The sequence below is a fragment of the Lemur catta genome, chromosome 11, assembly GCF_020740605.2.
Source record: "Lemur catta isolate mLemCat1 chromosome 11, mLemCat1.pri, whole genome shotgun sequence".
Classification (NCBI taxonomy): Eukaryota; Metazoa; Chordata; class Mammalia; order Primates; family Lemuridae; genus Lemur; species Lemur catta.
This window is the reverse complement of record NC_059138.1, coordinates 44,401,632-44,545,810: the sequence shown is the minus strand read 5'-3', so window position 1 is coordinate 44,545,810 and position 144,179 is coordinate 44,401,632. Positions and strand designations below refer to the sequence as shown.

The window sequence follows — 144,179 nt, the reverse complement described above, 5'->3', positions numbered from 1 at the left end:
GTAGAACAGAAAAGTAAAATGGATATTTTCAGAAGAAAATTTAGTATTCTGGTATTTATCATTGAGGGTACTAAGAACATTTGTTTCAGAATTTTTACCTCCCAGGATTTTGATTGAGCTGTAGAAAATGAGATTATTTCAGGCTACATAATGGGCAAACCTCATTTCCAGAGTAATTAATTCTATCTGCAGACAGATAGCTAAAGTAAAAAGAAGGCAAATGTCACCATCACCATAAGAACTACTCATTAAAGATGAATGAGTTTGTCTTCTTGCAGGTAGAAAGTCAGCAGAGGCAACAACATAAAATAATAATGGACAACAAATATAAAGATGGAATTGTCAGAAACACAAAAGAGAAAATGAGTTACACAAGAATCTTGGCACTTGTGCAAATACCCAAGGGAAAGGCCTTGAAGAAAGCTACGTTTGAACTCTATGAAGTTTGTCTATTTTCCTGTCTTTTGGCTAAGAAAGGAGGTGGAATGCTCTTGGGAAAAAATTGGCAAACGTGTGGAACTCAACTCCTCTGAGTGAATCCATGGGCAATGAAGTCTTCGTGATGTAACTTTGATATTAAATCCAAATGTATCTCCTGTTGGATTAGGAGAGACCTCTAACGTGATGTTGTAAAGGCTTTAATTTAAAAAGATCAGATACCAAATCCACCAACCATGTCACCATTCAGCTTCTACTGAGGAACCCATGCCTCTGATCTAATATGAAATCCCAAAATACATACAGAATCCAAAGCAGCAATAATCAGCCCTAACACTGCATTATGCTGTGAGGTGGACACCTACAGATCTCAGATATGGAAGTAAAAGAACTATGGGAAATTCATATAAACTATATTGGGGAGAAATATCTAGACATAAGTACCCACATTAATTATGAGAAAGATGAAAAGAAAAACCCTGACCACAATGAAAAAAAAAATGCTACCATAATTTTAAGAACATAAAATGCAGTATAGCCTTACAAATAACTTAGAAACTTATATGATACCAAAAAAATTCCTTCAAAAATCCTTTCATTTCTAGAAGACATGCAAAACAATATGAAATCAATGAAAAAAACAAAAAAAGAAAAAGCTGAGATAATGAAACATAGGAGTGATATAAATTAGAGACTGTAGAAACAAATATCAAAATCATATCATTGTTGAATTAACAAATAAGAGACTATTAGGAAAAAATAAAATGTGCATATCTCAACACTAAAATAATGACAGAAAAGACAATGTCTTTAAAAGAGTCAGCAAAAAGATAGTTTATATCGGGTACATAGTTTATATTGGGTATAGAATTAACACCAAACTTATAGAAAACTAATGTTTCTGAATTACAGAATGAATTATTATACAGAAAACAGCAAATAATCAACTATATAAAGCAAGAATTGCAGACTCTTACAGATACATCTACAGAAAGTCAGTAGACTGGGGACTAACTCAAGACCTTTTATATCTCAAGAAAAATCAAATAGATGAACAAAAAGGTATAGATGTATATAGCAATTAATAAGGTTGGTCCAAATATACCTATGTGAATATATACCATGTCACTAAAGTAACACTTCATAAGTTATTTTAGAATATTTTTAAAAAATAGTAATTTTTAGACAACAGATGTGATATAGAACAAATAACAGTAATGAAATAAAGATATCCAGCTACCATATATGTATATTATATACCTATACATGTGTATATGTTTGTATGTATACTTATACATGCATATATGTATGCAAATATATTTAATACTCAGAGTAGATAGAGAATATTTAAAATAAATCCATTACATATAGAAATATATATGGATAAAGCTAAACTTGGGCCCAAATAAAAATTCATAGCATTATACTTTAATGCTACTTAATTTGATACAAAATAAATGTAAAAGATTAAATTAAGCATTTACTAGAAGGTAGAAATAGACCACAAAATAAACCTAAAGAAAGAAGAATGAAAGGTATGATAGAGTCAAAAGCAGAAATAAATGAATCAAAAAATAAAAATGTAACATTGTTAAATAAAGCAAAGAGCCAAATTTTAGGTAAAATAATTTAAAATAAATCAATAAAATGAGAAAACAGAATTACGCACAATTACAAGAAACAAAGAGCAAAATGGTACAGGCACAGAGGTGATCAAATAGTTTTTAGTGTGTTTTTGCAAAAGTACAGGTGAATAATTGCAAAAACCCAGAAGAAATGGAAGATAATCTACAATCAATACCAAAATAACTAAATAACCCAAAAAACAAGGTAACAAAAAATGAGCCTAGAAGAGAGAGAAACACTGAACAAACCATTGACCATGGAAACAATTGGCCACTGAATGATTGATTTAATACCAAAGTACCAGGCCTAGATTTCCTGGGTAACTTTTCTTTTTCAATCTTTGAAGGGGTAGACAATGCTGATATTATTTCATGTTTCATAACATGGAGATACATAAGTCAGTCAACGTAACTCTAACCACAAATCCATATAGCAAGATAATTAAAAAAATTTTTTTTTAAATTTATGGATGACAATGTCTTATATAATTTCTCATGTTATATCAGTTTTCAAATAATATTACTTCTAAAATATCCCTTAAGATTATCTATTCTAGCTCTTTACTTTAAGGTATAGCAATAATTCAGAAACTCAAACTGTTTTTCACGGGTCATGCCATTTCTTCCCAGCACAAGCTAACTCAAATTTGTATGCTATCGAAAGAAAAATGAATCCCAAATGAATACTCCCTTCTAGTAATTTGCATTACACACACACACACACACACACACACACACACACACACACACACACACAGACACATATCACTCTGTATGAATAAGTCACACTGATGATTTTTGTACCAAGTTCAAAAGTCATTAAGTTAAATCAACAAAGTATTTGTTCAATACTCATCCATCCCATTCTGAGTAGTTTACAATCCATAAGAAACTAATTGGAGAATATTTAAAAACAATGCATCCTCAACTCATATTATTTTACAGTAGAGGTTATAAATAACATAGGAATCGAGACAAGATAAATATTAAATTATCAACAAAGGTCAATATCTTTATTAAGAGGAAATATTAAATTTTCAAAATTTTAAAAAAACATCTCAATGTACCTATTTATTTTGATCAGGTACTGTATCATATGGCAGAACTACATTGTGGTAAGAAAAGCAAAAATTGTTTATGGGAAATAATTTTACATTTCTGAAATGCAGTTACATTTTTCTCAATAAATGAGTTAAGCAGACACCATTTGTTGATAAGCATCATATGGGAGAATGGAGGGTTTGCCATAGTCTGAAAGTAAATCAATCATAGGTTTGAAAATAGAATCCACATGTGCAGACTTGCAGAGCTGCTTGAGCCACCGGCCAACACTCTCTCATCACACTATATTAGCTCTGTTCCTGTCCAGGGGAAGATTGTTAATGGTGAGTCTGATTAGACCATGAAACCCAATCTCAAGGGAAAAGACAGAGACGCCATCTCATATGCCATTTAAAATAACTTTAGGACCTGGAGGATATCATTTGGTGTTAAGAACTAAATAAAGAGCTTGATTATCCTGAGATATTTACTACATCCATCCAACCTGAGTAAGCCATCTTAAGGGTTTTTCAAGGGATTGTGATCCACTATGACCAGCACAGTGCAGTATAATAATTTGAAAATATTTTTCTTGGGGCATTTTGTTTATTTATTTTAGAACAAGAGCACCAAATTGTTGGTATACTGTGACTACAAAAAATATATGTACTTTTTTCCTAGTATTCCTTCATTTATGTATTTATTCATTCATTTATTCTTTAATCAGTAAACCAGCTGCATACCCATTTTGTTCCAAGTTCTGTCATAGATTAGAAGGGGCAATTTCTACATTACCATCACAATATAGTGACGTACACAGACATGAGGTATTAATGCAGACATTTCTGGTTGCAAATGATGAAAAGCCAAACTAACGTGGTTTAATCAGAATTAGCAAGAACAGCTAAAATATCTGGGGGTTATATATGGCTTCAGCCACAGCTAGATGCAGGGGCTCAAGTAATATTTTAGGACACATTCTCTTCCTCTCAACTTCGTGGTTCTTCTTTCTTCTTTAATGATTTCACTCTCAGGCATGCTTCCAATAAACGGTGTCAAATAGGAGCCACAAATTTACATGCTTAGCAATTGAGATCTCACAAAAGAGACCCTTTATTTTCAAGTGTTCCTATCAGCTTCAAAGCGTAATCTATTTTGTACAACTTGGATCTTTTTTCCTGAGTTGTGCATTGTAGCCAGAGAAATTTAGTATTATGATTGGCTTTGATCTGGGTCATGTGTCTGTCCTACAAACAGGGAGGTGAAGTCAGTTCTACCTGAACTACAGAGACTTTAATGGGGAGAAGTGATTTTCCAAAAATTGGCCAGGAAGATAAAATATAATGTCCATTATGGATACTTTAAAAGTATATTTATATAGCATAAGTATTATAGAAATACAGATGAGCTTATTGAGAGCACAAAGGAAATGGTGTCGAATATTCTAGAAGGGTGTGAAGGCAAGGAAGGCTTAAGAGAATAGGTAAACCTGGGCCTAAGTCTTAAAATATAAAGTAGATGTTTAATTTTTGAACCACAGTTGTAAGACAGGAGAGCAAGAATAGAGACCTTGAGTAAAATTAGAGAGAAATCATACACCCTGGGAGGTAAAATATTTTGTTATGAACTCATCAAATGAACTCATAAAGCTTTAACCAGCAGGCAGATAGATCACTAGGTAACTGTGTCTAAATTGTAGTAATCAATAAAAGTTTGTGGAGTGAATAAAAGTTGAGTAATTTTCAAATGAAATTGGGAAGAAAAATCAAGTGTGAAATTAGGGAGAAGGTAGAATAAACATTTTTGTTTCTTCTGGCATTTGTCAAATGAAGAAGTGAAGACTCCAAAGTGAAGTTTAGTGATAGTACTTTCATTATTGGACTAACTACTAGAAGAAAATGTGGGTAATGTAAACTAGCCTCTTAGTTATATCTTCAAAAGTGGCAGGACATTTATATACAGTCTTGTATGTGAAAGAAAATGATCACTTTAGATGACAATGCTAGTGAAATCTGGGGCCTGTTGAATGGTACCAGACATTTATATCCTTTTCCTATTCGGCTAATGTTTAGCACAATTAGAATTCTTTTCCAGTGTTCTGGAGACTTTTGACCGTAATCTCCTACTGTGCTCTTTCTTCTTCCCATAATATCCTTAACTTTTCCAATTCTTTGCCAAGTCCCCAAGTTCATGACTTAGTCCTTAGGGGAAATGTCCTTGCAATAATGGAAACTCTAGGCAATGTTCCTTGCAGGCAGGAAGCCGTGCCTTCCTTTTCATCGCTAGATGGGATTACATGTTTCCTCTTCTCAAAGACAACTTACCCTAATTATACCTTTCCACCATGGATGAGGAGGGCAGGGAATTAATATGAGGAAGGGGAGATCCTGACCTCCTGCATTTCAAGATTAAGAAATTTACATGTTTTCTAAGGATGCTGTGGTGAGTTAGGAGCATATTTTCTTTAATATTTATTAGTCATATCCTATTCCATCATGTGTGTGTGTATATTCTCCAATAAAAATTACCACTTGTTAATTAATCTCCATTTTTAAAACAACTTACTTAAAAGCTTTCTCAATATTTCTTCATTTGCAATATTCTATTAATATTAATGTACACTCATTAACATAACTGAAATATGCTCTCATTATGCCTATGAGTAGAATGAGAGAATGGACAAGAACAAGTAAATAAAACAAATAGATAAATAAATACAATTTCCGAATCCTTTGTTTGGATCAGGCAAACATTAGACAGCCAGGTATTTCAGGTCTCTTAGGCAGGTAATACATGAAGGCAAAGTGAATCAACGAGAGGCTACACAAGTATTTGGAATTAGTAGTTTCCTTTGTGAGTTGAAGTATAAAATCAATGTACGAGGCAATATGTGGCAGTTATGACATTGGGATTAAATTAACACAAAATATATTTGATTTTTTTAAAACCCATTTTACTTTGGGAAATCAGTTAACTTCGCTGAAATTAACTGATACATTTAGGATAAAATTTCAAGGCAATTTTAAGGATTAAATTAGAAAATGTATGTAAACTACATGGCATTGTATCTTATACATAATAAATACGTGTTCCATAAATAGTACTATTCTCTGAGAAATTTGCCTTTGAGGAAGCAGACTAGATCTTAGAATACAGCAAAACCAAGTGAAGGTAAAAATACATAAATAAAGAAGGTATTGGTTAGAAAAAAGTCACTCAGCCATAGATATTTCCAGAAAGAGCTTCATTGGCAGTGCTCATTCACCTAGGTCCAGGGGGGCAGGAGGTAAGGATATAAGCTGTTTAGTCAGGGGGCTGGTATATCTTCAATGTGCAGATGAGACATTTGATTGTCCTACAGCTATGTCAGTACACACTCAATGATCTTTCAGTCATTCCCAAATGCAAACTGATGTCAAGTTTGTCTGAGGTGCTTTTTAAATACAATTCCTGTGCCCCATTCAGAATCTACAGGGTGTGGCAAGATAATCTATTTTGAACAACCTCCCTAGGGATTCAGATTTGCATCTTTGTTTAGGCAATTTATGTAATTCTTTCCATTCTCATCATGTATTTATAACACTTCAAGTTATAGTTTGGATCCCCATGCCCAACCCTGGCAGAAATAAAATGAGCTGATTACATAGGACGGTATTTCCAGTCTCTAATGCAACTGCATTTCTTGTAAATTGATCATTGTTATTCTAGCTAATTCGGAGTTTACTTTGAGCTAGGTTAATACATTTGCTATAGACCACTTCTGGTGTGTTGATCAAATAAAGTTTCTGGACTTCTCAATCAAGAAGATCAGATAACTCCCTAAGGGACCTGTCAAATTGTGACACCTCTTAGAAGTCACATAGCTGGCAGAACCCAGTCTCACCATAGCTGTCTTCTTTTCAAAGATCAATAGTGCTGGCTCTATGTCCTGTGTTTTCATCCATATATATAGTACTTTTAGTTGCTACTCACTAAATATTAGAGTACTAATATTTATAGTCACTAAATATTAGAGTACTAATGTTTACAGTCTTTCAATATTAGAGTATACAGGGTTGACCCACTCATTCAGTAACTGATTTCCTTTACAAAATATTGTGAGGAAGTTTCAGAAATGTAGGCTTTTGGATGGATTTTCCAGAATTTGCTGCTATTTTGTACCTAAAGTAGTCTGTGTAGTGCCATGGCAATCGGCTAGGTGGAACTTTATTTTAGGTTAGCTTGACTGCATCAGGTCGTGGTGATCTTGTCACAGCCTCCAGATATGTATTCCCTTACTTATGATAAAAAGAGGACTTCTCCATCTCACTTACTATTTTTTTTCCCCAACAAGGGACTCAAGACCATTAAATAATACTTAAAAATAATCCTGCTGCATCAGCAAGCAATTCCTGCGACAGAGCAGGGCTTTGGGTGGACCACATGACTTTATAGACTGGTGGGGAAAGTTCAGTGTCTCGTATCACTGTAAGCATGTTTCATGGTGTATCTTCACTGCTGAATCCCTGAGAAACTAGGGTTATTCCAAGGACGGTATCGTTTGCTTTTCTTTTCACCTGGAAAGGACCATTGCTCTGGTTTTAGTTAAAACCAGACTCTTTTCAGCATGGTAAAACCAACTCCACCAAGTATCAAAATGTAAAGATTATGCCATTGTAAATATATTTTTGTCATAAACCCGTGCTAAGTTCCCTAAATTAACTTCAGCATTTCTGGTATGATGACATACAAAGCTACACTTCCCCCACCCAGTGCTTATTTCTGAGGGAGTCAAGTCTCGGTCCTGCATTGTCTCATTCCAGGTCTAGATGAAACTGTTTTTAAAAAGCCTAAGACCGCCTCTCTCGTGAGCACATCAGGTGCCTTCCCGCACGCTGCCAAGACACCCCAAGCAGCACAGCAGAGGCATTCAAGCTGGGCTTCTATAATTTCTTCTCTCTTTAAAACTTTCTCTAATGTTCAATTTAATATGTTTTGGAAAGCGTCCCACACAGAATGACTTTCCCTTGGATCTGCACTCTCTTCTAAGTGAGACCTGAGTGGAGGTTGTTATAAACCAGCTGATAAAAAGCTGGGATGATGCCTCTTCTTCACTCTGCCATGAAGTGTAGAGAGTGAACCTTGTTCCTGTCTCACTGTCCTGAGGATCTGCAGTGTGAGTTGTGAATGGTGGAGCAAAGTATGGGAGGGCCAAAGAGAAAATTAATTCAAATCTCTTGCTTTTTATGTTAATGTGCACCTTGTTTGTATTTATAAACTGTGGTGTCATTAGAAGAAAATACACAAAGGCTTTCCTGAGCAATGGCATTGCATCTTTCAGCACTAAGAAGGGAAGGAGGGGTGTGTGTGTGTGTGTGTGTGTGTGTGTGTGTGTGTGTGTGTGTATGTTTATACACATGCACTCAAGCCCTTGGCGGCCAGTTTCCAGGGCAGTGCCCCAAATTGTAGGGGTGCTTAACACTGTCTCAGCAGGTCATGTGTTAAGTCTTCACAAGAGCTGCCTCTTGACTGCTCCTAACAATCCCATTTCACAGATAAGGCAAAGGGAAATTCAATGACACCCTAGAAACTAAGCTGGTAGTTGATTAACTCTGCCTCACTCTGGTTTTTATATACTTTTTATGTTACCTCTGAGCATGCTTAAGGCTCAGCCTCTGAAATTAATCAATATTTTATAAAGAAAATTCCATGTGCAAAACTCTGGTATAGAGGAAATCTAATCTTTCCTTCAATGTGGTTGGTAGGTAAAGAATATAGTAGGACTTTTTTGAACAATTTGTAAAATATGTTAGATAGATACTATATGGTAGAAATCATAACATGAACATGATTTTGTTTCCTTCAGGATGTGAATGAATAGAGGAAAATGATATTACTAACTTCCAGATGAATAAACATGATGATGCATCTTGTTTATTGAATATGGAAATGTCTGTAGGAAAGTCATAAATATAGCACAATTGAAGTAAAATTTCTTAAAATTGATAATATATATATAAATATATGTTGCTTCATTGTGAAAATATTTAATTAAATTTCAATTGAAGACAAATGTAATTTATAATTCCTGTATGCATAAAATGAACTTAGTTTCCAAATGTATTAATATATAGTCAGAGAACAGAGAAATGTATGTACTATATAAAATGTAAATCTTTGATGTCTGCCATTGAATATTTTTTATGGGTTATAAATTTAAAAATCTAAATTCCTACCTTAATCTTCATTATTTTAAATAATTAACAAAATTAAAGCTAAATTTATTAAACATATTTACAAGTTTATTTACAACAGCATTAAAACTATCTAGTTGTTTTCGGTTATATCCACCAAAAGCAGGCACCAAGGTGTTTCCCTATGCATCTGTTACCCTGATGCTGCCTTAATGATGGAACTAAAATGCTACTTAGACACAGCAGGTGGCAAGTGAGAAAGGAAATTTCTGCTTTTGGCAAGTGGACAGCGGATTGGGGACAGCATGGTTTTACCGCCTTGTCTTCCAAGAACATGGAGGTGTCTGTCCACTTGTTTGAGCTTGTAGACATCTGCTTAATCTATTTTGATGCAACTATATTTGTCTTAAATACTTTTTTCTCTACACAAAAACATTTTTAAAAATCTTTATAAAATCAAGAGTTTCTGAATTTAAGAACATTTAATTCATAATATAGCTTGATTTTCTAATTTCATTGTCTCATCTATTATCCCTTGTCCCAAAGTCATCTCATTGTCATTGTCTCATCTATCATCCCATGTCCCAAAACATTTGTGGTTCTCTTGTTAAAAAGTGAAACAAGAAAGAATTTTAAAGCTATCATCTAACAATAATACTCTATTACCTAATTCAAAGGTCACAAGAGCCCAGTAAGATAAATATTATTATCCCAAGTTTACATTGAGGGAACTGAATTCCAGAGATGGCATACACTTAAAAAGACCAAAATAAATCTGATTTGCTCAAAGCCACTGTGGCAGAATTGGGACAAGAATAAATAAAATTCTTCATTTTGGTTCAGTGCTCTCTTCCACAGAAGAATTGCAGAGAAGATTCGAAATATTTAACTGAAAAAAATCTAGAAAACAGAACATATCAGTGATTGCATCTAGCACAGCGACTTTTGAAAATAAACACGTTATGAACAGAACAAGGTTAAATAGAATTCCCAAGATTTAAGTGCTGAAAAATCTTTGAAAATGCATCATATATAGTGAATGGAGAAGAAATGGACAGTAAAATCCTCATATTTTCAGTGACATCATTTTTTTTTTATTAGTAGTGACCTCCAGATTCCAGGAAGATCATGCAATAGTGAAAGGGGCAGAAAACTGTCTCTCTCTCTCTCTCTCTCTCTCTCTCTCTCTCCTGTTACTCAATGTTCCATCTATTTGTGTCCTACTAGATAGTAATACATGATGATAAGAAAAGGACCATCCCCAGCTCTAGACTGACAGCACTGCCTTCCATACCCAGGACCTGAAGATTATGCAAAGCAAGGACTTTGGGTAGAGGATAGAGAAGACATGGCAGAAATCAAGTGTCAGAGATTAGAGGCTGAGAAATAGGCGTGGGGTGTTAAAGTGATAAAGCAGGATTCTAGAGCACCCCTTGAGGATTGAAAAGGACTTGTGCTTGTTCTGTCCTTTCCCCATGATTTATTCCCTTCTTAACTTTGTCCTCTTCCTCTTCCTTCTCCTCTTTTCATTCTACTTCCTTTTTATTGCAGCGGGAGAATTGGGGGCCACTATAGTTCCTAATGGTCTAATGGGATCTGGGTACCAGTGCACACTCTTCCCAGTCCTTTCCCCTCACATAGCTGTCAGTGCTGCCATGTCCCACTGCTGCCCATGAGCCTCTGGAACGGGAGAAGTGGGAGGGGATGGTGGTGAGTTGCAGTAGACATGATAGACCCCAGTAGCATAAGATAGAGGGTAGGGAAGTGATATACTCCACAATAACCCAGAGGGGAGCCCCACAGCTGGCTAGATAGGGTAGCTAGCAATAAGTAGCAAATTTAAATGTGCATATTAGTTAGAAACTGGAATATATATTTTATATATTACATGTGTATCACTAAGAGATAATACAAAATGCAAACACAAAAAAAGATTTTTTTACTTATTGACTGATTCACTAACCAGGGATTGTTTAAATATAACTATAAAGCATAATTAGGATAAAAAAGTTTAGATACATTTTTGAGTTGGGAAATGCCATGGTTATTATTTCCAGCTTACAGATGAGGAGGCTGATGTGCAAAGTGGCTGAGGCACTTATCTGGGGTTGCCTAGATATTAAGTTAGAACAAATGATATTTCTGAATAATGTCATTTAAATTTTACTTATATAAGAATTGGAATTAGTTTAATCTTCTGGTTTCTTATTTATTTCTATAACATGCATCCATGAATTATATATATATATTTAATATACATATCAGATACATATATGTATAGGATCTTTCAGCAGTTCTTCTGAGCCATACTTCTAACTGCTTGTAGGATGCCGCCACTGTAAACTTACCAAGTCCCAACTGCATTGTATCTCTCACAGATACTATTATTCTTTTAGTCATCTGGATGGGACTAGGAAATTTGGAGTCATCTTTTACTTTTTTGTTTCCTTCATCATCTAATTATGATCCGTCCATAAAAGTTATCATTCCTTTATCTTTGCCTCCCCTGTTTCCTTCCTGCAGCTACCTCACTACTCTGGGCTTTCATCACCTTACATGTAAATTACTGAAAAAGCCTTTAGGACGACTCCCTTGCCTATACTCCATCATCCACCACTCTGGCCTCAGATCAGTGGTCTGTCAATATTCACAGCCCCTAGCTAGTCCAAACACTTCTGGGATGTCTGGGTCTTTCTAATCTGTCTACTTTGTAAGACAGTCCAACATTCATTCTAAGTTTGAAGGAGGCCATTTCCCACCCATTCTCCTACACAAGTCTCTTTATTTCTGCTTCAAAACTTTGTCTTAAAATATTCTCTCTTCCTTCCTTCCTACCTCTTTTCTTTTTATTCAAACTTTAACCATAATTGGAGGCTCAGCTCAAAATAATTGTCTCCCGTGATCAAGCAAGTTTATAATGACTTCTCCATTTTCTGAATTCATATGATTTGCATCAGTATCATATGTTCTGCTTCTCCATTGTGCTCTAAAGGATATGATGTGTTTATCTTAACAAAAAAATCATAAATACTTCTTCTGTAAAACTAATATGACTTCCACCATTCACAGTATCAAAACAGTTGAATGCACATAAAAATAAAATTCTTAGTAATTGACTAATTCACTAAACAGGTATTTTTTTTTAATAAGCATATAGGAAAAGCTGGCAAGGTCTCTCTTAGTATCAAATATCTCAAGGAGGTAATTGACTTCTTTAGACTTTACATGTCTAGTTATTTTAGCTTTATTTGTATACATCTCCTGAGCTAAATATTCTGCAGACAAGGGTAGTATCCTAATAAGAACCATCCTTTACTTCAAAGACCAGAGATTTTACATGCAGAATTATATTATATATTGAAATTCTTTACTACTTCAAAATATAACTCTGAGGCTTGTGTTGCCTCCTCTTTCTAATTGTCTTACCTCATTGAAATATCAAAATAGATGAACATCTGAATACATACAAATGCCTGAATTTCTGTATTTTTTTTCTTTTTGGTCCATAGTATAATTTCATAAATGAAAAACCAGAAAATGCATAGCTCCCAGTTAGGTATCTTTGGATTTAAATAGGAAAAATAATTCAGGTTTGTGCCATTTCTGCTACTTACTTAAAATCTTTGCAAGGAAAAGCAGAAAAGAAACAAGTTGTTTCTAGTAAAATGAAACTGTGCATAAAATCCCCAGCAGTTCAAAACTTGGCATTCTGGACTTTTTCACGAATTACAACTGCAAGTTTAACAGCCAACCTTTGGGACTTCAATGCACCAGGTAGGGGATATTGTTCCATAGAATAATTGCTCTCCAGGGAAAAGGCATTTCGGTGACTTTCATGTTATAAGGCAGCACGAGTCAGTGGGTCATTAATCATTAGTAAGTGTCACTGAAGAGTTTAAATATAAAGAAAAGGGTCCAATGACATTAAATATCAGAGGAAAAAAAGAATCGTGCAAATTTTCATGATAATCTGATTTACTGACACTAAAGTTTCATACCTAGAATACATGCAAACATCAGGTTTAAAAGCTAAAAGTAACGTAAAGACTAATTTATGATATTGAATAAAAATTTATGTTTTCATAGCTAATTCTTTTGGAGTGTGTGTAGGACAATAGCAGATTGGATGGAAATAGGATGTTTTAATTATCTGAAATAAAAATGCACCACCTCTAACTTTGATTTTTTTTAAAGTTTTGAGGTTTTGTTTCATCCATTTAAGCATAAAAGAAGCAACTTGTGATAAAAGGCAAATATTTAATCAAAAATTAAAATACAGGTGAAGAAATACTAAAAGGAGAAGAAAAAGGATGTTATTTTTTTCTCCCAAATCCTTGCTTTAAGATAGCTATTATAGTTGTTATGAACTAATTCTAACCCTATACTTCTCAGCAGATAAGGCAAAATAAATAAATAAATACAAATTTTTAAAAATAAGAGAGAGAAATAAAATAAATTATCTCAAGCAAAGCATAATAGAATACCAGGAAAACAAATCTCCTAACACTAATTTTTAGGAGGAGTTTATTTCATGATACTATAAAGCAGTGATTCAGTTAGTCTTCAGTTTCACACAACAGAAACCACCTCTGGGTAACTTGAGTGAGCATATTGGAAAGATATGTGAGAATTCACAGAATCAAAGGATAAATTGAAGAACCATCTTGAACTCAAAAGGAACCAGGTTATTTTAGAGTCTCTATAGCTAGAACAGTCTGACAGCCTCACCTAGGCAATAGCACTTAAATAAGTCCCCCTTTTCTGCTGTCTATAACTATAGCTAGGTGATTTGTGTCTCAATGACAGAAAGAGTTTAACAGTTTCTCCCAGGCACTAGCACTCTAATGAGTAAGTCCAACTTTTCTGTTGTCCTTGCTTCTCTAACAAGTATTTGCTTGTGGCAGTCACTTGAGATATTGAACGGCTTTCCTTCTCTTGCCGTCATCATCTACTCCCAACCCCTTCCCATCATGTCAATGGGTAGGTCCGTGTAGATCTATTGGGTCAAGATAAAAATGGCTACGCAAATTAACTACGCTGCAGGGAAAGGAAATACCAAACTGAAATGAGAGTAAAATTTAATAATCTGGTAAGACTGCATATCATTGCACCAGACAGAATTTTTCAGAAGAAAATGAAACACTTTAGCTATGAATCTTAGTCTTCCCTCCTCCTTACTTCTACCCCCAAGCCAGAGTGCAGGAGGAAGGAGGAGAAAGAGGACATAAACTCATCATCTTCAGGGAGGAAGAGATATAAAGAGCCACCACTAAAAAAGCAAAAGTACACCAGATATTTTTAAAAACAATTTCATATCTGCATGATGCTCAGGATTTAAAAGTCCCATGAGAGTGGCTGGCTGAGCTTAGGGAACATAGATGCCTCTTAGCCAAATGGGGCAGTGAGGAATCTTCTCACATAGGGAATCCCTAGAGACCTCACTGGCTTCCATAGTGGGAAAGCAGGCATCTGAATCTGCAATCCCACCAACGCTACACAAAGTGGGAACAGGAATTCCTAAAAGGAAATCAGTGTGCTGTTAAAAGAGAGCCAATGGATTGCAGGCCAATCAATCCAAACAGGTTTGCTGTATCAATGACCAATCCGGGTGTCAGCAGAAACAGTAGCGGTATCTTATCTGACATCTATTGAGTGCTTACTTTGTGCCAGGCACTGTTTTAGGTGCTTTGCATATATTCATCCTCACAACCTCCCAATGAAGATAGTATATTAATTTATGATTATAATTTTAATAAGTAAGTTGCCATGGTCACCCAGATGGTCACTGATAGAACCAGGTTACAAACCTGATTTCAGAGCTCATGCTCTTAATTCCTACAAACACCTTCAATAGCTGTTTCAAAATAGATGCAGAAACTCTTCACACAGCTGTTTCTCATTTTAAAAAATGGAAATTCAGAGCTCCATGAATACACTGGATATACAATCAAGCATATTTTGAAAATATAGGTTGGTTAAATATATTATGAAAAAAGATGTTTAGCATCAAGTTTATATTTTCAAAAAGAGGCAAATAAATGAGGTAGATGAAAGTCAGTATCATTTTAGGAAAAATAAGAGAGTTTTTAAAAAGAGTTTGAAGTTGCTTTCTCTGGAAGCTTTGATAAATATATCTTTCTGTTCTACATAGGTAATCTAATTTAATTTATTATTACTTGTTGCTATGTATATATGTTAAAAACAAAAATAATATGAAGTCTGTTGCCAATAATTTTATAGAAATTCAGATATCGAATTTTTAATCACTGATGTTCAAACACTCTGCTGGTCACATTCCCTAGATGTAAGTTTGATGTGTAATTATTAAAAATAACCTTATTTTTCAGGGGGGTGGGGAACCTGCGGCCTTGGGGCCACATGTAGTCTTCCGGATCCTTGAGTGCAGCCTTTTGATTGAATCCAAATTTTACTGAACATATCCTTTTAATAAAGTGAAGTTTGGATTCAGTAGAGAGGCTGCATTTGGGGACCTGGAGGGCCACATGTGGCCTTGAGACCATGGGTTCCCCATTTATTTTTCTTCAAGATGATGATGAAATTCTATGAGTCGGGAGAGTAAGAAATTGAAGAGCTATATCCCTCGACTAGGTCCCAATTTATGTCAATGCTTTGTATTAGTTTCATAAAAAGGAGCAATTTGTGTTTTAACTTTGTTGAGTTTCAGATCTGTAAGAAAATTAGAATTTGATAATAACTCTGTCTTTTGCTCCTCTCAGGAAAAAAAATACCTCTCCCTATATAATTTTGATATATGTATAAATGTAACTGTGATATGTATAAATATATAATTGTGAGATTTACATAGATCTTACCTGTACATATACATATGTACCTCACACAAGTTTATAAATGATTTGGGGGGTTCCTTGACCATTAAGGCCATTCAAGTGACAATGGTTCTCTAGCTAGGCCTCTCATTTTAACTTAGTATTTTTTTTAATTAGAGAATTCACTCACAGAAATGTAAGTATAGGAAGAGTAGACTAGGAAATATGGCCTTTCTTTCTGTGCAGTGATATCCTTAAAAGCGCATATGTTATTTTGCTACAATTTTACATCATATCTCTGTCACACAGATTGAGGCGTTACCCTAAATTTTTAATTTTTTGAGCCCCCTCAAGCAAGGAATTGCTGAGTACTGGAAAAATTGCATTTATGGGATATTTTTCAAATTTTAAAATACTGACACTTTCAATACACAATGGGTAAAAGTAAGAGAGGTAAAAGTGAGACTTGATTTTACTAACTTTTCTCAGCATCCCCAGCCTTCTCTGTATATCCCCAGCTCTCCCCAGCACATCTGTTCTCCCTGTCATTATAAATATGCGCAGGGAGGTAACCACATATGCTTGGGTGGGGGCGCACAGGCGCTCACATTTTCTCATGCCCACAATGAATGCTGAAGCCTCTTATCTCGTAGTCCCCTCAGTAGTGTCTTTGCCTGAACCACCTTATTTATAAAGTGGCTTCCTTTTAGCCACTCAAAACAGCATTTCTCTCACTACATCAATCTTAACATTTTATATTGCTTAACTCTTGAAATAAATCGTTTGTTAGGTGTATGATGATAAAATAACAGGTGGATTATTGTAGAAAATGCATTTTCTGGAAAAAATTCTTACATAGATGTATTGTGCTATATGTGGAGAGGATAAAGGGAGCTCTATTTCCATGTGTACCTTAGAGTGACCCTAACCTGAAACGTGACTGTATCAGTATCACACTTAATTAGAAATTTATACCTCACAAATTCCTGTGGAGAAATTCACTGTCCCAAGAACAAGCTTCAAGTGGCTGTAGGGAGGAAAAGGCTCCCCACCTGAGCACTTTAAGGCAAAATTCTGCCTGTGTACACAGTTACCAAGAGCATTTTTTACTGCCTCACTTTTAAAAAACGAATAGGCAACCAACAATTGCTAAGCAGTTGCAAGAAGGAATCAACATCCAAATCAGAGAAGGAAGTAAACAATGAGAAGAATGGAATATAACTGGTGCAGGAAGAAAGAGTACTTAAAACAGGAGCAGCCACATAATTTGTAGAGCCCAGTGAAATATAATAACATGGGTCCACTTGTTCAAAAATTATTAAAAATCTCAGGGTGGCCACAGCAGAGCGTTAAACCAAACGCAAGACCTTCTGAACACGGGCCCCTGTGGGAATGCACAGGGTGCACCAACATGAAGCAGGTCCTGCTTAGAACACAGAAGCAAACTAGAATACATTTTTATTGAATACCATCAGACATATTGGAAAAGATAATCATGTCCACAAAACAAGAATAAGACAAAATAGAGAGAAGAAAAAAATAGAAAACAAGAGAGAACTTATGAACATTAAATATATTTAAGGATACACCAAAGTTCTCCTTCAGTCTTTAAATTTGGCCAAAATCTGCTAAATGACTTTGACTTCAGCCTTGGCCTTTGGAAAGCCAAAGCAATGAATGCCTACTTCCGTGTCATTTTTAACATTCCTGAGCATGTGTATGAAAAGTGATTTGAGTCCCTGGAAGTCTATTTGCCATATCAATGCACTTAAAAGGAACAAGCCATGTCATTCAGCTTTATTTTTCATATCTGAATAGAATATGTGTTTCATATGGTGAAATTCTATCAGTAGTTTAAGTATAAATATATGATTGTTATTGCAAGTATTCTTGCAATAATTCTGCAATATTTAGTGATGACTCAGTAAATTGGTATTTTATGAAAAAAGTAGTTATTTTCAAAAAAGGTTAAAGTGAGAAATAAGTCACCAATTAATTTGCATATTAAACAAAAATTCACAATCTGAATATATAGGAATTAGGGCTATAATACAGAATGTGAGTGTTATAAACATTACAAGAACTTTAATATATTTATCTTACTGGAATTTCACAACAATCCTTTGAAGTAGGTAGAGATCATTGTGTCCATTAGATATTTGAGAATACTGAGGCTCAGAGAAGTTAAATGACTTGACCAAGTTCACCTATATTGTAAATAGAGGCAAATGCAACCAAACCAGATTTTATTGCTTAAAACTCACTGTTATTACTTTACACCATGCTATCTTTTCAGGAGAACTGTGCGTGACTCATACTGTTTTTTATAAATAAACTGGAGGAAGTAATTATCCTTTTTTGAATAACCAGAAAGGGAGAAATATTCTTAAGGAAAGTGGAACATTGTTCTAAATGAACCATTTGATCAGAATATTTCTTACCATCAAAAGACTCCTTAAAAGATTATTTCAACTGGGTTACATGGTGCACCAAAAGCACTGGGAAGGAGGTGTGCAGATTAAAGTGGAATCTGGAAGATTGCCAAGCCCCATCACTGCTTCAATCAAAGACGGAGTTTTGTCTGTCTTAAATAGCAGGTATGTGAATAAGCTATTTTTTGAAGGAAGGACTTCATTGCTTAATTGCCTACCTATCTAGTTCCCAAAATATACAAATAAATTAAAATAAAATAAAATTATGGAAAATTAGAGACATACCTAGATAATTGTTAATAAAATTAAGGTCTAGTGTTCTATCTATGGTCCCACATGTAGCAAGTGAATAACTGAAATATTAATACTATCTGATATTTAAGATCTCCTCAGTATAGGTATTTACATGATAGCGCTGTGCCTATGATTTTGGTTTTAAACTCCTTTTCACTTATCTAGTTCATGAAGAATATTATTTCTTGCACATTGATGTTGATTGTGGCATATTAGATACCAGTATTATTTTTTAAAAAGTAAACTGTGCCCATGGGCTTGGGTATATTTTTTAAAATTTATTTTCAAATATTTCAAGCTTTCCTGACATCATCATTTCCACAATTGCTATTGTTACTGGCTCTCAACAGTCCTACTTTTCTTTTATGCACATATGCCATGATCACATATCCCTTGGAAAAAAAGCCTCATTTTACATAGTCAACCATGTGTAAAGCCAGATTTATTTATAAGTGCATAAATCAAGCATTTGCACCTGCATGAAAAAAATACTGCATTGTACAAATTATTTGTTCTTGCCAAGTTGATGTTTAATAGAGCCAAACTTAGAAAATCGTAGCGTCTTCTATTTCTTGTTTCTTTCAGAAGTCTCTCCCATGCTATGTTGAGCCTATGTCCTCCAATCACATTAATAACATTATCTATCATGTATTAAACTCCTCTTCTGCACCAGGCATTTTACATACGTAATTTGTGAAACTCAACACAACTCTGCAAGATATTTATTAGTTTCCATATTTTTGAGATGAGAAAAGTGTGGTTCAAGAAATTGAAGCAATGAATCACATGAATAATCTCTATGGTTTCATTGCTACTTTATCACTTCACCTTCCTGGAGACCTTCTCTCCAGACCTTGAAGAGAAAATTTAATATAAAATTTGATATATTCCCTTTAGGGTGACTTTGTGTCAAAACATAAAGGTAGCCTAGATAAATATTGGAAATTAATTTTACCATGTATGGAGGAGTTGCTGAATATTGTTTTTATTCATATTTGTTGAATTTTTATACTTTTCAAGATTGATTCTTCAGTAGTAATATTTTGTCTAATGTCCAAATTTTATGATTATAAAGTAATATTTCCTAATATTTTTACAAAGTAAAAATTGTAGATATTTATTTAGCTGAGTTTATTTATGAAAGTTATTAACTTTATTATTAGTAACGTTGTTTTAAGTCCTCCAAATGCTTATTCCCTTTCCCATGTTGAGGATCTGCACTTCAGCCAAATTGTCACATTTTTAGTATCAAATTTGTCACTCAATATTGTTTATATTGAATATATTATTTAAAAATTAAGAATGATTTAATGCAACAATATTTACTGTTTTAGGATTTAGTGGTGTTATGAGTTGTGTTTCAGTATTTTAATATTTACATGGAAGAAATAAATGAATGATCCACTTTTCCATAGATAGATGATTTTACTACCTGCAACAGCCAAGAAAAATTAGAACTGAAGGCAATTGAAGAAGGCTTATCATTGGGGAACTGGGTGTTGCACTGCAGGGCAAATTTAAACGACTAGAGTTAGCAATAAATTTCTTATTCCCAGGATAATTATATATCTATCTCTATCATTTTATAAATAACTTTTCTACTTTTTGTCCTATAAGTTAATATCTTAGATCAGATTCAATTTTTATTTTATTCAGCTTTTTTAAGCTTGATGTGTCATTCTGTAATGTTTCCTGGAAAGAGGTAAGAAGGAAAATTCCATAATGATTTCTATTTATTCTATCATGCGAGGATGGGCAGCACCATAATTCATAGGATACTGCAGTAATATGTCCTTCCTATTGTAGTGTATGCACTTTGTTCCAAACAGTCAACATGAAACTAAAATAATTCTTTAAACTATAGGTAAGTGTTGAATGCTTCATGATCAGATTCTGTTGTGTTTTTTTTTTTTTTTTTTTTTTTGAGACAGAGTCTCGCTCTGTTGCCCAGGCTAGAGTGAGTGCCGTGGCGTCAGCCTCGCTCACAGCAACCTCAAACTCCTGGGCTCAAGCGATCCTACTGCCTCAGCCTCCCGAGTAGCTGGGACTACAGACATGTGCCACCATGCCCGGCTAATTTTTTCTATACATATTTTTAGTTGTCCAGATAATTTTTTTATTTCTATTTTTAATAGAGACAGGGTCTCGCTCAGGCTGGTCTCGAACTCCTGACCTCGAGCGATCCGCCCGCCTCGGCCTCCCAGAGGGCTAGGATTACAGGCGTGAGCCATCGCACCCAGCCCTGTTGTTTTTTTAAATGCAAATCAATATGTTACTTATTTAATTTAGAAAATTCACTGTCTTTGCCCCTCCCACCTTCCCTTTTTAAAAAATATTCTAAATGGAACTTTTTTATACAAGAATTTTTGAAAACTTGTCACTGGGTTTTATATGCTACTATTTTAACCTCCTAGTTAAATATGCCCATCTTTTATCAATTATGGAGATACATGAAGAATATTTTATGAGAGACACTGTGGTATTATAAAAAAGTGTTCTGGACTTTGAATCAGGAAGACAGGTTTCTAGTTCATGTTTGCCAGTAAGTGTGCACACTGCAGCAAGTTGCTTCAGTGATCTGCATCTTAGTTTCCTAATCTATAAGTGCAATGGTTAAATTACATAATTTTTAACTATTCATCCTCTAGTATTCTAATGAGTCTATCCTATTTTCCCCCATCAACTAGGAAATCACAATGATGGAGGAAAACTTTAAAATAGAAAGTTTTATTTCTTTTAAATATATTTAAATAAAAATAAAACAGATATTGTGGTCTTCAGAAGGAATCTCTCTCTCTCTCATCCATCTATCTATACATTTTAGACATTAAATAAATTCACTGTGTGTGTGTTCCTTGGTAGAATGGTAACTATTAATGTGACATTTCCTTCTTATTTTTCTTTTCAGAGAAAAAAATCAGATTTAAAACTAAACATTATAACCCTTATCCCTTATTATTTCATTCTCTATAACTGCATAAAATGGTTTACAAATGAGATTAGTATGTATTTGAGAGAGAAATTTACAGGTTAACCTTCTTGATATTAGTTAATTGCAACCTTCTGTTAGTCTATAGTAACCTTATTTCCAGGGTTAGCGCCAGTTTTTTGCATTAGTTCTTCCAAAGGGACCACATGTCAAATATCCTTGGAACAGGGTACAATTTAAATTACTGGTGGTCTACTAGTTATTTTCAGTCTAGGAGAACAAACACCAGATGTACTATAGACAGACTTTAAAGGGCATTATACAGAGAATGGGGGAGAATGGTGTATTTCCCAAATTGTAGGATCCACTCATTGTTGCTCTACATAATAATCTCATTCTGGAAGAACTCAATTAATATTTAACATCATGCTCTTTGAAATGAGTCCATGAACAAGGACTCTGTGCATAAACAATTTCATATAAGCAAGACATAATGTATTTATGATCCCTAGCAAGAGACTTGGAATCTGTATTCCTGATTTAAAGAGAGAAATTGATGACAGTGTGTCAAATCTTATTTAAGATCACTTGATAATGTCTTGTGGTTTTATTTGAACATCAAAATGTGTGCTAATTTAAGAAACAGCTGAGAACCATTGTCTGCAATATGAATCTGCTAATCAAGGGTAAAATAAGTTTTAAAGCCCAAATCATTTTTCTTCTCTGTTGGGCAAATATTTTTTGAATATTTTGCTGATATTTTCATCTTCTTCCCTTTATACCCCTTCTCCATTTTCCTTTCCTGATCTCCAAAACTAAGCTGCTTTCAGGGTGACACTGACACTCAGCATAGCTATTAAACATGACTTTGCTAACTGCTCAGTGAGGCCTGGTGTGAACTGAGGGGCCACCATGGCCAGCTGTGCAAAGCCTTTGATCTTTTATTTACATTTTGATTTCATGTTTTGGTGCTGGAGGAGATTTCTTAACCAACGCTGGTTAAATGGATTTAAAATTCTGTACAAAAATTCCTTTTAGCCACTGTCTAATTAGTGGAAATTTGTTGTTAATCTTTTCAACATAGTGCTATAACACAATAAAGTAAATAAGTATCACTTATTTTTCCCAGACATTAAGAAATATGCATACTAGTTTTCTAAGGTAAACATATTTTCTATTATACTTTGGCTATTTTCTAAGCTACATCTAACATTTTCATTGAGAGTGCTTTAAATAAAATTTCTTATCATTTGTGCTATTTCATAAACATCACTGAATAATTTGCATTATAACTAAAAATTTGCCTGAAATTTTTTGCATTTTTACATAAGAAATGAAATTCTTCAAGGTATTATTTAGGGAGATTAAGATATATCAGAGAATTTTATTTTTTAAAATCTAGCATGTATGTTTTAAAGTTCTTTTAAATCAGAAGTAGGGGTTATGGAAAGAATCTTACAGGCATGGCTAAATATGTTGACATTTAAATCTAGAAATTTAAAATGATTTCATGTATTTTGATTTACCAAAGCGCATATATATATATATCTGCAATCAATATTTATATAGCAATTTATATATCTATCTCTATTTTATATAGGATCAAAGAATTATATGAAGCCGAAGAATATTTAGAAGCAAATGATATCATTCCCTTAGACATAAATACATTTCAAAACACAGAATGTACAATATTTAACGTATTTCTTAATGAAAAGACAATGTTTTGGAATGGAGATATTAATTCAGAATTAATTACAATAAATCTGGAAACAGCCAAATCTATAGTAACCTGCTATTCACCTAATGGAATATCTTGAATAATATAAGCCTGATGTAATTATTAGCCACTGAAGATTTTGAAGATGTAAGTATCCCTTTTTGTCCTTTGCAAGATTACTGTATGGCATATTCACTAACATTTTAAGTGGGTGAGCATTGTTTACTGAAATGTGGGCTTAGAGCTTTCCAAAAAAAAAAATGAGTTTGTTGAAATTTAACTGCCGAATCTTTCCTCCTGGGACTGGTCTCCCAATGAAGACTCTCTGAAAGGTTATTGCTTCTCTTGCTGGTACTTTTTAGTGCCAAAAGTAACATCTGCATTTATAAAAACTAGTATCCTGAGCTTTTTGTGTTCTCTTTTTTGTTTGTGTTTGTTTGTTTTAACATATTATCTGGGAAACAGATATGATTATCCCTATTTGCAAACAAGGAAATAAAACTCAGATTATTGTGTCCAAGCAGATTGTGAGGAATTGATATTAGGGACACTGCTAAGGAGCTTTTTGGAATTGGGATGGAGGTTGCAGAAACTTCTGAATTCAAGAAAATAACTTAGCAGGGTTCTTTAAATCAAAGTTAGTAGAACACTTTAAAAGATATACTCGTTTATTCACAAAATATTTAGCATTGGTTTCTTCAACATTTATATTTTGTTTTAGTATGTGCCTTGTACTGAAAATACAGCTGATTAACAAAAGTCCTTGCCCTCAAGGAGCGAACAGCCTAAACTAAGAGCGATGGGCACATACAGGATAAAACCACGTGATAGCTCATTGTACAAACCCCAATTACCACAGAGCAGCGAGAGCTACTTTTGTTTTGGCAAGTCAGAGAAGATGGTGTCAGACCAATGGCCAACATATTTTAGTTAACAAGATTGCTGGGAGAATGTCAACCAAATTAGAAAAATTTACAAGATTAAAAAATTCACTTACACACGATTAAAAGGAGGAATCCTTCTAAGGGGCTTCATTGTGTATACTATCTATGGTTCGCTTTGTCAACATCATGATGTTTTCTGTTCATTAGCAACCTAAAGTTTTGCTCAATGTTTCATGGTTCACCACTCTGTAACCAAAATAAACAGTACAACTAATGGTCCAGCACCTCACTGAGAGTAGCTGGGCATTTGTGTCTCTAAAAATATCCAAATTCTGCCCTTGTTTCTAGACCAATTAAATTTTGCCACCTATAATTAACTTACAAAGCCCACTAAAGAACTGAGAAAATGAATTCAACATAAAATGGAACAGAATACCTAAAAGTGAGACTAAATACTGTTGATATTAAGCCTATCCTAGGAAAATGCTTGCAACATGGAAGGAGCAGTGGTGAGCAAGGCAGCTGGGCTGCATCACTTTCTGTTCATCCAACTTGACCACGGGTGACCAGGAATTTCAAAGCCAATGCTTTCATATGAATGCATCATTCCCCTCCATCACCCAGCTTGTTGTTTAGTCTAATATGCTTTCTGCCTAGCCAGTTCCATTCAGGATTTTCTAGTTCCCTCCCATTTGGCTTTGGCAATGCATTCTTGTGAATGGGTGACATTCTCAACAGTTTCCATTTTTCTCCTTGGGAAAGAATGTGGAAGCTAGTAGACCTATTCTAATTTTTATTCAATAGAATTCCATTCGGTAAGACTTTCCTGAGAAAATAATTAAAATACTGATTAATAATAATGGCAGCTGAACTATATTGTATGCCCTCTATGTGCCAGGCACTGTGCTCAACATTGAGTATGCATTATTTTATTTAACTTTCAAAATAACCATATAGGGTATATACTAGTATTATCACCATTTTATAGATAAAGAAAATGAGGTGTAGAAATGGTAAGTAGCTTACTTATAGGTCAGGACAAATTAAGTGGGAGAGTCAGATTTCAAACCCTCTAAAGTTGACCCCAGAGGCTGGGCAACTTGTAATAAGCACTCTAACAATTGTAGGTAATTATATCATGGGACTTATGAAAAATTCATGCATTGAATAACTTATAGAAAAATGATCTTCAACTAAATACTATATTTTTAGTAGTTGCTACAGGCCCTTAGGAGAAACCAAAAGATAAATGTGAATCTGGGAATCTTTGGGGAAGATGGCAAGCTTTTAGTTTTTCAGAAGAAAAGGAGATCAAGAATTCAAGCTAGGAGCATTGGAGTGGAAGAACAAGATAGAGGAAAAGAGCAGGAAGCATTTCAAAGATAGCAAGAAAACAGCCTGGCTTCTTCTGAAGGGACAGAGCACCAACAGAGGACAAGGATGCATGAACACTTTCTTCTAGGCTTCTGGCTTTCAGACACTTTCCTAAAGCTCTGGAATTCTTGGAGTCAAGTGACTCCATGTCTGCTTCCACTGAAATTGCTCTGCCATGTCTGGCTTATATATGTGGGTAGATACACATCTACAATCCAGAAGATCTGGAATCATAGCTTGTCACTTTGCCCTAATTACTTTTCTTGAAAAGTTAAGATCTACAATGGTTGGTACAGTAGGAACTTTCTTCTTCCCCAAGAACGAGGTTTCTAATCTCCCTAAATTTTATTTTCTACTATAATCTTTCTTGTCCCAGATTAAATCTAAAAATAAAAGAGATACAGAGTACTGGGTCTCTTTCTCCTTGCTTGTAATTACTTTCTCCAATCAGTATGTAGTTTCAAGGGTGGCCAATACTGTCAATCACCCTCTACCCTCCTTTGAAACTCACTGATTATGGGAAAGTGCTTTGCATGTAATCACTTCAGTTACTCAGTAAAACTTCCTGTGTTCCTTTTGCTGTGTTTTGAATTTGGGTTTTTAAAGAGGCTTAGCTACTTTCTCCTTACATTCTTTTAAAAATGTATTTGGGAGAAATAGAACAAAATGATTTTAAGTATGACCACACATCTAGTTGTCCAAATTAGCTTACCCTACCTAGAAAGTTTATAGGATTGGAGCAGACAATAGAGATGGCAGAGCATCAGAATTAGGGGCTTTTTGGTGAGAGTTAATCCAAGACTGCAGATTCCAGGGAGAGTGCAAGCTGGGAACTTGGTTAGCAGGCTGTTGCATTTGAAACCGTTCATTTTGTCAGAAATTCCTCTGGCATGAAGTGCTGGGGTTACTTTAAGGGTGATACACTTCTCTGGCCTTGAACTTGGTTAAAAACAAAACAAAACAAAACAAAAAAAGCAAAAGCAAAAACAACCCAAAACAAATAAAGCAACCACAGCAAAAGCTCCTCTTTGCTGGAACTTCCATTGCAGGGAATGATAGCTTCAAAAAGAGATTCTCTCTTGATCTGTGAAGGCTATGACCTGCTCCATGATATTACAGTTACTCTGTTGGCAACGTCTTCTGGGAGAGCAGCCAGACTCCTGATCATGGGTGGTGTGGGGTATACAGGACTGGGCTGAAGACTGCTCTCCAATTGGCTCAGCGATTGCAATCCTTTCAAAATAACCAGTCATTCAAGCAACACAATGCCAGGGGTCACAGATTTCTCCATGTGAACCTCTGCACCCTTAGAAACTCAATCATGAAAACTGTAGTGGTTTCATATTTAGTGATATCCCTCTCTTATTTGAAAATTTACTCAAGACCATATTAGCATCGTGTGAAAATAAAAATACACATTTTATCAAGCACCTACCATATTCCAGGAACTGTGGTAGGCACTGTCGATACGAAGTAAATGAGACCTGGCTTTGACCTCCAGGAGATCACAGTTTAATGGAGAAGGATCTCCTTCCAGTGTAGAGTGATTGGAATCCTCTTTCTACCTTACACTGGGTTTAGGCATTCATTCCCAAGGGACCATTTATGGCAGGGCAAGAATCAAATGATAGCTGAACTGCCAAAACTCTGTTCTCAATGACAGTTTCCGTTTCCTGTGATCTAGTCTAGGCAAAATCTGCAGACTCCAAGCTCCAATGCCCCAATTTCAATGTGCTTGACATGAGAGAACTAAAGGCATAAGAATTATGAATTCTTCATGTAGCGTCTGAATTAGCCCATTAGGACTGCTATAGTAAAATACCATAAATTGGGTTGCTTACAAACAGAAATGTATTTCTCTCAGCTCCAGAGGCTTGGAAGTCCAAGATCAAAGTGCTGGCAGATTTTTGTCTAGCGAGGGCCAGCTTTCTGGTTCACAGAGGGCACTGTCTAGATGTGTGCTCACATGGTGAATAGGGAGAAGGGTCTCTATGGGGTCTCTTCTATAAGGGCACTAATCCCATTTTAAGGGCTCTGCCCCCATGACAGAATCACCTTCCCCAAACCTCCACCTCATAATTTCATCACCTTGGGGGTTAGGATTTCAATATATAAATTTTGGGGGGACATAAACATTCAGACCATAGCTGTATCAAAAAATTGGAGAAAATTTCAAGCAGGAAGAATTGAGAATTTGGATTATGTGTTGATATTGGGAGTATAAGAAATAGAAAAGCAGGAAAACGTTTGACAAAATACTTCACATCGCATGTAAAGTGTTTTCCTTACATTAATTCCTTTAGTTTGACAATCAAAGTACAAGGAAGGTTAGTTAATACTCATTAAATATTTATGTTATGTTCGTTTTGTGTGATATCTTCCTTATACTTTATAAAAGTGTTGTGAAGCAAGTGCATCATTTTATTTTATGGATTATTTTTTATAATGGAAGGAAAATGAAATTCAAATAGGTTACCATTACCCGGAAGCCACAGCTAGTAACAGGTGGGCCAAATTTTAATATGTACCACTTTTCAAAACCCGTTTAATTTTCAGGAGCAGTATGTAACCACTAGAAGTATTACCTCTGTTTGACAGATGTGGAACTGTTTTAAGGAAGTGATGTAATTGGACCAGTTGAGACACATCTAGGGAAGTAAGAAGAAGAGGCTGGAGAGCATCTCAAAAAATATTGGGTGATTCTTCATGAGAAGGAAGGACGTGTATATGTCTCAGCTAATTTAAGATTCTAAACCTGGTGATTTGAAAAATGATAAAAACATTTTAAAGTTAAAAGGGTTAGCAAGTTAAAAGAGGAAGTTAGTATAATGGTTTATTAAACTCACTCTGAGTTGACATTCAAATATTTATTGGACATGACCAAAGGGACTGAAGATAATTGAGAGGGTTGGTCCAGAGACAGGTTCATTCTAGATAGACAGCTTTCAAATCATGCTTGCAGTTCCCTCTGTCTGGAATTTCTTGTCCCAGAGTTTTCTGAAACTGTCTTATTTTGACATTCTGGTCTTAGCTCCCTTGTCATCTCTCCCACTTAGTCTTTCCTAGTCCAATCTACATTTTCCATCCCTCCCTGCCCCACCATTCTAACACATCACTGGGTTTTACATTCTTCGTAGTACTTATTATCTGAAATAATCTGTGTCATTATTTATTTACTTGTTTGCTACCTCTTTTCAATAAAATACCATCTCCAGGTGACCAGGGACCTTTGCCTATCTTGTTCACCAGTGTATCTTTACAATTTAGAACTATTATTGGCAGAAAATAGGCACTCAGTGAATTCTTACAGAGAAAAAAGTGGGAAAGAAAGGATGATACTGAAATATACATGGGTCTCTTAGTTAAATACTGAGGAATCTTAACTTAATGAAACATATTACTTTCATTTAGAGGCTTTGCCATGGCAATAAAGCAGTCTTCTGAGGGAGAGTGTTTAGGTACAAGAATACAATGAAGCAATATCTGCAGAGTAGCCAAAGATGGTGTATGGGGACAAAATTGATCCAGTGAAAGAGAAAAATAAAAGCACATAGTAAAGGTAAGATATTATTAACGAAACCTAGTGAAAAAGCTGCTTCATGGTGAATATTAGTGGGATAAGATAAAAAAATTGTCATTTACCAATTAATTTCAGAGATAATAATAATATGTATGTCCAACTTAGATGCTAACTTATTAATTATACTTTTAGTCTCATTCAAAAACAAGTAACAAGTTAAAAAATTACAGTAAAACATTCTTGCTTTTGGCCCCAGACATCCTTGAAATTTTTCTATAGTGATATCTTAAATAAAAATTTGCATGTGTCTTTTTATATCAAATTTATATAGTATAATAAATATGTAATAACAATAGGAAGTTCAATAGCTGGAAAAGATTAGCAAGAATGAAAACAATATTTCTCTTGGATGAAAATTAGAATTATATTTTAATTATTATCATTTAAATTTAATTTTAGTGAAACAATCTATAAGTCTTAGGGGTAATTATGGCGCTTAATAGCTTAGTCTCTAAATTTGTTTGAGTTCGACGGTTGTATTTTGTCATTATGTTTTATTCAACGGAAGGCAAAAAAGTTGACTTCTCTTTGTTTTTGTTGCAAGAACTAAAGTAAAACAAGGAATTTATAAAACAACTGTGTTGTTTTCAGAAGTCATTTTCCTTTCTGTCATTAGCAACAAACAATTTAAATTCTAGATACACCTGGAAAATTTGTATCCTCTATTTTTAGGACTGGATCCTGTACACATTTTTAATCACAGTAGCAGAAAATTAGATTAATCATGAACTCAGTGAATGTACCATGTTAGTAAACCTCTGGGACAAATTGTATTCTATTTTAAAAAATTATTTTTCATTCTTAAACCAAGTATATTGTTATCAAATTTTAAGAAATTTCTCATGTTACCATGTCAGAAATTCTTAATGAATAGTTATTAAAATCTTTGTAAATAAAAGCAAATAGTTTTAGAAGATGACTCTTTAATGATTAATTATTTTAAGATATGTTTGTAAATTTATTATTTGTAATTCCTCTGCACATATCTTGACTATATATTTATATGTGCACTCTAATTTTTCATTAATATTGCCTTAATTTCTTAAGGTTAAATAAAGTGCTAATCACAACATATGAAATAAGGAAATTAAAGCCTGGTGATTTAAGGTCATTTTGTTTCAATAAAGATTATGAAAAACTTATTGTTTATTATTTATTATTTATTTTTAGGTAGCCACAGTCCAAGGTTTTATGCCTAATGTTGGTTAAACCAACATAATACGGGGCTGATTTACTAAGCACCACATAAACTGAAGACACAGGTGAAAACAAATTTAAGGCATCCCTGTAGGTGACAGCATCACCTCGTTAATACGCTTTTCATCTTTCTCCCTCATTTTCATGACACAGATTTACCTCAGTGAAAGTTGGATTTTATTGGCCAGCATGAACAGAGCTCAGGCTGCAGCGAATCTGTTTTAGAACTTTGTTAAAGAAAAATGGAATGGTAAATATATAATAGATAGACACTAAAGGAACTCGTTATTTCACTGGTTAGCTTTAACCTGCTTTGCTCTGCTGGTTGACTTCACAAGGTTATTTTTCTTATTCATTTTAAACTTCCTTCTGAAGCATAATTTCTTTTTTTCTTTCTTTCTTACTTTTTTTTTTTTTTTACATAGGCAGTCTGCCAAATCTTAATAAATTTAGTGAGGTCTGACAAGTCTGTTTATATTTTTGTGAACTATAAAAATCAGAGCTTCCTGGAGCAGATATGAAAAGAGTGTAAGGTGTCATTTAGTTAATTTAAAACACATTATTGGACAGTTATTCTTGATCCTAATGGTATAATAATTAAATTTTATTCCAATTGAAAAACAATGATCTCTGGTTTTAAATTTAGATAAATGTTTCAAAGGCTTTTCTTTGTGATTTATGGATACTTTTGTTATAGTTTTTTTTTATTTTCATGTTCCAAACAACTTTACCTTGATGACATGTATTTTTTTCCTAATTACTGTGAATTTCAGTTTTGAAAAACAGCTAAAAATCCTATGACCAAATGTTTACCTGTTAATATTACATAATCAAATCATATGTAAATATATGAGCTGACATAACCTTATAAGCATCAGTTAAAGAACGGATCACATGGGAAAATAACACTTCAAAATTACTGCATTTATGAGGATTTATTATGTGGGAATGGTTTTACTACATCATTTTAATACTGCTATAAAATATATTTATGTACATTTTATATTTTATTGTTCCTAAATATCCACAAAGTATGTAAGAAAAGTTTCACAAGGCTGCCTGAAGAAGTGATACTGAGTGGGCACTGAGAGACCACAGTGAACAAAATGTGGAGAAAGAAAAATTGCATCTGGCTAGAAATAGTATGCTTTGCTCTGCACAGTACCCACCACGGGGGGTTGTTAAGAGGATTAAATGATATGGTGTTACATAAAGTTCTTTCTAAGTTTTGGATATATAATAGCCTGTCAATAGATGGTAGGTTCTACACTATATGAATTGAATCCAAGTGATATCTCTTGCATTTTTAGTTGATAAATAGAGATAAACAGAGCTGCACTCTGTGTGGATTGGATCATATTAATGGTGTTCTATTCTCCTATGGACCTGGTGGTTGCAAAGTGCATTTGAATATAAGTAAGAGTTGCGAATGAGTAGTTGAAAGGACTGGAGTGGGTGTACCCTGTGAAGCAGTACACATATTTATGTATTTGAGAGAGAGTAGCCTTATTTTCTTTGCCTCTGGGAGGCAGAATCACAACCAAGTACATGAAAATTATAAGGTGGTAGATTTCAGATCAATATGAAGGAGAATTTTCTAACAGTACAATGGCTCAATAAATAGAAAGAACTGCCTAAAACGATGGTGGAATGTCCTGTCTTTGAAGAAACAAGAGAGGATAAGTAACTACTAGTTGAAGGTGTTGTTGGCAGCGATGGGTAAACTAAGATTCTGCAATAGATTTAATGATTTATTTCAATATCCAAAAAACTTGTAACCATTAATAGGGTTCAGAAAAAGATAGAACATAATATAGACAGATGTATGTGCAGAATAGGGCAGTCCTGAGTAATAATAGAGACAATTGACTTATCCATGCTGCCACCCATGCAACAGTCAGTTTTATTAATAATGGATAGATTTCTCCCTATTTTCCAACATTGAATTCAAGTTCAAATTGGAGGAAAACCCCTATCTTTTGTCTCTAGAGTGCTGTGCCATATTTTTCTTCTTTTTCCAGAAGTTAATTGCATAGCCTTCAGAAGCAGAATGTTTGGGCTCTAATGTTAGATTTGCCATATACTAGTGTTTTGGTCACCAAACACTAGGATAACTGAGGAAGAAAAGAAGAGAAATAAACTGAGTTCTACTTCGTCTTAAAAAAAAAAAAACACTAGAAATGTAATACAAAGAATAGAAACACAAACTTAAATTTAAAAATACCCAAAATAATTTTAAATACATATATTATATAAAATCTCTAGTGGCTCTACTCAGATCATTATTGTTAGGCTTGTTGGTAGAAGATAATTCCTTCTTTGGATGGGGAATGTGTCTATTATTTCTTTGAATGACCTCATATCTATTAGTACATTGGGCACTCAATGATTATTAATGTCATTTCCCGGCAGGTGCAAGAATTGGAGTAGGTTTTAACATATGATTTATGTATGTAATAAGATGTGTAAATACAACAGTCATCCAAGCCATAGTAAATGGGCCAATAAGGTAAGGAGGGGGAGAATAAAAATACTTTCCATTGCCCACTTTACACCCACAGGTTCTAGAGCACGTGGCCAGGATTTTTAGCAAAAACCATCTGTTTGACAAACTTTGTGCAATTCCTATAACTATTTTTTTCTGCTCCTTTTAAATAAATTATTTGGCAATATTTTTGCACTGCTACATCAATTTTTCAGTTACATTTTGCACAAAAACTTTGGATCTACATCCCAGAGGAGGCTCCGGGAAGCCTTAGGGTATCAGATAAACTTGGACTGGAGGATTGCCAGACAAATAAAAGAGTCTCCAACAAGGATAATACTAGTTGTAAAATCCTCCTTCCTAAGGAATCTGAATAGATAAAGGAAAAGACAGTTTTGCAACTTCCCTTTTCAAAGATACAGATCTGTGTCTTTCAAAACAGCACTATTGTTTGCTAATCTTCCTGCAAAGTCAAGTGTAATTTTTGTGCTTTCTCCTGATTACTTGAATAAACAGCACATTGCAAAATGTTTCTCTGAAAGAGCACAGGGCAAGGCAGAAACCACTCTGAGGTTAGGATTGCCACTATAACCTATTCAGTATAAATAGTGTCTTAAAAAAAACACAACAGAAAACTTCCTTATTATATCAAACATTCAATCAAGCCTTTTAATATTTATGAAACGCTAAACATAGAAATAGGTAATTTGGAAAGATACAATGAAATTTAAGAATTAACAAATACCTTTAAAGAATTTATAAAGTATTCAGAAAAGTAATACATACATATGTATTAGGTATTTATTATTGCTGGTGTAACAAATTACTACAAACTTGGTGGCGTACAGTAACACAATCATACTATCATTGTTAATGTATTAAAATATATCCGAAGTCTAACATGAGTCTTGCTGGGATAAAATCAAGGTGACAGCAGAACTGTTCATTTCTGGAGGCTCCAGGGGACAATCTGTGCCCTTGCCTTTTTCAGTTTCTAGAGGCTGCCTGTATTTCTTAGCTTTTGGTCCCTTTCTCCATCTTCAAAGTTGGCAACTTTGTGCTTCTCTGACCCTTTTTCAGTACTCACAGCTCAACCTGAATATAGCCAGGAATGGTTCTCCGATTTACAGGACTCATGTGATGGACATACCTGGATAACATAGGATAATCTCCTGTCTCAAAGTTCTTAACCTTAATCACATAAGCAAAGTCCCTTTTGCTATGAAACTCATGGTAATCACTGGTTCCAGGGATTAGGACCTGAACATCTTTGATTCTGCCTACCACAACATATAAAATTACTGTGGTATTTTTAACACTTAGAGAGTGCTCCATAAATGTTTTGAATCAATGAATAAGTAGAAAGATGTATAAAACAATAAAGATAAAAGTGTTTTTAGGTTTATGGAAATAGACATCACTTGTACATAAATCTACATGACTTGGCTTTGGCTACAATAATATCTAATTATTTCAAGTCAAAAGATTTAAAGATTTCAATTTAGAATTTATAAGCTGCTGGGCAATTTGGTGCATGCATGTAGTCCCAGCTACTCAGGAGGCTGAAGCAGGAGCACCGCTTGAACCCAGGAGTTTGAGGCTGCAGTGTGCCACGGTTGTGTCTATGAATAGCCACTGCACCCCAGCCTGGGTGACATAGCAAGACCTGTCTCTAAAAAAATGTTTAAAAAACAACTTACAAGTATATGCTTACAAATCTATTATTGAATATTGTTATAATTATGAAAAATAAATTTTAATGTCAATATATGTTAATAACTCCTAAGTTTTGCTATTATAAATCATATACTACCTAGAGTAATATTTATTAGAGGTGAACGCAATCTCACTACAGTGCCAAGGGACATGGATCTTGGGTTTTGTCTTAAATCTGTGTATAAAGATGTGTGTCAGAGAATGGTGATCTTTGAGAGTTCTGGAAGTAGAACTCTGCTCTCAGTTTCAATTTTTTCTTTTGTAAATTGACAGATCTTGGGTCACTTAAAAATCTAGCAGTCTACTAAATGGTAAACTGGCTTAGAATAATTTACAACGGTTTTGATGAACAGATTTTACTTCCATGCATTTGTGTGTGGGGAGGTGTGTGTGTAGGTATGTATATACATATGTGTATATGTGTATCTGTGTGAATAAAAGTAATGGTAAATTGTTATTATTTTGTAATGCTATTTGAATACAAACAGCAAACACTTTGAATATACTAGTTAAATCTATTAAAGCCTACTCAGAGTCTAAATACCTTTTGGTCATCACTAAGACATTGCAGACACTGCTATAGGCTCTAACTCTATAGGCTAGAGTTTAATAAGTGGCTAGCTTGAGTTCTTTTGAAATAGGAAAATTCAGTTAACAGTTTAGCCTTGAGAACTGAGTCCATAAGGATCATTTGGGTAAAATATGTTGGTATTTAATCTCTTTGTACTGATTTAATGGAACAAAACACAAACGCTGTTCATTTCTGGATGCTGTATTTCCCTTAAGTAACTTCAAGACAATTATTTTGATGATATTTATCTAGGCAAGATGCCAATGAAAAGTTTAGCATACCCAAAACCTTTTACATTTTAAAATATTAAATTATTTGACTTATATATAATTTTTTTCACTAGCAATATTTATAACATGGAATTCTGTGCTTTTTTGCATCCTTGCATTAGTGAATAGAGGCATATGGAAAACTTAAATTCATTTTTAGTTTTACTTACAATTTATTATAAAATATTAACAGATATTTTATATTAAATAACTATTAAACACTAAGAGCTTTCCTAATATCATTATGCCAAGATCATGTCTTCACTGTGCATTTTAATTTAGGTATTTTCTTTTTAAGATATTGAATGACCAAAAGAATATCTTAAATGTTTCAGTATCAACAAGAATAACTACAAATGTATTATGTTCTTAAATATGCCCCCTTTGCTTTGTATGTTTATTCTGCAGTCATCACTATATTTAATATACAATAAATATAATTATAAATAACTTTCACAACCCTTATTATAATCATCTTACAGATGAGTACAGTGCATTAATTTGTTCAGGTTTTCTCAGTTACAAATTAAGACTTAAACCAGCTGGTCTGGACTTTGTGCTATCTCATTGTGTACATTAGGAAGAAAATAAATCAATCCATAACAAGAAATGTTAATTAGTAGGGTATTCAAGATGTTTATTATACAGAAATCTAGAATTAAAAATTGAACAAGACACAAGGTTTTCTTCTGATAAGTAACATGTAGAACAATGCTGAATAATTTGTAATAGTGCTTTGGAGATCTAAGAAGTTGTTAGAAAAAGAAAAAATATGGAAAAAATGTTAGTACACCTTTAAATGTAAAAAATGCTAGGATAAATATATTATTTGGGGGCGAGACAGAGATAGCCAAAAAGGATATTTTACTCACTTAAATCTTATGAGAGAAGACTGCAACTTTTTTATTCATATGAAAAAAAGCAAATAAATTAACCATGCAAAAGAGACTCAGAAAACTCCATGAACGTTTTCTCTGTTATCAGGGCAAAGCACAAAACAAGTTTAAGGATAGCTATAATCTGGTGTTCTCCATAGTGGGCGTTCTAAATGTCATTACCTAGTCAATATATGAGTCATAATTCTGTTTGAGACTCGCAGCATGAGAACACCAGGCTCATTCTAGAGCTATTTATCTCCATTCAGGATTAGAGTAAAGCATTGAGCAGCGTACTTCACCTGTCCTTTACATTTGGCATTTTCCATTTTGCTGTATCCCCGTAATAGTATTGTGAACTATCAAAGCACATAAATAAAGAGATATTAAATAATTAAAGAATATAGACAGTTTCAGGAGCTATGAATTTGTCTCTTCATATGCAACACTCCATGACTAGAGAAAAGGGATGCTTCTGGTGGATTCAATAGTCCCATAGCTCTATGAAGTCTCCAGGAGTCCAGTGGGTACAAATACAAACTTGACAGAGGTAAGAAATCTATGTCAAGGACTCTACCATTTAGAATAAAAATTCCCAGGCTCACAAATTAGGAATGTAAGTGTAAGCTTCTTAAAAAACCTAAACCATACTACCTAATTAAGCATAAGCTAGATATACATTTAGCCATTTTAAAAATTTACTGAGATTAGCATATCATATGGGGCCATGTTGTCACAGCATTAAATAGCTCTTTAAGTAATTCAGAAGTAGGACCAATACACCAGATGAGCTGTGTACAGTATAGTATATTATAAACAACCCCCGCCCCCACCCTTGGAAAAAAAGCAGTGCTCCGCCAGGTGGAGCCTTTTCCTCCCAGGATTGAAATGTAATTCCTGGTATTGAGTGCCATCTGGTCAAAGGAATTGCTCTCAGTTATCCCCAAGACCACAATAAACATGCAACATGTACATATAGTAAAAGGGAAACCTCAATTTTATTACGTGGTTTTTAAGATGCAACATAAATGGATTAAACAGTTACTTTGAAAAGTCCCTTATTGTGAATATTTCAGTTTTCTTACACTAATGATTTTATCTTCGTTGGATCCTAAACTGAGAAAAAAGAAATAGATCCCCCAAATTCATGCATTTTCCTAATATGCCAGTGTCCGAGATACCAGGTGTGGAGTGCTTAGGCTTTATAAGTTTGAGGGCACTCCAGATTTAACAAAGCAGCCAACACCTGGAAATACATAAAAGCTGGCCTCTAAGCCCAAGGTGATGAGTGTTAGTTAACTAGGCCCCCTGGCTCCAGAAAATGGCCCCTTGCGTCTCAGAAAAGAAAACTGAAAATGCAGCATCAGAGTTTAGTTTTAGCTCAGATTTCCTGGTGTTCTCAATGCCTATCTTCTTTTTACTCCCCAAAGGCAAAGCACAGCTCAAGTCATGACTGTCCTTTTTGTTTGAGAAGAATTCTTTTAATATGCACCAGGCTATTACTTTATAGACATAGTGAACTACATGAAAAGAATGATTTCTGCATAAGTATATATGGCATACTTCTAGAGAAGAAATAACCCTGCTATTTTTATACACATGACAATTCCTACCCTGTGATGATGTACTTTAACTGATACTGTCATTTTCCTGGATGTTGCTTTGTGGTCTCACCACACATTCTGCAACAGATTTCCTGGGAGTGTGGCAAAAGTCATGGGTGAGTGGCTGAGTCTATGATTTAATGAAGTAACCGTTATTCATTTAGTGGCTAATCAATATTGAATTAATAATAGAAAATATTTTTACATTACATCTATAATATGTCCTAAAGTCCTGTCACAGTTGTTTTCAATTAGGCCATTTTTATTATGTAATGGACAAAGACTTTGCCACATTCCCAGGGACTCTATACATGACTGTGTGGATTGCATCACGTTCCTTCCTTAGTAGATAGGTGTTTTGTTAAAAATAACTATTTAAAAACATTTTTCTCATAACCATGTTTTTCTGGGCTTGTGTCTGTAGTATCTGCTTGACATATCCTCCTAACAATGAGCTATCTTCTGTCATTGTTACTTATGCTCAAAAGACAAAATAATCAAAGACTTGTTATCCTTGTTCGTACTCTATAAAACACTGATAGAAAGCAAGCGGGGACTTTCAAGCTAAAGTGCTATCAACATACAGATTACTTCATAGAATCTCTTTTTACTACACCTTCAACAGTCATTGTCATGCTTTGCTTCTCTAGCTGAGCCATAATCACATTTAGATAATATTTATACCAATTGATTATCTTAGACTGTATCAACATTATCTAATAGAACTTTCTACAATGATGAAAGCAGTCTATAGCTGCATTTTCCACTGTGGAGCCACCAACCACACAAGTGTGGCTACTGAGCACAACAGAGGAAGTTAAGTCTAAATTTTAATTAATTTAATTTTGAATTTACATAACCATAAATGGTTTACAGCTGCCATATTGCACAACATTGGTCCAGGTCTCTGCATGGACATTGTACCTACTCTTCAATAATTTTATGAATACATATGTCATCGTACCTGCTTACATCATATATTTTTTAATTTTAACTTCATGTGTTTAATAATGTTTTCTGATTCAAACTCTAATGACTCGTGTTAATATTTCCTACATCAAGGGTAGTCAATACAAATTATTCAGTGGTGAGGCCTATAGATGAAAAATGACCACTCAGAGAGTAGACCGACAAAGAGATAAAAAATGAGAAGATATGGTTATGTAGGAAAGGTAAGCAATATCAAAGGTTACACATGTGCTTCTGTATTAGATGTGGAAGGTAAGAATTGTATAGAAGTATGGTGACCACTGTAGAATTTAGATAAGTAGAATAATCAAATTTTAAAGCTGGAAGGAATGTTGGATATCTCTTAATCTGGATCTCTTTCAATGTGGCATAGTGTTTGATAGCAGTGTCTTGATATCTGGAAAGCCGATGGCTTAGAATCATACTTTATTAACAGTTTAACCGAAACTAAGTTACTTATCATCTCTACATCTTGATTTCCTTATCTGTAAATCAGAGATGTACCTCAGATATACATACTTCTTTTTTTCCTGGGGGAAGAGGGCAGAGTAAATAAGATAATACGTATGAAGTGTTTAGCACAGTACCAGGCACACAGTATCCCATTTTGGTGGGAGGGAAACTGAAGTATTAGAGAGACTAATTACCATTCTCAATTAGTAATGGATTTAATAAGTGACTCAGCTGGGATCTGAAACCAGGCATATGACTAAACAGAGCCTAGAGGAGCATTAGCAGCAAACAGAATGGAACCTGGTATGTGCCAGGCATTTAATAAATGAAATGACCAGTCCAAAAGCACAAAAACTCATTAGTGGTCTGCAGATCACAAGGTCAGACCAGCTTATTCCCAATGTACAATTTTATAAACATCACTTGTGGTTGAGAAACATGTGCTTTTGAAGATAAGATATTTGTGTGTGTGTGTGTGTGTGTGTGTGTGTGTGTGTGTGTGTGTGTTTGAGCAAGGGCAGCCGTTTAAAAAGTACAATAAAGTACAATTTTCCATTCAATCCATCTAGTTTTACATGGGATACTAGAGACCTTAATCATAGGACAGATTTAAAATGAAATTATATGACAGTGAGTATCCATCTAGTATTTAAGTAAATACATAAATTGTAGCATTTAAGTATTCTCTTTGTAAGATTCTTTATCAAAAACTTTTCAAACATATCTTTTGGGGGATTTATACAAACTGTTTAACTAACATTTAAGAAGTTCAGGCAGACCTCGGAGATATCGTGGATTTCGTTCCAGACTACCACAATAAAACGAGTCTCTCAATAAAGTGTGTTACACACATTTTTTGGTTTCCCAGTGCATATAAAAGTTATGTTTACACTACACTGCAGTCCATTACATGTAAAATAGTATTATATATTAAAAAACAATGTACATACATTAATTTAAAAATACTTTATTTCTAAAAAATGTTAACGCTCATCTGAGCCTTCAGTGAGCCATAATCTTGCTGATGAAGGGTCTTGCCTCCATGTTGAGGGCCTTGCTCTGGATTAGGTCTTGGCTTAAGGGAATGTTGCGGCTGGTTTGATCTTCCTTCCAGACCACTTGAGCTTTCTCCATATCAGCAATAAGGCTGTTTTGCTTCCTTATCATTTGTGTGTTCACTGGAATAGCACTTATAATTTCCTTCGAAAACTTTTCCTTTGCATTCCCAACTTGACTAACTGTTTGGCACAAGGGGCCTAGCTTTCGGCCTGTTCGGCTTTGAATGTGCCTTTTTCACTAAGCTTAATCATTCATTCCTAGCTTCTGATTTAAAGTGAGAAACATGCAACTCTTCCTTTCACTTGAACACTTAGAGGCCATTAGAGGGCTATCAGTTGGCCTAATTTTAATATATTTTCCTGTCTCAGAGAATAGGGAGGCCCCAGGAAAAGGAGAGAGATGAGGGAACAGCCAGTCAGTGAAGTATTCAGAACACACACATTTATGGATTAAGTTTGGGGTGTGGTTGGTGGCACCTCAAAACAATTACAATAGTAACATCAAAGATCACTGATCACAGATCACTATAACAGATAAAATAATAATTAAAAAGTTTGAAATATTATGAGAATTACCAAAATGAGATACAAAGTAAGCACATGCTATTTAAAAAATGGCACCAATAGACTTTCTCATTTCAGGGTTGCCACAAACACAGTATCTGTGAAGCACAATAAAGCAAAGTGCAATATAATGAGGCATTCCTGTATGAAGGTAATTAGCAGGATATGGGGAAAACATTGTTATGATTTAGAAATAACAGAGTGTGTTATTGAAACACAGTAAATCAATGGCATAATTAATAATTCATTTCATTTGGATATTTCATTATAGTTTTGGGAGATTTAAAATTCTTTATATATTGGCCTATTTTGTAAACATTTTTGAGTATATTCTACATGTCCAGTTTTAGACTAATTTTGGCTATTATAATTTTGAACACATGATTCATCTCCTCCTGGGGTTTAAAGAAATTTACCCCATCCTTTGGGATGGTAAACAGACTAATCTGTTTGAATCTCACACTTGAATGAATATTACTGTGGGATCTTGGACAAGTTATTTAGGAATAAAAATAATTTACTCAAGTTTCCTGGACTATAAAATAGAAATTGTAACAAATTCTTTCTTAAGCTTATTGTAAGGATTAAATAAGACAATTTTTAAGAGTTCTTAACATGATGCTTAGGAAACACTAAAAGCTCAATGCATATTATCTATAATTTCAATAAAGAGAAACCAAATCAACTCTGTCAAAAAGAAATATAAATACATAATTTTAAATAGGCTTAAGTTGTATTTACCATATTCAATGTGATAATTCAAAAAATTGTGAAAATGTGTGACCTAATAAATAAATTCAGTTTTCTTATGTTGTTCTGAATTCCTTATCCCCTTCTGATTTTCCTTCAAACTTGTAACAATACCTATGCTTACAGCCCTGACTCTACTTTCTCTGAGAGAGAGAAAAAATAAATAGAAAGACTCTTCTCTTTCATTCTTTACCTACAAGAATTTACTTACAGAAAAATCTAGCTTCTTTTAAAACACCTTTAATCCCTCGTTGGGGCCAAGGGAAAACTTTGCCATTGCCCTCTGAAGGTTCACTGAAAATCATTGACAAGAGGCAGATTAATAGAAGAAAAGGCATACAAATGTATTTGATCATAGTTTTACGTGAAACGGGAGCCATCAGAATGAAGACCCAAAGATACAAGGGAAATGGCCCATTTTTATGCTTAGGTTCAATAAGGAATGGACAGTCATATAGAAATATGATTGGACAAAAGGGTATGATCTAATGCTCACAGACTGAGTAGGGAGTCTGGTTAGGTTGCTCTTGGACGCTCCCTGCAGCATTCCTTCCTTCTGGGGATAGGGCAGAACCCTCTCTGGAATGGGGGTCTTATGACCTACCATCACACAAGGTCAGATAATTTCTTTATGGCTAGTTTTTACACAGAAAGGCATAGAGGAAAGTTAGAGTAATATTTTTAGGTTTTATGGCTGGCTTTGGAGGAAAGTGAACCACCTTTGGGAAGAGGAATTCTAGTTTCTATGGCCAGCGACTGGGGGTGGGGAGGAATAAGAGCCCCTGGACAGGAGGGCAAGAGAAAGTCAGAGAGAGCTGCTTCTAAAGTTTTCATTTTGGGGTATCATTTTCTGAGCCCCTACACCCTAACAAAGCACAAGAGTTGGAGTGGAGCAATTCAGGGTCATGTTCAGGCGATACACTGAAATGAAATTGAGATTTTCCAGAACTGTAATGGACACTAAAAAGAAAGTAAAATGGACACTGGGGCACCAGAGAGAAGCTGACAAATGAGTTTCAAGTAAGGAGAAAATGATAAAAGGGAAGGATTAGCAAAAGGAAAAGGTAATATAAAATAGATCCTTCAAAAAGAGTTCTCTTAATCCCCAGCTTCTCCAGAAATCCCACCACCTCAGGGATTTATTAGGCAGGTTTTTTCCCCCTGAAGGCAGGGATGGGGGAGTTGGAGAAAGAAGAATGAAAGCTGTTCGTGGATGACTTCAGTTTTGCCCCACTACCACCAATTCTGGCAGCCGCCCACTGCTCCCGACTCATTCCGCCCACTTTCCCTCCCTCTGTCCACAGAGATGCTGGTTCCTACTTAACAGCCATCTCAGAGAAACACAGGGGCAACTATCCTTCAACATCCATTAGAAATAGAGCGAGCTCTTGCTTAAAATAATCGGAGCATCCACCTCGAGGTGTACAGACACATTCTCTGAATAAAATGAGAGATCTGCGCAATGATCTCAAAGACTTGCTACCTATAAATCCTCCCCGTGCAAGCTCTTCATCCTTCCACTTAGACTTTGGGAGGCTGGGGGGTGTGTGCAGGCGGACGGAGCCGGAGAGGAGAGGCACATTAATTATTCACGAATTAAAACGGCTTGACAGACATCCAGTGCAAGTTAATCTCAGAAGGTGCATACATGCATGTACACATACGTGTGTGAGTGTGTCCATGTTAGGACATGTAGTCCATGGAATATTTACCTGCTAGGGACAGGCAGTAGACGATGACTATCTCTTAGACTTTTTAAGAGAAAGTATCACCAGATAAATCAGACAAGTTTCTTTTGTATACTTTGGGTAAATTTGTGGTGATTGGGGAGTTTTAGCATAGCTTCTGAAAAAAAGCCGCCTGCTTAGAGCTCATGGGGTAGGTGTAGTTTTGTCACCTGACGATCCGGGTGCTTTTGTTTTACTTGTTTATTTATTTGTGCCCCACAATACCACACCCTTTCTTTACCTAAACTCTTTCTACCTGGGCTGGATTTGCCTGCGCTCTTCCCCCTCACCTTCCTCCCTCCCTCCTCTCCCCTCCTAAAACCCTGGGGAACCTTGTCAGTGCTTTGAATCCCTAGATTGCTCTAGCAGTGAAACTAGACAGATTAGGAGCTGGGGCACATTTGGCTGAAAGGCAGCTCTTTTGCTTTCTTCTTATGCTGCTTCCCCTTCCTCTTTTCCCAAATAGATATGTAAACACATGTATTTTCCTGTTTAAATTTAGCGAATTGGTCCTCTGCCTGTGCCTTGATTTAGCTATTGGGCTGAGCCTGGCTTCTCCCTTCCCTGCTCGGATAGGAGCCACTGGGATCTGGAGCTCCAGCTTCCAAATTGAAGCTGGCCTCAGGCCAGGTGACCTTTTCTTTGTAAGTTTCTTTCCTAAGCGGGGGGGTAGAGAAGGGGTGGGTGGGATCTGTTTGGTGGTGTTTGGGGGGAGAGTGAGGAAAGGAGGGGGCTGGAAGAGAGTAAAGGGCTGTTGTTAAACAGTTTCTTACCGTAAGAGGGAGTTCAGACCTAGATCTTTCCAGTTAATCACACAACAAACTTAGCTCATCGCAATAAAAAGCAGCTCAAAGCCGACTGGCTCTTTTAGGCACTGACTCGGCACAGGATTCACTCACCCGGGCATCTCCTCCAGTGGGATCCGCCAGCACGGCCAGCAGCACCATGTGGGTGACCAAACTTCTGCCAGTCCTGCTGCTGCAGCATGTCCTCCTCCATCTCCTTCTGCTTCCCATCGCCATCCCCTATGCAGGTTAGTTTTCTTCTTTTTCATTATTATTATAATTTAGTCTTTTGCTAACCTTCCTTTCCCTTTTCACACACTCTTTTTACCCTCTTCCTAGCATCCTTAACTCAGTATGTGGTATGGGTTCCTAAAACCTCTCATTATGCTTTCTTTTGACATTCTTTTTCTGTTTGAAAAGCATTTAAAATGATAATTAACACTCCCTCAGCAGCCCCCAACGTCCCAACACCCAGCCCCACCTCATTTAGCTTAATAGTTGTGGATTATGGGATAAGTAGGAAGTACTAACACTGGCTGGAACTTTGCTGGTTTGGACAAATTTAAAGCTGAAGGGTCTGGTCTGAACAGGGGAGAGTGATGGTCAGCCCAGCAGGGACTCATCTTTTTCCAGAGGATAATTTTTCATGATAATCCACTCTTCCACATCATCCAATCAACATTCAGGGCCAAATTATGACTTTATACAGGTTTTCATTTGGAGGAGATAGCTTAAACTCTGGGAATATGCATGTTATAAAAATGAAAGAGAAAGCCTCTTTTCTAAATTCTCATTCTTTCTGGGTATGGATGTCTGCCCTTGTGAAATTACAGTGCAAGGGACACAAAAATTGCGTGACTTTGATTAAAGCTGCAGGATTGCTCTTCTCAGTCTCCTACTTTCTCCCTTGGATTTGTAGGTTGGGGAGGAGTTGCTTGAAAGTTCGTATTGACTGGAAGTTTAGAGATCTCATTTGCTGCTTGGGGAAGTTTTCTCTTGTTATCAGGACAAGAGGAAACATCTGTATTTGGTTGTATTATCTATCATAGTAGTGGCTGGGGTGCCAACGGGAGAAGGCAGTGCGCATTAGGGGTGGGCACAGGGGAATAAAAGAATGGAACAAATGCCCACATTGGCCCACATTGGCCTTTTTACAATATAAAACAGAGAACTGGCTATGTCTTTTGAAATAAGTTGAACGTGAAATTTATCAGATCTCTGATCTAGTTTCTGAGGTAATACAAGGGTAAAAACTTCAAGGACTTGCTAAATGATAAGGGAAATTATTCAACCCACCTGATTTTTTTTTAGTTTGCAAAGTGGCCCTTTTGGAAAATGACTCTGTTTGGGAAAGGTCACTTTGAAACCATTTAGGCAAGATTTCTGAAGAGGTAAAAAAAAAAAAGTTCAAATCAAGCAGGTTATCATGCTTGAGATGTGTCATGTTAAAAATGAATTTATAGAAGACATTGCTGGTTTAGGGGATTTTGTGCATAAATTGAAATCATGATTCATATTTTGAGGGCTTTCATTTTTAAAGATTAAAATGTTGCTGTTCTGAAGTAGAATATGGTTACCTGAAATCATCTGTGCTAATGCAAGGGGAACACAGTGTGGAAAACCCAAACAGTAGATCAACCATAGACAATGTCTATTTGTTTTTGGCATGCATTATGAAGTTTTGGCTGGAGATATACATTCGTAATTATATTTCGCTTTGGCTAATGTAGAAATGACTGTGTTTCCTGAACATAGAGAGAATGCAGCCCCAGAGTATGCTGGCAGGCAAGGAGGGTCCAGTTGGGAATTACAAATATGCTGTGAATAATTCCTGAAGTGGATAATTCTAAAATTGTCATCAAAAGAGGGTCTGCTTTTGTTTGGGTGGGTAGTTTATTTTGATAGTTTTTTTTTTTAATAACCTCCAAAATGGAAAACGTGGGTAGCCCTCTGAGGATATATAAAGTTTGTTCTTTTTTTAATGTCATCTAATATTAGAGATTTAGAGGTTTTTCTTTTATTTTTCTTATTTCTTTAGTTATACTTTTTGATTTATTCTATATTTGTACATATTGTATATATTGTACATATTATAAAATAACATATTGTTAGAATAGAAGTGGATATTATAATAAGTGGAGAACCAGTTATGAATAGAATACATTATGGAGACAATTTATTAAAAAGTTTCTTAAGAAATAGTCAATATAGTGGACCTAAGCCATCCTTCTAGGAGTTGGTCCACTTAGAATTACCCTCTATTCACTCCCACTCACACTGGAAATAAATATCCAATCCTCTGTAATAAAAGAAGCATCACATGAGCACCTAGTATCCAAGAGTCTGTGGGGAATATAAAAATTAACAAATGATAAACAAACCTATATTTGTTGAGCAACTGCTATGGACCAAGTTCTAAAGTAAAGCTTATTTAATTCTGATAAGATTGACATTAATGGACTCATTTTACATGAGGAAACTGAGGCTTAAAGACCTCAATTATCCATTTGGATAAAAAATGTGATAAATATGCAAAGTTTTAGTTTTGTTCTTGAAATTTTTTTCCTTATATTTATACTGAAGCCAGCAGCAGTGAAATCAACTGAAACTTACTTTTAAAAAGTCGCTTAGCAAAGTGACATGAAAAAAAATCCTCTGTTAGAAATACTATTATACTATAGTTGAAAGTTTATTTGTGGTGTAGAGGATCAAACCAGGCTTGGGGGTATATGGTACACAAGTTGAGTATGAAAAGATGGGAGGTAGCATTGTTGGTACCTAAGCAAGGGAACACAAGTGGCCCAAAGCATAGGGGTTAGAAAGTATAATGGATGCCCCAGAAAGTACCTCCCACAGCAACTGAAGGCAACCATTTGGGGTGGGTGTCCTGGGTATGTGAGGGGAAGTATGGCCTGTGATTGGTAAAGTAAGATGGGGTAGAATAAATAGCCTTGAATGTCATGCTAAACCATGTATTCTCTATAATGAATATCATGGGCAACAGCTGAAAGTTTTTGCAGTGACAAGATACTTGAAGTTGTACTTCAGTATGGTCGCTTCAGTTGCTGTGTGGAGGGAGTGTTGTAGACAGAAACAGACAGTGAAGGCAGAGACCTGGATGAGGCTTCTATTAACAATGAAACCCTGAACAATAACTGAAAAGAAAGAGGAGGGAAATATCTGAGGAGGTCCCTAAAATCACATTGAACATCACTTCATCTTGTAAATCTCCTTGGAAGAGATTATTTATGCTGCTTCTCAAATTCCAACATTTGATTTAAATCTGACATGATCTCTTTCTTCCTGTCATCTTGTGATATTGTTGTGCTGCCTTCTCTAAAGAAGGGGAGATGACTGTCAATTTGCAAAATCTGAGTCCTAGACAATAACAATGAAAATTTGGACTTCTATTTGTGATTTTTTGTCTTTGGAAAGTTGAGAATCTCCAGTCCTAACCATTCCCTTCCATTAATTATTTGTATACTTTCATCTTAACATCTTGCCACTTCAAACTGTTAATCACTAATCATATGGGTAGGTTTCTCAGAATGTATGGAACCAGACTCCTGTTTCTTTCCACACCCTGCAAATCCTTTCCTTGAATGAGTTTCCTTTGAAGTCAATGGTTAGTCCACACAGAGAAGAAAATATATGAGGTACTGAGAGAAATGAGTGTGAGGCCCAGGGACCAGAGGGAGAAATGTGTCTTTCTTCAAGCACCTTGATACATTTGACCCTACTTTCTGTTTGTAGGTTTTCACTAGGATCCTAATGATTTCAGTTTTAAAACAGGGACTTCAGGTTCATCAGGAAATATAGCTTCCAGAATGTTTTCCCATACTGGGAGAAGAGGGAAAAGGAGTTGTAATTTAAAGTACAGGAAAGCATGACAAATTTGCAGTGATCTCTCACCCTTTGATGTCATTTCAATATTTTGTTTATAAACTACACGCACAAAAAATAGTAGGGAAAAATCTAATCCAAAGATATTTTGGAGTTTCTTCCCAAATTAAGCTTGGCTTTTAACTGTTTTCAGTAAAACAAGCATCAGTTGTTAATACATATGGAAGAGAAAGTTGAAAGTATTTTCAGCAAAGGAATTTTATTTTCAGATGCTGTTTTTGAATGACTTCTGTTTTGAATTTTTCTTTTATTTAATAAGGCATTAATTTCATAGATGCATGGATTACATGATGTACAACTAGCTCCAACTTCATATTTTTGAGTAATTAGTTACTGACCTAGTATAAATGACTGAATTATAAAGGAAAGTTTCTATGTCTTGAGAAGTAAATTGTGAGAAGGGAATTCTGGTGTCTGGTTCCGATTGTTCTTGATTAGCTTTGTAGCCCCAGATAAGCTTTTCACTTCTATTTATTATCTAGTAAAGGGAAATCATAGATTTATTTGTTTTTCAAAATGCTTTTTGATCTTTAGATGAAAGGTAGGGATGGAAAATTTATCAGCAAGCAAGGGTAGACTGTTTTTATGAGGTACAACCACACATTAACACATTTCAATAGGACAACAGGATCTGTAGAATTAAACACAACCAACAATTCCACAGAGACCTCTTTTTTCCAGAATAGTCTTCACAGCTTGCCTTAATATTGCATGGCATTGAGAAAAGAAACCAGAACATTGACCACGGATTCTATTTGATAATTATTAAAATACATTATAAATTTAATGTTTCTCTTAGACTTTTTGAATTTACTTTTATGCTTTTCTCTTACCCTTAGACATGTCTAATAAATACATTATACACCAGGCCATTTTTAATTCTATATTTTTAGTTAACAGAATTCATTTGAGAAATGTATATATAAAATTATTCCATTTTGGTAGATAGTTTAACAGATTTTTTTTGTATCAATTAACTACCATTTATTTCTAAGAAATATTCAGATTTATATAGGAAATCAGATAAATATTATATTATGAAACATTTCACAGCACCTAAGAAATAGCATAATAAGGTCAAAGGAAAGAGAAATTCTTAACAGAAAAACTCATTTCCCATTAATATAGTTCTATGATAGAAACCAAAATTTGAAAAGAATTATGCCTTCTTTGCTTGGGAGAATAAGTTTCTTCTCTTATGCCAGAAAGTAAAGGATTAAATTTCAAGAACAAAACTAAAATTTTGCATATTTATTACATTTTTTATCCAAATCGATTCCCAAATATTTATTTAATTATTATAGTTTAAATAACTTTTTTAGTTTAAAGTAATATAATTTTTATTTTGTAGATTAATTTGGATATTAACATTTCAGGTAATTAAAGTCATTTGGCAAGTCAATAAAGATAACAGAATTATCATCTGTCTGCCAACATTATATAAGGTATTTGGTCCACACTCAATAAATAACATGTTGATAGATTATTTGGTAGTTTTAATTTCCATGTTAAAATGTCTTTTAAACTACATGTGTTGTACCATAGCCATTCTATCTTATAGGGGAAAGAAAAGTTAAAAATGAAAGCATCATTACAGGAATTAGTACTTACGGAGATTGTGTTTTGAAGTTTTATAAAGAACTAGAAATTTAGAGAACCTCTGGTTTTCTCTTATTTATTGTGAACTTCAGGTTAGGATAGACATTAATGAGTAGCATCTGCATGCTTAATAAACCAATTGGAGCCAGTGGCTGCTGGCAAACTTGAAATATGGTGCCATTTTGGTAACTTACTCTGCTAGCCATATTTCCAAATTTTCTGCACAAAAGTTTTCACCCTCCCTTTTTGAGACATTTCACCACATACAAAGATCAGGAATGTATTTCCTGCTCTGCCATTCAAGTTTCTTCTGTGATACCTCTAAACCAAAAAGCCATATTACCACATGCAATCTTTGCATTTCTTAGATAGAGATGGCATGGAAAATGGTTCAGAGTAGTGGTTTTGAAGCCAGGCAGCTGGGTTTCCAATCAGAGATCTTCTAAATGGTCAATTAATTTTTCCCTGTATCTTGGTTTCTTAGACTTAAAAAAGAATGTATCATTACTTCCTTGGTTATAAACATGTTCCAAAAGAATTGATAGGCAGAGGAGCATGAGCACATCCATCCTTATTGTACAATAGCTGCAATCTATTAGACATCTTGATAGGCATTGTAAAAATAGTGATCATCATTAGATCAGGGCTACTTTGGGCAGATTGAGCATAAAGAAACAAGTTCTTGGTACTCTAGAGTTATCCATAAAATTAAGTCTTTTAGGATGTTTTAGTTCAGTTTTTCAGGTTTTCAGTAGGAGGCTCCATGCTATCTAGGGGCCTTGTACTTTCATGAAGAAAAATGATATTCCCACATTAAAGGGTGAAGTTTTACATACATTTCATCTATAGCATTTGGCCTGATCTCAAAACAAACAGTTCAGTGATATCAAGAAATAGTGCCCGAAAGCACAGAAAACATTTCTACAGTACATGAGAAGAGAAGGGCTAAAATATGAATACTATGAAAGACTTTAAAGATCAAGTCAGAAGAATTTGTCTACTGCACAGTTTTTAATGAGAGGTTTCTCACCTGTCTTTGAATTGGCTTATCTAATTAATACTATAACTTACATAAGGACCAATTGTAGAAGGAAATGAAAAATCTAATTATAAACCATGACATGATAAGCTTCTGGCACTTTCATGCTGTTTGGAGAATATCATGTTATTTATTTATTTAGGGTGAACTCTGCCCTAATTTTTAAAAGCTTCTTCCTTTGAAAGAATATAAATGAGTGACTCTACATGACAAATTATTTGTTTTTCTCTGATTACAATATGACTGTCTTGCTCTTAGCTATTCTCCACCTCACTTCACCCCAACCTTTGGAGGTCTACTATGTTGTCAGATAAAATCATTTTCTGTGGATGATCCTTACAGATATTTTTTCCATATGATCCCTAAAAGCATTTCTCCCATGGTTATTTTTTCTAAATTTTTGTATTTAATAGAGGGACAGAAGAAAAGAAGAAATACACTTCATGAATTCAAAAAATCAGCAAAGACTACTCTAATCAAAGAAGACCCATTTCTGAAGATAAAAACCAAAAAAATGAACACTGCAGACCAGTGTGCTAATAGATGTATTAGGAATAAGGGACTTCCATTCACTTGCAAGTAAGTTACTTCATTTTGTTCTTAGGATAATTTATGGCATGTATACATTATAATCGTGGTTTTTTTTGTATTGAATGTGATTTGGCCATAAAATTCTAAGCTTGAGTCTAGTTTTAACTCATTATACCAGAAGACTTAGCTCTCAATTTATGGAAACATGGCTTGAGTAAGAGAGTACAAAAACTGCTACCTTCTATTAATAAAATCCACAGTGGATTTGGTTATGGATTTTGTTTTCTCATATTATGAACAACTGAATTTGAGAAACTAAAATTAAATTAGATTGACTTTGATCTATCTGAAAATATTCTATTCAGAGTAAACATTATTTTTTTCTTGAAAGAGGAATTTTCAGAATAGAAATTGGGCAACAGCCAAAATTTACTGCAACTTATATCATCATCTTTAGGGATTTAAATAAAAGGTGTTGAGAGAATTAGATAAAAAAAAAACTAGAGGGATCAGTGTCAGCAGCAGAGGCTGTTTAAAAGAAGTGAGAGAATAGTGATGATGAGGGTTCAGGTGAAAATTAATAGGGCAATCGGCATAAGGCGACTCAAACAGAGCATTTTATATCTTTTGACAGTCCCTGTGTGATCTCACAGGGAAGAATTCCTTACTACTTTGCCAGTGATCCCAGATGATAAAACTTTTAGTTTGGGGCCAGTAAGGTGACAGTTCCATCTGATTAGTCTCCCAAACTGCCAAAAGAAGATGCATTTTCTGGTTCTTTCTTATACACATTCTTTCCCCTCACTTATTTCCTAGTTTTTCATTCCTGATTTTATGTTTTTTTAACAGGATTGTGCATAAAATTCTGTAAATTTTGAATTCTACTCAATTGCATTTGGATAGTGACACATACTGGGAACACAGGATGTAGCAATGTCATGGCAAGAGGTCCTAATTGAATCTTGCCTTTTTCAGAAAAATGAGTGTTACGGGCCTGAGAGGAAAGGACATGCCAGAGAAGGTCTTCATCAGACTTAGGAGGAGGAGAAACTCTCTCCTTTCTATTTTTATGGCCAAACTGCCACTTTCAGGGAGATATTTCCTGGTAAGGGTGTGGGAATTGACTTTGCGAGTATATTGCTATGGTAATTCTATTTTATTTCCTGACTTCCCTTTAAAGGCCTTGAGATTGTTAAAAATAAATTAAAGAAAACTACTCTTAATCAACATCTCAGGTTTGAAGACTTATGGAGTTGTTCTTCAGGCAATTGAGGAGGCTGGAGTTGGGAGGACAAGCCAAAGGGAAGGAAAGGATGATATATCATTATCATTGTTGATTTTTAATCTGAAAATTTACTGTTCTGGACCCACAAGTAAGAAAAGTATTGCTACCCCTCAGTTTTCACATTAGTCAGCCATATGCCTGGAAAAGAAAAGCTTTCATTTTGTTTTATTTAGTATAAACTGAAATTATTTTGTTGGATTGGAGAGGATATGTGACCTAATTACTAAGTACTCACATATTCCATGTGTATGAGGTTTCATACTTTCTTACCATATTCTGGTTGAGTTATATTCAGTCTCCAAATTTATGGAAACCTGTACAGAAAACCATATGTAATATTACCTATGTACAGCTAAGTTTCTTCTGCCCAGAAATGAGGAAATTATCTCTCTTTCTCTCTATATATACATACACATATACATGTGTATGTATGTATTTAGGATCATTAAATTATACAGAATTATACAGAATTTAATGGATATAGTAGGATACTCTGAAATTAAGTTCTTAATGAATTAAAGGATCCTGTTTTCAGACTTGTTATATGGAACAAATCATTGAAAACCGGTGAAAAATACACTAAACCACTTTGAAGATACCAACAAAGTTGTGTGAAAGCATCTGTGAATTGAGTGGGTAGAACACTCTCAAATACTGTTTCCTCTTGAGAAGGTATCAACAATATTGATTTTATAGGAATTCAAGATGTTCTTTGCTGGTTACGAAAGATGATCAGAATGCCTGAATCTAAGCTCTTCAGAAAATTGCTAATTCATGAATTGACTTAGAAGAAAATAGGAGGCTTTCCTCTTCCGGCCATGACTGAGTAACTGATATTAGAATTGCCTTTTTGCCATAAAAAACTGGGAAACAGACAAAATAAAATGTTGAAAAGAATATGATAATTAAAATAATGCTTATGTAAAGACTTTTAAAGTCAAACCTAAAGGAAGATGCAACTCATGGAATTTGATGGCTTCCAGCCACTCCATATTGAGGTGCAAAATAATATAAAGAGACACTATTCTTAGAGAAAAGATCACTGTGATGGAATAAAAGAGTGAATGAGCTTAGAGAACTAGACATCCTGTTATGCACTTTGCAGAAGAAATTATTTAAAACTGTATCACCTTATTTTGTATTTATCATTTATCATAGCCATTTTTAGTGAACAACAACAAACCAGTATAAAACCTAGCTATAGGAATGGTAATAGTACAGGTGACACACTTTAGTAATTTTCTTTGCAATGTTATATCAAAAGGATATTCTCTAAAATTAATAATATTTTTAAAATTAAAAATGCTTATACAAGTAGATTTGCTTAGGAAATACTGGCTTAAATAGTTATCCTCAGCAAGATTTTCATAGCCTTTAATAAGGATCAATGTTTTATAACTCACCAAAAAGGTATATTATATGCAAATATTATCAAATATTTTATTTCAGATCCCTCTTCCTAGGAGAATCTCCTGGGGTGAGGATTTATCTAATGCACCTTAGAAAATGTTGTTTTAGAATGCACTTGATACAAGTACAAGCTTTAGAAATTACTCACCATATCTCAAATATAATCATCTCTATACAACTACAAATAAAATCTTCCAACTTGCTGTACAGTTATAAAAAAATAAAGTCTTCAGAAACAATCTAAGTAGTTGTGTTACATATTGATTTTGCATGTTGAAGACCTTATTTTTCTACAAGTCATTTAGCATAACATGAGAACATTCCAAATAGTATTTAATCTAATATTTAAATCTATACCTACAAAACTTAATTTTGTTCTTTCTTATTTAGCCATCAAAGCAGTAGCTTCAAATATTACTCATATTTTTATTATATATATGTAATTATGCCTTTGTTTTTATGTTGCCCTCCTTGGTTAACCATATGTCCATTCTTTAAAGACTGTATAAATAGTACTATTCCTTCTTTTCATTCAGATATTTTTTTCAGGGCCTTTGTTTTTGATAAAACAAGAAAACGATGCCTCTGGTTCCCTTTCAATAGCATGTCAAGTGGAGTGAAAAAAGAGTTTGGCCATGAGTTTGACCTCTATGAAAACAAAGGTAACTGACTTCTCCCTAAATATTGAATAATGAAATAAAGTATAATAAAATAAGTGTTTATAATTTATTTTAATTGCTCTTTCCTGCTGATTTTTTTATTATATGCTGGATATGTTAGGCAGTCAGTTCATCCATTAAGACAGATGAAACTAGTACCTTGACTGTTTTTAGTATGGTACTTTATAGAGAGTTTTCCCAAACTTCTAGATTCTTTCCTCCCTTTTTTTTTTAAGGAGCATCTCCAAGAAGTGAAATTCTCTATGCTCATTTTAGAAATTGCTACCTTAAGTCATTAGTTTAAAGCACCTTATATTATGGCAAATATTGAATTTACCATAGTATTTTATATTTTAACAATGTTGGATACCTAATCTAATTATAGTGATAAATACTGTAAATAACAAAATGTGTAGATTATACAAAAATGCATTGGATCTATATTTAATCATATACTTGAAAAAAGTCTTTAAAAAAGAAATTGATACCATATTGTTAATTTCTCTATTCTGGCACTCTGATATTATATTCACAAGATATGTACTTTGTTCAAAAGCAGAATAACATGAAATAACCAAAGAATGTTAAATAAATATTAATTTTATAAACCAAGTATCTCATCACAAAATAATAATTATGAATTACACTTATGAAAATAACATTTCATTTATTTCAATCTTAATTTTTTAAAGAAATCATACTGTATCCTATTAAATTTGGATACAGTAGTTGGTACTATATAAAGATGTTTTCATGTTAATAGGGTAAATGTTTAAATGAAATTAAAAATAAATTCATGGTAGAAAATAAGATAATCTCTATGTAACTCAATAATTCTACAAATTATAAACATAATTCATGATCTAGTGTAAAACCATTTTTATTTAATCTTTTTTCCAGCTTGCTAACAGATGCATGCACTATATTATTTGATAGGAATATGTATCTTGTTATAATTTGGTTGTCCTATAACTTAGCAGCTGAAATGTTAGCAAAAATATGGCAAATAATAACCTGCTGTAATTAGTTTATACGTGCACATATGTACACAAAATCCATACAATTTTACTAGAATTAGTTAATGTTATTATCTTAACTTTCTGAATTCAATACAGGTTTTTAAAAACTCACCTAATTTTTCTTTCTTTCTTTTTTTTTTTTTTTTGTGAGACAGAGTCTCACTCTGTCACCCATGCTGGAGGGCAGTGGTGTCATCATAGCTTACTACAACCTCAAACTCCTAGGTTCAAGCAATCCTCCTACCTCAGCCTCCCAAGTAGCTGGGACTATGAACATGCACCACCACACTGAGCTAATTTTTCTAATTTTTGTAGAGATAGGGTCTGGCTGTGTTGCTCAGGGTGGTCTAGAACTCTTGACCTCAAGTGATCCTCCTGCCTTGGGCTCCCAAAAGACTAGGATTATAGGCATGAGCCAATGTGCCCAGCTACTTATTATTTATTTATTTATTTTTTACTATTTTCCTAACATGTTCTATATACTTGAGCAAGTCACAAGTGCCTGGCCAGTTGAGTATGTAGACTAATCCGTGTTAAGTACAGAGACTAATATCTGTAGTGATCCATGCATATACTCACAAAATTAAAACTTCTTAATAGTCTGTTTGTTTTAGATTATCCTGAAATGTGTTATTTTGAAAATACTAGTGGAAGCTTTAGGCAAGAAATTTCAATATTATTTGAAATTGTTTATAAGAGTTAATTACTTACAGGTTTGAATGGAATTTTATTTTATTTTTTCTCTTCAATAAATGCAGCATATGTTTTGCATCGTTACAGTATTTTTCTCTGCTTTCTTCAATAGACTACATTAGGAACTGCATCATTGGTAAAGGAGGCAGCTACAAGGGAACTGTATCTATCACTAAGAGCGGCATCAAATGCCAGCCCTGGAATTCCATGATACCACACGAACACAGGTAAGAACAGTATGAAGAAAAGAGGATGGAGCCTTTCTTTTATATGTGTCAACAGCCTCACATTAGTCCTTCAGAATACTACTACAGTTCTATAATAACTCACCCAACTTTGCTGAATTGTGTTAGGCCAAGGCTTATGTGAATTCATGACTGATATTTTAGGAAAAGACTAATAAATTTATCAGTAAAATGTGGCCTAACATTCTCTTACCTCAGTGCTTCAATTTGTAGATCTTGATGTTTGTGAAGAAATAATGTAAACTTTGTTTTTAAAAATATTTTTATTCCTTTTTCTTTTGGCTTTGAGAAAGCGCAGCAGTATGCAGCTAGAGACGGTGATTGTGAAAAATCAGACATAGACAGATTCTTAGCTTACTGAGGGGCTGGGTGATCTTTAACCTCGGTGGATCTCAACCTTGGCTGCACATCAGAATCACCTGTTCTGAGTCCTTGAAAAAGCCCACCAACCAGGTGGCAACACAGACCAATTAAATCAGAATGTCTGGGGGGAATGAAGTACTATTATTTTTTTAAGGTCCCCAGATGATTCCAAAGTGCAGCCAATGTTGACAACCACTGCTAAACGCTCACGCCTCAGACCGACCAGCTTTCCCATTTCACCTACTGCCTAAAGACTAGAGAAAACTTCTCATTCCTTGGAAATTAAATGTCTACGCTGAACAGGGCAATTGTGCTCATTATAACAGATGGATACTATTTAAAGATGAGTAAACATAGTATCCATAAGCTTATGAGACTGGGAGTGTTAGTCATCATGGATGAAAAACATAGATATTTAATACCTACTAGAGTGTCGGTCCCCAACCTTCTTGGCACCAGGGATGGGTTTCATGGATGACACTCTTTTCACGAAAGGGTGGGTGGGGGGAGGGGAGCAAAGCTCAGGCGGTGATGAAATCGTAATAGGGAGCGGCTGTAAATACAGATGAGGCTTCGCTGGCTCGCTGCCCCCCACCTCCTGTTGTGCGCCCCTCCCTTACTAAGTTTCATGGAAGACAATTTTTTCCACCATGGGGGTGGTTTGGGGGGCAGTGGGCGGAGGAGGTCCGAGGCTGGATCCCAGACTGGTACCCGTCCTCTGCTCCTGGGGTTGGGGACTGCAGTACTAGAGACCTAATTATAGCCACAGTTTTCAAGACTTATTTCACAAATGCTTTCAACAGGAACAGCAACAAGTTTAATGTAGCTCTCCTCTGGTTAGTAAAATGCATTGGAAGATTTAGTTTCCCATGTGCCAAGTACCTTGCTGAGCAATTTACCTGGTTTATCTCATTTCATCCTCACAAGATCCACACACTGGGTAGTTTTATTAGTTCTATTTTACATACAGGGTGAAACTGAAACACAGAGAACTTTAGTACACATTCAGGGTCATGCACAACTAGTAAGTGGCATGGCCAGATTGTAAGTGCAGCCACTATCACTCTATAACCTGTGTTTTTATGAACCCAGGGCATGAAACACTTGGCCTGTCAGTAGGACGTGTGTTGTGTGACTTGTTTATGCAATAGTGGTGATGACTTTGCCTTGATGAATCCACTTTTTATTCTATTCCATTTTGAGGCATGATTTTGCCACATAATTTTACTTTAGTAAACAGACATGAGTTAATTGGCCAACATATAAAGAAAAAGAGTTAGTTGCTTTACACTGTGATCAAACTGGTGATTTTGGCCTAATTAACACCAGCTTAGTAAGTGTCCAAGCTGATCAGCTCTATGGTAGTTCAATAATAGAAAACAACAATTTTCACAAATTAGTTACAATTATGTAGGAACACCTCTAAACATAGTATTATCCTTATATTACAAAAACAAATGATATGTCCTTACTTAAGAGTTTTCATGGTGTCACTCCTTGCACAGAGAAGAAAACATTTTATTTAAATAAATGGCTCTAAGTTTTTCATGAACAAAGGAATAGCATTTGAAATCAATCCTACCAGTTCAGGAGGGTGCATTGAACTGACCTAGTAGAGGTCTTATTTCAACCCAAATTCTCTATGATTGTGATTCTCTGCAAAAGGAGTAAACGAAATAGATCTCCCTGGGAACTGGTTTCCCAGTCTGATCAGCTATTTTACCAACGAACACTTCCTTGTAATACAGATGTTTATGGCTGAGAGGATCTTTTATATTAATCAAATCCTTTTTTGTATGTGGTGGAAGTAACACTTAATTTTCCTCAATTAATAACTTATTGGAATATCTGCATGACAGCACTTTTAAGTTGTGTTGACTAAAGATTAATTTTATGGGAAATGGAGAAAGAAATATGTTTTTGTCAGGAGAAATGATTTATTGTTGACTCCCTAAATTGAAATATTTTACAAGTGGCTTAATAGGAAGATGATGATGGATGATGAAATTAGTAGAGAACTTTAACCAGAAAATCAGGTGACCTGATATCTACATCTGTATCTTTCATTGGCCACACAGCATTCATTAATGAATCAGATGATGAAATAGATCAAGTTTCCTACAAACACAGTTAATATTAAAAGAAAAGAGAGGGAGGCTAGCACACAGAAGACCTACTTTATATTTCAAAGTATATGTGGATATAACCTAATCTTAAGTATTTCTTTACTTATCTCTCTTAAAGCCTGGCTAACATCAAGGACAGAGGACCAAAAATTTAGTACCTTTGTGAATAAAAGCTTATTACAGTGCCTACTGACTGGCACAAGCCTTGTGTGTAAGAGGTTCTCATAAACATTTGTTGAATAAATGAATATAAGTGGAAGAGCAGGGCTAAGCTTCATCCCTTGGCCATGTATGGGATGCTAGAGCAAAGCAGGCTAAACACCTTGGGACACAAAAGAAAACCAGTTAATTTAGGTAAAAGGTAAAATACACCCAGGAATGAAGAAAAAAGATGACCCAGACTGCTCTTTAACCTCCACGTCCTAGAGGGGAATTTGATATGGTTTGATTCAGAATTGTGGAAAGAAGTCTCTCTTTTCTCTTCCTTTTGATTTTATTAACTCCAGTGGGGAAAGTTTATTCATCTTTTAGTTTTATCTAGTTTTGATTTCTACTTTAGCTCTCTTCCTTTTTGCATATATTTTTCCTACTAAATGATTGATCAATTCATTTACTACTTCTTCACAGCTTCTTTTTGGCTTTACAAATACATTGGAAAGGTACACGTGTATTTATGTGTGTGTATTTCTGAGTGTGTGTGTGTGTGTATGGGATGAAAATTCTCTCTATAATTGTAGATATTGAATATACGTGTGTTGAACATATGCTAAACCCACTAGATTTCTTAACGAATTTTAATATATAAAATGACGCCAAAAAAGGGAAAGTATAATAATCTAGTTCACTCCATTCATCTTATAAGTGAAGGAATTAAAACCCAGAAAATAAATAAATTGTCTAATGGCTAACACCACATACTAGTCGGGTGATATATATATGACAGCAATGTAGATTTTATGATTAACAATAACTTCTTACCACTCTACTATGCTAAGCTTTTTCATAAAATAGTTACAGTAGAATTTTCTTAAATAAATTTGATTAGTGCATTATTTTGTAAAAATATGTAAAGAAAAAGTCATTTTTGATTCTGACAGAAAAATGAGTATTTTCATATGAATTTACTATAAAAATTTAAGAGGTGAAAAAATGAAAGAGAATAAATTTCAAGCAATACTACAAACAAAAGATACACTAAAATATTCTCTAATCATAGGGCTAAAACTAAGACAAAAAACAAATGACCTTTTTTAAAATCACTGTTTGGAACTGTGAAATTATTAATATGATGAGCTTTAATTGCATTATAGTTTTTGTCAGTCATATGGCCTGTTGTCTTATTTTTGTTTCCCAACATTTAAAATGCTACTGAAGTAAGGATATACTCTATCTAAAGACACTTAGGAATTGCATTAATATTTACAATGTTTAATTGGTTCCTTCAAAATGTTTAGTTAGTAGTAAGCCTCTTAGAATAGACTATTTCTTTTTGACCAATAATCTGTATTTTTTGAGGACTTAACTCAGGTGTACATTCAAGTCAAAATGAGAGAATTTCATTGCAAAATGTTGCTCAGTACCTGATGCATGTCTGTATTTGGTTTGTGTCACAACATAAAGAAAAATGATGGTTTCTTTATTAGAAGTTTCACTGGGTAGGGAATACATGTGAATGGTATTTACTGAAAGCTTACAATCCTTTGACTTCACTCTAATTTAAGTACTATATAGAACTCAGAGATTAGTAAAAGTAGAAATAAAACTTTTTAACAAAAACCAAAATGAATATTGACAATGTTACTAGATTTAAAAAAAAAATGTTTACTAGCATTACCTACAGATATATGTTCTGTATTAGGATCTTTTGTGTGTAGTCTAGCAGAAAAATGTAGAGTCCAATACCATAAGCAAAATAAAAGAATAAAAAAGGCTTGGGCTTTTCTGATTGCAATGAAATACTTTATGCTAGTAACAAAACTATGACTAGGACATTAGAAATTTTAAATGAAGGTAATGTATGACGGTTACTGCCCCCAAAGGCCTACTATTATAAAGTAAAACTGGGAGCACCAAGCCCCAGTCAAAATTATCAAAGTTTTTGAGGAGAATGAGCAATTCTGTTCTTTATTAAGACAGAGTAGAGACCACAAAGTGGAGTGTGCTTAATAACAGGTTATCAGTGTTATTAAGTGTCAATTATTCCATCATTTCATTGAGCTTCTCAGAACAAGCATATAAGGTATAAGATAGTATAGGTTATGGTTATGCTCGGTGTACAGGTAAGCCAATAGGATGTAAGAAGGTAAATTACTTGCTGGGGTTTCACAGTAAGAGAAAGTGCTGAAATTTGAGTCCAGGTTTAATTTGATTCTGTACCCTTTGTTCATGTTACTTCATCAATCTGTTTCTCAATTGTGTAGAAAAAAAGAGGGCTTTTCTTCATAAGAAAAGCAATAAACAACAAGTAATGATCTCGGATAAGGAATGTAATGAATAGTGAGATTTCAAAGTCAATTGCAGCATTTTCTCAGTTCTCTCCTAATGGACGTGCTCAATCACTTACTACCCTTGAGTGGAGCTTTGAAATTGTATTACAAACATCAATTATGTTCTAGAATGTTTGGCTCTTGGCAGATCTGATGGCCAACCCTTCTAACGTGATGTTGAATATGGCAATTCAGTTAAATGAATGTTAATAAAATTCAAGAAGTTTAAAAATCATTGGAAATAACAGAATTTAAGTTAAAATATAGAAAGACATATGAGATAAAATAAAGCGTTTCTTGACTTTCAGGCAAACATATCCGCTAACTAGTAAAATTAATAGGCCAAAAATAAAGTTGCATGCTCTTATACTGTAATGATTATCATTTTAAAACTAGCTTTTTGCCTTCGAGCTATCGGGGTAAAGACCTACAGGAAAACTACTGTCGAAATCCTCGAGGGGAAGAAGGGGGACCGTGGTGTTTCACAAGCAATCCAGAGGTACGCTACGAAGTCTGTGACATTCCTCAGTGTTCAGAAGGTAAATGAATCTGAATGCCATGTGGGGCATTCTATTCCCCCTATGTGTAGAACTGTAACTCACATTGAAAGTTCATAGAAACAAATCAATCACAATAAATATGTTGTTCATTCAAATGCAACTCTAGATAATTATTTGAGCATTTTTACACACTGTTTTTGAAACTGTCTGATTATCACCAGATTATTGCAAAATAATGGAGTGAATTATCCATTTGACTTCTAACACAGCCTGAGACATCCCTCTGGGGAGAGTAAAAGAGTAGGTTTATATATCTACTGTCTTGAGCTCCTATACAGCACCCGAAAGGAGCAGAATGAAACTTAGTCCTTTATTAGCAATGCTCATTGTGTTCATCTAGCACCTGCTTCCACAGAAATTTTGTCAAAACTGCTTTGAAGTGGTGCGACAAGGGTATATTGATCCAGAAGAGAATATGGTATAAGAGAGGGAATGCTGGAAGCTCTACCCCAACTCCCTCCGTGTATGTTTTGGTGAAAAGCTGCCTAGAACAAAGAGATCTAAGCAATGGATCCCAAGCTGTCTTGAAGGCAGGCACCTTAAATCCATGTCTGTGTTTTTACCTCTTCTCATAGCATAAAAGGGCACTGTCCTTACTTTTGCAGTGGAAAACTGAATGGCTGACAAGATGGAAGAGTAATCATTTCAGCAGTGATTGTGGTTTCATTTTTCTAAGTTATCTGGCTACTGAATAGCTGGATTTTTCAGTTCTATGAGAAACTCTAAATTTCCAAAAATCTAAGTGAAACATGGATGAAATTCTGTTAGAAATTTATTAAGATTTTGAAGTATTTGGGGAAGGGACTATTGGAATGCTGTCCAAGTTTTATAGTAAGATATCTTAGCTGTTTGTTATTAACCAAATATTTCTTTAATAATATTTCCTCTGGAAATATTCACTGAATATTAGGTTGATATTTATCTCATGAAAAGTAAAGGCCATTGTTAGCTTATTGTCTCGGAGAAGGTGAATTTGTTTTTTGTTGTTGGTTAATTTAAAATCCTTGACTTTTTGTGCTACAGCCAGTTTCATCTTTGTTTGTAAATTCTTACTTTCCGTTCCATATCATATTCTGTTCCCTAGAACTTCTTCATTGTTTTCTTTTCTTTTAAAAATAATAAACTTATCTGTGATAACGTTATGAACAAGTCTGTTTTGTATGAATAAGTCTGTGATTAATATTTGTCTTAACTTTGCACATGGAAGAAAAAATCCTACTTGTAGGGGAATCTCCGCTATCACAGTTTTCTGAGGTTAAAAATCACTGGTAACGAGTTTTGTTTATTATTATTATTTTTTGACCTGGCAAAGGGTTTTCAAAGGCAGGTAATGTCACAGTTTAAATAGCTTAGCATTTACATTGCCTGCTTGGTCCTTGTGAGAATGTGATTTTTTCCTCTCCTGGATTATGAGAAGAACCTTCAACAAAATATATTTACATAGATCTGGGCTGATGGGAGACATAGATTAGAAATGCTAGAAAAGAAGCAACTGGGAAAAATCCTATTTTCAGTTATCCATACCTTATTAGAATGTAACTCTCTAATATCCTTTAATAATTTGAAATCATCACATCTCATTTACAAAATGGCATTGCTCATTGGTATTGATGGCACACGATGCTATTGGTCACCATGGCACTAAAGGTTGCAGATGTGCTTTTTCTGGAAACAGAGACCTGACAATAGTAGAAAAACTCTCCTGTGATTGAAGGAAACAAATATCTACCCTGTAAGTTAAACGTATTTTAAAGAGTGTGAATTGAACTGTGATCTTTTAATCTAAAATGAACAATGTTTTAGCAGGATTTGAATAAAGAAGATCCAAAATAAGAAGCATTGTTCAAACATTAATAGAGAAAAACAGAGACAGAATAGATAATATAAAATATACAAAATAATGTACATATGATGTAAATTTCTACTAAAATAAACATGCGAGGGAGAAACCTCAAAATCCAGAATGCTTAAAGTATAGAATGGGCAGGTCATTTCTATCCATGGATATCAATTTATTAAATGTGAAGTTATCAAGGTTGCATCACTGTGGATGAGGTAGTAATTATCAGATCATTTTGTATATTTAAATACCTATGGTTAAACTCTGGATTGTTCTGTTGCAAAAGACATATATATATATAGAATAGTGTGTATTTTTTGGAATTCCTCTAACTATATTAAACTCCTGGCTAAATAATGACCTGAAATTTGTCTAAAATTTTGGCTCATAAAAGAATTATGTCTAATATCGAATGATTAATATTATTTTCTTATCCTTTAAAACTTTCAAATACATTAATCATTCCCCCCAAAATGAATACTATTTTATCACATGTAGCACATACAGTTGGATAGGAGGAATAAGTTCAAGAGACCTCTTATACAACGTGGTAACTATAGTTAATAACAATATATAGTATTTTAAAAAAATGCCAAGAGACTAGAAATTAAGTGTTCTCACCACAAAAATGATAAATATGTGATGTAATGCATATGTTAATTAGCTAGATTTAGTTATGTATAATGTATATATACTTCAAAACATGTTGTACACAATAAATACATATAATTTAATATGCCAATTTAAAAAAAGAAACTTACATAATTATGTAAATAATACTACCAATTAATGCTTAATTCAATTCAAAAATTATAGAAAGTTAAGATATGAAAAATCCAATTTCTTGCTTTAGTATTTGCTTGGTACTTAAAATAAAGCAGTGATTAGTCATTGGAGCAGATGTCAATTTCAGTGATTGTCAAATATTCAAATAAATATATTTTAATTAAGCCATAATCATTATTTTTAAATGCATTATACTTAAAATCCTAAATAATACTTACATAATTGATGTGAGTAATTTCATACTCTGTGATGAAAGAATTTTAAGAACAATGATTTAAATAAAAATTTTAATTACTAATGTGGATTTGTGAGACTATTCATATTTTAAATATTCATTTTTGCTGAAGTAATCACCTGCATGGATTTTTCTGAGGAATACCTTTACTGGAATAAAATAAACACTGATTAAAAATAGATTAAGATACTTTCAAAATCTGTTTTAATCTATAACCTCACATCACTTGTGGTTTTAAGATCGAGAAAAATGGAACACAATTTTTGAGTTTGATTGTTGATAATGATGAGAAAGATGTGGTTAAATCAATCCTAATTTACGTTTAGTTTGTGTAGTTTTCAACTATCATTTAGTCCAGAACTATACTTGGAAAAAATATTGAACTTATGAACAGAAACTATTACTTTGTTTGTTTTTGTGATCTAGGACAGTATTTTGCCTTTTTTTTCTTTTGTTCAAGAGAAGAACTTGCCAGAATGGTTAAATAATGCATTGGCAACAAGGCTACAAGGCCCCAAGCCACAAGGGCACTTCTCACCCCCCTACACCATTACATAGTTCAGACTTTTACCTGCTTCCTTGAGAAGTGGACTTGATATCCAGCTGAACTGCTTGCCTTTGAGCTAGGAAAATTTAGAAGATTCGGAGAATTCCAGAAGATTGAAAAGTGAATATGAGTTCAAAATTTAGCTTTCTTGAAGTAATTTTTATGACTAACTTGACAGTTTGATTCAATGGTAAAACAACCAGCTTTTCAGCCACTTACCTTGGATAAGATGGCCAGTCTAGATGCTTTCCCATGGCCTCCTTTGCCCAAGCTCCAAAAGGTGAGAATCCAACACGAGGGCAACCTCCTGTTGTATTAATAAACAAGAAGGCAGAGGGTAATGGGGAAAATGTTGAAAAAGGCAGAGATATCAAATTTCTAAAATTTTTGCTACCAGTCTATCGTAAAATATGGCCAGTTAGAATGTGGGGCAAAGATGTTAAACTATGTAGATCAAAAAGACAATTTGGGAAAATGCAAAGACCTCTTGACTCTGGGTCAGAAGACCTGTGTTCCAGACACAGGTTTGACATTTTCTGTTTTTAGGTAAGTCCTGTAAAACTTTTGTGAGCCTTGTTTTCCTCACTGTAAGAATCAAATGATCTCTTATATGTTAGAAGTATGAAATAAATTGTCAAATAATATGTAACTATAATATATTAGCATCTCATTTCTATCACAAGACATGTTTAATTCCCACCCCAACTATAACTTTCCTTCCTTTCAAAAATTTAACATTGTTCTTGCTATCATTTATTTATTTATTTTTATCTCATTAGGCCCACAACTGCAGCCACTCTCTCTTTACTATAAATATAATGTACTAATTCATGTTTCTGTACCATTTTATGTTATTTTGTCCCTTTATACCTTATTGAACTTTCACCCATTCTTCAAGGTCCAAATCAAATCCTTAAAAAATCATTATTGCCAAACATGTAGAACTTTTAGACTAGACCACATTATCCACAACTTGTACTCAAAGTGAGGTCCAAGTACCAGTAGCATCTACATCCTCTGGGAGCTTGTTAGTAATGCCCCAGCCCAGATCCATGAAATCAGAATTTGCTTTCTAACAAGATCTCCAGGTGATTTTTATGCACACTAATGTTTGAGGAAGTATTGATCTACCACACTCATACTGAAAAGTAGTCATCTTATAAGGCCATCTGCTTCATTTGTATAGCTATTTTTCCGTAAAACTATTAAAAATAAGACTTACACGTCTATAAGTCGGGGGGGGGAGTTTTTATAATAATGCCCATTGTTATGAACTTCCTAGAAAATAATTCTATTCACTCTCATTAGAAAGGAATATACTATTACAAACTGAATTTTCTGAAGGAGAAATAATAGATATATTCTTATCCTTCAGTACTATATAAGAGTAAAAATTGTATATGTGAGTACTTATCTTTTATGTATGACCATAGTATTCTATTCTACTTTTTCATTCAATACAGAGAAGCAAACAAAAATGATAAGTGCTACATCATTTTCTTTGAAGATGTCAAACTTTGTGTTCTTTTAAAAAAGGGGAACTAAATAAGCCTATATTCTGTTCAAATGGAAAGCTGAAATGTGATGATGCATAACCTATGTTTAACATTTCAATGTGGAAATGACCTTGGCCAAGCTGAGCACCTTTATCAATATGCTCTCATTTACAGTTCAGGTGCTTATTGACTACAGTCCTGGGAATCTCAGTATCCAACGAGGGGAAGCTGAGTTGGTCCCTTTTCTTAGTTCATGGATTAAACTTCATCAAAGGAAGTAGGTGGATCCAGCCAAATGGTCACATGTTTCAGAAAGTTAATAGTTAACACCCTATTAGATTATAAGAATCAAAGATTCAAAAGTGATGATTCTAATATTATACCCTAAATTACTACAAATACTCATTATTCTAGATTCCAGTGGATAAAACTAAACATCGATATCTACTAAAGTTACACGATCAGTAATCACAAGATACAAATGATGTGTTTGGGGAAGTTTGCCGGATTTGTAGAAAAGCCAAGCAATGATTTATTCTACAGGATGCTCGCAGTGCTACAAATCAACCTGTCTGTTTGAGAAGTCTCATTTTCAGCTAGTTGATGTGATTCAGAGTTTTCAGTGTGACATGAGAGGCCAGACAGAAGAGAGCAATTCGTTAACCTCACAGAATCATCAGTAAGATCCTGCATAATTGGATCAGCTTATACATTTTAAAAAGAGTCGGTATAAGGAGTTCAATAACGTGTCATCTTCTAAGCTAGATAGGAATGTAAGTCTGCCTATTCAACTTAACTATTTAACATGAGTGTTCAGTAACAGAAAGGAATTGTGATTTCCTTTTTAAAAAAAAATCTATGTTCTTTGAATTGTACCAGATTTCTATCAGAAGCCAATACCCTAAATCTGTGTGGTCCTGATTATGACATTAACCATAGAAGTATGACATTAACTCAATTTAAGTTGTGTAATTTCTTTGTCTGTGATTGAAGGGCAGGTCGAGAGAGGAACATTAGTGTGCTGATAATACAGATACTAAGAGACTTGCATTTTACCCAAAAACGAAAAATCGCTAAGGATCTATCTTAAAGATACCTAGTCAGTTTCTAGGTACCTTTCAGACAGTTATTGAAAAATTATATAGGCAGCATCCTGGCCCTAGAAATCTGTATGACACCAATCACAAAAATCACATTTAAACTATATGAAAAGGTCTGTAGCATGTATTTTATGCCACTGTTTATGAACATTCAGCCCTAATTTAAAGTTAGAACGTTGGGTAGGGTTTTCTAAAAATCTGTTTGCTAAACAGGTGCTGTTCTTTAAATGGAACAGTGGTGTTTGTGATTTTGTTGTCAGAAAACAATTAACTTGGCATACTTTAATTTTATTAGTTGAATGCATGACCTGCAATGGGGAAAGTTATCGAGGCCCCATGGATCATACAGAAACAGGCAAGATTTGTCAGCGTTGGGATCATCAGACGCCACACCGGCACAAATTCTTGCCCGAAAGGTAAAATATTACTGAATTGTGTTTCAATGATTCTTTTTACAAATTGTTATTTGCTTCATGACACACTGCCATGGAATTTCTCTTTAAATGATGTTTTCCTGATAGAGCATGAACATAAAATTTAGAACTCCCTGACTCAGAATTCTTCAGACAGAGTTGCCAGCCATTATGTTTGGAGGAGGTAGTCTTAGGGCAAAGGGATTTATGATGAGGTATTTGAAACACTACTACGCCTTTAACTAGGCTTGGCTGATTGGGGTAAGAATTCCTAAAATCAGGATGGTCCTCAACACAGAACCATCAGAGGGAACATAACTAAGCGTATGTTAATGGAGAGTAGAAGCACTAATAGAAGCTTCCTCTTTCTCCCCCATAGTGGGATGGAGGGTAGGGGGCAAGACAAGACCAATTCAGAAATGACCACTTTGACACAGGTCTGAGCTGTGGGTGGAGGCAGTATTACTAAATGCAAGCAAATTTCCTCTAGAGAAGCATCTTCAGAGGCTCAGGTACTCACATGTAACATCATGACATAGGCAATGCTCATAGAAAGGGAATGAAACATGCAACAAACAACTCTTCATTTGCTTTATCCTGGTGTATTTTGAATTTGTCAATATGGACAGCCAATTTGGAGAATTCAGGCATCTAAGTCTATCTTTTCCTCCAGGAGTAGATTTTTAGCTTAAATAGTTACAAAAAAAATTATGTCTACTTTTGTGCATTTATTTCACATGGCACTTTTAAGTCAAAAAAAGAAAAAGAAAGAATTTTTTTTTGTTTTTATTATCAAGAATAAAAATACAAATAATTACAAAGGAATCTCCATCCCCACCTTTCTTTAGAAATGGTTGGAACATGTTTTTCTTTCTTCTTTTTCTGTATTTTTTTGTTTGTTAGTTGTTCTTTTAAATGAAATTAAAACTCTGATTTATTTTTTAAATGCATGTTTTATCTTTTAAGTGAGAGCAGAAGGGATATGGTAGCAATTAAAATCAAGTCACCAATTCAGGGTCCTATTAATTTAAAGGGAGATGGGGTGTGGAGAAAGTGGTGTGATGGAGTTTGTTTCTTGCTCTGGTGGAGGTGAGGGCATGACCTAGAAAGGCTCTATTTCCAAAATTGAGCTATCATTAGTAACAGAGCTATTGAAATCGAACTTTCAGTTTGAACTTTAAGCCTGCCCTAGAAGAGGACCTGTTTTCTTAATGAGCATTCTACACGAGGTCATGTTTATACAATCTCTCCTTAATTGAGTTCTATGAGAAAGGGATTCAGTTTGGAGCTTCAACTGGTGGGCAGATACCAAATGGACCTAACTTATTAGCAAAGGCTATGAAACTCCATACTTAGTGGGATATGTAAATTAGTAGATTCAATAGTCAGTGATTAGCAGTAAGAAAACCTCCTCTTTTCCCAGCTAGTAGTATCCAACTTAAGTGGAAAGTTATTTTGTGAGCTGGGGGCTGCGTGGTGTTTCTAGGCAGATTTACATGACACTTTTCTTGGTGTGGTTTGCAGATATCCCGACAAGGGCTTTGATGATAATTATTGCCGCAATCCTGATGGCAAGCCGAGGCCATGGTGCTATACTCTTGACCCTGACACCCCCTGGGAGTACTGTGCAATTAAAATGTGTGGTAAGTTAGGGTCAAATTTATTGCTTCCTTTTCCTCTCCCAGGCTGGATCTAAACAGTCGATTATTGGTGAGGCAGGTTAACAACTATTTTACTCGATGCTTTAATGTGTACAGGTTTTAATATTTTAAGAATGTGTTACATAATCCTTTGCAATCTTTTGAATTTTTTGGAGAGGCATTATTTTGAAAGAGATAAATATGAAAATGCTCACGTCCACAAGAAACATTCATACTTATGATAAAGGCCTAAACATTCTAATGCTATCAAGAAAATGAAAATATCCATACAGAGAGAAAAAAAATTGGAAATATGTGCAGCATCACTAAGTCATTAAGATAGTAAAAGCTAGGACCTTAGGTTCTTACCTTCCAATCCTGTATCTTTTCCCTATCTTTCCTCCCCAGAGACATAACATGAACTATCAACTGACTGTGAACCTCTTCTGGTGAATGACAGAGGCCACAATGAAGAATAATAAGTCTAATACAAGCTTCACACAGATGTCTTTAATCTCTAGTGGCCGATCCCTACCTCTGTGGCTATCCTTGTACTCAGCCTACTACAGTCCTTTTCCATCTGCTGATTCTTATTAAGCTTTCCTGCATTTATGATAAAAAGTTTCTTTTCATATTTGCTTTGTGGTGTCCCTTTAAATCTGCATACTTGGTCTTCTCTCCCATAACTAACCCACACATTTTCACTATTCTCCGAAATAATATTGGATACTGTTTTTATTTCTCTAAATACAGGTCTTATTTTTTCAACAGGTTCCTAAAATTCTTTAAAATCAATAGAATTGCATAAATTTAGTAAGGTGTGATGCTATAAATTGGCTTGATAATGTAAAGTTATGTGTATATAGTGAGATCTGTAAAGATAAATGATCTACATAAGATCAGGTACCAGTACACAGAGTAACGTATTTAATTATGAGAACATCAATAGATTTTTGCATATTTCCCTACAGCAGCATAATGGAGACATTCTTCTGAACAAATCTAGTTCAATATTATCCAGACTATGGTACTGCCAATGTAAATCTTTCTTCAGTTTGACCTGCTAATAAAAATAAATGTTTTTGACAACTCATATAAAGCCCATAGAAAGGGGATGTGCCTGGCATATGTGAAATGCCTGCAAAATCTGGAAGCCTCTCAAAGTGAAACACAATGTTCCAAGGAAATTGAATCATCTGTTTTGTCCTTTAAAATAAAAGATGACTCCTGTGACAGTGTTTTTCTGTATAGATTGGGTTAGTTCCACTCATTGACTTGTTTAATCTTATTAATCTTTCCATCATTGTAGACCAGATAGGCACAATAAACCAACTGTTTCCCCTCTATTTTTGTGATTTAGGCATTCTTATAAATCTTCTCTGGAATAAGACCAGTATACACACGCGCACTCTCTCTCTCTCTCTCTCTCTTTCACATGCACACTCACCTGCACATTCATGCTTCAACTGGCACGCACACACCAAGAAATGCAAGTGTTGCCCTCCTCTTCAGTTCCAAGCCAATCTTTAGAATATTTTTAAAGAGATTGGGAGAGACGATAAAGAGAATGAATATGACTTTTTCTAACTATTAAATAGGTTTCTTTTTCTTGTCTGTCCATAAAAGAATTGGCTAATTATGCAAATATGATGCATTCTTATGGCTTTGTTAAATAGAGGGTGGTTACTTCTAACAAAATGAGGGTAGAATTTTTGAGTGAAATCTAGATCATTCAGATTAAAATAATCTTCTGAGTTTGGGGAATATTTTGGAAAAAATTTTGTTAAGGGACGGTTTCTAGTTTTAAAAATATGATAGAGATATAAATATGGCTAAATGAATAAAATAAAGATGACATTCTGGATAGCATAGGAGATAACGTTGTATGAATATTCTTTCAAATATTTTAGCTTACACATATAAAGCCAGTAGTGCAAAATCAAGAATTTGGTGGTGGTTTTAATTGTGTATTTCTTTTCTATTGTGGCACAACAAATTGCCAAAAACTTAGTGGCTTACAACAATACACATTTGTTATCTCAAAGTTTCTGTGTGTCAGGAGTCCAGGAATGACTTAGGTGGGTTCCCTGCTTAGGGTCTCACAAAGTCATGATCAAGGTGGCTGCCAAACCTGTGATCTCATCTAAAACTCCATGTCACATTTCAAGTTCACTGGTTGTTGGCACAATTCAGCTTCCTGTGGTTGTGAGGCTGTGGTTATAACTCTCCTAGAGACTGCCTGATGTTGCCTGATACCTGATCCTCTCCACAATATGGCACTTTACTTCTTCAAGGCCAACAGGATAGCATCTCTCCTGCTTTGAGCCTTTGACCTCTAGACACTCTTTAAGCAACTCACCTGATTAGGTCAGTCCTGCCTAGGTCAATCTCCCTTTTAATTAATTTAAAGTGAATAATTAGGGGCTTTAATTACATATGTAGAACCTCTACATCTTTGTTGTACCATATAACCTGATCACAAGTGACTCTCTCACCATATTCAAAAGTTTCATCCATACTCAAGGGCAGGGGATTATACAGTGTGTATACATCAGCGGGTGGAGATCTTGGGGATCACACACATATTTACTTGCACTGGTTGTAACAGATAATGGATTGTCACTTTTATTTGTAACATTAAAGTCTTGGGCCAACTTTCTGATTATCTCTTAGTCTGGACCAGCTGAACTCATTCTGGATTTTCAATATGTAGGAAAAAAGAATAAATTGGTGATTATGTCACTTAATTTCTTGAAAGTTGAGGGGGGATTTTTTAAACTCTTGTTTCATTATATAATAATTATATTAGAAAATCATGATTGCCACCATTTATTTAATACCTACAAAAGGTGTTTTCTCTCTAGTATTAATAATCTTTATTTAGATTCTACAAGATGGCTGTGATTAGGCCAGTGAGGAAAGGTGGAAGGACATGGATGGAGGAGTAGCAGTGTAGTATTCAAGACATGGTAAGTAGGTTAATATGGGGCAAAAACAGAAAAATAGAAAGAAGAAGAGAAACGTTAAGTTGATATGAGGCAGATCAAGTAGGATCCATGAGTAGCCCATTCAGCTGCCATGAGAAACACTGACAAATTAAGCAGGGAGAGTGATCTTATCTCATTTGTGATTAGAAATAGTTGTTTCCTAACCAGTGTCCATGAAATTCAGTGGAACACAAAGATTCCTGTAGGGGTCTTTGACATAGATAGCTTAAGGGGCTCAAGTTCCAGCTCCCCTTTTCCATAGTAATTGTTTCCCAAAGAAAGATGGCCTCAGTTGCATGTTCTCTTCAGAAGTCAGGCCAGTTCAACACCCCTACATTCCCATTCACTACTGCCCTTTCTGACTTTACTAAACAAAGGCAGACATCCCATCCCACCTAAATTTTACTGGAGGGCATTGCCCCAGGGTTTAAAAACCTTGGACACTAAACAAAGAGATCTTTGAAAATACACTACACATATATTCATGCTGTTTATCATGGACTACTAATAATTGTAGCTTTATGCAGAATATATACATATACATATGTCTGTGTGTGTCTGTGTATGAGTGTGTGTGTTAACGTATGTGTGCATTTATCTTTTAGAACCCTATGGTCATAGGAATTTTAAAATATAAAAATCTTTCAGAGAACTATGATGAAGCAAGGAATAAAAGACTCTTCAATATAAAATACATAAATACAGGCCAGTAAGAAATAAAGAAGGTGTAAATTAAGGCAGTTAAACAGTGAAAAAAATAAGATGAGGAAGGATGTGAAAAATATTAAAAGGGTAGGATGCATTGCATATAATGACAAATTAGGTATACTAAGAGATGAAATAGGGAAAGAAAAAAGTCTGAAATATTTCCCAAGTTATTAGGTAGATGATGCAGATATAAGAGAGCTATTAATTTGAGGAAAAAGATAACAAGTTTACTTCTGAGTATATTTTCTGTGTGGGTTATATGGATCTATATTTACTGTATTAGAAATTTAAAAACATTTATTAATTCTTTTAAAATAGCAGTAAGTTCATTACAGGCTTGGTGTCTGTATTTACAGTACATCTAAGTTCATTCATCTCTAGAAGGTCATAGAAAGTCATAGAAAGTCATGAGAGGCTGGGCGCGGTGGCTCACGCCTGTAATCCTAGCACTCTGGGAGGCCGAGGCGGGCGGATCGCTGGAGCTCAGGAGTTCAAGACCAGCCTGAGCAAGAGCGAGACCCCGTCTCTACTAAAAATAGAAAGAAATTATCTGGCCAACTAAAAATATATAGAGAAAAAATTAGCCAGGCATGGTGGCGCATGCCTGTAGTCCCAGCTACCCGGGAGGCTGAGGCAGGAGGATCGCTGAAGCCGAGGAGTTTGAGGTTGCTGTGAGCTAGGCTGACGCCACGGCACTCAAAAAAAAAACAAAAAAGAAAGTCACGAGAATAGCAAGAGCCTTGGGCATAGGCAATCCTGGTGAACGTATCAAGAACAGAAAGTTGTTTGTCCCTCTTCTCCCAACATTTATTCAATAAGTATTTACTGAACAGCTATTATTTCAAACACTTTTCTAGATGCTGGAGATACAGAAGTGAACAAAACACACCAAAGCCTATAACAAAATTGAAATTTGGGAGCTTTCACATAAACCAGTAAAGCAAAAGATGACACTGCCTTGATATTGGATATTTACACCTTTCAGAGTCAAAGTTTGAATACTGCTCTCAGTTCCTTATATTTGTTCGAAAGTTGAATGAACTACAAATTTGTTCTTGTCCCTTTGCTTCCAAGCTCTGTCTTATAATCGAGATATCACTGAAAGTGAAGGATGAATGTTGCTCATTGTCTGACATATGTGTGTCGGGGGTATTCTGGGACAGGCTGCCTTAGTCTTCCTTCAGACTATATTCCTCAGGACAGGATATCTATCCAGATGTCATCAACACATAAATACTCTGGCTATACAACTTTTAATAGAGTTCCAGGCATATGGAATTTTAAGACTTTGCAAATATATAACAAGATTGGAAGTCCCGTATAATGCCTGAATGAAGTACTGATTTTCTTATGGTTTTCCCTTCTAATAACTTCATATTTGGCATAATAGTTTGTTCTATATATTAGTTCACTGATTTTCAGAAAGAAATAATATTTGTTGGAACTAATTGTTATTTTTCTGAAGTAAATTTCAATAAGTCTCTGGCAATTTAAAAGCTCTCTTCTGACTGACCTCTTAGACAACTTCCTGGTTATTTAAATCAGTTCACAATCTTCGTGGTCTGAAGACACCTTTATACTCTTTCACATTATTGGGAACCCCAGATTTTCTGTGTGGGTTATATGAATTTATATTTACTGTATTAGAAATTAAAATAGAAATTTAAAAGCATTTATTAATTCATTTAAAATAGTGATATACTTATTAGATGTTAATAAATATATTTTTAATAACAAATATCTATATTTTCTAGAAAAATAGAGAAAACTAGCATTGTAGATTTTGTACAAATTTAGCAATTTTGCAAATGTTAATGTCACCTTAATTGAAGACAATTGAGTGTCTTATATTTGCTTCTGCCTTTAGTCTTTTGGGATATCACATATTACTTGGTATCTGAAAACTCCACTGTATAAAGGATAAATGTTTTAACATTATTAAGAAAATAGTTTTGATATACTGTACCCCTGAAAGGATTTTAGGAACCTCAGATGTCCCTTCCCTGAATCTTCTGAGAACAACTTTTTGCTATGTGTCAGAACATGTAAAGCTGATATGGTCACCTTAGAATCACTAACTAGGGTGTACCTGCTGGCTGCTCCAATTGTCCTCATGCTCTCACCACCAGCAATTCTCTTATTTATCTTTTTTTCCCTGATTTTCTTCATTATTCCTGTAGGGGAAAGGTCTATTCTTCTTTTTAGACTCTCTTTTGCATGAGTGGTACAACCATTTGCTCAGGTAAAAATGCAAATGCATAGAATAATCCTAGAAATGACCCTCTCCTTCTCTCCTCACATTCATCTATCACCACATCCTATCAATTTTATCTTCTATGTGCCTCTCAGATATGGCCATTTCACTCCATCACTGTCTCCCTTATCCAAGAGATTATTATTTTTCATTGTGAATGATCATCTATGTTGTATCTGTATCCATTATTTTTCCCCTCCAATTTTTTCTCCACACTGCAAACAGAATGCTTTCAAAACTCTGATAATTAATATATCATTCCTCATCCTTAGAACACCATACACATACTACACACACACATGCCCATCGATTAAAAACCCTTTCATGATTTCCTTTCATCTTAGGATAAAGACAAAACAAAACTGTCTTTTACCTCCTACCCTATGTCTCTAACCTCACATATCACCTCATATACCACCCCATGTCTCTCCATGCTCTCTTGCTCTCTGTTCTAGCCACAAGGATTTTCTTCCTATGCTTTATATTTTCCATGTTCTTATTATAGTTCCTCCCCTCCTGCCATCCCTTCTGCCTTGAAAAATTTTCTCTTCCTTCCTCAGCTAGTTGACAGCTATTCGTTGTTCAAATTTCAACTCAGTTATCTTTTCATCACTTACCAGTTCTTCATTTGATCTCCCTGACTTGGTCAAATCCATTTTATATCCCTTAATAAAGTGGTCCCCAACCTTTTTGGCACCAGAGACCAGTTTCATGGAAGACACTTGTTCCAGGGACTGGGGATGGGGAGGATGGTTTCGGGATGATTCAAACACAATTTATTGTGCAATCAAACCTCTCTCTGCTAATGATAACCTGTATTTGCAGCCTCTCCCTGGCGCTAGCATCACTGCCTTAGCTCCACGTCAGATCATCAGGCATTAAATTCTCATAAGGTGCATGCAACCTAGATCCCTCACGTGCACAGTTTACAGTAGGGCTCAGGCTCCTATGAGAATCTAATGCCGCAACTGATCTGATAGGAGGCAGAAATTATGTGGTGATGCATGCGATGGGGAGCAGCCGTAAATACAGATGAAGCTTTGCTCACTCACCCGCCGCTCACCTCCTGCTGTGCAGCCCGGTTCCTACCAGGCCACGGACGGGTACTGGTCTGCCCATGGGTTGGGGACTGCAGCCTTGGTGTATATTCATAGCACCATAAACCTCTCCTCTGTACTTCTAAGAGTCTTGGTTTTACACTTATTTTGGAATTTTGGGGGGTAATAGCTTTCTCTATCAAAATTTATAAGCCTCAATAGAGCAATGACCATGCCAGTTTCTATCCCCTTATGCTTAACACATTGGCTTGCACATCACAGGAGGTCAACATATATTTGTTGAAAGAATGAATGTTACTTTTCTAGTAAGTGATAGTTTTTCATTTTTATTTTTGTACCTCCTCATATTTCTTCTATGTTTCTTGATTTTTGTATAAAAACCTGGCTTTTTTCAGACGTTACTAAGAAGATTTGCTTTATGCCTTCTTCCCATCACCTCAAGTTTTATCCTTTCCAGGGTTAGTTACGTCCATTAGTTGCTGGTTGTCTTGATGGCTTTTCTTTTACCACCCAAAGAGAGAGACTTTGTCTTATTTTTCTTCTATTTTTCTCCTCCTCTTCCTTTTTCTTCTTGCTTTTAGGTATCTGTATACAGTACTGCCCCCTTATTTGCTGGGGATATGTTCCAACACCCACAGTGGATGCCAGAAACTGCGGATAGTACCTAACCCTATAGATGCTATGTTTTTTCACACACCTATGGTAAAGTTCAATTTATAAATTAGGCAGAGTAAGAGATTAATAACAACAGTATTAAAATAGAACAATTATAACAACATGCCAGTATCACTATTCTTGTGTTTTGGGGCCATTATTAAGTAAAATAAAAGGTGACATGAACACAAGCACTGAGATACCCTGAGAGTTGATCTGATATTTAAGATGACTACTAAGTGACTAACAGGCAGGTGGCTTAGACAACATGAACATGCTGAGCAAAAGGATGATTCCAAGTAAAATGAAGTGGGATGTGCAATTTTAAACTTATGAATTGTTGATTTCTGGAAGTTTCCATTTAATTTTTCTGGACCATGGTTGACCACGAGTAACTGAAATGGGAGAAATCAAGACCTTGACTAAGGAGGAACTACTGTACCTAAGTGTCTGGAGCCATATTATAAGTGAGACCTAGGTAGATCTTTGATACCTAAGGTTTCTATTCAAGATATTGCTATGGACTGAATTGTGTCCTCCCCCACCAAATTCATATATTGAAACTCTAATCCCCAATGTGAGTATATTTGTATTTAGGAATTGTTAAGAGGTAATTAATGTTAAATAAATTTATATGGGTGGGACCTAATCTGGTAGGGTTGATGGCTTTATAAGAAGAGTAAGGAAAAGAGATCTCTGTCTCATCATGTGAGGACATGGCAAGAGGGCAGCTGTCTGTAAGCCAGGAAAAGAGCCTTCCTTAGGAACCCAATTGGCTGACTCTTTGGTCTTAAACTTCCCACCCTCTAGAACTGTGAGAAAATAAATTACGGTTGTTTAAACCACCAAGTCTGTGATGTTGTGTTATGGCAGCATCAGCAGACTAATGTAGGTATGTTGCCATTGGTAACAAATACAAAAGCTCCTTCCTCTTAGTAACCAATGAACATTGGCATTTTTTTAAAAGAATGTTGTCATCTTTTAAAATTCAGTGTGTCTGTATGTTGGAAAATAATTTTAAGAAATTTCTTTCTTAAAGAAAGCTAATTGTTTCACTGAATTTTATTAATTTATCCAAGGCCAGAATAGAGATTCATAGAAATGAAAATCTTGTATTCTGAGTCAGGAAAAAATGATGCTATCAATATCCATTCTCGAGGGAAAAATTTTGTGCTTGGAGGTCTTTTCCAAGTCATCTTCTAAGGAATAAGACTATAGAATTGAAGACCTTTCATGAAAGTCTTGTCTCCTGAGCATTTTGTACCAGAAAAGGCTTGGATAAAGTCCAGGGGAAAGTTTCAGATATGAATCCTGGCTTCACATGGAAAGCAAACGTGCAAGCAATTTGAGGTTTGTACTTTGGAGGTCTTTAGTACTTTCCCATGTCAATTTTAAAACATGGAGCTCTAAATTTACAATGAGCCAGATCCTGCCCTTTGTGGCCCAAGAGCACAAGGACTGTTGATGGGAGAGTGACTTTACACACTGTTCTCAGTCTCCAGGGACCATCATAGTGTAAATCCTATGTTTCAGTTGCTCTTCAGTAGCTGGGAATAAGCAGCAGTGGGTTGGGTTGAACTATTCCAAAAGATAAGCAGGTACTTGTCCACTGGCCTGTGAGGCAAATTGTTCTTAGCTATAGGAAAAAGAATAGCGATAGCCTATCTCTACTGGAAAATCTGGATTTTGTTCTGGAATGAGTAACTTTAAATGTAAAGATTTACTCATCTTTCATATAAAGCTTACAGAGCCTTGGGTGTGGCTCTTTATAATGTATGTGTGTGTGTGTATGTGTGTGTGTGTATATATATATATATATATATAAAATATACTTGTGTGTTTCTACTCTCCAGCTGCCATTCACAGACCTCCATCAGGGTCATATAGCCTAGAAGCAAAGCTTTGGCCAGTCCTTCACAGAGAAAATTGATCAGATTTTTTATTAGCGATCTTGTTCTACTGGTCTCTTTCTGTTAAAAGGGAGGATACTTGTCCCAAGAATTAAAAAACAGTTAATGCTCTTTCTCTCTATTCAAATCATAAAACTCCCTTCCAAGTATTATAGCAATCAGATCACAGCACATCCATACCAGCAAAGTGAAATTAATGTTCCAAAAGGCACCCATTGCATTTGATCATGTCTAATAAAACAGTGAAAAATTTCAATAGCAAATGTTGTTTTCCTTAGAGCATTCCCAAACAGAAACTTTGTGTCAGTCATCAAAGGCAAACATTCCTTCACTCATAGACCACAGAGGATTTTATAAATATCTTTGCATCTGCTTCCAAAGGGTGGCCACGACTGATGCCCTAGGCAAAATGTTTTATTTGTAAGGAACTCTCAGAAGAGAGTTTCTGGTATTTTCAGTATGAACTTGGTAGACATACTTGCAAAAATATTTGTGTACATGGGGATGCTGTTTTTTAAAAATCTGTTGCTTTGTCTAAACTTGATCAGCTTCAGCCAATGTTTGGGGATGTTTCTGTACTTCTTTGACACTTAGTTTAACCACTGGAGACTCTCAGAAACCTTCCCTTATTCAGGTTCCATGTTAAAGTATTAAGTACAAAGGAATGGCTTTCCCAACATTTAATAGCTCTTCCCAAAGCAATTGTCATGAAACATTTGTTTTGTTTGTGCACCCAGTTTTGATATTTATATAGAAGGGCAGCAGAAGGGGTTTATTTTACTGCCATTCAGCAATAATTCATTTTGTTTGAATAGTAACTGTGAACAGCAAAGATCAAACATTTATATCACAGTTAAATGGTCTATGGAAAAATCATTCATCATGTTCCTCATCAGATAATATTTATTAAACATCTTCATGGAGTCTCATAATAACTCTTATTTATTGGTGAAAACTATTTAGTTACCTTTTTGTGCTAATATATCTTTATTCACCTATATTATTCATTCTATACATTGCCACGAGAATTATGTAGCTTTTATTTATGAGGTCACTTCTAGCAGCTGAATGTCAAAGGGGATAAATACAATGCACTAACTTTAGAGAGTACGTTGGAGTTAAAGAAAAATGTTAGCTGGATGCTGCTAGTCTGTAGTTAAAATCATGGAAAGTATTTTCAATGAATTAAAACACAACAAAAAGTAAAACTGTCACGTTATTTAAGGTTATATATTTTAAACTTATGGATACTTATTAAAATAAAAGACAAACAACAATAATGCTATTATTTAGATTCTTTACATCTTGATAAAGCCTAATTAAAAATTAGATTTATTTGGTAGAATATTGTATTTTTATTAATTTTCAGTCAATTCTTTATATTCTGTAATTTTGGAAATTCCCAAAGGTTTTACCTTTGGGTAAGATTCTACCCAAATTCTACCCAAAGATTCTACCTCCAAAGTAGAATCTATTAAATACTCAAATTATTCAATCCAAATACAAAATTTTCATTTTTATTTTACCATTTTAACATACTTTGGGTTTTTTTTAGTGAATATTTAGTGACTCTTTAAGATAATAAGGGCTTTAAAATATCCTAATGAAGGTTTAGAAAAAATATTTAACATAATGTTTCAAATGATGAGATTTTATGCTTTTTTATAGCTATTTTTAAAAGTGAAAGAATTTTAAATTAAATCTGGTTGGAAACCTCTACAGTTGAGGTATAGAATGAACACTAACAATACAGGCCTCTGAACTTGACACTGAAGTTTTAGTGGATAAGTCAGCAGTGAAATATTTTCCTCAATATTTTTATACAAGTGGTCTTTTCTTTGTTAGGGTTTTTGTAATATAGAGCTTCCTTTTCATAGATACTCCTAAAATTCAAATTTTGCACTTAAATTAGGAAACTATTTATCCTTTATGAGTATTTACATTTTATCATTCCTCTTAATATTTCCCTATAATCATGTGGTTTCTCACAGTTACTTATTGCATCTTCCAGATATTGATTTTATAATGATCTTGTGTCCCTTAATAATCTTCCTTTTTATAAAGTGAATTTCCATTTGTTTTTGAATTTAAGGCTCTATGTGTTACTTCAAATTTTAACTACCATAAGTCAGTTCTACAAGAACATAACTTTAAAAAGTTATTTATGAAAAAATTACTTTGAAATTCCAGTCCCCCTTGTCTAATAACATGCTCTAGAAATGATACTTGATATTTAATCTTACATTGACACAATAGACAGACTGTTTCACTCTGTCATTCCCGCAGAAGCTTACCTTTACGACATGAGACTACCTTCCCATAGAGAGGAAACAGCCTTCTGAAGTTGCTTCCACTATTTAGAAATTGCATCAAATAATGGCCAAATCTTTAATCATGTCTGAATATTATATTCCTTTTAAAAATGGTTTCGATTTGTGTCTGGCAAATCATACTAGAGTCCAAGGAGCAGACACTAGTAGGGGCTCAGATGAGCTCAGATGAGCTCAGATGGGCTCAGCCTTGAACTAGTTTCTCAGTGAGATGTGATGGGCCCCTATCTAGCAAAAGACAGTCCTGATGACTTCTGGACTCATCCAGACTCAATCTGTGGATTTCATGTGCTCAGTACCAGAGCAGTGCTTGAGAAGAACGGTTCTGTAGTAAAGCATAAAAAAAAAACAAAAAACCAAAAACCCACATTTAGTTAAGTAGGAGAGCAATAGAGTTGAGGTACTGGAGGCAGACAATGAAGTATATGAGACTAGTGGAAGAATGTTTGTATGGGCTGCCCGAACTCTGAACTCCCTTCTGTTGTCAGGACTGAGTCCTGACTGAGGTCACACGTTTGCTGCACAAGAGCTTGTGCCCAAGAGGTGGGGGAATCAAAACTTTTCTCTTAACATGTGAAGCTAATGAATTGATGGATTCCTGAGGACATTCATTTTTGCCTTCTTTTCCACTATAGTTTGATAACTAGATATGAAATATATCAGTACAAGCTTGACCTTTTACCTGCTTTAGAGTCATCACTTTGGAAGATTTCCTCTACACATTCAGTCTCCTCAAATCATTTAACAGTTAACTCAAATCATCAGAAATAGAGTAGCTTAGTGGCATTTATTTTGATGAAATATAGTCCCTTAGAATCTATGAAATCCATCTTATTTTGGATTTCATCTAAAGGCCTTTAGGTATTAATAAAATTATAATCATGAATGATGTGGGTAACCACAAGTCATTTCCAAAAGTCCAATATATTTTGTTCTTTCCAAATGTATATATATCACCAATATCAATATATTAATTCTCTAGGCTGTGAGCTCTCAACTACCACTTTATGGGCCAATCCCTAGATATTTTCAACTTCTTTGAATTTCTTTTTAATTAGGATATTCCTGAGCCATATGTCTATTTTCTAAAATAGACATACAAGAAATTTAAACACATTTTTAAATGAGCTGAAATGAAGTTATTAACAGGAATTTAGTGGAAATCTGTGTGTACAGGATATTCCAGTGATTGGGATGGTCATTAATGTATTCGTCCCCCTTTTTTTCACAAAGCTTTATGAAATAGCTGTAAACATAGGCTGAACTTAGTTTGCCTAAGCTTAGTTCATGGAATGCAGTAAAATAAAGCATTCAGCCACATAAGGTTGTAATTATTTGTATGAGAGAAACAAATTTAAGTAAAATTTAGAGCCATTTAAAAAAATTTATACTATCAAACATAGAAAACTTTCACAGGCATCCCTAGTCTTGAAAGGCAACTCTAATTTTGGCCTCTCCTTTGTAGACATGGTACAAAATGATTTATCCCCTTGATGGAATAAATCAAAGAAATTTATTCAAATCTCAAAGAGTCCTACAGGGTGTCAACTTGAGTTTCATCCAGAGGCATCCTGGATGACCATTTAGACTGTACAAGTAATTGAGGATTTTACACTGATGTTACTCTACCGAAGCATAAACATTTTCATGTACGTTTTGAGAAGATATTTTTTAGTTGCTCCAGAATGTTTTGAGTTATATTTTGATTAAGTCAGTAAACATTAAACACAAAAAGAGAGAGTACAAGTTGTGCTAAAAATTTAATTTTATGCTTTTTTTAAACTTAGTTACTGAGGGTTTCATGATCTTCATGAATTGTGATAAGCATTGAAGCTGGACTAGGGAAAAAAGCATGAAATAGATCTTAGGAACAACTGATTTGTTGCTTATTTTCAACAAAGTAATTAAAAAGACATTTAACATATCAGCTTAGAATATATTTATACATATTTCCTCATATTGGAGGAAAATCAGGGTTAATTTCACTACCTCTTTTGTATGTATTTAAGCTACTTGATTTTAGGGATAATTGTATAGTCATTTCAGAAACACTATAAATTCAGCATTACGTGGAAGTAAAATGCCTTTAAAGAACTTTTCAAGAAAGAACTAATTTAGGGTTTAAATGAAAGGAAAATTGGAATGGAGATAATAACCATGTTAGGTTAAATAAATTTCTTACTCCACTCAATTATTATAAAACTTATAACTGACATAAAAATCCTTCTAATACAAATGCCAATGAACTCTAAAAGGTAAATGACATGTTCAAAGATTTTGTTTAAGTTTATATTTCTTTTTACCAGCAGCTTACAGTCCTGTAAATGATACTGATGTCCCTACGGAAACAACTGAATGCATTCAAGGTCAAGGAGAAGGTTACAGGGGCACCATCAATACTATTTGGAATGGAATCCCATGTCAACGTTGGGATTCTCAGTATCCTCACCAGCATGACATAACTCCTGAAAATTTCAAGTGCAAGTGAGTAAAGTAGGCAAATGTTATAAATTTCAGCAGATCTTGGGGGAAATGAGGTAAAGTGATTACCTTTTACTAATTTCTGTGTTAGCCATTTTCAAACTTTATTGTGCCCAATGACAATCAGGATTTACACGGCAATTTATTACTCCACTCAGAGATATTGATTCCTTAGTTTTGGGATTTGGCCCTTAAAAATGCATTTTAATAAATACTCTAGGCGATTCTGATCCAGAGGGTTGATTCACTGTGCTTTGAGAAACACATCCCTAAGTTGTTTCTGATCACAGCTTTGCTCTTACAGGTCTATTTAATAAATCAATTAATAGTAATGATAACCAGGCTTGTTTCAAACTAGTCCCTTTTTAATTTTTCTTATTAGCTTTAGGAGAAATTACATATTTTTTCCTCTTATAAGAGGCCCACCTTGATTTCAGTTAACATTTTAAACCGGGCCAGGTGCAGTGGCTCACCCTGTAATACCAATACTTTAGGAGGCCAGGGTGGGAGTATCGTTTGAGACCACGAGTTCAAGACTAGCCTGGGCAACACAGTGAGACACTCGTCTCTGCAAAAAATAAAAAAAATTAGCCAGGTGTGTAGCACGCACCTGTGGTCCTTTCTACTTGGGAGGCAGGAGGATTGGTTGAGTCTGGGAGTTGGAGGTTGCAGTGAGCTGTGATCATGCCACTGCACTCCAGGCTGGGCATCAAAATGAGACTCTGTCTCAAAGCAAACAAACAAACAAACAAACCAAAAAAACCCCAAAAGAACCCCCACAATACCAAACAAAAAATTTTTTACACTGATGGGTTTTTAGCCTTAAAGATCTATGAACAAAATTATTTTTAAAAGTTTAAATGAATGTTTTCATTGTTTCTGGATTCACTTTGAAAAATGGGGATATATCCTACCTTACTGGGTGCCAAAAAAAAAAAAAAAGAAAAATGAGGATGCAAAACAATTGTTTGGATGAATCATGTCCTTGATTATCAGTTATATAGTTGTTTTGTGCATTCTCTATGGTTGCTTTTTTTCATTGTTTGTTGGACAGACAGAGCCACAATGCCATGTGTTTTTAAATTGTCCACCTTGTTATGAGGAACATAAAATAATCGCTTTTGAAATTTATAACACACGTGTCATTCATAGTGGCTTTGCTGAAATAGCACCTATAAATAACATATATTGGCTTTATGTAATTGGCTTTTAATAAGACAGCCTAACATTTCAGGGTGGAGAGCTATGAACACGAGTTGCCCCATCCACTGGAGGAGAGGGGAGATATGTGTGTGTGTGTGTGTGTGTGTGTGTGTGTGTGTGTGTGTGTTAGCTAATTCGGTAATTGATTTGTTTAGATAGTAAATATTCATCTAAGATTTTTTTTACATTATTTTACAATAACAAAACATACAGTTGTTATTCTGGATTTATTTCCCTCATTTCCTTCACAGCAATTCACTATTCCTGACTCATGCGTTTCACACCTCAGAAATATCAAACTAGAGAAAACAAAGAAAATGAGAAAATATTACTTACAAGGGACAAAGGAGTCTGTGACTGTGTCATTCATACTTTTTGTTAACTTCTAATGACTGGTAATACCCAAGAAGAAGTTGTGTATGTGCAGTTATCCAAAGAACTTCATCTGTAAGAAAAAGAGAATGATTACAAAAATTTAATTCACAGGCTTCACAATTAAAACTTAGTTATCAAAAGTTTAATTGTTATATCTTATTGGAGTTTAAACCATCTTTTCTTAATTAAGCTATTTGGTCAAAATAACCAAACATAAATATCAAGAAACAAAGCTTGTGCTTTGTTATAAAACTGTTAAAACTGGACGCAACATTTTGCTCAGAATATTGATTGACTATTTACTATTTGTCATCTAGCAGTGGGTGCAGGGGGAGGGCTGGGGGGATGTGCTGGTCAAGTGTCTCTAATTCTATGAAACATCACTTCCCCTATTACTGAGACTCCTTACAAATGACAGTCTTTGAAACACTGTCACTGAACAGTCCTGCCTCGGTGATGAATCTACATGAATCATAAAATCATCAATTCACTTTAGCAATTGTGAACAATTTTTTCTTCATATGAAGGGTAATGCCTTAGGGAAAATATCTGGACAAACCCTGACTTTCATTCTTTCTTAATCTAGATTAATGAGGTGCTTCTAAATATAGGTTTTAAAAAGGGACCCAAACTAAGACTTTTGATAGCCATAGATTTTCACTTAATTAATTATCTTTCCTTAAATTAACAATCTAAAATGATTTAGCTGAATAATTATTCATCTAAAATTGCAAATTTGTGCAAAATTTAATACCCATATTTATACAGCCATAAAATTTTAAAACGTAAGTATAAATTGGTTTAAAGGAAATAAAAAGATTTTTTCATCTCTTCTAGTTAATAAATTTATAAGAAGGCTAAAACTTTGAATATGGATTATAATAATGAGCATTTACTATATAATGGCCTTAACTTTTAGCAATCAATGTCCTCATATCCTCAAATAACAGTTTGTATCCGGACCTGCTTTGACCAGATAGACTATTTGTTGATTTTCTAACCAAGAGCAAGCTTCTTCCTTAAAAACTTCTCCGTTTCTGGTGGTCCATCTGGGTACTACTAAAATTGTAGTACTTCTAATTGGACCTAAGTGATACAAAAACTGTGGTTTCCAATAGGATTGCATATCAATTTAGTTAAATTATTAGCCAGGATCTATGAAAAGAAAGTACATGCTTAACTTAAAATTAAAAAGAATATTTCAAATATTTTATTTATTATAAATTCCATATTTTATTTAATATGAACCTTATATTAAGATAGAAAACTAACAAAATCCTTTTATGTGCACAAAATATTAGCACAGACTTTTTTTCTTGGTAGGAAGCATGTACAAGTACTACATTGACAACTTAACTCTATAGTTAGGTTTTCTGTACTATATAATTAGGCCTTAACTTTACAGAAATATTTATAAAGATTTTAACTTCTTTAAATCAAGAAAGAACTACTTTGTAATTAAAAGATATCTGCAGGGCCGGGCGCAGTGGCTCACGCCTGTAATCCTAGCACTCTGGGAGGCCGAGGCGGGTGGATCGCTCGAGGTCAGGAGTTTGAGACCAGCCTGAGCAAGAGCGAGACCCCGTCTCTACTAAAAATAGAAAGAAATGATCTGGCCAACTAAAATATATATAGAAAAAATTAGCCGGGCATGGTGGCGCATGCCTGTAGACCCAGCTACTCGGGAGGCTGAGGCAGGAGGATCGCTTAAGCCCAGGAGTTTGAGGTTGCTGTGAGCTAGGCTGACGCCACGGCACTCACTCTAGCCAGGGCAACAAAGTGACACTCTGTCTCAAAAAAAAAAAAAAAAAAAAAAAAGATATCTATGCAGCAAATTGAACAAATCAAAGAAATACGAAATTCAAGGAAAAGATAGCTATTTTTGTGGCAAATATTTGAATAGGTTGAACTTCCATTTTAAATGAGAATGGTTAATGACTATTAATAACCTTTCTTCTGAAGAGAGATACGTGTTTTTTCTGCATTATAGATGGGCCAAGAAATATAACAAGTAAGAGGCCAGTTTTTTGAACTGGTACCAATTACAAGTCCAAATATTGAGAATGGTTAGAAGATTGCTGTGGTACTGTTTCTTTCTTTCATGAAGCAGTAATGTTTGTATGTAACTCCATGCCTGTGGAAGGGAAAAAAAAAAAAAACTGCTAACATCTGACAGCATTTATATCAGTGAATTGGGCAGTGTCAGTTGTGTCTACTGAATTCTAAATTGTTATAACTATCATAGGTCCAAAAACTTAGAACTCTATTTATAAACGTGCATACATTCTGAAATTCTAGAAATGTAATAGGACTGACTGCACCAATGTAAAAACTCAGTCAATTTACATTAACATGCTTATTCTTAATAGGGACCTAAGAGAAAATTATTGCCGAAATCCAGATGGGGCTGAGTCACCCTGGTGTTTTACCACTGATCCAAACATCCGAGTTGGCTACTGCTCCCAAATTCCAAACTGTGACGTGTCAAGTGGACAAGGTAATAGCTGACATTTTGCAGGATGGGCATGATTAAATTCAGAGGAAATGCCTAAAGGGAGGATGCATTTTCTAGCAAAAGATCTACTTCTTGTTGCATCGCCTTTGCTGGGTAGCAAACAAAATCACCAAGTCTGAAGTTGGATTTCTTTTATATGTTCATTCATTCACATTTATTTATTTATTTATTTACCTTCATGTATGCTAGTGCTAGGCAAACTTCTAGGCACTGGAGATACATCAGTAAACAAAACTAAATTCTTTGACCTCATGGAGCTAATTTCCAGCAGCCAGAAAACAAGTGATCTAAAAATGAGGGTGGGAGTGTTATGTTAGTTTGTGGGAAGTGGTGGAGACAAAAATATCCCAAAGTTAGAGGAGAGAGGTGCTGCTATTTTATACTTTAATGGTCAGGGAAGATCTTACTTGCTAAGGGACATTTAAAGAAGACTTGGGGGAAATGAGGGAGCAGAGTATACCTTGTATATATATATGTAAAGAGTGTTCGAGGAAGAGAAAACTGCAGATGCAAATGAAATGAGATGAGAGAGTGCTTGAAAAGTTAAAGAAATAAGCACATCACTACAGCTGGTGTGGAGTGAGCAAGATGAAGAGTAGCAGGAGATAAAGTTAGACAACTGGGCTTAAATTGTATTGTCCTTGTAGGAGTTGTAATGATCTGCACTTTCGCTCTGAAAGAGAAGGGACTCTGTTGTAGAGCTCTGAGAAGAGAAGTTATGTGATTTGATCTAAGTTTTAACTGGATCACTCAGGTTGCATTCTGGAAAATAGCCATTATTCTCAACAAGGGTTAAAGCAGGAGAACCAATGAAGTGGTTGTTTCGGTAATCCAGGCAAGACATGAGAGTGACTTGGACCTGGGTGTTAGCAGTGGAGCTGATGTGTAGTGGTGGGGTTTGGGATAAATCATTACATATCTGGAAATATAGATACCATTGACAATAACTGTCTCAGGGAGTGGTAGTAAAGTCAGATTGAAATAGATTTAAAAAATAAATCATTTACAATATTTACAATTAACAATAAGGTTGAGCCCTGTGCATTTGTTGGTGTATAATAACTTGAATTATAATTTTTAAATGATCATATTCTATTTCACATAAACTTAATTATGATGGTCATGGTCACTATCAGTCTTAAATCATCCTACAAATCCCAAGCCTGATTTAAACTCCATTTCATAGAGTTATTGTCCTATGTACACTTCCATCCTTTGGGTTTTTCCACAGTGCCATTGTTCATGAGCAACTCTGAAAATAGAGCTGTAGAGGGAAGAGGGGATGAGTCTCCTTTCAGTCAATTTCACTATTCTTTGGCAGATTTTAAAGGTCAGTTGAAAATAAAGTTGAAACCAATGATTAAAGGAAGTTTGGTACCAGCTCCGTCTTCTGTGTTTCTGTTTCAATTACTTGAAAAATTGCTGTTAATTTGTGAGTGCTGGAAGGAAACAAGAACAATTGTTTTATAAGCTTATGGTGTGTTAAGATATATATATATATATATATATATATACACATATATATATATCACTTACAAAAGGATCACATAATCAAATATAAAAGTTTTCCATTCTAGAGTTTTAGTAGATGTTCATTGCTTATCTAATAAATCTAATCATTAATAGATGAAGAAATTAGTTTTGTGGAATTTAAATAACTTGCATAAATTCTCAAATTGGCTCAGTTGGAATTAAATCTGACTCTCCTTACAATGACCTTTTTATTATTTCATGCTTTCTCTCTTTGATTCATTCTTTAACAATATTCGATACATGCAACAATGTGTTAGACTCTGTGGGACAATTTAAAAACGAAGGAGGCAAAGACCTGCTATTCACACTGCTGGACAATTCAACATTTAGCTGTGAAATTTAAACTAACAGTTATGCCATTGTATGATACTGCCAAGCTAATGATATGCATTGTTTTATACATATATATTAACATATAAATCTATATATATGCATTGTTATATATATATCTATAGTTACAGAGAGATATATATATGTCTAAACATACACAGATCTGTATTTGAGAGGATGTTGTTCTTATCGTTCTTCATTTAACAGAAGGTGTAAATTCCACATATAGTTTGATGAGTTGGAAATCTTTTTTCAAATCTCACAATATCTGAATTAGTATATATATACAAATGCTTTTCCCACTGAATATTAAATAACACTGTTAAGAAAAATGACAATAGAAATGGCAGAATTTTTTAAAATGTCAATAAAACATTTAGTAAATTATATAAGATATACTTAAGGCAATAAACAGAAGACAATTTGTAACCTTAAGTATTTATGTCAATATCTTAAAATAATGAAAACGAGTGATTGAAATTTCCAACTCAAAAAGCTGGGACTAAAGTAAACCAAAATAAATATAAGAAAGAAAATAATCAAGATAAAAGTAGACATTTATGGGAGAGAAAAAAGAAAAGAGTAGAACTAGTGAATAAATCAAAAGGATAATTTCTTTTTAACAAATTAACAAAATAAATAATTACCAGACAACTGAATCAAGAAAGAGAGAAAGCACAAATATATAATAGTTATTAAGATATAATAATGATCAAAACAGGAAAATTAGAAAATATGAGATCATTTTATTCAACTTCATATAAAACTTTGAAAATATAGGTGGAACGATAATTTACTAGGAAAATTTAAGTTACTTGAATTGACTCTGATAGAGAAAGAAAGCTTAAATAGACCAATTCCTATAGAAGAAATATAGAAATTTATTAAGCTAATCCATACATTTAATGTGATATTAATAAATATGTCAATAAGTTTTCTGATATGAAACTTTGATTCTAAAATTCTCCTGGAAAACTAAACATGTAAGTATAATAACAAAACCTTGAAAAAAGGAGTAAGTAGAGGAAATTAACCCTATCAGAAATTAAAATATTTTATAAGGTTTTTATAATTAAAATAGGATAGTTCTGGCACAGGAATAACTTGACAATTGGAACGAAACACAAAGTCCTGAAATAGACCTAACTAAATATGGAAATATATTAAAACTATGGCAATATATACCACTGGGTAAAATATGAACTTTTAAAATAAAATAATGAATCAGCAGGTTAACCATTTAGAAAAATAATAAAATTAAATCCACACCTTGTACTCTATCTGAAAATAAATTCCACATAGATAAAAGATTAGAATGTAAAAAAGAACACCACATAGATTTTGCCCCAACAATGCCACTACCTGAATATACAGCTCCAACAACATGCAAAAACATATGCACAAAAATTTTTTTATTGCAGCATTATCTGTAATAGCAAAACAACCCAAATGTACTTTGGCACAGCCACACAATGGAATGCTATGAACTTTTAAAAAGAATAAGAAGACTCTCCGTTTACTAATATGGGATAATTTTCACGTATATTGTTATTTTTTTTAAAAAGCTAGGCATGAAATTATGTTTGGTATACTATTAAATAATAGTAAAGAAAGGAATTTACTATTAATACTAATAATTGATGGTACCTGGAGTCAGAGTTCTCACTGTGGGAAAAAGGAAATAGAGAAATGAAATGGAAGAAAGCAAGAACTCTGGGTATTAGATTAGGAGGAATCAGTAGTTACTCATAACAAATAGATGTAAATACACACACACCCACACACGCAAACACACATTGCCTAGCAGCATCAAATGAAAGGAAATAGAAATTAAGAAGTGTTCAGAAAATCATGTCCTCCTCTTTTTAAAAACCTGTAACCCACATCTAATCAAAACGAAAATATCGGATAAACCCTGTTGAGGGGCATTTTACAAAATACCTGACCAATTGTCCTCAAAACTGTCAAAGTCATCAGAAACACAGGAGACACAGGAGTCAGTTAAAGCAGATTTCATTGGGTAGATTTGGAATAATTTGAACATAAAAATGAATAACAGGAATAGATTATATATCACATTGAATAAAAATAGAATCTACAAGTACACATTTAAATAACTACTTCTACTACCAGTACTAACACTTCTACTTCTAATACCTAAATGAAAGGGGTAGGGGAAAAGGAAAAAATCTTATTTACGATATGCCAACTAATAAATATAAAAGACATGTTAGAAATAGCAAAATAACCATTTTACAACCAGCAAAGTAATAACTGATTCATGCAAATTTCATCCAAGTATGCCTAAGCCATTTTGTGAAAATTTTTTTGGCACTAGGAGGTTTATTCAGTCTCAAAGTCCTCAACAGATTTTGTTAAATATAAAGAGAAGTTTTTCCTTTATACCACTTAACCAAGTGATCAAACGCATCACCAGTGATGTCATATGTCACAGGATATAATGCTCTGAAAAGGATGAAGCATCACTGGTGAAATATTCCTATCAAAAATAACTTGATTTTATTCATGAGAAAATAATCAAATTGAAATTAAAGAGTATTTGTAAAAAAGCTGGCTTGGGTAACTCAGAATGTCAATGTCATGAATGACAAAAATCAAAACACAAGTTATGTGCCTGGTATATTATTCTATTGACTTTAATGTGGAATGAAATTTTTCAGAATAATATATTGGGAAATATATATGTTATTCTAAAAATTTGCATTTCTTTGGTGTCTCAAAGGGCCACTCATTTTTTTAATTAAAAAATTATTACTTGTAATATTTGAATTTGCCCTTATTTCAATGAAGAAGAGATTGGACTAAAAGATACTTTGCGATATTTAAGTCTTTTGATTTGTACAGATTTCAGAGTGCTTCATTTTAATTTTTATGTTGATTTTCATAATTTCATATGTTTTTAAAAAATGGCTTTGCTTTATTCTCCCTAATATTCACTAGTCTTCTTTCCATGTATTTTACATCTAGATTGTTATCGTGGGAATGGCAAAAATTATATGGGCAATTTATCCAAAACAAGATCTGGACTAACATGTTCAATGTGGGACAAGAACATGGAAGATTTACACCGGTGTGTAAATTTCTTTATGTCAATATATAGAATGTAGTGATAACAACAGATTGTATATTCAGATACATACATTGCTATATCTTTCTATTCTTTTATGTATCATAGTAAGCTAATAAAAACACTAGATTGATTTTTCTATACAACTCATCATAACATTGTCTCTCCATGTAGCAAACTTTGGAATATGCAATTCAAATTAGCACGCATTTATTGAACATTTACTATGTAGTCTGTACTATAATTGGTACCATGGGGAATATCAACAGTAAGTAGGCACGTTTTGGTTTCAACCTTCAGGGAGGACATGGTCACATTGACAAAACAATTACATGACTTAATAAGATAGTATATAATATAGTGGCAAATCTGGTGTTTGAATAGTGTATATTAGAGGATTATTATGTTCTCATATTTAATATTAGCAGTTTATGAGAAATCAATGAATGATCATTTTAATATCAATATATAATTAAAATATCCACTTAACTACTAAAAATTTATAGAGACGAGTTTCCTCATGTAGCTTTAATATGTAAAATTTTACAATAATTATAGGAAAGTATATATAAATTGAAAAAAATATACATCTTCCAGAGCATTACAGATTTGTATATTGGACGTACTCACAAAGAAGGTAGCATCCACTTGGCCCTAGCAATAGTGATAGTGTTTACAAAATTACAAATGAAATATGACACATAATTGTTACCCAAAACAGATTTTTAGTGCACATCCCTGAATATACTCACTATAATAAAATAAAAAAGAAGTGTCATTTGATCAAGTGCTACAACATGGCTGCTTTACATGAATTATTATGTCATTTGACCACCACAATCTTGTATGGAAGACATTTCTATATGAGGATAGGAATTTAAGGTCTCAGAGTCACTTTGCTTCAGTATTACTTTAAATCCCTTATTCTCTTTCAAAATATACTCAATAGTGGATGATATCATTTCAAGTAATTTATTTCACAAACAAATATGATAGTTCTAAAGCCATGCTCTCTAGTATAAATATAATGCAACTCACAATATAAGCCATATATGTACTTTTAAATTTCCTTGTAGTCACTTTTAAAGAAATAAAAATAAAACGGCAAAATTAATTTTAATATTTTCTATTTAATCCAATATATCTAAAGTTTTAAAAGTTTCAATATGTATTCAATATAAAAATTAATGACATCTTTTATATTCTTTTTCATGCTACATGTTCAAAATCTGGAATATATTTATACTAATAACACCTCTCAATTTGGACTAGCCACATATCAATTGCTCACTAGCCACATGTGGCTAGAAGATACTACCTGAAGTCTAGGACTTCAGAGAGCAGCAGAGTTCTGCCCTCATGAAACTCACACTCTAGTATGGGATGCAAGCAAACAGGAAATGCCAAGACTGTATTACATATGAAAGAGAGCATAGTTTATGCTATGGGAATGCAAAGAAGTGCCTACCCAGACTTAGATGGTCAGGATGTTTCCTAAAGGAAGGGACATTAGGTGAGACATACATGATGAATAGGAACTGGCCAAGAGAAGTATAGGAGGAAGAGTATATTAGAGAGAAGAAATAGCAAGTGCAAAGGCTGAAATGTTGAAGTGTTTGAAAATAAAATTAATTGTCCTTTGTAGATTTCAATTTCCTTAAATGTAATAAAGCATAATCTTAAAGTCTGCTTCATAAGATTGGTCTAAGGTTATGTCTGTAAATAACTTGTTTTTCCAGAAAATAAACCTTGGTCTGGAAATGGTCCAAGTTTTCATGTTCAAGCTCTTTGCAATTTTACTTAAAATGATATATTAATTATATTCAAGCATGATAGTAATTAATAACACAAGATAAATTCAGTTAGATGTCTGATTTTCATGATTTGATCAGAGTGGCCATGTAGAATTTGACTACATTAATGTTATTGAGGTAAATGTAAATATGGATGTTCCGTGAATGGGCTTGGTCTTATAAAATAACATATAATGTTTTTGCTTTTTTTGGTAATAAATTTAATTAAGACATAAATTAGAAAGATTGAGTGTTAGTTATCTGTCAGAAAATCATATTTTGTAACTATATGACCAGCAAAATTTTAGAATTTAATTATTTCATTAGCACATTATTATTAATTTTCAGTGTATCTGCCTGTTTTTTGTCATGGTCATATTGCTAGTGATGCTTTATCTGTACATGAAATGTGAAAAAATACTTTTACAATAGCTTGTATTTTCCATGCATTTTATAATTCTGATCTTTGCCATCTGCATGTTTTAGACAATGTTTCTTTATTTCTGTGCAGTGGTATTGTTACCTTCCACTATAATTATTAAATAGAGGCAAAGTTACAAAATCCCTCATCATTTTGCATATGCTAATCATGGAGCCCCCTTTCCATATTTCCACGTTAGAAAATGTGCTACCAAACTGTAAGAACAACAGCAGCAACAAAATAGAGATCAAACAAAATAAGTAAAATTCACCCCAAGTAGAAGTTTGTGCTGGATCTGCTTTGAAAGTAATGTGCTAGGATTATATCTTCTTGAAGTATGTTGTTTCTCTTGGATGGAGTGAGCGTCTTGTGATGTTTGAGGCTTGTTGTTTATGCAGCCATATCTTCTGGGAACCAGATGCTAGCAAGCTGAATAAGAATTACTGCCGCAATCCCGACGATGATGCCCACGGCCCCTGGTGTTACACGGGGAATCCTCTCATTCCCTGGGATTATTGCCCTATTTCTCGTTGTAAGTACAGTTAGGCATCTTTTTCATGTGAAATATTTTAAATATGCTGCAATTCCTCTAAAATGATACCTTCATCAGAGTTGTAAATAATATCAGAGGTCTGGAATTGATCCCCAAATGAGGATGCCCTCCAGAGAGCAACACACACGGACACACACACACACACACACACACACACGCACCCCACACACTGACATACCACTCATTCTCTCAGCAAAGTCCCCAGTCCACTAAAAGACTCATGAACACACATGAAATGCTGGTGCCTTCATCTTCTTCTCAGTTCTTTTTTTTTTTTTTTTTTAATGAGGAGACTCAAGGGAACCTTGCTACTGCAGAGAATGAGTTTACTAAGAAACTACATAAAAGTCAGGCCATGAGGTGTGAATATTCCCATCCCCTCCTCCACCCTCCCACATGGCCGATATCCAATGCATGTTACTACCATATACACACATGCATTGAGCACTGCCTGAGGGATGGACATGCCTGTAGCTCTGACTTGAGTGGGGCAAAAGCAATACATGCAACCTAAACATTTGTACCCCCACAATGTTCTTCTCAGTTCTTTAAAACAAGACTAAGAGCCTGGAGATTTCCACCCACTCATCTGAATCCAAGACGGCTTTGTTAAAAGGATATTATAAAGTAAAAGATATATGTAAAACATATAATACATGTTTGATATACTTCATATAAAATGCATGTCTTATATACTTCATATAAAAAACTCCTACATATCGATAAGGAAAAGATGTGATAACTCAGGAGAAATATGAAGAAAATAAATCTTCAAGAATACAGTTAATAAATAAATGAAAAGACATTAAAACTTACTAGTAAGAAAACAATGACATTTAAAAAGCATTAGAAATCATTTTTACCTATAATGTTGGCAAATAAAATGATAATACCCAATATTAGCGAGGGCTTGAGTAATAAGGCTTTCTCAATACTGTGCTACTTTTTCGAGGGTGAATTGAAAATCCTGCGTGGAAGTCAGTTTGGCAATATTATCAAAAGTAATAATATTGTTGATACACATCAGGATTTCTCAGGCTTGGCACACTGACTTTTGGGGCTAGATAATTCTCTGTTGTGGGAGGCTGTTCTGTGTATTGTAGGATAGTAGTTTTGTTGGCCTCTATCCACTAGATGCCAGTAGCACCACACCTGCCTAAGTCCTGGCAATCAAAAATATCTCCAGATATTGCCAATATCCCCTGGGGGACAAAATCACCCCCACTGAGAATCATTAATTTGTATTGAGATAGAAATATGTCTTTAACATGTTATTGAGTAAAAAAGCTTTTTTATAATGCTGTGTCAGTAGAAAGAGATCATTTTACTACACTTGTATCATAGCTGTATGCTTATAGCAAACCACGATGTTAAACTACCTTCTTTTTAGAAAGAATGTACTTTTGTAAGTTCACAAAGAACCTTGTTTTAAGAATAGTTTTCTTGTGAGACAAGCTAGTAGTAGCAAGTACTTTGAGAGTAGCAGCAAAAATACCCACCCTAAAAAGAGAGATAATAATATTGCTTTACAAAATGAAATACAAACACAAGTCTATATTTTTCCAAAGTGTATGTCAAATTAAAGAGGCAGTTTTCACCTTAAGTAGAATCACTAGTCGCATTTCATGAAATTGTAGCATAAAAAGACAAACTTCTTAAAAATGATGCTAATCAAATATACCCATCATTAAGACTCGGAACGGCTCTATTTTTAATAGGTTGGGATTTTCTTCATAATAATAATAATTAAATACCTTGTATAATTGTAAAGAAATGGGATTTCCAATGATTCTATTTTTACCAGCCATGACCATAGCCTTTCAAATAGTGTTTTCCTAATGTTCTACACTTTCCTCATATTTGGGTTTGCATAGGCCCTGAAAATGTTCTCCCAGCAAAGATGTCTTTCATGTTTTAACACTAAACCAAACAAGGCTACCTGTACAGAGAATGCTATACAAATAAATAAATAAATAAAAGAAAAAGAAAAGAAAAACTGATTAAGGAGAATTTTTCCTAAATGTTAGTTTTACATCACTGTATCTTTTTATGAAGTCTCCCTGATTAAGAATAATGGAGGCTCACAGAAATATACAGTGATCTAGGAAGAAAGAAAAAGTCAGTGATCTGGCTTATAAAACAGGTTATATTGTTTTCTCTACAGAATTACAGATTTGTAAAACTCACAGCAGCTCCATCTAGCACATATGTATTGTTTAGAGTAAAATGCTCCCAAGGAATCTCAGGGCATTGTGATTTGGTTTATAAGCCTAACTAAGGGAGACAGGGCTCTCATAATTTAAAAGTTTTCAAAATTTTTTTTCAACTAATATTTTTAAACTAAAAGTTGGTAATTTGCTGTTGAAAGACTTCATGGTGTTTCTAGTATTTGATTAAATGCTATTGCAGATAACTCATTTTTATTTCAGTGTATACCAAACATTAATTTCAATAAAGATTTTTGCAGTCATTTTTCCAACTAATATTTATAGCCAGGATTTATTTACATTTTCTCCCTGGTGAAAGGGTAGTAAAATTTATCATTAGAAGATTTGATTTATTATTATTTATATAACTGCAGAGACTATATAAATCATTTTCACACTGTACATTTATTTCTTTTACAAAACATGTGAAGGTTTTTATTCATTTTTTTCTAAAATGCTTACAAAATAATATTCATATTCTAAGCTTGTCAAATATGCAAACATAAAAATGTAGAAATGCCTATGTTTGTGTATATACACACCCTTAGTATATCTTAGAAAAATATTAACTACTGAGGTAGTTGTTAAGAGTATCAATTCTGACTTCTAAGAATTCCAGACTCATCACTTTATAAATGCCTTGGGCAAGTTACTTAACCTACTTATGACTCATTTTCTGTATTTGTAATATTGTATAATAAAAGTACCTATGGCAGCTGGCAATTATGAACAGTGTTGCATAGTACACACTCAAAAATTTACCTTCCATCTCTGTTTTTATTTATTCAATCATTTGTTATATTTTATTGCTCTGCTATTGTGTGCAAAGCCCTATATAATATGCTAGGTATACAAAAATATAAATACACACACACACCACTTCTTCAAATAGTTTACACTCCAGAGGGGAGACATTTATATAAACAACCATAAAGCAAAATAATCATGTAATAGATATATATTAATATTAATACATAATATGAGAATGGGAACATAGATTTGTGCCTGGAGAAATATGTGCTGTTCATGGAGTTTTGAATTTAAATTGAAACTTTAAGAATACTGTAAAAGAAAAATTTCTTTGTATTCATGTTTGGTTCTGAGGCCAGACAAATACACACACACATGCACGCACACACATCTACTTTTCCATAGGTAAAACATGTATCATTGACATGTTTTCCTTCTTTAAATTTAAGTTGAACGAATACCAAATAAGATTTGTATTTCAGACATGAGTAATGCAGAAATAGTTGGGTAAGTAAAAGAAGAGAGATGAGAATAGTATTTGATAGTGAAATGGAAAAGACCTAGAGAGCAATTTCTCAAAGTTTTGCTCAAAGTATACAACAGAAGAACCTAGAGCGCTTTTTAAAAATTCAGAATCTAGCCACCTGCTTAGAAGCTCTAGAAATCTGATTTTAAATGGTATTTCAGCTTATTCTAAAGTGTGAGAAATATCAGATTAGAGGAAGCAAAACATATGTATGTATTACTATTAATTATTAAAACCCCACATTTATAATATCTATAAATTTTTAAAACTTTAAATATTTTAGTAAGATGCAAGAATGAACTAAGCACTTTGTTTACTTATTAGCTTAATGCTTAGAAATAAGAGATTAAATATGCAATTAAGGCTAGAATGAATAATTTAGTCTCTCTCATCACAACATAAGAAATAAATATCTACTTATTTACTTTAACATTTTCAAGCAATTGACTTGAGTGGAAAAAACAATATCCTTGAAAGTTTCATTACCATAGTCTGCCTCAATCTTAATTTGTACTGTGAACTAAAATACTGACCTCAGCTGACTCTAAAACAAAACCCTCCTCCAGGATAAGCTAAGAGGAAAGGGAAATGATAAAATTTCTATGTTCACCTTTACCCTTATTCATTTAAAATATCTAGAGCTGGAAAATGAACACAAATAAGCATGTATTAATTCTCTTACCTATCCTTACAAATAACAATCAAATTTGCATCCATATGCCATTGCTGTTTTGTTGCTGGTTTATTTGAGCCCAGGGCATTTCCAGGGATTAACAACCATCTGGGTCTAAACAGTGTCTGACTGAACTCTGTGCCATCAATTCTGAATAGTCAAACGTTAAGCTCCAGGAAATGTCTTGTGTCTCATTTATTACTGCATAAGTGTTTCCAAATCCTAGCATCTTCCAAGCCTTTCTCTTTGCAGCAATTAAACCCCAGTAGAGATGAAAAAGTAGTAAGTTATGAGGTTTTAGTTAGAATTAATTTGTAGTTTTCAGTGTTCTCTTTTTGCCATACTTTTTTTTTTTTACTAACATCTGGAAAAGCCAATTTTTGAAATAGTCCAACAACAAAGCATAATTATATTTTGGTATCTGTCTTTTCCCATTAGTGACATTAATTTCTATCATCCGGAATTCTTGCAAAGATTGAAAACGAAAGTTTTCAGAAAAAATTTAAATGATTCAAATTACAGTAAAGACAAAATAGTCTAGCTATGAAGGGTGCAAGCAGACACATGCATTAGTTCTATTTAATAAAATGTGCATTGTGTACAACGTTGGGCATCTTGGTAGAATAAAATGACTCACTGATGCTAGCAGTGAAATTCAAGCTACCAATAGTCATCACACCACACACCTGAGAACCTTCACAGCCATAAAATTGGGCTCTCCTCACATCACCTAGTACCAGTAGGAATATACTTACGATATTATCCAATAAAAGTAATACATAATTACTCAAAAGAGGACTATGACATTTTATCTTTGAATAAAATGTCAAGAATCTTAGGAAATTATTCAATGTATGGATACTTGAATTTTAATATATAGTTTGATTTTATGCAAGAGAAATATGTATGTATGAATTATATTTATCTATATATTTATTTTTACAGGTGAAGGTGATACCACACCTACAATAGTAAATTTAGACCGTAAGTAATCATTCAAAATATAAGGTATATCTGGTTTTCTATGTGTCAGAAATTATGTCATTATTTTCTTCATAGAAAATTGTCTTTATTAACTTCCATCAGAAGAATAAGTTAATCTATTTGTTATTATTTAAAATTTTTTTCTATATGTAGATGAAGGAATTTCAAAGGGAACTGTATATTGAATAACAAAATTTGATTCTCTATCAGAAAATCTATAAACTGATATATGTGATTTTGAAAAAAGCATTGATACTTACTTCTAATTTGGGGCACAATGTAAATAATGGATTGCTTTTATATATACTATCGTTTAAATAAAATTGGAATGCTAAAGACAGAAAGAATGAAACCAGAAAATTGGAAAGTTATTCAGTGTCTCTATTCTGCTCTATCTTTAAAGCTCTTTGCTCGCCCCACAGTCTATTAGGCAAAAGATGATACAATCTGAGAGGTTCCCTTAAGCCTCAATTTAAGAATCTAGTGGGAGCTGCTTGTTTTTGCTTTTCACATATTTCTTGGGCTGAACAAAGTTGCTCAAGTGTTTTGATTTAAAAGACCACCTGCTGCCCCCGGGCTGAGGACGCGAATGGAAATCTATTCTAGACCCTGGGCAGAAGTAGAAAGAAGAAGGCGAGGAACACTGAGGAGGGTTAGGAAAACGTTTACTCCAAAGAATTCTGTATTATGTCATTTGGACATAATAATTTGGATATAGTAATTATGTCATTTGGATATAATTTCAATAAATTTAATGTTAATAATGTGTTTCAAAATAGCTCTACATTCTTACTGCACAAATTCAGAAAAAATAACCAAATATAGTTATGTTTTGCTTTGTTTCACTCAGGCTATTGATTTCTATTGACATTTAGAAACAACAACTATAAATAACATTGGTTCATTTTATGTTGAGAGTGGTGAGGGAAATACAGCATTAGGCTTAGGCCTGAGGAACTTGTTCTTAGTGCATAAGTGAGCAAAGCCACTGTCACTAGCATGGCGATCCTGTCTGCCTTGAATTGATTAGTTTTTCTGTGTCCCTCTACTTATATGAAGACGGTAAGTGTTAGAGGCTTGACACGGTACTGTGGTCACATAATACTACTCTTTCTCCAAAATGTCCTTCTGATACAATTGCAGTAGTTACATTTGTCTAGTTATTACTGCATTTAAGAAAACTGAGAGGCACTGATTATTTCAAAGTGTTATGTCAAAATGTTATGTTTGGTCCTGGTTTCAGATCCTGTAATATCTTGCGCCAAAACAAAACAATTGCGAGTTGTAAATGGGATTCCAACACGAACAAATGTGGGATGGATGGTTAGTTTGAAATACAGGTAATTATTAATAGATGCCAAATCAAACATATTTAGACAATTTGCAAAAGTCATATTCCCAGAAGTATGGTCCATGTGGGTTGTGAAGGTCGTGCCCTCCACAGTGCACCCCGCTGAGGAGGTAAGTGAGGAGACTGATCACATTCTGCTTGCTCTGGACTTTGCAATTTGTGCTTCCAGAGGTAGTGAGTTTGAAAATGTTCACAAAGATCCCATATGTGTCAGCATTGTCTCCAAATCCAAGGGACACTTTGGTTTTGATTAAGCAAAGAACAACTGTACAGAAAACCTATTTATACCTTAATATCATAGTAGTCATTATAATACATGTTATTAAGTGCCCAATCTATGATGAGTTTATTTTCTAACATGTCTATGCATAATCATGTCAGAAATTTTATATTTGTTTTTAATTTCTGATGTTTTCCTTATCATTCAAATGAAATTGGCCATTTTATATTCTGAAATATTTTATCATTACAAAAAAGGTTAAAAAACTATATTGATAGTTTTGATATTATAATGAACAATGTGAATAAAAAATTCTTGACATGTTTTTCTCAATGCTCTTAAGAATCAATGGCATGTTCTATCTAAAATCACTTTGCAAATTATATTGTTAAAGAAAATTAAGCTTAATAATTATGTCATAAGAATTAAATATTGAAAATATAAGTTAACTTAAAATCTGATCTTACAACTTTTCATATACTACATATATTATTCTTTATGGTAATCAGAATGATAAAATATTTATGTTTTTATTTATCTCTATCAGAACCTCATCATACAGTAAACACCCCAAAATATACCTGAATTCTAGCCACAATTTCTCTTATTTTCTAGACATCTCAACTTCCTCCTTCCTGCATTCCCACTACATGTTGTGGCTTTCGTCCTCCATGTTTAATGCCTGAAAATTCTTTCTCATTCTTCCAATCTCAACTTAAAGATTTGCTCTTTTAGGAAATGTTCCTTGTTCATTTACCCTTAATATCCTAGAACAGAGGAGGCAAATATATCTTTTAATACCATTAAATCACAGTAACATTAAAATAGAATAGAGACAACTTGAAACTGAAGTCCTTTTATGAATAAACAAATTTGTGACAAGCAGTTGACATCCCTTGATATATATGACTTTAGATAACCGTAATGTTGTAAAATATGGCTGAAAGTTCATTTTTCTCAATGAATAACTCATTAGATTTTATAAATATTTATGCCAATAATTATAGTGTAGCTGTCCTAGGTATGTAGTACTGAAATAGAATTGTGACACTAACCAGAATATTAAAGCTGATTGTACAATATGAAGATTTAATAAAGACTGGAAATTTTTGGAGTGTTTAATTTTTTTTATTATAGAAAATGTTCAAAAAATCCACATCTCTGAGTTAACTGGTGATTCTTTGCTAATCTCATAACCATAGAAGAAAAAGACATATACTTCTAAGTTATTTTTACCTAAAAGAGAATATACAAGAATACTTCTTTGGTAATGTTCATTTTTGGAGAAGCAGAGGAAATCCTTTTTCATCAGATCAGAGTATTATAAACTTTTAGAAATTTATTTTCCTTTTAAATCCAAGTTCTTAGTAACAACAGCTGTTTAGTTTTTCTTCCAAAACACATACTGAGAGGAACAGAAGTTAAAACTCCATATATACTCTTATCCTCCTGTGTGGCAAAGGCCATAAATAACTGTGGTCTTAGTCTGGGAATATTCTAGTACTACTCTCTGAAGCACTGAACATCTGTACTGTTTGGAAATGTAAATTGTGAAACATTGTAAGTTTTCCATGTCTCTGCCAAAAAAAAATAGATTTATAAATTTTGGATATCAGGAAATAAATGCACTAGTATTTATAATTCTTTAAAAATATTTTACAATTTCCTACATGATTTGTCTTTCAAAGCTGTTTAACTTTTATAAATCAAATATTATATTATCAGTCTTACACTGAACTAACAAATTCAAACTAAGTTATATTTTATCATATCAAAACTAAATAATGGTAGCAAAAGTAGGAAATAGTGTACAAACAATATTTGTTGCTACGGATGGTTTTCAGAGTTTAAATAAGAACTCAACTTTGCATTTCTCATGATCAAACACTGAAAATAGTTCCAATTTTTTTGTGTGTTTTAATCATCCTATATTTGTAGCACATATTTTTACAAGTATAGATGCATGTGTGTGCATGCATGGTGTCTGTGGGAAATCAATATTGGTGTGTAATGAGTGATTCTTTAAATTACACAAAAGTAAAATTGAATTAATAAAATTGTAATCACATTATGAAAAAAACAGTTTATGCTGCAATCACCAAATATCACCCTTTAGATAAAAGAACTATTCATATTCCAGTTAGGTTAATTTCTACATTTGCCTCTACAGTGCATTTGTTTATAACAAATGGAGCCATAGGTTTTGCATTAATTGGCAATCACTCTTTCTGCACAGATGTTACTTGTTTCTCTTTCCTCTTTCTCATAGAAATAAACATATCTGCGGAGGATCATTGATAAAAGAAAGTTGGGTTCTAACCGCAAGACAGTGTTTCCCTTCTAGGTAAAATGTTTTTGAAACTAATATTTGTTTTGAGCCTTTAAAAATACATATGTCTATGTATAGATTTGACAGTTAGAATGCGTATTCATTGTACAGATTCAGTAGCATGGGGTGAACCTATTAATTTCTTTTTAAAATTTAGCTTACAAAACATACTTTGACTTCACTGATGTTTACTTACAGGGGACTATTTCAGTTCACCTCTGTTCAAAATTAATATTACTCTCACTTGGGGGAAAATTTGCTAGAATTATGTCAATAATTTGTATCTCAACCTGCTACTTGCACCCTTTATTTCTAAAGAGAAATTTGCTTTCTGATTATCAATAGACTATTTTAATCTTCACTTCTCCTTTCTCATGTGCAGTCAGCCTCAGAGTCATTCTGGGCATAATTTTCAATGAAAATTAACTTAAGGAAAAGATAAGGAGGCAGTATCTTTAAGTTTACTTCCTGCTTCTCATTAAGGTCACTTTGATTTTGTTTGTGTAAAACTTCAGTCTCCACTACTGAACCAAATATATCCACACCTGACATAAATGAAACAAAATTTGCAGTAAAATTAGAATTCAAGTAAAGTGCTTTACCTGAGAGTTTTTCACCAGTGACTTACTCTCCAGCAAGGATAATCAAATTTGTAAATAGCCATTTAGAATTTCACCAATGTAAAAGCTCTTTTCACTTAAGTATGCTTGTAATATTCAGAATCTCCTATTTATTATAATTTGAATCACATTTTAAATTTAGATTGCTTTTCTGCCCTTATAAGCTAAAATAGCTAAAATAGCAATAGCTGGGGCTGCACTGGATGTAAGCTGGTTTTCATATTATAGGAATAATATTACATAATTTGGAACTATATTTTACATTTAAACTTTTTACTTAGAAACAAAGACTTGAAAGATTATGAAGCTTGGCTTGGAATTCATGATGTCCACGGAAGAGGAGATGAGAAACGCAAACAGGTTCTCAATGTTTCCCAGCTAGTATATGGACCTGAAGGATCAGATCTGGTTTTACTGAAGCTTGCTAGGTTAGTTACTTTAGATTTTGTATTTTTAACCTAGACTAGAATTGTTGAAGTATTTTCCTCAGCTGTGTGGCTATTCTTCCTCTCTTATATAGATTTATTATAAAAGCATATGTCACATGTCATATATATGTGTGTATACATATGTATGTATGGGTCTCTGTATGTGTATGTAGGGAGAAAGACAGGTATTTGCAAAATTTTCAAAAATGAATAAAGTTGAGTCAACAGTCTAATCAGTGTGCTTTAAAACTAAAGCTTTGTGAGCAGTTATTTGATAACTTTAAAATGTAAAATAAAAAAAATCATTAAACACTCTTAATACTAGCAAATAAGTGACTCATTTCTCTACTACTATTCCAAATTTTGCCATTATATATTAGACATTCCAGTTTTTTAAGAAGCCAGATGCATTCTCTATAAATGGCATATTAAACATGAACACTACATTTTAATGTTAATTTTGTGTTGATTCAATGGAGAGTACTTACCATTGTATTTTCTCTTTCAGGCCTGCTGTTCTGGACGATTTTGTTAGTACGATTGATTTACCTAACTATGGATGCACAATTCCTGAAAAGACCACTTGCAGTGTTTATGGCTGGGGCTACACCGGATGTAAGCAGGTTTTTAAAAGATGAGGCAATATCTATTTTGTTGAAAAAAGACCACATTTGTCTTGTTTCTTATTTTTCTCACTTTACTCCGTACTCATATACTGTTTCTATTTTGCACTATTCCAGTGATCAACTCTGATGGTCTGTTACGAGTAGCACATCTCTACATCATGGGAAATGAGAAATGCAGCCAGCATCATCAAGGGAAGGTGACTCTGAATGAGTCAGAAATATGTGCTGGGGCTGAAAAGATTGGATCAGGACCATGTGAGGTAAAAAGGAAGTGCTTTCATAAGGAGTATGTGATTGATAGCTTTTTCTGTTTACTTTTTTCTATTTATTTTCCTCAAGTCAAAATTATCGTTTACAAACCTGTCTTAGGAGAGAGAAATTGAGAAAGGTAACCCTGTGTTATCCTTGGCCATATCTTTAAACAGTAAGACAACCGATGCTTTATTAGCAGCAAACTATGATGACGTTTGTCTCTCAAAAGAATAATAAATGAACAAAGCCAGAACTCTAAGGGAAAACTATTCAAATTTAGGTATCCAAATCAGTTTGATAAAATAGCTTGCGTTTTTCTGATGCTTTTCTAAATTTATCTGATCTTCCCAAATTCTTCATAAATGAACTCCATTAATAATATTATTAAGAGATACATGCCTGGTTTTAAACTTTTAAATCTGTTTTTGGGTAAGCTGGTTTGTGCGTGTCTGTCTGTGTGTGTGTCTGTGTGTGTGTGTGTACTTAAACAACATTCCATTTTTTAAAACCTCAAGGTCAAAGTTTGTGACTTTAAGAGCTTGGTTATTTTCATTTGTTAGGCAACCGTTACTTCAACTTGGCAGTGTTCCTGTCCCTATTTTACATAGATACACTGTTAAACTATTATTTTAGATATACTTTGAATGTGAGAGACATGTTCTCTAAGCCTTGGAGCTGTGGGATTATGGAATACTACATGTAGCAAGCCATGAAATGAGTTTAATAATAGTGAAGTGTTCTCTGATACGTAGGATCATGCATGACCTAAGTATGGAGCATAATATGTATTGAAATGCATGTGTTCTATACCTTGTTCTGAGATTTTATTTCTGAAAAGAAAATGTTTACTAAGAGTTTTTAGAACTGCTTTAAAATGATACAGTTAGAAATGGATTATGTGTTAATAACCACTTTCAAATTTGGTGCCTTTCCAGCAAATCCGAATTACCATGTTCATTACCACAAGGGAAAATTTATTAGGAGAAATAATAAATGTGTATTTTTTTCTAAAAGCAATCTGAGTCCTTTGAACACAGAAGTTTGAGCGAGGCCCAATCTTAAAGATCATCTAGGAAATTATGTACTTAGCTCAGCCCTATTGCCATTACTAAAAATGGCTTGACAACTGCTTTTCAAGAATAGCCTTTACTTTGGTTTATCAATGACACATTCTTCATTTATATACTTTAGCATTAAAGTATTTATTCTTCTATTCCATTTTTGTTACTTTTATGACTTCAACTTGATTCTACCACTTGTCAAAAATGCATTTATCCTCCAGAATGTTTTTTAATATATATCACTGACATTTAAATCAAGGCAATTTAACCATTGAAAGAAATTTGAAAAAGAAATCTCCCAAATGTTTGTAAAATAGCAATAACATCACATTTAGTGAAAGTCTCCAAAGTGAATCACTTTGAAGAATCATATCAGAAATCATTGGTGCATTTGTTCAAAAATCAGTTTGACTAGCTATGTGGCATAGTTTACGCAAAGTCTCTTATAATAAACTATTTTTCCTTACTGTTTGATTTTCTACTTCACCCTCACCTTGGTTTTCTCCATCATAGAGTGTTGATGACTATCTTCTTTCCTTGTGTATCACAAAAGTAAATTTTGCAATGTTTAGTTTCGTTTCACCACATTGCTGTTGGGGGAAAATTAAGATAGTCCTAAACACTCTTCTTCATATAAAGACATCAAAATCCATTCATTGCATCCTTAGGAAGCTACCTGGCACATGAAACGGATGCAGTACAGTTGTAATGGCTATATACAACAATATGTATACTGTTGATTTTTATTTATTTATTATATATTTATATATCATATATAATATATTCTATTTTTTATTTTTATATTTATTTATATATAAATAAACTATATATGAATATATACATACATACTTATACACAGAACTCAATCTATCAATCTTTCTTTTCCTCTCTCCTCTATCTTTAGTTGGTGATACAACAGGGTTACTATACAAGAAATGCCATGAAATCATAGGCTACCCTCCAGGAAGGAGGATATAAAATATGAATATAACTATATTAACTGCTAATGCCAACAGTAAGTGGAGGAACATTATTTGCCTGGAAGAGCAATTCCCAAATAATAAATAGAATTATTTTATTAACTACAAGTTTTTTATTTAACTTGTTAAAATCATCTTGGCCAGGGTTAGTGGAAGGAAAAAAAAGCCTTAAAAATAAGAGAAAATTTAATGCAGTTTAATCATTAAAACTATATGATTACAAGGCGGATATTTTTTACTTGTATTTTACTATATTTTTCAAATTTTCTATATATAAAATATATTGAACATTATATGATCAAAATAAATATAAACTATACCTTATTAAACAGATATTAATGGTTATGTGTTAATCTGGATTCAATAATGGCAAAGCACACTTTAAAGGATGAGTAAATAGTTTTGAAAAGGCAAGGCATTCTTAAGTGAGTATTACACATGATAGAGCACTTCAACCTTTGTACTTACCTTAGTCTTAATTGACTAATTCAATAGAAAGACAAACAATGGTCTAGTGCACCAATTTTTACATCTTCATATTTCAGTTTCAGTTATTCATTTTTTGTATATATATATATCTCTGAGATGCAAATCTTTATAGGATAATATTATTGAGTTATTATTTTTTATGTCTAATAATACTTTGTTGTTGTATATCTTCTTCCCAGGGGGATTATGGTGGCCCACTTGTTTGTGAACAGCATAAAATGAGATTGGTTCTTGGTGTCATTGTTCCTGGTCGTGGATGTGCCATTCCAAATCGTCCCGGTATTTTTGTCCGAGTAGCATATTATGCAAAATGGATACACAAAATTATTTTAACATATAAGGTACCACAGTCATAGCTGAAGTAAGTGTGCCTGAAGCATCCATCAATACAGCTCTCTTTTACATGAAGATTTCAAAGAATGTGGAATTAAAATGTCACTTAAAACAATCCTAAGACAACTACTTGAGAGTCATGTTTGTTAAAATACTCATTAATATTTGTGGGTGTTTTCTGTTGTTTTGTTTGTTAGTGTTATTTTGTAAATGTTGAAATGAGTTAAGGTACATGCAAGTGTAGTAACATATTTCCTGAAGATACTTGAATGGATTAAAAAATGCAAAGGTATAATTTCTGGATGATAAAAGATTTAATGGAAAAGATCAATTAATCTCTCTACGCTGCTTTCCAAGGTTAGTTTCTTAATGATGAATAAACCATAAGTTAAATGTAACTTTAACCTCACCGAAACAATTTACCCCTTGGGTCCTTAAATTGTAACTCTGTATTAAATTATATTACATTTTATATGCCATATGTTATGGTTCATTCATTTCTCCTCACTGTGTATCCTGCAATACTGGTACACAAACACACTTTTACAAAACATATAATCATGTACTCATGCCTGGGTATACATGTGCATGTGCTACAATTTAAATTATGGTGTACCTAGTGTAACCACTAAATATTTTGGAAGTATGTACCTATAGTTTTTCCTCAAAAAAATAGAAATTTCTAAAGACCAGTAGAAATATTTCAGAAAGATGCAACATTGAAATGACTAGCTCATCTTCTCTACATAATTTGCAGATGACCTTCATTGGTTGGCATTTCAGGTGTTGTCATGACCTACAGAGTTAAATAATACCTAATTTAGGCGTTTACTTGTATTTATTGTCCTAGTTATTTCATGTAGTTTCTACATCTTAAAGGAAAGAGAGTAATGGGTCTATTTGTATTATTTCTTTCCTCCAAATTTAGGACCACATATTTATGCAAGATATTTGCATATCTATTTTCCTAAAGCATTTCTTAAATTTTCAGATAAATGTCTAAGTTTAAAAGTGTTTTGGTCAATAAAAATGTAGTTACAGATGTTAATTTTATAACTTGCTGCTGTAATTGGTTTCTAGCCCACTCTCTTTTTAAATTTTTAAAAATATTTAAGAGAAAAATGTCCGTATGTCTTCAGAGTTTTGTAAATATCCCTTCATCAAATCATGCATTAAAGTATATATCCGAGAAAAAAATGAAAATATTTTTCTCAACCTGGCAGCCTTTTAGCCTAATAAACATTTATTCAAATAAAAGAAAAGTTGTAAAAGGAAAGGAAAAGAATCAGCTTATCTAATCTCTGTATTCAATTATTTTTTTAAAAGTAGAGTTGAATCTGCTGAATCAGATATTTTATCAAGATATATTCATTTTTTTCTTACTTCATTTTATAAGATCTTCCTAATGCCATTGGTAATCAATATTCACTTAAATTTTGTATTCTGTATAATAACAGCTAAATCATCATATTTATTGTTGTATTTGTCATACTTAGCTAAAGAGCATGTATTTGTTGAGAAATGGGTTAACAAAGAGTAATAGGAAAAGCTTTGAATTTTCACAAAATCTTACTGTACAAAACATCTTTAAAAATAATTATTTGAATGCTTTGAATACAGTATTCCCATTTCTCTGACTTGGTTCTCTTGAATGGTCTTTATTAAGGCCAAAGTCTACAAACAATGCCCTAAAAATGTCTGGGATATTGTTCAGTCTGGAGTAAAGTGGTCTTAAGTCTACTTGGAGAGCTTAGTCCACAGAGTGTAGGGCACCAAATCCAGAAATATTTTTACAAATTGTGCCATTTTTTTTTTTGGTAATAAGATACTGGCTGGTATCAAGAAACTTACAGTAGAAGCAAAAAGAGATCCAACTAGTTGCCAGTCCACATCATCTTATCAGATTGTGTTTTTCTTTTCCTTATATACTATGCCATTTTGATGAAAACATATAACAATTCCCAAGCCATATTGCCAAAATATTAAATATTTTCCATAGTTTGTTCTTGAGGAAGCAGCCAAATTTTATTGTCACGTATTAATGATATTTGTAAAACTTTCATTAAAATTGTAATACTTTTAAATACTCACATTTTAAAAATACTTTCAGGTCTTTTCCTTTAACTTTTCATGGAAAGAGATAGGATTACCTAAATACAAGATGCAGCTAACTTTGTAGACATTTTGAACACAGTGTTTTTGATTTTATTAAAGCGTTAAAAACAACACCAATAAATCAAACATGGTGCACAAAGCAATTCTTCTTTGGGAAGTTTTTTTTTTTTTTTCTTTTTTGTGATAGAGGGAAATGGGTGGAATTGACAATGAGAGCTAGATGAACAAGATCCATGTTATTTTAGGTAGTAGGACAGGGTGCAATCATGTCATTATTTTCTTGTGAAAGATATGATTTACCGGGTGTTCTTGTCTGAATAAACTACAAAAAAATTTAAAAGTCTAATTTATCCAATAGTCCATTTTATTTTGTGTCATGGACAAAAGGACCTTTTAAATCAGAAGTTCTCAATGCTATTTTTGTTTTGGCTGTTTGAATAATGGTTATGTGCTGTTATAATTATAGACATTTTCTGATGTCTACCAGGAATTGAAATGTAAAATTAAAATATTTCTCATAATGCCTCTGCCGTGCAGAAGGGATAATAATCCTTTTGTATACTTCTTTAATTTTATTGTAAAATGTGTAATGACTTTTACCTATTTGCTGTGGGCAGGTCCTCAGTAAAAGGGTTTATATCGAGTCAATCTCTAGTATTAACAAGCTCTTGCTTGCTATCTCAGTGTTTCAAACCATGGGAAATATGAGACACTGGAAGGCAAGAAAAATAACAATAATGGCATGTGATAGCAAAATTGTATTTCACTTATTCCTGTGAATATTTCTTGTTGGTACCAATGGTACTGTACAAAGTGAATGTTATAGCCACAACATTCTCTTGAAAAGAACACTGTCAAGAAGTGAGAAATTACTGTCAGGCATTTTCTTGTTGTTTCTAAACATTTTTTTTAAAAAACAAATACTGGTTCTGCAATATGGAGATCATGAGATAAAAAATTTTAATAAGGTCTCATACTAAGAATTCTTAAATTGATTTATTGAGATTCAAAAAGTAACTGCTTTCAATTAATTATATCCCATATTTACAAACTCATTTGATAAATAAAATCAGAGTAAAAAAGACATGGTGTTTGTCTTTTTTAAATAAATAATTTTTAAATGAATTACTTTTCATGATAAAATCCAAAAAGAAGTTATATTTCAACATTCAAGTGAATTTAGAACTAAGAATTTACTAATACAAAAAAAGTTAAGATTTTCTGGATCATATAAATCTTGACAGTGTAACTTTTAAGTAGGTTCATTTCCATTTGCACAGAAAGTTTCTATCTTTAGGAAACTGAAAATGAAATACTGTGGATGTTATGACTGTTTTTGTGTAAATAGGAAATTGATAAGCTGCCTATTGAGTGGTATAGCTGGATGCTTACCCAAAAAAGAGAACACTGTGGTTATGACTTGTATTATAAGTCTCTGTAGTTAATAAAGTTGTTATTTTTATAACCATGATTATATTATTATTCTTAATAATAATAAAATATTTTATCAAAATGTTTCTCTTCTCTGTTATAATTATATACATGGGCATAATTGTATCTGTCCTAGGACTTTAATGCAGAAAACAGCAACAACAGTGATTTCATTGACAGAAATTACACATACTTGTTGCAAGAAATATCATATAACTTGTTTATAGAACTAAGACAAAAATTATTCTTTTATTCCAAATTTGTGGAAATATAAGTGGTCTTCAGTAAACCATTAATCTCCAAGCACTTCAATTTCTCCCACTGTAAAATATTATTATTTATTCTTCATATTTGCCAGAATGGTGCTATGCTGTAATTTGCCAATATACACAAAGGGTTACGAATTATCACCTAATTTCCTTTCTCATATCACTATATAAAAGTGATTTTAAATTATTTAATCAATCACTTTGGGGTATCTTTTTAAAACATGCATTAAATTCAGAATAAATAGAAATCAAATGGATTCATTTGATTCACATTGGAAGAACTAATCATCAATGATCTAACCAAGGAGAGTTTTATAACAACATTGATTATTTCAGATTGTTTTATAGTGCCTCTCCCCCGTGAAAGGTTGCTCTACTAATTTTTCTGGCATAGACAGTAATCTGAAGTGGTGATTAATGTATCTAATTCTGTAGCCCATATTACAATATCTGAACTTTTTAAAGATTATGATTAAAGCAGGATATATATACTTATTCATTTATGATGACAGTAAAAATATTTCAAATATATACTGTTTATTTTTCTAAATTTTGATTTTTTTTCTCTATTTTCTAGAATTCCATTCCATTCTAAAGTTATTTTCTGCTATTTTAAGTAGAATAGTCCAGGAAAGCCTCTTTAAGAGATGGTATTTGAACAGGGTCCTCAATGAAGTGAGGAAGCAAGCAGTTTAAATATCTGGGGCCTGATTATTAACATTAAGAAAATATTTATGTTGGTTTCTCGATATAGTTTATTTACTTACTCCTATAAATTGTGATGCTCTAATTAGTCACCATTTGGCAATGTCTTGAATAGAATCACCTTGGTCTGCGTTTCCTCTATGTTTTAGTCCAGGATTTCTATCCTCATTCTATTTTATTATTCTCCTACACAAGTACCATCCTTAACCCATCCAATCCTAAAAGCACTTCCATCGAATTACAAACCTGTCATGTAAAATTCACATTAGAAGTTTTATTCTAGGCAGCCTATATTTTTCTTTTGTCCCTTATATTTACAAATATCACAGCTGCATATGTTATTTAGGAAAGTTGAAATTTAAAAGTAACTTCAAGATAAAAGGAATATTTGTAGTAACTGGGGCAGAGTTTGTAGTATGATCAAGAATATGGTATTGCCTAACGCACATCTAAGCAAGACAGAAATTACCTGGCAAAGGAAAAAAAAAAAACCTCACTTTTACTTTAACACACTGACTGTCACACTAGAAAAAAAACTTTTTTCTCTGGGGCCATGGTGTTTTATTAAAACAAAATGATACTTTCTAATTTGTTATTTTTTATTGTTTTCTGTGCATGAGTTATATGCAATGCAATCCACTTTTTTAGAATTAAATTGTCGATGTTAATTGTAACAATAAGAACATCAACAAGTAAGATTTTCACAAACCTCTTGCAGGGTTTGCTTCATGCAGCCCCGGGCTCAAAACTAGCCTAAGTTAAATACAGCTCACATGGTAGTCAATGTGTTATATAATTCAAAAGAAGTATGGGATTATAGATTATATGCGTATTTATGCTTCAAAAAAGTAAATAACATCATCAAAAAAAAAAAAAACCCACACCAACAAAAACAAAAAAATCTTACCAATCTGATTCCAAATTAACCTTGGACTCTCATCTATTCCAAATACTCCTAAACACCCATTATTTTATTTTCATCATTTTTGAACACGTGTTCACATTGAAACTTCTGTGTTCAAACAGTCCCTGTGAATATCAAACTTATCTTCAACACTTAAAAACCTTCAGATACCACCTAATTTTCTCTGTGACTCCATCCTTAACATCCCTATCCAAAAGTCATCCCTTCCTCACCCTGCTGCAGTGGTCGTTTATGCTTCCTTTTCACTTATGACAATAGTCTGCCTATGACTGCATTAGATTAGTTTCATTTTGTTGAATTCTGCTTTATTTTTAATGTGTTATCACCTCCAATCAGTTTGAGCTCCTTGGAGACATCAGCATTATCTTATTTTAATATTTGTACAGTCTTTATTTTGCACAATGCTTCACACATAATGGTACCTAATATATATTTTACAATTATTAATATTCTATGAATCACCCTCTTTTTGAAGGCTTATCAATGTTAATAAGAGATCTGTAATTCTTATGAAAATTTTGCAACTATCACTGAGGATTAAGAATTTTAGGGTATAATATTTAATTGCATTATTTAGATTTGAATTAGTCAATGGGGCTATTTGTAAGTGGTTTATTGTATTCCATACACTGGACCATGCAGCTGGAAAAAATAGGAATTATTTACTTTAGAGAGTTTATATGTTTATATTTGTAAATGTGGTTATTACAAAATAAAAATGGAAAATTAGATTTTAGCTTGCTAATGGATAAAGGGATTTACTTTATCAAACTAATACAGTTTAGGTTATGCTGGTGAACATTTTTGCATTGGGGTTTCTTCTATGAAGGGTTGCTATCACAACACTGAAGGAAAAAGGATAATATAAATTATAGTGAAAATACCCTGAGTCAACAATAGTCTACTCATTACTTATGTGCAAATATGCAATCTGCTGTGCTTTCAGAAGTTTCACAATATTGTTACTTAATGAATGAAAGGTTTTCATTTGATGAATTGTCTTAACAGAAAGAAATAAACCTGGGTAGCATGTTGCAATGAAATGAGGTGGACAAAAGGCTGATGGATTTTCCTATTAATTTTCCATATATTTTTAAAGCTTTACAAAGATATTGTTCAGTTTTCAGACTTCTGACTTTTTATATTTAGATTAAAATCCAAATGTAGACATAGTTTATAATACATTACTGTGCTTTAAAACAAAGACTTTACATCCTATAATAGAAAAATAATGAATGATTTAATAAGTTGAAAGTTGATTCTATGAAATGATAAAAGTGATTAAAGATTTGCAGACTAGAGAAGAGAAGGCACAAATATGATTTATATATATATATATATATATATATTTTTTTTTTTTTTTTTTGCTTGTCCAAAGAATCATTCTGAGAGGAAATGTTCGCATCCTTTTGGTTAAGAGAGTAAGAATTTGTGAAAACTGAGATTGACATTTCAGCCAGATAGTTTAGGAATCAGGCAGTACTTCCCAATTGTGAAGCTGTAGAATACATGAATGAATAAGAAGACTCATAAAATCTTTAACGATGGACATTTCCTAAAGTAGGACATACTTCTCCGATGACTTAGGAAAGCTTTACCCAAACTGGTCTTTTGTGGAATACCATTTTTGCAGGGTGCTTAAAAGCTGTACTGAGAAGAACAAAATGTTCAGGGTTTGAGCAAGTTTGGGAGATGCTGGGAGGCTTTATATAGGCCACTTTGCTGCAGAATAGTTAAGAGCCTTTGAATGTTCATGTGTATTTTGAAGCTGCATGAGGGAACATGGCATGGAATATTCTTCAAATTTACTTTATTATAGAACCCCCTTAAAATTACAGAGACAGTATGTCACTTCATCTTTAGACACTCGAGTTCGGCTTAATGCAGTCCAGGAAAACTTGATTTACATATTTACTTTCTGAATGGAAGGCAGAGATAACTACATGGTTTGAGATTTCTACCGTCTTTGTAATCTATAATAATTTTTTTCTCTACAAAAACATTTTCCAGCAAATCTTTCTATTGTGCAAATTTTCCCAGACCAATCTTCTTTTACATGATTCACTCTTTTTCGACTCAATTTGAGTAAAACTCAGGAGGTGTTGAGGTATACTTTCTTGACATGCTTGTACCATCTACACACCTCTCTTATCACTAATATTTAATATAAATGCAAAATTGATTATATAAAAATATGAAGTTAGTCCTATTTTAATGCCACAAAGCTTTAAAAAAGGCTGTTTTTTCCCTTATCTTGCTAGTGCTTAGAATATCTCCTCACCTGCTGAATTTTCTAGCTTTAGAAGTGGGGAACTAGGGAAAAAGAAGAAGGATTACAAAAGCAAAGAGGAAAGAAAAAGGAAAGAAAAATATTGTAAAAAAAAAAGTAAAGGAGAGCTGGGAGAAGTTTTCTGCAGGCATTTACATGTCCTCAGAAGTAAGGTCAACAAAAAGATCTGAGGCATTATTCTTCTTTATTAGTGTCTTTCCTCCTTAATCACAATCACTTGTATTTCCCAAATCCACTTATAAACTAAAGACAATGAGTCATCCTAAAATCAACAAGCACAGAGCGTGAATGCAGTTCTTCCACTCTCACAATGTCCCATTTTTATTCTTTCATCATCTTTGTTCCTTTTTTACCTGTTACCTTCTTCAATGACATCCCTTTTCCAGCTTTATTGAGGCTCGATTGACAGATAAAATTTATATATATTTAAGGTATAAACCATGATGTTTGATATATGTATACACTGTGAAATGATTACCGCAATCAAACTAATTAACATATCCATCACATCACATAGTTACCATTTGTGTGTGTGTATGAAGAGAACACTATTTCTACTCTCAAATAATTTCACAGATACAATGTATTATTATCAACTGTAGTCACTATGCTGTACATTAGGTCTCCTATACTTAGTCGTCTTATAACTGAAGGTCTGTACCCTTTGACCAATAATAGTGAAAAACAAAGCTTTATCTATATACTAAAATTATGCTCTAAAATGTTACAACAACTCCATTCTCACCCTCAAATGCTTCAGAATCTTTCCACTGCCATAACTTACAGTTGAAGTTGGCTGGAACTTGAGCAAAGCAGGCCAAAGAGAAGGAACTGAAGCACCAGATGGAGACAAAGGCAAAGGCTGATCTGTCCCCTTGACATCACTGCTTGGATGTGCTCTCAGCATCTAAACTGAATGCATCCAACACTGCACCCCAATCCCTGCTTGCCCTTCAATCTTCTTCTCAACAAAAGGGACATCCATCTCATTTGCTCAAACCAGAATCCAGAAAGTCATTTTTTACCTATTTGTGTCTTTCTTTCTACATCCAAAGAATCACCAAGGCATCATTTTTAGCTCCTAAGAACATCTTGAATGTGTCACGTCTCCATCTCCAGTGGCGTCACTTTAGCCCATGCCACAATTTTTTTCTACCTTCATTACTACAATAATCTCAAAACTTGTTTCTCTACATTTACTCCCTCTTCTATCAATTTCTTAAGTACACATTTTAAAATGTAACTCTGGGTCATTCTCCTACTTAAAATCCTTCAATGGTTTCCCACCAGCTGACCAATAAATGAACTGTCCCTGATGGCTCAACTCATCACTCACCTCCTTTTCTTTCGCCCACTATATTCCAGCTGCACTGGACTCTTTCAGTTCTGAGATTAGGCTAAGCTCTTTCGTTCCTCACAATCTTTGCATCTGCTATTCTTTCTGCCTGGAATTATCCCCCCACCCACTAGTTTTTGCCTGACTAATGCTTACTTCATCATTCAGCTTAAATGTCACCAATTGTCCCCCCACCCACCTTCCTGACCCACTTAAACATTTCAAAGGATGATGCACTTCTATTTCAGAACACTTACCTCAGTTAATTAAATTGTTATTTGCATATATATTAATATTGTCTGTCCTAGTAGATTGTAAACTACATGAGAACATAGGCTAGGCTAGGTACTACATGATAAAGAAATATTTTTTAAATGAATGTGGCAGTAATTATCTGTTTGCAGTTTTCCTTTTTTCCATTCAATTCCAAAATACAATCACTTCACAATCTTTAACTTTTGTTTACTATTAATATTTAAATAATGACATCTCTAAACTCCTTGATGGTAGTTTTGGGGAACATGGTTTCTACAGGCTTCTGTCATACCCTTTAAATCAACACATGTTTATTGAGCACTTTCTATGATCATGCTAGGTACTGGGAATACAACACTGAATAAATAAACCTTGGCCTCTACCATTCCTATAAGGACAGACAAGTCTGGGAGGCAGGCATGAAACAAGACTCTGAACATGTTAACTGAGAAGTACAAATAGCTTCTGGAGTACATAGCAATATTTTACTGAGCTTTTCGGCTCATCCTCCCTTAATCTTTCAATATCATGATGATCTTAAATCCTGTCAACTTGAATATTATTTTTTTCTATTTTATGAACACCTCCATTATCACATTACTGATTATTTAACGAAGTTTACAATTACTTTGCTTTTCTCTTCCTCTTTCTTTATTCAATTCTTCTAGGTTCCTAATCTTTTAAATCTTGCCCCTTCTTCCTACATTTCCAAGAATCGTATCACACTTAGTAGATTCAGAGAGGTCTGTCCATTTATTATCAAGAGAATAATGTACTTACTCAAATGGTCAGAACACTGGCAATTTTAGAGATAGGATTACAAAGGTTTGTTTTGCTAGCATGAAACTGACAAATGTTTTATCATCACAAGTTTTTAATTATATTAATATTTGAAGATGATCTCATAGCAATAGATAATAACACTTATTCAGTGCTTACTGTTTTCCAGGCTCTGTTTTATCTTATTTCATCATAATTACAACTTTATATAGGCAAGTGCAATAACTATATCCATTTTAGAGAAAAGGAGGTGTTCAAATAATTTGCTATAAGGACATATTTGGGGGAGATTTTCAATATTAATTCAACTTAACCCCTTTGTTTTATACTGTCTATTGAACATTTGATTTAATTATTTTCCAGAAAAATAGAAAGAGGAGATAACATTTAAACAAGAAAATGATGTCATCATCTGTGTAGGAAATGAGCAAGAAGCTATTCAGAGGTCAAATCGCATTTCAGGCAGGCCTTACCCAAAGCTCTGTGAGACATCAGCTAAAGGAATATGTCCTCCTCATCTTTTAATATAACTGGCTAAAATATGAGTTGCTTTTAATGCCAATTACCATGGAGTTGAAAGTTAGCAGGTAAGGGCCAGTTTAGCAGAAGAGGTTTCTTTATTTTTGATAGGTGGAAGGGGATATAGCTATTGACAAAGAAAAGCAAGAGATTTGTGAGATAGAAATAGTAATAACCGTGAAGAAACATGAATTCTAAGGGGTCCTGATGGGAAAAATATTTTTTAATAAATAAATTGAGTTTATTTTGAAACAAAGAAAAGCAGTAATGTTTCTTGCCCTTTGTTCCAGATAGCAAAGGGTGTCTCATGAAAGAGAGAAACACCTTCAAAGGAAATTATAATCTTTTGCATAGGGTTCTTTTGCATTATATTACACGGAATCACAGACTTTGACAACTGCAAAAGCATGTTAAAAATCATCTGTTCATTTTACAAAGAATAAAAGGAGAACAGAAAAGTATAATGACTTGCCCAGGATCACAGAGATAGAGGCAGAGCCAGCCCTGGAAACAAGATCTATTCCACTTTTAATTCAAAACCTTAGTTTTATTTTTACTTATTATTAAAATGAGATCATAAAGTATATGTTAATATTTAATCAAAATCTTAAAAGATCTGCAATCCTTTAAAAAATTAAAAAGAGTGAATAGTTAAAAATTTGAAACACTCAGAGAAAAGGAGAGGCTCAATCTACCTCACAGCCTAAAGGGATCAGGAAAAAGGCCTGGCAGAGAGACACAATCTCAGGTGCAGTTCTAGCAAACTCCTACATAAGGCGTGGGCCAAGGTGGATTTTCACTTGTTTTCTATCCTTAATTCAGTTTGGGATCTGACTCTATCCCTGACTGGGAAGAGAAGCCTTTCCAAGGAAAACCTGGGGGATGAATTCGTTGGCAGAAATGGAGTTGAAATGCAAATCAAGCAAGAGGACAAGGTAACAAGCAGTAGCATAAAATGGAATAATGAGTGCAGGTGCATTCTTTCCAACCACGGGGGAAATAACTCTGCCAATTCAGAAACCTGTAAGAGTTCCTGACCTAGAGAGGTGATTTGATTTTTTAAAGTAGCTTTAGAAGATTGGCCTTGTTTGCAGATTTAGAATTGCATTCATGTACTCATATAGGACCAGGAGTATTCTGTGGCTGTGCAACCTATGAGAAGATAAGTTCTTAATAGACAAATTTGAAACTATAGCTCTAAATTTCTCAACATACAGAATTATTCATTGGGATTAAAGGCATATTAAACAGTATTTATAGTTCTCTACATCATGCACATGATTTATATATTTCTCAGTCACCTTAATTCATGCGTTTGATTCTTCAAACTCTGTCTCTATGCACCTTAGAATATCATGAGTATTCTCAAGATGTTCACATGTCTAAAACCATTTTTTTTAAAAAAGCTCTCCGTAGTCTAATGATCCCTCTGAAGTCTCTTTCTTCATGTAATAGTCCTGTTTGGGGAAGGGACAGAGCTCGCAAATGAGGTATCCTGATCACGTAAGTATGTGGTCAATGAAGAACAATTGCATTATCTTGACTTTTGTGCTTTTTTATGTGAAAGTAAAAACAAACCGAAAAACATTGTGTTTATTACCATCATAATAATGTGGCCCAGATTTTAGTCAGCTGAACTTTTTGAACCTTCTTACAGTGTTATGCCTAGAGTTTCGTGTATTTGGAGTCCAAAATGCTCTTCTGAGATTCACTCAGAAAGACAAACTCGTGCACATCTATCCACCTGGATGTTATAGGTACTTAAAATAATATCTTCCAAACCCAGATCATGTCATTTCCCCGAAACCTGGGTTTTCTTTACTATTTTCTGTTCCAGTTGGAGCAGTATCGTCTGTAAAACCACCAAACTAGAGCCCTGGATCCTTGCTGTAAGAGCCCTGCCTCATCCCATTCCTCCTCTCCCACTTTTCCACATGTCAGATCTCTAGGTGCTTCTGATTTTGCTTCCTAATTATGCCTTGAAAGTGATCATTCTCTTCCTGTTTGCCTCTTTGCCTTCACTGAAATCCTTATTATTTCTCTTCACTGCCGCAGAGTCCCAAAAGGTTAAATCCAAATTGGTTTTCCCTCAGGCCATCCTCCCTCGTGCTGTTAGAATGATCTATTTAAAAGGCACATGTGAAAAAGGCAACCTGAGTGACAGTTCTTCTAGAGCTCTGCATCTGCCAGGATACAGCCTCCAAACTTCTTGGTGACCTCAGAGCATACCCTCACCCCTTCCTTCCTTGTTAGCTCTGCTTCAGGCAAAGAGATAGCACGGTAGTTTCTTGAAAGAATATTGACGTATTTTATTTTGGCATTTGTTTGCTTTTGTTTGTTCATTTGTTTTTTGCCTCAATAACTTTTTCATAGTGTCCTGTCTTCCTGAAGTAGTTCTGTCTACCATCTCCTCTAAATCCTACTTAGGTTTTGAGTTTGACCGTAGTTGTAACTTTCTCTTGGCCTTTATCCCAACCAGCTGGCTGGCTGAGTCCTGCCTTTCTTGTTTAGTTCCTACCAGCCCCATTGTCTGGGAACAAAACACTGCTCTAGATCTGTTTCATCTGTTTTTATTATAGATGAATATCCTTAAAGAACCTACTTTCCCTGAAGCAACAGGATTTCAGCTCTGTAGTTGTTAACTGGGCTTAGCCTGCTTAGAGCTTGAACACTGCTGCATATAAAACCTATAAAACCCTGTAGACACTGTTCTCACCGTTGGCCCCTCTTCCTCAGGACTTCAATGTCCAGACCAAGTGCTGCCTAGTGTGCTCACTAACTGCAGGGGGAATAGGTATTTACCACTGAACCATGGATTCTGATATTTTTGCTTTCTCTTCTATAAAATGAAATTTAGATCAATGTACACATAAAGGCCTTTTAAAATAATTATTTCTGGGCTCGGTGGCTCATGCCTGTAATCCTAGCACTCTGAGAGGCTGAGGTGGGAGGATGGCTTGAGGTCAGGAGTTCAAAACCAGCCAGAGTAAGAGTGAAATTCCGTCTCCACTAAAAATAGAAAAATTAGCGGTGTGTGGTGGTGTGCCTGTCGTCATAACTTCTCAGGAGGTTGAGACAGGAGGATTCCCTTGAACCCAGGAGTTGGAGATTGCAGTGAGCCATGACCACACTGCACTCTACAAGGGGGTGACAGAGCGAGAGTCTGTCTCCAAAATAAAAAAAAAAATTATGACCTTGGGTTTGTTTTATCTTAATTTTAGATTTTTAGTCAGTCAGCAGTAGTTTGAATCTAATTTCCCCTCCTTCTCCTCCAGTTAAATATTTAACATGATTTGTGTGATGTTAAAGAGATCTATACCTTTGTGGGTTTTTGTTGTTGTTGTTTGTCATGTTAAGTATTCTTTTATTAAGTATGTTGTTTATTAATATAAAGAAAATCCCATGGATGTGGATTTATCAGTTAGAATTAAGTTTAGCTATAATTGACAAAAGACTCAAAATAATAATTTTATTTCTCTTTAATATAAAAATAATCTGGCGATAGAAGCCCAGCATTGGCATGGTAACTTCAGGAAGCATCAAAGACTCAGACATCTTTTATTTTGTTACTGAATTATTCCCAATACTCAGCTCCATTTCACGTACAAAATGGCCGTTTGAGGTCTCGTCATTAAGTCTGTGTTCTAGACAACCAAAAAGAGAAAAAGGAAGGAAATGCACCCTCCATTTAACACATCCCAGAAACCCAAGCATGGCTCTTCCGCTCATATTCCCTTGGCTATAACTTAATTACATGGCCAAACCTAGCCATGAAAGGGTGACTTAGGCTCCATGTGTCCAGCTAAATATTGAGGGTTCTATTACTAACATAGAAGTGGAGGATGGATTTGAGGGAGCACTAGAAAACTCTTTGACAAAGGCTATTTACTTTTCTAAAGAAAAACTTTAAAATTTTCTTTTCCCTTCTTGCAAGTTATTCAGAATTTTTCATAATTTTGAGGAGGAAATTTAGCATATAGTTCTCTTTTCTTTGTATAGGAAGGTATAGATGGTGAGGGTGGTAAGACAAACTAAAATTATTATAATACTTCTCTAATTAGAAGGAGTATTGATATAAACAATTTAACCCACCTAGTAATAATAGTATTTTATTTAAATGACAAGGTCAGGCTACATAAGGGGCAAGTAGGTATTTGTAAGGCATTGAAATAAGTATTTCCCATGATCCAGAGTGAGTATGGAAATGTTTGCTAAAGAAAATTTCATCCTCAAATTTCTCCTCTTGTCTTCATTTTCTACTGTTTTCATCTGATTATATACTGAAATTTCATGTTTTAATATATTTTGCTTTTTTATTATGTGTACTTTTGTTGTAACCAACTTTGTATACTTTATGGGGAGAAAATGTATTATGCAATTAATCAGTGAGTTAAAAAAAGGACAAGGAAAAACTAAACAATATCTTGTTAAAATTATGAAAACAAAAGTGTACTTAACATGTGGTCATGAGTATTTCAAATTAACACTCGTGATTTGATGATACACTAGATAATTACAAGAGTTGGATTTTATACAGGAAAGAAAGTAGAGTGATACTTTTATGCACTTTTTTAGCAACTGTTTCAATTTAAATTAAATATATTTATATTCAAGTGAAAAAACACCAATACATTAAAAATGCCACTGAAACCTCATATTCTATAGGAATTTCTTATATGGATTCCATATATTCATGAAGAAAGAGAATTTTAGTTTATAATGGCCAAATTTTTAAGTTAAAGTGTATAACTAATATAATGCCTACTTGTTTATTATTGAAAAGACTTTCTATTTGGAAAATATTTATGATTGGGTAATCTATTTCTAAATGATGATGTGTTGCATGCCCACAATTTAAAACATATTTATTAAAAATAATATAAAACAGCCAATATTTATTGAGTGAAAGACACTATACAAAGAAGTGAATATAGATTTCTACAATAATCTTCACAATAATCTATATATCTTCATTTTACCAACAAGTTAATGAAAAGTTAGGAACTCGGCATGGTGATCGCTATTAAGCAATGTGCATCCAATCTGCAGTCTTGGCCACAGATTTTCCATCTTGCTCCACGTGACATGCATTTTATTTTCATTCTTTTCATAATATCAGGATTAAATTCCTAAAATATCTATTCTGACAGATATATTAGTGTTACCATCATAGCTGTGTGTTCTTCCTCCCTGGTTTTTAAGGATACATTTGAAGGAGTTAATTCATTTTCTGCTTGTTGATATTTATGAAAATTATTGCAGCAAGTGAACAAACCACTTATTAAAAAATGTGATCTAAACTATAATATTCATTAATTTAACTTGCACTTTTTTTTTTTTTTTTTTGAGACGGAGTCTTACTCTATTGCCCTGGGTAAAGTGCAGTGGTGTCATCATAGCTCTCTGAAACCTCAAACTTCTGGGCTCAAGCCATCCTCCTTCCTCACCCTCCTGAATAGTTGGGACTACAGCCATGCACCAACACACCTGGCTATTTTTTTCTATTTTTGGTAGAGACAGGATATTGCTCTTGTGCAGGCTGGTCTTGAGCTCATGACCTCAAGTCATCCTCCCACTTTGGCCTCCCAGAGTGCTAGGATTACAGGCTTGAGCCACTGCGCCCAGTCTAACTTGCACATTTTAATGGAACAGATGATATGTGTCAGGTACTTTCCTAAGCATTGAGAACACAGCAGTAAATGACTCAGGCATTAGTAAACACATCTAAAAAATAATAAAAACAACAGTTTTAGAAATTAGAAAAAAAAAAAAGGCAAGGAGATAAATCAGAGGAAGGGCCTGATTTAGATCAATTAGATCTATAACCAGGGAGGAACTTCCTGTCCATGAAGATCATATTTGAGTTGAGACAGAAAACATAAGAAGGAAAACACTGCTCCATGGGGATGGAGGGCAAGATTAATGGACATGGCGCATGCTTGGAGAATTCTAGAGCAATAAGAAAGTCTGCAAGACTGGATGAGGAGAAGACTGTCAGAATAGTGCACAGCTCATACACTCCAGCTCTGGAAGGTGGGGAACTGCGTCAAATCCCCTCCCTCTGATGACATCTCCCTGCTTCACAAGTCTCAGTCCCACAGGGCTAGCTTTGGCAAGGGGCCCAGCCGGACTAGGAGCTGCTGCCATATCAGGTAGGGGTGGGTGCATGTTGGGGAAGGGGCAGTGCGAGAAGCAGAGGCAGCTCTGGAATAAATTAGGGGACTTTGGGGCTGTCTTCGCTCTTGGCCTCAGTAAGGCCTGGCCTGGGGCCTTTGACCCCCCCCTTAGGGGTGTGTCTTAGGGTGCTTGCTTCCCAGTCCCAGAATAGGGGTGAATCTCACCTTCCCCCTGGGCACCATGTGGGGATGATGCTGTCTGTCCTTGAGTTCTGGGATTAGAGTATGTGATCATATCCCCTTAACCAGTGTCTGGAGGTTCAATTGTGGAGTTTGGAAGTGACATTATTTTCCTGCCTTTATGTCTGAATCGTATGATTTCCTCATCTCATCGGCAACTGGCCACCTGGATTACGGGTTCTGGATAGGAGATTCCAGCTCCCCACCCCCAACCCCACCCCATTTAAGTTTTCATGTGTGGTCATCCACTTCCCTTCCTCCCTCGTCTTAGTTAATTGGATCTGGTAGGTGTTCATTTCTCCCTGTACTTAAGACAGATCTCCAACTGGTGATTTTGGTCCTAGCAACATTAAGAGTTACTTGTTTATATATGAATTTACTTTAATCCCTCCTCCTTTTGCTCCATCCCATGACACACCTTTTAAATGTGCTGACTTAATAAAACTTGATTATCTTCAACTTTGGAACCTTTTAAACCTGACCTGGGAAAAGTTTTTTTGTTACTTGTGAGACTCTCTGAAGTAGGTTTCATTGCTTTTTGACAACAATTGGTAGTCCCAGATGTGTTATAGAATTAAGAGAGTTAAGACCACTTAAACTGAAAATAGAAATGCAGATGTTATAATCCATGATATATATGTAAAAACCTTTTCTCTGCTTTTTTAATTTTAAATATTAAATAAAAACTTTTTTCCCAGTAGGGCTTCAAAAAATAAATAAATAAATAACTGGATGAGTTTAAAGAGTGGTGAAAGAGTAGTTCAGAGGTAGGTTTGGAGATAGACAGGGCCCAGATCCCATGTGCAGGGCTTTGTAGGCTATGGTTAGGAGCTTGACAGGAAGCTCTGTTACTCAGGTTGATGGAACAGCCTCACTCTGGACCACAGCCTGTCAGCATTGCAGGGAGGACTTAAAGCTGCTGTCCAGAGACAACACACATCACTTCTGTGTACAGTTTGTTGACCAGAGTGAGTCACATGGCCAAGCCTGCGTCAGTGAGCCAGAATGTATTCTCCCCAAGGGAAGGGCAGGGAACATTTGTGAATAATAACACAACCTACTATAAGTAACTGTTCACTTTGAGGGTCCTCTGGGACACCCAGATGAATTTTATATACTCTAAATAACAAAATTTATATCATACTATTTAAAATACATTTTCCCAATTTTGCAAAAAAAAAAAAAAAAAATTAGTTATTTCATTGAAACAAACAGATCAGCCGAACAGGTCAAAATCTCCTTTTATTTATTTAAAGCTACAGGAAAATAATCACTAGAGTAAAGGAGATCATTATTTCTGAAGTTCTTTACAAATATAATCAAATTGCCTCCAAAACAAGGTTGCATGAATGTAAGCTCTCATCAACAATGTATGAGAATTTAGGTGTCATTGGAGGGAGCATCATTAGTAGTTTGTTTTCTGACTTGTATTTTAGTTTCCTAATATAGAACAATAGCCCATGCTTTCTAGTGCACTGGCTTCCAAGAGGAGCTAGAATTTGAATGTGTTTGTCTACCTCTGAAGACAGCTATTTTTCATGTTCTCTCTACCTGTAATTCATATATGTTGTGCAAAGAAATAAGCTTTTTGTCTTGAAAATCACTAGGATATTCATGTTGTTCATCACCATGGCATAACCTATGCTATCTTTACTGTTATAATTACACTTCAGAAGATTGAAACTAAGGCACACCAAGACTCCTATATGACGGTCAATCAGTAACAGCACACAATAAGCATTAAGATGCTATGGAATGCGAAAACAAATCATGGTTTCTCTTATGAGGCCAAGATTAAAATTTAAACAGAGAGAAACTCCAAATGAAAAGGTGTTGATTTAGAGTTGCCCTGCCACTGGCAACTCTGGTTTGGGCCAGGGTGAGTGATGTTGGGGACTTATTTATCATTTTAAATATTATTATTGAGCCTTGGGAGCAAGGCTGAGGAGGTAAACTCATCTAGACTAAGGAAATAATCATAGATAGAGAGGAAAAAGTATGCAAATATGTTTATCATGGCATTTTTATAACACTCAAACTCTGAAACAACCTAAATAACCAACTTTAGAATGTTTTAATAGGTAGTACAAACTCATAAATATATTTTGCTGCTATTAAAATGTTATATTGTTCAGCAAAAATACTTATGATTATATTATACATTTGTGTGAGTATATATATGTATGGATGTGTATGTGTGTATGTATATATATGAAAAACATAGTAAAAGTGAAAGAGAAAATTGCTGAATAGCAGGAAATCAAAATGGTGACATTTATTGCCATAAGATGATGGACAAATGAGTGATTTTAAATTATTTTTGGTAAATTTTACTAAATTTTATCACTCAATAGTGTATGTACACATCCTTTGATATAGGAAAAATTATGGCCTACAGGATTTGGCAGCCAGGGTTCTATGGTTGATCTTAGAAAAACAAGATTTAATTGAGGGAGAAAAGAAATTAAACATGATGTACTGGATTAGCAGGTAATTTTAGTTTATGTTTTTCCAAATGTTCCCTCTCAGCCTTGGGATTATCTAAGCAGAAAATGTAATATATACAATTACAAAATATTCATAAAGTATTTAAAAGAGAAAATCTGAGTTCTCATGCACATGAAAAATAGCATTTTCCTCCTTGCTAACTTTACTTTGTGCAACGTAGAATGAGCCCCCTTATGACTCTATTTCATAATCCTACACCTTCAGTGTCATTGAAAAATGACACAAACTTTTGTTCTTGACTCTAGCTGGAGTCTCAGAAAACATATTCTGTGTGGTGGCCGGGGCCATATGCTGAGGTTTAGTTTTATGCTGTTTATCGCCACGGTCCCTGATCCCTTTTGCTTCTAATTCTGTGTGGAATAAAGGGAGAGATTTATCTTTATTTACTTAATTTTAAGCCTCACAGATTGCTTCTACTGTTCACGCCCAGCAGCGGTGTTGATAGTCGGTGCCGTGGGTGGAGGCCTGTACCTCCGCAGGCCTCTTCAATTGCCCTCCCCTGCTCTCTCTCACTGTCAGCTTTATCTTCATTAAGGCAAAGCTACCACTTCCCTTCTGCATTTTTGTGTGCTGGGTCCCTCTGTAAAAGGAACTGGTGTTTTGTTCTTTAATATTACCTTGTGTGTATTATCTTAGTGTAAAATAAAAGCTTAGTGAGAGGTTATGAGTGTTTATTACCATTTTGTATTTATAATAAAAACGTAATACATGCCTGTGACCATGAAAAATGCAAAAAATGCAGAACAATATAAGGTAAAATTGAAAATAACACATCATCACAGAGATGACATTAATAGTTTGGCATATATTACTTAAATACTATTCTATTTATAAGGTAATATATACTTTCTTTGCTAAAATGTGATCAGCCTATAGATATGGGTTTGGTTATGGTTTTATTTTTATACTTGACACTGTATCATATATATCTTTCCATGATCACATTTATAGACCATTTTCATCCTCTATATCTGAAATCATTCTATACTTTAGTAGTATATATAGAGGTCAGCATTACACTTGAAAGCTGTTATTTTTTTGTGTGAATGGATATCATATAACTTTATTATTGTCATTTTCCCCCAATATACTGCACAATGCCCAAGATTTTCTTATGGCATTTTTAAAATGAGTAATGTTTTTCCTTTTCTCATAAAAATAAATATAAAAAATACACTTATTTCAGTTAAAAATAAAAAGAAAGGGAAATGAAACATTGTGCTTAATATATGGCAGGATTTATACTAGAAATTTAAAAAGTATAAATTAATTTTTACCTTTATAACAACACTGTGAATAAAACCCACTGGTGGTAAAATATTTATTGAGCACTTTTCTTGTACCCAATGTTGTGGGAATTTGTCTAGCCATCATACAAGTTAGATATATTATGACCATTTTCCAAAAGGAAGGAAAAACTGACTCTAAGAAGTTAAAAACTAAAAGTGATAGATGGCTCTGACAGTATTTGAACATATCTGTATCAATACAGAGCTCATTTAAGTGTTTCAATGAATATTTGTTTTATATTGTTTCACAATTTATCTTTCTAAAAATAAAATTTAATAACCTACTTACAAACGTCCAATCACTTCCAATTCTCTAAAGGATGTAGTCTTAAATCCTCAACGTTTAAAAGCCATTGAAATGCTTTTGTCCCCTGCACCCCATTATCACACAGAGCTAATTGTCTTTCCCCAAACATGTTTTCACTACTTGTCATATGTTTTCTCAAATGCTTCTAAATCTCCCTTCTATATGTGACAAACTTATATTCATATTTTACATCTAATTAAATTGTCACCACCTCTGAGAAGCCCTCTTAGATCTCCTCAGAAAGAATAATCACTTCCTTCTATGAGTTGCTATAGCAATTTAGACATGCCTTTACCATAGTACATATCATATCACAATATAGGACAATTTTGGTTCTATTTCCACTGGAACACAAACTTTTGGACAATAAGATCGTGATGGGGTTTCTGTTTATCTTCCCCACAAGTCTAGCTCCTTGGCTGGCAAATAGTGCTGAAGAAATGAGAGTTAATAAATACCACAGAATACTTAACTTGAGGTTACATTCCTACTCTGACGACAGAATGAGAAATTACTAAATCCACAAAAGGAATATTGATCAGTTTTAATCTAAATCTGCATTTTTGAGGGTGGATATTTTTGTAGCTATGGATGATATTAATTATGTCCTAAACTTTATCCACTATTGTGGCCTATTTTACTCTAGGCTTCATATGAAAAAGGTGAGAATATAGGACAAATGTTTCTATCCATTACAGATCTAGTCAAAGAATCTAACAGATATTGCCAAAGTTCTGATCTTAGGTCCAAATCGTGCGTATTGTTTTGTTGGGCACAAGAAGATGACCTAGGGAAAAGTCTTCTGGCCTCATTTTTAAGGCATTAGAGCCTTGTGTGACTTTATAATATCTATGTCTTCTCCATTTATAATTTCCTAGTTCTAGTAAAGTCAACATTGGAAAGTCATTCTAGTGTCTCTTTTATGGCATTTTGCTGACATTTGAGCTGCTTTCAATTTATTTTTATAAGCACTCTCTTCTTATAATGTTAGAAACAATCTTTCCATTTCAATAATATTCTATATTTGGAAGTTGTTCTCTTCTTAGGAGCAACTGTACTAGTTACGTGCACATTTATACTGTTATAAAAGTCATTTCAAATGAGGTATTGATTTCTATAAACTGAAATTCAATACTTTATTACAAATATGATTACATTTAAGTGAGAGAACTCTAGACACAAGATTATTAATTGCATTATTATGATGTTTAAACTTTGTACCTTCAATAATTCCATAATATATTAGAAAACAGCTATTGTATTTAAGCATAGTATTGGCTTTATGTCAGCAATGAATATAAATGATGTGGATTCATACATGATGATAACACAAGGAATCCAGTTTGGAAAAGCAATGCTTTGAACACAATCTAGCATGGAATGGAGTTATTTGAAGAAAGATACTCTATTTACCTACCTATAATCTAACACTACCACTGGGGAGAACACTTTTGCCCTTTTTTCTTGCCATTCCTGCTTCTGTTAAACCCATTCCTAGCTTTTCCTCAAGGAGGAACTAGTTGCCAATCTGCCTGATCGAAGCTCAAGTGCATTATAATCCACAGTAACCAGCAAATGGAGTCACTGTAAGCTGAAAGGTGGTTGCCATTGTCTGTTTCTTTGTCTTCCACTTTCTCTTGTAGGCAGCTGAGTGGATAAGACCCTGCAAAGCCCTCTAGCTTTCTCTCTATCTCACCGAGCTGAGCATATCTTCCCCATGCCTGTCCAGATTAAAGGGCTTTTTTTCTGCTGCTGTTCCCTTTGTGTACAATACTTTTACTTGAGTTATCTCATGGTTTACTTCCTCCAGATCTCTGTCAAAAGTGAAAAGCTCTCAATGAGACCTTTTCTTGTCCTCTCCATTACAAACCACACTCCCATCTGGCTCCCGCTGTCGTTGTTCACTGCTTTATTTGCCTCCTCAAACCACTTATGACCGCCCAACATACTAAATATCTAATCCACTTGTTAATTGTCTCTCTTTCCTCAATAGGATATAAACTCCAAGAGGGTAGAGAGGTGTTTGTTCAATCCTGTAACCCCAGTACTTGACACAGAGTAGGTACTCAACATATATTTACCAAAAAACTGAAAAAATCAGATAGGTGGGCAGAAGGTACATAAATTCCAACCCAATTGCGCCAGAATTCTCCTTTGGGATCTGGAATACTACCTCAGGTCTTAATCAATTGGCACTTTAATCCTCAATTTGCTGCCATTCTTTAAGAATAATTCCACAAGAAAATTTATGTGATAATGGGAGACGAGAGGTTAGTTTTGATGAGCAGGGGAGAGAATATGGTGATTTTCTTGTCCCTGGACTTAATATTACCAAACACCATCTAAATTCTATTATAATATCTAGTCACGATGTATGGGTGCCCAGTAAATGCTTATTCCTAATGATATTGAATCTTTATCCCATCCAGTTGAATCTTTAGGGAAAAACAAATGAGATGAGAAACCTGAGAACCACCCTACAGGACTCTATGCTCCATTTCCCATCTATAAATGTGGATAATTCCCTAAAATGGAGACAATTCACTCTATTCTCATAGGGTGAAGTGCTTACAGTAGTGTTCGGCACATTTGAAATGTTTAATATAAACTTAGCTAGTATTACTATCATCACCCAATCAAACTCCAGGCCTTGGTGAATACCTCTCAGAGTCTCCTGACTCTGCCCTATCTTTTTCCTTACCACTGATGACAGACAGCACTGTTTCCCAAGTTGTTCATATGACACTAGTAGTACACAAGACTGTTTTAGATGCCATGTAAGAATGAACCATAAAAATAAAGTTCTTTATTCTAAGATAGTAAAATTAGCTTTATTCTGAATGAATAGTCTTGAATTTTAAAGCAAGTTGATATAAAATAAAGCAGGAAGTAAAGACATATATAGGTAATACGTTGATGCGCAAAAAATCATGATGACTTTTTATGGGAATGACTAATGTTTGGAAAGTATGTTATCTGGACTGTCTTATTACCCCAGCCTCACTCCCTGATTCTTTCCAATTTCATAATATCTTCTGAGTTATCTTTCTAAACAAAAATCTGATCCTGTAGCCTCCTTGCTTTAGATGTCTTCAACTACTTTTCTGCAGTACAGATCCCAATCTTAAGAATGCACAAATCTCGTTGTGATCTGACCCCTGCCTTTGTCCCCAACCTCAAGGATCACAACTTCCCCAGCACACTTTGTGCTTCATTAAAATCAAGTTGTTGAAATTTCCTCGATCATACCCTATACATTTTACAACTCTGTGCATCCTAGCAAATAATTTCCTTGGCCTAGATGGTCGTATATTTGCTAAACCACATGGAGAATTTAGATTTATGCTTCAAAACTCAATTCATATATTGTCTTTCAGAAAGCCTTCTGAAAGGTAGAGTTGATTATTTCTCTTTCTATAATAAAGTTGTGTTTTATATTATTAAATGTTTTCTTCTATCATCATACTTTTATGAACTTCATATATATATCTACATGTTATCTCCTTCACTGGATTATAATCAAGGACTCTATCCCCATCCCTTGCAATAAACGTGGCAAAAAGCAGGCAATAAATAAATGTTGAATGAATGAATGAGTAAATGCATATGCATCCCTACCTTTCAAAATATATATACTTTAAAATAGGTACATAAAATACTAGTTGTTAATGATTTGAGAAGATTGTACTTTCTCTTATATTTCACTTTATTTTTGCACTGAAATTGCCTTGGGAAATTCAACCATGCTATGCTAATTATCAAATCCAATGCCTTAATTTTAGATTTCTTCATTTTGACCTTTCCATAACCATTCAAAACATTAAATGCTAACTCCTTTTTAAGTCCATTCTTCCCCTGACTTCTGTCTTGATGTCTCCTAGGACATCTTCTGCTTATTGTTTTCCTGGTCTCTCGTTCTGCTTCTTTATTCCACATCTTAGTTAACAAGTACCCAATTTTTCTAGACGGAAAGCTTAACATTAAGCTTTACTTAATAATGCCCCCTCACTCCCAAACTGCATTCAATTACGTAACAAGTTTTGTGCATTATCCATCTAATTTGTTGTTTATTAAAAGACTTTCTATTTTAATAATTTTAGGTTTTCTAAAAAGAAAACAATAATAATTTTAGGTTTCCTAATTTGCTTTTAATGTCAAATGATTGCGCATCCCATGGTATTTCAGGGTCTAAACTCTCACCTAGACTATTGAAATGACTTCTTGACTGGTTATAAGAGGATTCATTTTATGTCACAATTGCAAATCTGCCTAATTTATTCAAAAAAGGGGAAATTCATTGGTTTATTCTTATCAATTATATACTGTTCACAATTATATACTGTCAAGTATATAATGTCACAATAAACAATGTCAAAAATAGCCATGAAATCTCAGTGGAATATAACACTAAAAATTTATTTTGCTCTGTAAGTCTATGCGTTAGGGGAGCACATCTGCTGATATGAACTTGGTTGGGATAATCTTGGCTGGGCTAACATGATTATTTGAGGTAGGCTGGCAGGTCAGCTACCATCTGGCTATGATGACTCAACTCTCCTCCACAAGGTCTCTCAAATTCCATAGATCTAGCTTGGGTTTGTTCTTATGGCAGTGGCAGGGTTTTAAGAGAACAAATTGCCCTAGGACTCTTGAGACCCAGGCTCAGAGCTGGTCCATGGTCACTCCTACCTCATTCTGTTGGCCAGAGTAAGTTACAAGGCTATCCTGGCTTCAAAGGATAGGCTCCACTTCTTGATGGGAGGAGCTGAAAACTCACATTGCAAAAGGCACAGGTAAAGGGTGGGCAAGAACAGGGACCATTTTCACACTCAAAGTACTATAATCACATAAATAAAATTTAGAAATGAGGTGGAGCTGATCTTAACAAAGAGTGAATATGGGGAAAGAATTTTATCAGTAATCAGTCACTGTCTCTCTTCCTCTCTTCAGTTCCAATCTATAATTTTCGGGCCAGTTATTCTCTCTAGGCTGGTTCTAAAGAGGCAAGTGGCTCAGTGCTTACAATGAAACTAAGTTCTTCCCCAGCAGCAACTCTGGAAAAACTATCTGGGGGAAACCCTGCTAGGTATACATACCTATCTCTGGTTCTTTCACTGTAGCCAGGAATAAAGAATACTGTAAGTCAATGATCCCTAATGTTTTTGGTACCAGGGACCAATTTCATGGAAGACAGTTTTTCCATGGACAGGGCATGGGGTGGGGACATGGTTTCAAGATGATTCAAGCACATTACATTTATTGTGTACTTTATTTCTATGATTTTTACATTGTAATATATAATGAAATAAGTACACAACTCACCATAATGTAGAGTCAGTGTGAGCCCTGAACTTGTTTTCCTGCAACTAGAGTCTAGCTTAATTGTCACTTGCCAACTTATCACTCACTGATAGGGTTTTGATATGAGTCTGCAAGCAATTGATTTATTATGGTCTCTGTGCAGTAAAACCTCTCTGCTAAGGATAATCTGTATTTGCAGCTGCTCCCTGCAAATCTGTATTTGCACTAGCATCACTGTCTCAGCTCCACCTCAGATCATTAGGCTTAGATTCTCATAAGGAAGCTTGCAATCTAGGTCCCTCACATGCACAGTTCACAGTAGGATTCAGTCTCCTATGAGAATCTAATGCCACTGTTGATCTGACAGGAGGCAGAGCTCAGAGGGTGATGTGAGCAATGGGGAGCAGCTGTAAACACAGATGAAGCTTCACTTGTTCGGTGCTCACCGCCTGCTGTGTGGCTCAGTTCCTAACAGGCCACAGACTGGTAACAGTCTGCAACCCGTGGGTTGGGGACCACAGCTATAAGTAATCCAGATGATTAACCAGCTGAGGCATGATAGGGTGCTCCTTGCTCCTAGAACCAAGAAGGAGAAAGAAAGGAAAGAGAGTTTTTTCACCAGAAGGGGGAGAAAGAGTGATGGGAAGGCAAAATTAACATGACCTTGGTTTTACACAAATCAGTTCCTTCACATTCTCATGCCATACAGCATTATTGCGGCTATCCCATGTGACAGAAGTCACATCATTTCCAAGTTTAAATGACTCCAGTGGCCCCTCATTGACTACAGCTAAAATACAAGCATTTTAGCATAATATGCAAGACCCTTCTATATACACATCTCTTCAGTCATTTTATCTGCTGCCTCTGTTTTTCCTTGGTTACCCAAAGATATCACATATTTTAGCCATAGTTACCTATTTGCCATGATAGACCTGTATCATGCAATTTTGCCAAAGCTTCAGTTAAATTATCGTCATTAGCCTGGCCCAAATCTATATTTCCTGCACTATTTCTTTCCACATTATTTCAACAACTGATGATATATGACCAAGTCATACTATATTTGTTCTCAAATTCCTAATATTCTTTTATGATTCAGTGTCTTTACTTCTGCCCTTTATATGGAATGTCTTTTCCCTTTCTCATCTTTACTTGAAATAATCCTGATTATTCTACAATAATTCTTCTTCATATCCAATATCCTTCTTCCATGAATCTTGCCTTGTCTATAAATTGTTCATTCATTTTTCTCCCATAATTCCTATTATTCTGCATTTGGATTACTTGTATCTTTGTGTATCTTCCCCCTCTGGAATTCTTTCTTTGTTGCCTATTAATCCTCTGTGCTTAGCATGCCTAAATTATACTATCTGCACCATAATTCCCAATACTTACTTTGTCCAATACTTGTTTAAGTGCATGTTAATGTTAATTACTAAATTTAAAAAAGATACTATGTAGGTATAAAATATATTTGCAAACCTTCTTGGATAGAAAAATCACGATATTTCAACTGTAAGCATTAGAATAATGATGGGTGACTTTTAAAACATCAGTCTTCTGCAAAAACCCTTAAAAACACCTGAGTCTAGTGAAGTTCAAAACTAATTTATTAACTTTATCTTCAAAATTTCATTATTGCATTAGGTATGAATTATTTTCTCCTCTTGTACAAAACCTGTGCCACTATCTTTTCAAATTAAATATCTGATGTTTCCTCTTTGGTCTAATTTAAATGTATCCTCTTTCGAAGCAAAGATAGATGCATTTTTACTTTGTTCTGTAAAGCCATACACGTTAATGATAAATGAGCAGAGTCTGTGGTTACATTTGTTCTTATCTCTTTTGAAGCAGAAAATCTGGCAGTCTCTTATCTAAACTTTAACAAGTGGAGATAAACCTTGATAGAAAAATGTCTCTGGCCTGCCATCGCTTTTAGCAAGAGTAAACTATTTAAACTAAAAGCAGCTGTTTTATTTTTTTCTAAAAAATAAATCTGAAAGTAAAATTCTCTCTAAAGAATGACATACAATCCAATGTAGCTTTCAATAAAGTGCAAATGTAACTGCAGTGTACTTTTATCTGTTATAACTATAAGACCATTTAAAATTAAGTACTTTTGGCTTTAGAACTAAGGTTGGTTATTGAAATGATGTGCAGTCTATTCCATTAGTATGATCAAGGAAGTAGTAGTAATGTTGTAGTACAGGCTATTAAGCTTATAAACATCTATATATTATTTTTGTAACAATCGATAAGTCCATTTGCTAGATTTTAATTTATGGTCCAGCAACTGGGAGTTCCCCAGAAAGTTCTTAGGATGGATTCTTGGCTCCTAATGGAGGAAAGCAATTCCAGAGTGGAGTTCCTGTTCCCTTTTAGAAGGGACTACAGAAAAAAAAAAAAAAAACAACATAGAAGAAGGGGAAAAGATAAATATTAGCAGTAAAGAAGTCAGTGCTAGCAGTGAAGAAGTCAGTGTTTCTGTATTATGAGCGGTAGAAGTTTACCTTTTAAATTTGAAAATTGTCACCCTGATGTAATCCTCTTGCTGCTTTGACTTTTTTAATTGAATTGCAGACACAAATTGACTCTTTTTCTTTCTTTAATGCTTATCCTTTGGGATATTTTAGCAACAACTTTTCCCCTGAACAAATACTAGGCTGTCATATAATAAAATATGTTATATTTTCAAGTTGTTTCATTAACAGAACTTTAAATTTCCTTCCTTCCTGTTTTCCTTTTTTCCTTTTTTCTTATTCAGAGCAGAAGAGAGCATTTCCATGGTTGAACAAAAATTATCTTCCTTTACAAAGGAAATTCCTTTCCTTTACAAAGAAATTGATTTAAAATACATTTTTATATATTTTAAACCAAATCATTAGATAAGTGTTAATTCAAACTAAGGTACCTAAGACTAGAGAATATGCTTCTGTGAATCTAAGTACTAAAGAATCATTTTTCAGTCCTTTCAGAGAAAGGAAGTCACCAAGTTTGACTTTCAAGGTCCTGTAGCACATTCTAACTCTTTCAAGGTTGGCTTAAAGACACACATTTTATCTTTAATTAACTTCAAAGTTTATTTTAAAATTAAAGTTACATTTTGTTAGGCATTTGAAACGTGAAGATTCTGCACTGTACATGTGAATAACTGATTTCTACTTTGGATTTTTGTGGGCAAATGTAGTTGTGTCTTATTTATTTGTTAATCTTCTTCATAGTTGATGTCATGATTAAAGTTATCAATTTGTCTTAACCTTGTCCTTTGGGAGACTACAACTTTTGAATAAGAGTTTGTTTGCTATTGTCTATTAGTTGTGGTCATAGTTTGCATAGAATAAAAATATACAATAGATGAATTAAAGTAATAGTATGAATCATAAACTATTAAAATCATAAACTATTTCTCCTTGGCACAACGATGCATTTCATAGTTACGATTTGTCCAACTAGAATTATTAGTGACAACAGATGGCAGTGAAGTGGTAGGGCACTTTGGAATCAGTAGGATTGGGTGGAGATAATTGGAAGTTGACTGCAAAATAGTTAAATTTAAGTGAAAAAAAGCAAAGTATAAGTCTCAAAAGGAAGTCTTTGAAATTTACCATCACCATCATTGCCTAGTTCATTTAGTGTTGCTATAACAGAATACCTGAGGCTGGATAACTATTTAATAATAAAGAAAGAGGTTTATTTGCCTCACAATTCGGGCGGCTGGAAAGTTTGTGTATCTGGTGAGAGCCTCAGGTTGCCTCAATCCACAGCAGAAGCAGAAGGGAGTAGGTGTGTATAAAGAGATCACATGGAAAGAGAGGAATCAAGAGAGAGAAATAGAAGAAGCCAGATTCCTTTTTAAAAACCCACAGGAACTAATACCTTCCCATGAGAGTAAGAACACACCCCCACTGGAGGGCATTAATTTGTCCATGAGGGATTTGCCCCATGACCCAAACACCTCCCACTAGACCCCACCTCCAAACAGTGCCACATTGGGGATCAAATTTCAACATGAATTTTGGTGGGGACAAACCACGTACAAACAATAGCAGCTACTTAAGCTGTTAAAAGAATTCTCTTTTTTAAATTGTGGCACCAAAAATCAAACAAACAAAAAAAGGATTTAATTTTTCTTAAAAGTCTGCCTCCCTAATTTGCATTATTGCATTCTCAGTAGGTATTAATTATACAAAAATTACTTCATCACAAAATAGAGATCTTGTAAAGAGAAAATTGTGAATAAGTAAGTATAGTTTCAGAACTTTTATCCAGTTTAATGAATGGATTGATCTGCTTTCTCTTAGGCCTTCAAACCAGTTAGGAGTAGGGCTTAATATATAAGGCACTTTTTGGTAGTTATCATCTAAAGCCTCCAGTTTAAACCAAACTTAATTCTGGAAACACCACAAGCTAGTTATTATCTTCTACCTTCTCATGATACCCCAAAATCCCTTGAACTAATCTGGATTAACCAACAGAGGAAAATTTATCAAGATAATTCTTTAAACATTGATTCTAATTTTCTCATTCGTCTCTTTCTGTACAAATTTTAATTCATTCTTTTAATCTTTACTATTTAATAGTTATCTTTTATGCTGTATATTCTCATGTCAGGTATACATATGTATAACTTCAACCTTAAATATTGTCAAATGGCTATTTCCTCATATTTTTTTGCTATTTATTCTATAATCCCTTGTTAATCTTCTAGAGAATTAGATAAATATTTTACCTCTATGAAAAGGCAAAACCAAAGCATTACTGCTTTGATAGTGGATTTATGCTGAGTTAGGGCTTGGTGACTGATGGACGCCTAAAAAAAGCATCTCAGTATCAATTCTGATTAATCAAAAATGATCACATTCCATATGTGTTCTCCAGCATTCAAACCAGTAGATTTAAATAATAACATCAACTTTTTCTTTCAGCTTTATGGTTTAATTCACCATGACCTGGTACAATTCTTTACAGGACTTAGACATTTGCTTCCCTAACTTTTTGTTTTCATACTGTCATATCTCCTATGGTTGAAAGTTCATACTTTTGACATATTCTCAAAGAACTTAAGAAGATCCAAAGCTTTTTTCTGAGTACAAACTTAGGTTTAACTGCTGATGCCTAATGCCTGTATGAATTCTGAATTGCCTTTGAGACTAAATATGTACTTCTTAAAAATGTAAAGTATAATGAGGACTTTGTCTTCCTTGCTTCTCCTAGATACAGCATATGAATTTCAATTAACCAACATATCGGAGTGAAATAGAGGATTCCATCATGTCTTGACTGCCATCCAGTACCTGCCAGGCTCTTCTAAGACACTGATGTTTCAGCATAGCATAATGGACATTTTTACAATCCATTTGAATACATTTTCCAAGTTCTATTTCAAAATTAAGTAATAGATAAAAAACAAAGTGTTCAACCTTATGTCTCAGTCTTCTATATTGATTTAATACCATATTTTCCACTTCATAGAAGGATGCTTTAAAAATTAACCATACACACATTGTCTCTGCATCTTCTGGAAATTTTTACTTAAACGGGTATTACTGGAATAACTAAAATCAATTTTAAGATAACTTTGTTATAGTTAAGGATATTGTCTACACAATTGTTAAATGCCATGAAGAGTAAATTTCTGGTTAAATTCTGAGGAGAAATGTATCTTTACATGTGAATTGGCAACTTTTGTCTGTGAGTGACGATATTTGTTTGCCTTTTTTGGCCTTAATTTTTAGGAAATCCATAATCGTATTTATCACTTAATATTGATAATTAGTTTATCCAAGGTTTGGCAACTGCTTTAACTGTGGTCTTAAATTTATTCTTAAATTTTATAATGTTTTTTCCTTTTATTTCATACTTAATTTTATTCCACCAAAAATATTATTGGAAGTGAGTGGAGTATATATCATAAGTAAATTAAGATGATAGAAATTAATGAATTGTGAAAAAAGAAATAAATTTTGTGATGTTATACATGCTATAACTATTAACAGAAATAATAATTACCAATCTGTGAAACGTTAGCCCTGCTTTTGAGGAAGGAGAAACTCTTTGTCTTAAATGTTTAAATTATAATTAGTAATAATAACTGATTTTTATGTTGATAATTTATATTTGGCATAATGGGGAAAAGCTGCCTTTGCCAATATATTTATTAAGTAAAGGTTTGTATGGAGGAAAAATCAGTGCTGCTTGTTGAGAGCTAAGCTCAGTGGTGTGAATGTCACATAAATATTTAACAAAAGGAAACCCAAGGTCTCTCATGAACATACAGCTGCTACTGAAGAGCTACAACTTATAGGTCTTTTCCTTGACATATGGTATGTCAGGAAGGAACATTTAAAAAAATAAAAAAAATGTAAACTCCTAACAAACACATTAAAATTGTGTGTGTACATAATAATACAAGTATGTCCCATTAAAGGATTCTGGAAAAATATCTGGAGCACATATGGACTAAGATAGCTGTTAGGTTGTTGTAAGGTTAAGCAGATTTATAATATCTACATTATACTTCCCACATGTTAATGTCAGGGGCTTCTAGGAGTGATTAATATTAATGACATTAAAAAGAAAACAAGTGTGTCTTTCTCTGAAAAAAATCAGGTTTTGCACATAATTTTTGAATTGACTTAAAATGTAAGAGCCTGTAAGTAAGAAATGTTATTTTAGGCAAGACTGTAAGAATGCTTAAAATAAATCCAAGTGAGAAATGGAAAGTATTAAAAGATTGCTGCTACTTTCACAGTCATAAAAAAAATAGCTAATCATTTCTTTTCATACATTAGATTCCTTAACATTCTTTCACAAAAATCTTATAAAGAACATGAAGAAAGCAAAAGTGCATTTAAACCCCTGAATGAAGTGCAAAGAGATAGTCTGAGAAATGCAACTTTGAAAGCAATTATGCCTTAGAAATCTATTTACAACCATTAAAAACTTACATTATTTACATCGTCTCCCTCTCTCTCTCTCTCTCTCTCATCTGTCTCCCTCTTTCCCTCTGTCTTCCCTTCCCCTCTCTCCCTATCTATCCAGACTCCCTGCTGTGTTCCAAAAGGATTTAAGACAGCTTATATGGAAATACATGAAATTTAGCAAGATAACTGTCAGGGTCTAACCAGGAAAACAGAAACTGCTCTAATCATGTTTAATAAAGAGAATTTAATGAAAAAAATTGTTTACATGGATGATAAACTAGGGCAGAGGGAAAACAGGGGACAGTGAAGCAACACAGAAATTAGTAACAGCAGGAGGCAGCTGCCATCCCTCAGCTGAAGGAACAAAGTGATAAGGCCCTGTTAGTGGAAGGTAGGACTGAAGTCTCCCCATGGAAGATAGAAACACCGCAGGCCTATCTGGTGGCAGCCAGGGCCTCAGGGAAGATGAAGTTGCTGACTGCATCTCTAGAGAGAGAAAGAGAGAGATGGGGGTAAGTACTCTGTCTTCTCCCATCCTCTGCACACCAACCAGCCTTCCAACAGTGCTT

At 34.1% G+C, this 144,179-nt stretch overlaps 1 protein-coding gene across 6 annotated transcripts; it reads left to right on the top strand.

Moving 5' to 3' along the window:
- Positions 1 to 43,928: 43,928 nt before the first annotated feature.
- HGF (hepatocyte growth factor) lies at positions 43,929 to 110,767 on the top strand. Of its 6 annotated transcripts, none has more exons than XM_045564492.1 (20): positions 43,929 to 44,146; positions 44,388 to 44,549; positions 51,256 to 51,421; positions 54,618 to 54,730; positions 56,552 to 56,666; positions 62,071 to 62,198; positions 68,519 to 68,639; positions 70,161 to 70,279; positions 84,484 to 84,661; positions 88,606 to 88,733; positions 89,983 to 90,081; positions 93,603 to 93,705; positions 96,315 to 96,448; positions 101,571 to 101,609; positions 102,853 to 102,949; positions 105,450 to 105,524; positions 106,411 to 106,557; positions 107,066 to 107,172; positions 107,298 to 107,443; positions 110,145 to 110,767. In XM_045564492.1, the coding sequence occupies exons 1-20, from the start codon at positions 43,951 to 43,953 to the stop codon at positions 110,319 to 110,321; spliced, it is 2,550 nt and encodes an 849-aa protein (XP_045420448.1). In that variant the 5' UTR covers positions 43,929 to 43,950; the 3' UTR covers positions 110,322 to 110,767. The 6 variants fall into 6 exon arrangements, with proteins under 6 accessions (XP_045420448.1, XP_045420447.1, XP_045420446.1 ...); XM_045564491.1 differs by having other exon boundaries at positions 62,056 to 62,198; positions 84,487 to 84,661; XM_045564490.1 differs by having other exon boundaries at positions 62,056 to 62,198.
- Positions 110,768 to 144,179: the final 33,412 nt, after the last annotated feature.

Excerpts from the sequence above, each read along its gene's own strand:
- HGF (XM_045564490.1), top strand. The coding sequence starts at position 43,951 with ATGCTGCTTCCCCTTCCTCTTTTCCCAAATAGATATGTAAACACATGT. Across the intron at positions 56,667-62,055 it reads ATGATACCACACGAACACAG|CTTTTTGCCTTCGAGCTATC; the intron begins GTAAGAACAGTA and ends TTTTAAAACTAG. Across the intron at positions 88,734-89,982 it reads TGACGTGTCAAGTGGACAAG|TGCCATTGTTCATGAGCAAC; the intron begins GTAATAGCTGAC and ends GTTTTTCCACAG.